Source organism: Bos grunniens, chromosome 29 (assembly GCF_055505025.1).
Source record: "Bos grunniens cultivar Pamir isolate PY7600 chromosome 29, Bosgru_T2T1.0, whole genome shotgun sequence".
NCBI classification, from domain to species: Eukaryota; Metazoa; Chordata; class Mammalia; order Artiodactyla; family Bovidae; genus Bos; species Bos grunniens.
Genome location: NC_141193.1, coordinates 13,607,592 through 13,746,887, shown reverse-complemented (window position 1 = coordinate 13,746,887; position 139,296 = coordinate 13,607,592). Strand labels below are relative to the sequence as shown.

General features: G+C 48.0%; 3 protein-coding genes across 6 annotated transcripts; 2 read left to right on the top strand and 1 right to left on the bottom strand.

Annotated features, from left to right (window-relative positions):
• The first annotated feature begins 60,425 nt into the window (after positions 1–60,425).
• CD5 (CD5 molecule) lies at positions 60,426–82,035 on the top strand. The gene is made up of 11 exons (XM_086383773.1): positions 60,426–60,677; positions 71,923–71,961; positions 73,434–73,742; positions 74,188–74,250; positions 74,496–74,828; positions 77,075–77,374; positions 78,030–78,155; positions 78,860–78,913; positions 79,967–80,086; positions 80,619–80,710; positions 81,572–82,035. Exons 1-10 carry the CDS (start codon positions 60,626–60,628, stop codon positions 80,705–80,707), a joined length of 1,485 nt encoding a protein of 494 aa, XP_086239899.1. The 5' UTR covers positions 60,426–60,625; the 3' UTR covers positions 80,708–80,710; positions 81,572–82,035.
• A 6,399-nt stretch (positions 82,036–88,434) lies between these two features.
• Positions 88,435–120,498, bottom strand: VPS37C (VPS37C subunit of ESCRT-I). Of its 4 annotated transcripts, none has more exons than XM_086383774.1 (5): positions 120,417–120,498; positions 96,021–96,118; positions 92,518–92,689; positions 91,724–91,806; positions 88,435–90,765 (listed from the first exon to the last, which is right to left on the bottom strand). In XM_086383774.1, exons 2-5 carry the CDS (start codon positions 96,111–96,113, stop codon positions 90,061–90,063), a joined length of 1,053 nt encoding a protein of 350 aa, XP_086239900.1. In that variant the 5' UTR covers positions 96,114–96,118; positions 120,417–120,498; the 3' UTR covers positions 88,435–90,060. The 4 variants fall into 4 exon arrangements, with proteins under 4 accessions (XP_086239900.1, XP_086239901.1, XP_086239902.1 ...); XM_086383775.1 differs by lacking the exon at positions 120,417–120,498 and adding an exon at positions 104,820–104,990; XM_086383777.1 differs by lacking the exon at positions 120,417–120,498 and adding an exon at positions 96,748–96,915 and having other exon boundaries at positions 88,441–90,765.
• Positions 110,413–115,173, top strand: LOC147342150 (DEP domain-containing protein 7-like). Its single transcript, XM_086383778.1, has 2 exons — positions 110,413–113,491; positions 113,555–115,173. The coding sequence occupies exons 1-2, from the start codon at positions 113,419–113,421 to the stop codon at positions 115,015–115,017; spliced, it is 1,536 nt and encodes a 511-aa protein (XP_086239904.1). The 5' UTR covers positions 110,413–113,418; the 3' UTR covers positions 115,018–115,173.
• Positions 120,499–139,296: the final 18,798 nt, after the last annotated feature.

Sequence of the window (139,296 nt, the reverse complement as noted above, 5' to 3'; positions counted from 1 at the left end):
GGTCTGGAGATGGGCAGAGGGGACTGGAGCTCCATTCGGCCAGTTGGCACGGACGACTCTTGGCTGTGGTCTCAAGCCCTTGTCTATCGCTTCATGAAGATGGGATGGAGTCTCCAAAGTGGGGAGGAGCCGGGGAGACCCATCAGGGAAGGGATGAGTTCAAAGCAGCCTCAGTGGAAAGTTCATCTCCCACCACATCCTTCAGCTGTTTACCAGTTTGGCGGGGTTCTGCATCCTGACATGAAAAGAGGCTCACCCCTCGCCGCCAGCATCATCGAGGAAGGACCGAAATAGCAACAGAGGAAGACAAAGAATAGAGAGAGACAAAGGCAGGAGAGAGAGAGAGAGAGTGCGTAATGAGACGGGCAGATAAGAGGATGCAGTGCCATCCAGAGCAGACAATGGAGCTGACTGCAAGGCCCCCCTAAAGCTGCTTTCATCCCCGATCTGTTTCCTCTGAGCCCGGTGCTGTCCCGAACCCCTCACACACATGGACCCACTTAATCCTCAGACCCTCCCAGGGTAGTGAGATATCCTAATTTTCATTATTTTTCCAGGTAAGAAAAATGAAGCCAGAGAAGTCACAGAACTAGTTCAAGGTCACCCAGTTGGGAGCTGGGAGCAGCCCCTCAGCAGGGCTCCGCACAGCAACCAGGACAGGGAATAGGAAAGAAAATGGGAAGGTCGAGGTTGGAGAGCCCGTAGAGGTTGAGGCAGGATGGTGAGGTACCCTTTCTTGGGGAAGGACTGCCCTCCTCCTGCGGCCCATCCTGGCTAGAGGCACATGCCCCTTCCTGGCTCTCGTTCCCTCGCCCACCGCACCCAGCCTGGCCATCCCCCAAGTGCAGAGGAAGAGGAGCCACCCTCCAGGGCTGTGGCTCTGCTGAGATGCAGTTTCCTTCTGGGCAACCGGTTCCCAAGCATCCTCTCTGCCTGGGGGTCTCCTGCCCTCCAGGCTGAGTGGAGCCAGGCTCACAGCCTTCCCTTAATCCTCACACGGTGGGGAGAGAAATGTGAGCCACGTCCCCACACTCATGGAGATGTTGTCCCCCAGGGCCCCTCAGGCCGAGCATCGCTCTCCCTCCAGAACACACGAGCGTTCAGCAAATCCCAGTCTCCCCTCTGGAATGTGGCCACCCCTCCCCTGGGCCTCTCTCAGACTCCCCAGACTGGCATCCAGGCAAGTGGAGGTGGCTCTGGTGAGGGTGAGATGCTAAAATACCCAAGCATCAGTAACCGCCCCCAACTCTTCTGCACGACCTCGACACGGTGACACCCTCTGTCACGTGACCACGATGGTCACCCTCTTCTCCCCCAGCCTGGTGGCCCCTTCTGCGGCACTGCCCTCACTTCCTGCAGGTTGCTGCATCCTGCTTTCACCCTCGTGCATGAAAGGCACACAGTAGTCCCAAGTCTGGCCCCCACAAGACCACCACAAGCTCATGTTCACACTCATCCTCTTGCAAGAGCAACCCATCCCTAAAGAAGGCTCTGATGGCATCCAGGGTCACAAAAGGGTATCCAGGGTCACAAAAGACCATCCTGACCTTCTGTTGCCAGGCCACCTACCCTGGAGGTCAGGCCAGAGACAGCTGTGGGGAACCTCCTGGATGGTAGGACTGATGGCCACAGCATCGACACTGGAGGCCTGCCCTGATGCTGAGATCCCCACTTCTGGTTCCCGGAAGCTCACCTCCTCTCCTGTCCACACATGAGTCTTCCAGCTGCTTTGCCAGGCTTTCTTCTCCATTCCTAACCTTATGGACTGTTCTCTGGTGACCCACACAGCTGGGATTTGCAGGCATAATGGACCCACAGGACAGCACGCCTTCTTCCCAGTACCTGGGAGAAAGCCCAGCACCCTATCCCCCACCCCCTGCCCCGGTGAACTCTGGCCCAGAGTCTAAAACAGCCTTTGTCCCACATTTAATCTATCACCCTTTACCCAGCCAATCCTGACCACGCAAGTTGTAAGCACCCTGGGGCAGAGCGAAGTTGATTTAAACCAATAGTTCTTAAACTTCGGTTTTCTGTGTGTTTACATGTTTTTTTTTTTTTTTTGCTTTACCTGTGAACAATTTGTTATCCTGCTTACTTAACAGTTTTTCTTTAAATGGAGTCACATTTTTTAAATTTTATAAAGAAACCTTAGTCATTTTAGAAAATATCTATTAATACCATGTGCTTTTCAAAAATGCTACTATCATAAAATACAAAGACAAAAACTATTTCAGGTTAAAGGAGCGAAAGAGACACAGCAATTGAATGCAAGGCAAGATCTGGGATTTTTTTGCTGTGAAGGACATTATTGAGACAGATGGTGAAATAGAAAAGAAGTCTGAAGATTAGATAATAATGTATCAGTATTATGTACTACAGTTATCTAAGAAAATATTCTTGCATTTAGGAAATACAAACTGAAGTATTAAAGTATTTAGCAGTAAAGGGACAACTGATTTTTAAAAGGTTAAAAAAAAAAAAAACCTATGGTTGGGGTGGATAAAGGAGAGAGACACAGAGACAGAGATAGAGACAGAAAGAGGGAAAAGCAGTAAAAAATTAACTCCAAGGGAATCTGGATGAAAGGCATCCAATAATTCTTTGTATTATTCTTGCAACTTTTCTCTATGAAACTGTATTAAAATTTAAAAGGAAACTTTGTCATTGCTGTTTTAAATGGAAAACCAGTATCACTTGCTACAAATGGAAGCAATTCTAAAATAAAGCAATGCTCTCACTCTTGCCAGATGAATTGGTTTGCTGAATCTGAGCCTAAAACCTGCCTCTTCTTGGTTACATGCGGTGATGGGCAAAGGTGGGGGTGAGGCATTCTCCTTGATGTCAGAGACAAGCTGGTGCAGAGCTACAAAGAGCATTGCTTTCTCACTGTGTGAGCGGATGGGGTCTGGAGTCCTGTCCCACGGCTACAAGCTCAGGGATGTTCATTTCATGACATTTTCACAGGCACCCTTGGGGCCAGGCTCAGTAGGGAGCCCTAGCACCAAGGGAGGATGGGGTCACTGCCCTCAGGAAGATCACAAGCTGGGCAGAGACAGTTACAAGGGAGACTGTGATGGATATGCATCTGGGCAGGGCTCATGTCTTGAATTTCCAACATTCCTGGGCTCCCTGGAGTCTAGAGGTGGTGACCCAGGGCTAGCAGGTGCCCTGGGAGCAGGTACTCCGCAGGGGCCTCAGGCTGGTGAGAACAGAACATCATCAGAGGGTGGGAAAGGAGGTGGCAGGACCCAGCCTGCATCTGTCACGCCCAGGAAGACGGAGCCGACTCAACCTTAGTGTCTGTGCTGGTTCCTCCTGATCCTCATGCCCGTGCTGTCCCTGCTCAGATTGCAAGCGAGGCTTCTCCCCATTTTTCCTACTTCATTTTTTAAATTAACTTTTAATTTTACAATTGTTTAGATTTACAGGAAAATTGTAGTACAAAATTCTACACCCCACCCTCGGTTTCCCCTCTTATTAACCCCCTACATTAACATGGCAAACGCGTCACAATTAATGAGCTGATATTGATTCATGATTATTAACTACAGAAAAGTAGCATTAGTCACTTGGTCGTGTCTGACTCTTTACAACCCCATGGACTGTAGCCTGCCAAGCTCCTCTGTCCATGGAATTCTCCAGGCAAGAATACTGGGGTGGGTAGCCATTTACTTCTCTAGGGGATCTTTCCAACCCAGGGATCAAATCCAGGTCTCTTGCACTCCAGGCAGGTTCTTTAACATCTGAGCCACCAGAAGCTAAAGTTGTATGCTATTCAAGTCTCTTTAATTTTTACCTAAGGTCCTTATTCTGCTCTAGGACCCCATGAAGGATACCAGATTACATGGACTCATCATGTCTCCTTAGAATCCTCTTGACTCTCACAGTTTCCTAGTCCTTGTATTTGATAACGATGACAATTTTGAATACTGGCCTGGTGCTTTGCAAAATGACCCTCAATTGTGTTTTTTTTCCCCCCTCATACTTAGAGTGGGGTTATGGGTTTGGGGGAAGAAGACCACAGAGGTAAAGGGCCATTTGCATTCCAGGCCATCCAGGGTCCATCTCTCACCATGATCCTTATCGCTGCTGATATTGACCTTGATCACCTGGCTGCGGCAGTATTTGTCAGCTTTCTCCAAGTAAAGATCTTTCCTTCCTTTTCATGCTGTCCTCTTTGGAAGGAAGTCGCTATGCACAGCCCACACTTAAGGAAAAGAAGTAATTGTCCAAATCCTTGAGGATGAAGTACCTACATAAACTATGTGGAATTTTTCTGTGTGGAAGGTTTGAGTGTTTGCCTCTATTTATTTATTGAATCATGTATTTATATTGGTGTGTGTTCTGGGGGTTTTACTTTGAACTCTAACATGGCTTTATTTCGTTGGTCAAGTTGTCATCTTTGGCCATTGGGGGCTCTTTTCATTGGCTCTGGGACCACTTCACCAACCCCGTCACGGTGTGTTACTTTGTCTGTCGAACCCTTCCTCACTTTCTGGCACTAAAAGATGCTCCAGGTTCCAGCTGGTATAATCCCTGTGCCAGTCCTTGAATCAGCCATATCGCTAAGGAGCCCTGGTTCCTCCTGTTGGAGAGTAATATTAGAAACCAAGATAGGCACCAGGTGTTGGGTTTACTCCTTGCCCCTGGAGTAGAGATGTCTCTAGACCCACTCAGCTGACAGAGCCAGGAAATGCATGTGTGTGCACTAAACTCTGTGTATATATCAACCCACAAACACATCCACTTTCAGCCACCTGCATACATATTAAGGTAAACACAAGCTCATATACTGATGCCTCCAGCTCTAATCTAGTACCACATGAATCCTTCCAGCCTCCTTCTATTCACCCATAATCTGCCTCTCCAACAGGAAGAAACCTGGCCCTACCACCCACCATCCATTTACTTAATCGTTCCAGTCTATGTATTATTTCACCTTCTTCTATTTTTCATATTTTGTCCATCAAGATTATAAGTTCCTCAGGGGAAAAGCTTGAAATTTTTTTTTTCCATCCTCACTGCCTCACCGCCCGACCAAATGCTAGCAGAATGTCCTTAAATTATAAATTATATACATATATATATATAATTTTATGAATGTCCACTATGGGTCATTTTCTGTGCTTGTTTCTAGGGATGTCAAGATGGATAACACATGGTACTGATTTTTCAGTTGTTCCTGGTGCCGATAACCATTTGTTGAACATTAAATGAAAGATCGTGGCACCTGCCTGGAATGATGAGACATTCATCACAAGGAGAGGATAGCAGAGAGAGAAGGGGGAGGCTGCAATGGCAGCTCCATGTGGGCAGGGATTTTTTGCCTACTTGGTTCGCTGTTGTATCCTTGGTACTCAGAACAGTCTGGCATGTAACAGCTGCTCAATAAATGTTTGAGGAAGGGAGGGAGGGGAGGGCCATCCTCCACTTTTGTCTGAGTGCCTCTCAGGCCCCCTGTATTTTGGTTCCTTGTCCACAGACACCTCTAAATATCCCCATCTGATGCTGAATCTGAGTCACCCACATCAATGGATGATTGAGTGCGAGAGCTACCACTGCCTGCCATCCACCTTCCTAGTGTCGTGGGCTTAATTGTTCTTTTGATACTTGATAAAGCGTTATTCTGTCAAGATGAATGGGAACACACTAGGGCCAGTCGCAGTGAGAAGAGTAGGTCTCACTAACCTAGTACACTTAAGGCAAAGTGGAAACCACCTGGGTCCCTCACTCTACGAAGATCCCTGAAACGGGTCCTGAGCCTCCTGCCCCTCTATGGCACAGTTTCTCCCACCTCAGGGAAGGGGGTCAAATAAAGAGGCCCAGCCTGGCTTCTGGCCCTTGGAAAAATCGACCTGGTAGCTTTTACACAGCATCAGCAGGTCTTTGGTTCATCTCTGTTTGAGAATTCTTGCTTGTTCCTCTCATGTGAGTTTCTATAAATAGATTATGCGGCAACCTGAGCATCTGTGTCCCAAATAGGTTTTTTTTTTTTTTAAGTCGTAAAAGATTGTCACCATCATCCTTCATTTCTGCCCCAATTTAAAACAATGAGAAAACTCCCTCCTGCTCCGCTTACCCCAGCACACACTCCCTCGCCGCCCCCCTCCCGCCCCCCTAGCCGCCCCCCACCGCCCATCAGACCTGCCTAGGTCTTCTGAGGGTCCCAGCCCCACCCCGGCTTGTCTCTGCTGGTCAGGAAGCTCAGGCCCCATCTGAGGGGCGAGGAGACTCCTCATTCGGGCACAGAACCCTGCATGGGGTGTGAGTGACACAACCGAACACCAAGGCCCTCAGTGTTTTACTTCTTCATTAAGCAAGATGAAAAGACGAAACAATTAGAAAGCAAGTCTGTGGAGGCACTTTACCTACATGATTGCATTTAATCCTAACAGCCCCACAGGGCAGCTACTGCTATGATCTCCTTTCTATGGAAGGAAAATAGAAGCTTGGGGAACAACCAACGATGAGCAGCAGAATAAATTCAAACCTGATCATGGGGTCCAAGGCCTTGCTCTGCTCCCAAACCTCCCAGGTTCCCGTGATTGGGCCCTGAGACAGGGCTACAAGTCTTCCTTCCTGATGACCTCACACTGGGCACAACGCCCTCAGCAGGGAAGCGGCAATTCAAAGGCATAGAATTTCCCTCTAAGGGGAAAACGCCCACGTGAAAACCAGAAAGCAGTCTGTGTGCCTGTGAGGAGGTTATCATGCCATCTCAGCAGCCGCCCCCTCCCCAGGGGCTCCGCCAGTGGGGTCTAGAGCGTCTCTGGTCTGAGAGGCTTCCTTGGGTGGGAACGGGGGTGGGGTTGGTTGCCTTTGGCAGACCCTGCCAGGGCAAAATGAGATGGCCAGTTGGCATCTTGCCCATGTCAGTCTAGCCCTTCCTTCCAGAAACAGAGTGGTGGGCGGAGCCTCAAACCTGCCAGACCCACACCAGCCCCAACTTCACTTCAGGAAATCCTGCCAAGTTTCCCAGTCAGGAAAGGAAGGGCAGAGGCCTTCCACACATCCGCGTGACCCTTCCACTGGAGGTGGTCAAACTTCGGGAGATGCCTGCAAAGTCCAGGACCATCATCCTGCTTTGGAGATGAGGAAAACGATGCCTGTGGGCCGCACTATCAGTGCCAGGGCAGAGATGGGAGTCCCAGTTCCTGAGTCTAAAACTTTGGATTTTCCTTCTTATATTCTCAAATCACTTCACTTTCACTTTCATTCTCAAATCAGGAGCCTGGAGCCCACATTCAACCCCAAAGATGTGTTTGTTTGCTTTCCCCAAGATTTATTTATTTTTGAACTTTTTATTTTGTACTGGGGTGTAGCCAATTAGGGCTGCCCTGGTGGCTTAGTGGTAAAGAATCTGCCTGCAATGCAGGACACTTGGGTTCGATCCCTGGGTCGGGAAGATGCCTTAGAGAAGGGAAAGGCTATCCACTTCAGTACTTTTGCCTGGAGAATTCCATGGACAGAGGAGCCTGGCGGGCTACAGTCCAGGGGTCACAAAGAGTCAGACATGACTAAGTAACTAACATTTTCACTTTCATAGCAGATTAACAAACAATGTTGTAATCAGATCAGATCAGATCAGTTGCTCAGTCGTGTCCGACTCTTTGCGACCCCATGAATTGCAGCACGCCAGGCCTCCCTGTCCATCACCAACTCCCGGAGTTCACTCAGACTCACGTCCATCGAGTCAGCGATGCCATCCAGCCATCTCATCCTCTGTCGTCCCCTTCTCCTCTTGCCCCCAATCCCTTCCAGCATCAGAGTCTTTTCCAGTGAGTCAACTCTTCACATGAGGTGGCCAAAGTACTGGAGTTTCAGCTTTAGCATCATTCTTTCCAAAGAAATCCCAGGGCTGATCTCCTTCAGAATGGACTGGTTGGATCTCCGAACTCAGCCATACATATCCCTGCACCCATTCTTCCCCAATCTCCCCTCCCATCCAGGCTGCCAGATAACATTGAGCAGAGTTCCATGTGCTATAAGTAGGCCCTTGTTGGTTACCCATTTTAAATACAGCAGTGTGTATATATGTCCATCCCCTACTCCCTAACTATTCCTTCCTCCATCCTTCCCCTTGGCAACTGTAAGTTCATTCTCTAAGTCTACAGATGTGCTTATTGAGCCCAGCCTGGTGTTTCTAATTTCCCATCCTACTCTGCCAAGGAATAGGAAAGCAGCCATAGACAAGATGTAAATGAATGAGTATGGTTGTGCTCTAATCAAACTCTGTTTTTAGATGCTAAATTTGAATTTCATATAATTTTCACGTATTAAGTAATTTTTTTTTTTAACTTTTTTCCCACCACTTAAAGATGTAAAAACCATCCTTAGTATGCAGGCCTTACAAAAACAAGTGCTGGGCCAGATTTAGTCCGAGGGTGGGAGTTTGCTCACCACCCCAACTCCCGCCCACCCCCGACCCCCTGCAACTGTCCCCACCCTCCTTACTCCCTACCCCTGGCCTCATGGAATGCTTTTAAGAAAACTGCATCACAGACCCACACACATTTTTAAGTCATTTAAAATGCTGCACCCGAAGCCTGATGAAGCAGGATGTGATTCACATTTCAATGTCACATTTTAAACACTGACATTTTAAAAGAAAACTGTCCTTTTAAATGAATCGAATGAAAAAGAACTTTGCTATCCACCATCATCCTTTTTCCTTTTCAAATTTTTAATTGTGGTAAAATAGACGCAACATAAAATTTACCGTCTTATACATTTTTCAGTGCACAATTTCACGGTATTAAATACATTCATCACATTGCACAGCCATCACCACCTTCCCTCTTCATAATTCTTTTCATCTTGTAAAATTGAGACCCTTCAAACCCACTAAACAATGACTCTCCATCCCCCTCTTCCTCCAGCGCCTGGAAACCACCACTCTACTTTGCGTCTCTATGATTTTTAACTACCCTAAATGTCTCATATAAGCGGTACTATACAGCGTCGGTCTTTTTATGACCAGCTTGTTTCACTCACTATAAGGTCCCCAGGGTTTATCTGTGTTGTAGCATGCGACAGAACCTCCTTCGATTTTAAGGCTGATAATAATCCATCACTTGGATGGACCACATTTTGCTTACCTGTTCACATCCATCAGTGGATTGCTTCTCCATTTTAGTCATCATGAACATGGAGGGTGAAGGGTGGCAGAATATGCCACCCCCAAATATACCATTTTGGCATAAGAATTACTTGCGGAGTTAAAGGCACTTGAAAACCAACAAATTAAAAAAAAAAATCCAACTCTCCTTTTTCTTAAAATCGGGAGATGAAATCCCCATATGAAAGAGGTCCTCCTAGTCCAGAAGGAGAGCAACATTCTTATCATTAGGGACAAGGAGCTGAGACCAAGCGAATTCTATATGAACAGACCATGTTAAAATATTTCTTATCTTCCTTCATCTCCTGGGTATTTTAGCTCCTTTTCCATAATTACCTCCCTTTGTTCAAACTACTATAAGAGCATGTATACTATAGATGGTTCCACCATCTCTTTGGGTTCTTCATTCCTTATGAAGACTCCCAGGTCAAGTAACATGTATGTAAAAGTGTATACTTTTTTCTCTTAATCTAGTTCACAGCCCAGCTGAAAAACCTGAGAGAGTAGAGGTAAAAATTTACCTTCCTTTTAGTGTTCAACCACCATCTAATTTTTTTTAATTGAAGTATAGTTGATTTACATGTGTTAATTCCTGCTGCACAGCAAAGTGATTCAGTTATACATACTATATATATATATATATATTATATACATTATTTTTAAAATGTTGCATTTAAAACACAAAATTTTTAAAAACTACAAATTATTATTTTCCATTATGGTTTATGATAAGATGCTGGGCCACCTTCTAACTTTAAAATACATGAGTAAGCCATTCTTTCACTTAAATATTACTTTCACATCTCCCTATTTTCTCCTTGAACTCTACTCTTTCCATACAGTTTCATTGCTTTTAAGTAGTCACCCTACCATTCTTTGAAACAAAAATGTATATAAATTAAAATATTAAAATTTTACTAGTTCTTGTGGTCATAAAGCTCTGATAAAAAGTTTCTCCTTAGATTCTGTTGTTACAATTATTATTAGCACACAAATCAAAATAACAAAATATTTGATTAAATTATTAGCCACAAAGAGCTAAATGTTATTAGAAATGCATCTCTCGCTTAATGGAGTGTTTAAATTTTTTTCCCCCTCTCATTTAGTTAATGTATCCTTGGATGGATATTATTTATTGCTCAAACAAGAAGGGTATTATCATCCTACTTTTCATTTTTACAGATATGAGTACTGACTGGATGGGACTATAGGGAAATTTTTTAGTGACGCCGCTCAATTTTTGTCAACTGTGTCCACATTAGATACCAAATGTCACAAAGCCACCTAGCATCAAATTACTTCTTAATTTCTAAGATGCCGTTGAAAATAAAAACTAGAAACCACGTGACTTGCGAGACGATGTGTTATTTTAGAGTCCTTTACTTCCTTGTCACCAGCACCAGCATTTCACATTGCCCTTTGTCGGTGCCTCAGTGGTTTTTTTGGCTCCCAAGAGGATCTGGACAGGAGGGGTTGCATGGTTGTAGTAAAGTAGAAGAAAAATAATTATGAAAGGGGATGGGAAGGACGCGGACTGGGAGGGGTACAGAGGGATATCACAGGCCCTGGAAATTGATTCCCTTATAGCCACCTGAGCCCCTTCCCATCTGAAGGACACCATCTAGAGAAAAGGTGAAGGAAAGCAAATCCTCTGTGTTGAGAACTTCAAAAACTCTCAGCGTGAACTGCTCATCCTAAAGCCTTAGGAGACTGGAGCAGGCTCTAGCATGACTTTCTAGATGATCAAGCCCCAATTTGACTTTCTGTTTGGAAAAGAATTTACTGTTGGCTCCAGTCAACGCCTGAGAATAGACCCCAACCTTCCCTTTCATAGAGTATTTTTTTTTTAATTTAAACTTTTTATTTTCTAATGGAGTATAACCGATTAACAATGTTGTGATAACTTCAGGTGAATAGGGAAGGGACTGAATCATATATATACAGGTATCCATTCTCCCCCAAACTCCCCTTCCACCCAGGCTGCCACATAACACTGAGCAGAGTTCCGTGTGCTATACAGCAGGTCCTTGCTGGTATCTATTTAAATACAGCAGTGTGTACACCCCAAACTTCCTAGCTATCTCTTCTCCCTGTCCTTTCCCTTGGTAACCATAAGTTCATTCCATAGAGGATTTATTTTAAAAAGCTACAATTGTAAATCCTTTCTCCATCCCTTTGAGATGTGCATGTATCTCCCCCCACCTGGCAGTCTCTCTCAAGGACCGAGGGCCATTCCTTCAAGTGTGATCATTAGGAAGGAGGAGGCCTCTGTCCCTGTCTCTGGGAGGGTAGAAGCTCAACACTGTAACTGCCAGTCTAATCACAGGATGCTGACCGACCCTCTTACTTGCTGCAGGTATTTTTTCACTTCCTAGATTCTGCTATAGCCCCTTGAGCCCCTAAACTCATTCTGTGAACCACACAGTACCCTTGAGCAAATCCACGTGGAACCCAGTCGACACTGGACTCCCTCCCTAGTGCAGGAGTCATCACTGAACAAAATCTGTATCACCACCAGTGTCTGGCTTTGCTTTTCTTATGACTGATAGTGTATATGTCCCTTCCCCCGGCAGAACCACTGATCTACTACTGTGATCAACATTGATCAATTGCTCTTCAAGGGACCTGAGTCCAGATGGGGCCTGAGATCCCTTCTCCAGAGTGTTCTGGGCCAGTGGACCCCGACCCGCCCGTCCAGCCCAGATCAGTCACTGGGTTTCACTGGTCAGTTGCTCCCATGGGAGCCCCCTTCACTTCTCAGCAGGACAGATGGAAGTCCCTGTATGTTATGGAAAGTGCCTCACATTTTAGAGGGGAGGAGCAAGCACCCTGACATTTTGGGACCTGGACCAAACCTCAGAGAGCCTTTAAGATCACCTAGTGGAGAAACGTCACTGTTTAGCAAAAGTGGAAATGTGGGACCTGGAGGCTTTGCATGGGCCATGAAGCTAGTTAGATCCATCAGTCACTTCCATCTCAAATAGCCCTGACGACTGCAGACAAATGTTGACTGATCTAACAATGAGCCCCCATCTGCTCTCTAAGCCCATCAGTTTGTCTCAGCAGATCCTCAAAATCAGTGGTAGGAGGCCCAAGAGGTTATTGCCAGTGGGCCTGGGAGCCAGCAACAAACTGTATACAGTTGGGACTTTTTCCTGTTGGTCCAGTGGTTATGACTCTGTGCTCCCAATGCAGGGGCACAGGCTCCATCCCTGGTTGGGGAGCTAGGATCCCGAATGCTGAGGGGCACAGCTGAAAAAAAAAAAAAAAAAAGCTGTATATGGTAAAAATATAGGCTGAGACTTCCTCTCTTTTGAAATGTGGCTGTGTCCCTCTCCAATGAAGATCTAAGGCTGTCTTGCTGTAGATTCTGAAAATCCTGCGCCTGGGAACCCTTCCCAGATGAGATAAGCCTGTGGGAAATGCAGCAAATGTTCAGTGACAATCCTACCAAGGCAGGGGCATGGACTGCTTGACCCTGTGAACCCCACTGGAGCCTTGATTTCTAGCCTGGGGACTTCCTTTGAAACCCTTCGAATTATGCATAATTGGGTGCAAGGGATTAGATCTCATGGGCCCCTGGGGGAAGGGTGGGGTAGAAGCCTCTGAGGGGAAGAAAGCTGATTACAGAGACTCTCACTCTATTTAAAGCTCAAGAAAAAGAAAGTGGGAAGAGAAATGCAAAAGGCAAGTAATCTTCAGGTGCGTCAGAGATGGTGTCCTGTGCGGGGAGAGGCTGGGTTGCTGGGAAAAGGTCTGGAAATGTCTGTGTACAGAGGCTCATACCGTGTGGGGGCTGGGTGATGATACTCGTGTGAAACAGAAAACATCCTAAATGCTATCAAAAGGAGATGGCTCCATCTGGCAGAGCACACCCATAAGGGCGGGCTCTCAGGGGAAGGAGGTTCAGCTAGAGTTATGGGAGTGGGGAGATGATCCCAGCATTTTAATGAGTTGGAAAATGAATTTTAAAAAGTATTTGTAGGGAGGCCCCATTTATGTATCATCACACACACACACACACACACACACACACACACACACACAATGTGAAGGCATCTGAAACTGTCAGGAGACAGAATCAGGCCCAGCTTCATGGGTGTGTGGGACCCCTGCAGGACCCCACACTCAGAAAGCTCCAGTGCACAAAGTAAACTCATGTAAACAACAACTTTCCAGATGTAAAATTTGCATACAGCAAAATGTACCCATGGTAGTGGACAGTTGAGTTTTAACAAATGTAACTACCACCACAATCAAGATACAGAACCTCTCAAAAAAAAAAAAGTTACAGAACATATCCCTTGCCCCAGAAAACTCCCTCCTGCACTGCACAATCACACCCTGCACCCCAGCCCCAGGCAACCTCTGATCAACTTTCTGTTGCAGACTACTTTCGTCATTTCCAGAATTCTGAAACAATGAAATTGTACAGCATGCATTTGTGTTTCTCCTCTCTTCCCTCAGTGCCATATTCAGAGATTCATCAGGTGGTTGTACGGCTGAATTTTTTTGGTTCTTTTTTTGCTGTTGTGAAATATGGATACACCCCAGTTTGTCTCTTGTTGATGGATATTTGGGTGGTTTCCAGTTTGAGGATTTTATGAGCACCACTGCTATAAAGATTTGTGCTCAAGCCATGTCTGGACATATGCTTTCATTTCTCTTGAGTAAATACCTAGAAATATAATTCTTGAGTTGAGTTAGATGCGTGTTTAACTGGATAAGAAATTGTCAAACCAGTTTCCAAGCTGCTTGTCCTCTGTTTATAACTCGGCCAAACCTAGAGGGGTGAAATGGGATGGAGGTAAGGGGGAGGGAACATGTGTATATTTATGGTTGCTTCACATTGTTGTATGGCAGAAGCCAACACAATATTGTAAAGCAATTATACTCCAATTAAAAAATATTTTAAACATTTAAACACGTTAAATTTTCAAATCCTATGTTCATATGTTATCCTTTATCCTCCAGTCCAACAAATATATTACAGAGTATTCAAAAAAGTCTAGAAATGCATGTGAAAGAGTGATAACGTTTTGCACATTTTTTCAGATTAACCATTGGACCCATTGCTTCAAATCTAGAAGTATTTCATGAGAAAAAGTGTCTAGAGGTCAAAGAGAACAGTTTGGAAATAACTAACCATGGTTTGAAGTAAGTTTATCCTGTTTCCTGAGTTTGGGGGCACCAAAATGCAAAAATAACGGAAAGGGTCACCTAAATTTTTCAGGCATTTTATAATAGTGGTGGTGGTTTACTTCCTGACTAAAAAAGTTACTTATTTGTTGTATAAAATTTGGAAAATACGGACAAGAATAAAAATATAGTTCAAAATTCAAATCATCATAATGCTAGTCAGTATACCCGCCTATGTATTTTGTTAGTTGCAATTTTTATCTTATATTAACGTTCTAAAACAGCTCCTATTTACAAAAGCATTACTTCCTCATAGCAAAAATTTTAAAATAAAATATTGGTTGTAAAACAGAAATAAGAGGCTCCTCCCCAAAGTCATCATGTTGCTGTGCATCTTTCCAAATTTTTTCCACAACTGTTCAGTCCTTTAAACACACACACATATAGAACACTGTGTGCTTTTAAAAACATAGAATTTAAACATTCACAGTGTTTTACAACTTGCTTTTTATGCCTAATAATATGATATTAAATATTCTTAGAAAACAAAGTTTCTGATGTCCATGTAATACTCTCTGTAATATAGATGCACCTTAATTTACTACGGTTGTACACTTTGATCCCCATTTGTATCTGTGTGCATGTGTGTGTGATGGCACGGCTATGATAAACATCCTTGTCAGTTTAAACTCGGCTGCGTCTTGGATTCATTGCTTAGGATAAAGACCTAGGATTTCTAGATCAAATTACATGAATTTTTTAATCATTAAAAAAATACTATCAAATTATTGGGACTTTCTTGGCGGTTCAGTGGTTAAGACTTCACTTCCCAATGCAGGGGTTTCAGGTTCCATTCCTGGTCAGGAAGCTAAGATCCCACATGCCTTGTGGCCAAAAAACCAAAACATAAAACAGAAGTAACGTAACAGATTCAATAACGTCTTTTAAAATGGTCCACATCAAAAAAACTTCAAAAAATTTTTTTTCCACCAAAATGTTTCAGCTAGTTTTTCCTTCAATGGGCCAAAACACAGCTTAACTATTCTAAAATGTTTAAGTTATTTTAGAATGAAAACTTATTTCTCATTGTTGAATTAATCTGCCTGCTCATGACTATTAGGGAGGTAGGTTTTTTTTAATATACTTATTGGCTATTTCTATCTTTTCTTTTGTAAATTGCTTATGTTTGCACCTATTTTTCCACTAGGGTCTTATCTTTTTTTCTTACAGAAATATAAAAGTATTTTAATACTTAGCTGAATTCCCAGCATTTATAACAGTGCCCAACAGTTGCAAGCATTCAGTACATGTTAAATGAATAAATAACTAGGAATACTAACTCTTCTTCCTATATGATAAAAATATGTGCTCTAACTTACCAAAGACATTAAATTTTTGCTCGTGATGCTTTTTGATTTATATAACTTTAAAATCTACTTTTCTTTTGTAGCTTCCCTTCATTATTTTGGGTTTATTAAGTCCTTCTTTCATCCTTAAATCAGATAACATTGGCCTACATTATCTTTAGTTCTATTTTTATGCAATGCTAAGAGCTTAATATCTGGAAAGATAAGTTTTCTTTCACCTCTCCTATTTTTCAAAAATTTCTTAGTAATTCTCATCAGTTCATCCTTTAGGTAAACTTTAAAACTACTTAAATCCACCCTCCCTTTTACCACACACACCAATACCATATGGGTTTAGGAAGAACTGCCTTGGTCTCTAAGTTACAATACTTGGCTTTTCCCTCCAGTACTTCCGGATACCTTTGCACTGGGATGCAAAGACATCTGAAATATGGGGATGCCTTTGTAAAGGAAGGGATGCAGGAAGTTATGAAGCTAATTTTCGATGACCCCACAGTGCCTCAGAGCTTTGCACCAGCCTCCTGATTTACAGACCTCTAGTAGCTCAGATGATTAGTTTAGTGTGTGTGTGCATGTTCAGTCGCTTCAGTGGTGTCTGTCTCTTTGCAACCCTATGGGCTGTAGCCCACCGGGCTCCTCTGTCCATGGGATTTTCCAGGCAAGAATACTAGAGTGGGTTGCCGTATCCTCCTCCAGGGGATCTTCCTGACCCAGGGATTGAACCCAAGTCTCCTGCATTGGCAGGAGGGTTCTTTACCACTGGGCCACCTGGGAAGCCCACTTAGTTTAGTAAATAATTTTAAAAGAGTTGCCATGTCGATGAGACTGGGATCAAACTCCCCCTTACTTTGAACTGGAGTGTAAATGGCTAGGTTGCTTTTCAAAGCAATAACTTTTAAAAGGAAATAGGTACTGAGGTTGCACCAACGCCTGTACTTTTTTGATCCCAGAAACGAGGAGACCCACATTTAAGAACTGCTAAGAATATAGTGTAGACAATAAGCATATATGCACCAGGATGTCCTTCACCATGTGTGTTATGAGGAAACACTAGAACTAGATATCCGACATCTGGAAAAACCAATGAGTAAATTCTGGTATGCAGATCAGATTGAATGGTATGCAGTTTTCAGAAGTGATTCTTCTTATAAATCCCAGCAAGATACACAGCAAACCATCGCCTGTGACACTCTGGATGGTAGGAGTGGATGGGATTGGCTTTTATCTTTCTAGTTTTAAAACAGTTTTCCAAGTTTTCTGCTATGAACATGTATTTCTTGGTAACTTTAAACGTCGATTTTACAAGAGCAATTAGCTGTTTTCAAAATGAACGTATGCATCTTTTTTTATCACAACAAATCTACATATTGAAAGCAACAAAAGTTGAATGCTGCACACAACTTTAGAAGAAAGTAAAAATAATCTAAAATCAAGGTAATCACCTGTTACATTTTGTTGGACAATAACAAACACAAAATGCAGGCTTGCAAAGAGCTTCTTTCTCTCATCAATATGTCACAGACATCCTTACACATTAATAAAAGTCTATCTACCTCATTCCTTTTTAATGGTGTGCATTAAAATGTTTCCACCCATACATCTGGCTGTAAGGATGTACCGTCATTCATTTAACCGATCCCCTAGTGATGCACATTGAGGCAGTTTGCAATATTTCACTTAGTGATTATTGTATCTGTGAGTGGGCTGCACCAGGTGGGAGTCAGCCTCCGGGCTAGTGGTCTTATTTACTGTTAGTTCACTATCCCTGTCTGGGCCTCAGCCTCCTTTTCCCTTTGTAAGATGAGAATGTAGGGACATTGGGGAGAACCCTGGGATGTCTCCAGCTGTAGCATTCTCTGACTTCTTGAGGTGGCAACCGATTTTTCAAGGATAGGAAGTGTCTGGTGTCATTTAGAATAAATGGCACAGCTAAGAAGAGTATTCCTTTCTCAAATGATACTGTGAAAGCCCTCAAATACCAGGCAGGCTTAAACAGTACCTTTATCCTGATCTGCAGGGTGACTAGAAGGTGACTTTCCAGGACACCTCGGGCTGGGAATACATAGGAAAGCAGCTTTGCCTTCACCACTGAGAAAGTACAGCCATGCAGGCACCGGCTTTTCTCTGTCACCTGGTTCTCTTTTTCTACGCATTGCTGTCAGAGTCCTGCCTTTTTCTTAACTATGACTTTTTATTGACCCACAAACACATTAGGATGTCTTAGGTTCCATGTTTGCTCTGCAGCAAACCTCTCCATGATCTACCTGCCAGCAGCACCATACCCTCCACACAATGCTCTTAAAATGGGCTTCTTTTTAGGAAAAAACTTCTTGTTATGTATCAAATGGACTTCATCTCAGCACTCTAGCTCTCACCCCACAGCATCAAAAACAAACTTAACTGGAGAAAACTATAATCCAGCTGTAATTCAAAAAGATACATGCACCCCTTAGTTCACAGCAACACTATTCACAATAGATTAGACAACGAGACAATCTGACTGTCCATCAGCAGATGAATGGATGAAGAAGATGCGCTGCATATACACAACGGACTACTACTCAGCCAGAAAAAGGAATGAAAAAGCGCCATTTGCAGCAGCATGGATGGGCCTAGAGTTTATCCTACCAAGTGAGGTAGGTCAGACAGAGAAAGACACGCCACATTCTATCACTTATACGTGTGGAATCTAAATATGACACAAATGAACCTATTGATGAGACAGAAATAGACTCCCACACAGAGAACAGACTTGTGGTCGCCAAGGAGAAGGGAGGTGGGAGAAGGACGCCGCGAGTGTAGGGTGAGCAGATGCAAACGATCACATAGGAAGGATAAGCACCAGGGTCCCCCTGTAGAGCACAGGGAACTGTATTCAACATCCTGTGATAAACCACATGGAAAAGATTAGAAGAATGTGTATATAAAACTGAATCACCTTGCTGTGCAGCAGAAATTAACACACGTTGTAAACCAACTCTACTTCCATTTAAAACAAACAGACTTAACTGAGCACTACCATGTGCCAGACACTGTTCTAAGCACATTGTCCTCATCGCTTCATTTCAGAGGACTAGGCAGTTCCTGAAGGCAGTTAGGGGAAATCTTTGTCAAGAAGCCCAGCTTTTAACAGTATTTCTGACTTTAGAAACTAAGCTCAGCAGGACCTAATCTTCTGATACATAAATCCCTGCTGAAACGATAATTATATCCAGCCATTTATAAATATCTCTCACAGGCATTAATTTACTTTGAATCCTGAAGAACTGCTTTCCCTGAACTGTGCTTTGGGGAAACCTTCCAGCCTTGAGGGATTTCATAAGAAAATCTCCATGAAACTTGCTGCTGATTGCTCATACTGACGATGAGAATGTCCTTTAAGACAGCAGAGAGAGTCCTCAGGTGGCTGCCTTTACCATTTTCAGAAGCAAACCAGTGCCCCACCACCTACGAAATGGATAGACCTTTTGGTACAGTGCATCCTGTGGACGACTTTCGCACCAAATTCAGCTCATTTTCTATTCTTATTTTCCTATCCTCCAGATTTCTCTTATTATTTTTTATCCTGTTCCCTTTAATGCATTGCTGCCTCATACCCTTGGTGGAACGAGAAGAGGAATAGGTAAATGGTGGAAGTCAGAAACAGGAAAAGGACTGGTCCTCAGACTCTGAGCCCCTTCCCCACATTTGATGACTAAGGGCACCTGAGAGGGGTGGTCACCCTGATGAGCTGATCTGAGTCATCCCATCCTTGCCACTGCAGAACAAAGTGCCTCATTGGCCCTTTCCACGCCTTCTTCAACTGTTCCACACTGTGTTCTTAATCATCAAAGCAAACTCATATTCCCTGCCCCCCATCCCGGGTAAAGGGGACAACGACATTAAATTAAAATTGCCCTTGAATGAAAACTAATTCAAAATAAAGATATATGCACCCCAGTGTTCACAGCAGCAGCACCGTGTGCAATAGCACAGACATGGAAGTAACTTAAACGTCCATTGATAGATGAATGGATAAAGATGTGGTCCATATATACAATGGAATATTACTCAGCCAAAAAAAAGAGAATGAAATAATGCTATTTGCAGCAGTGTGGATAGACCTAGAGATTATCATGTAAAGTGAAGTAAGTCAGACAGAGAAAGACAAATATATACCATACCACTGACATGTGGAATTCTAAAAAATGATACAAATCAACTTATTTACAAAACAGAAACAGGTGAACGGACATTGAAAACAAATTTATGGTTACCAAGGGGGAAAGAGGGAGGGATAAATTAGGAGTTTGGGATTAACAGATACATGCCTCTGTAGAAAATAAACAACAAGGACCTACCGTACAGCACAGGGACCTATATTCTACATCTGGTAATAGTGTATAATGGAAAATAATCTGAAAAAATATATATGACTGAATCACTTTGCTGCACACCTGAAACTAACACAGGAATGTAAACCAACTATACTTCAATAAAACGTCAAGCGCCTGAAACTAAACTAAAATAAAATTGTCTTTGACATGCTGTTTCCTGGGATCAGAACTCTAAATGAGCAGCCTATCAGGGCCCAAAGAAACAGAAAATCTGAGTTAAAAAGCAAAACAAAAGAAACAAAACCCTCCCCCGTCTATAGTTCCCACACTCATGGCCAGGCAGGAGCCAGAAATTCACCAGACCCTGTAAAACATCAGCTTCCCTCTGGTCATCAAATTTTGCACTTGCTGTCTCTCCACCTGGCACCCTATTCCCCCAGCCTCTATCCCAGGTAAGGTCCCAGGGAGCCCACCACACCTTCCTGACCCAGCCAGGCCCTGGGGGCCACTCTCTTGCAGGCTCAGCACAGTTGGGTAGGTACTTGCTCCCAGTCCCCCAACCCCCACCTGCAGGCCCAGCCTCCAGCGGAGCTGAGTGAGCTGCCTGCTCTTCAACCACTAGGCTGGTTTCAACCAACTTCACATAAAGCTATCTGCTTGTCTGCACGCACCCTTTCCTCTTAAGTTTCAGCCGAAGCTGTAATTAATGACCTAGAGACAATCATCAGAATGAAGCAAGTCAGAAAGAGAAAAAAAAATCATATATTAATGCATATACGTGGAATCTAGAAAAATGGTATAGATGATCTTATTTGCAAAGCAGAAATAGAGACACAGTCATCGAGAACAAACATATGGACTCCAAAGAGGAAAGGAGGTGGGTGGGATGAATTGGGAAACTGAGATGGACACATTTACACTATTGGTACTATGTATAAAATAGATAACTAATGAGAACCTACTGTACTGAGAACTCTACTCAGTGCTCTGTGGTGACCTAAATGGGAAAGTGTTAGTCGCTCAGTCGTCTCTGACTCTGCAACCCTATGGACTGTAGCCCGCCAGGTTCCTCTGTCCATGGAATTCTCCAGGCAAGAATACTGGAGTGGATAGCCATTCTCTTCTCCAGTGGATCTTCCCAATCCAGGGATTAAACCCAACTCTCTTGCATTGCAGGCAGATTCTTTACCATCTGAACCATCAGGGAAGCCTCCCCAAAGAGTGGATATAGTTGATTCATTTTGCTATACAGCAAAAACTAACACAACATAGTAAAGCAACTAAGCTTCAAAAAAAAAAAAAAAAAAAAGACTTGGTCTCGGCAAAGAGTGTGACGGTAAACTCCCCACACTAAGTGCCCACGTGGTTCAAGTTAAGATGAACTCCAGTGCCCAGGCCAAACAGCAAAAACCAAGGCTTATAAAGAAACGCTCCTAAATATCAGGTGTACCAGAAAAATATTTATTTTCTCATTCCACTGATGTCTACTGAGCGCGCACGCACTCTGAACCTTGAGCTAGTTATTTCACCTGCCTCAGCCGCTCATGCCTTATCTGGTGAAATAGAGATAACAATGGTGCCCATCCCACACTGTGAAGCAGCTGTTTATTTTCCTTCTCTGTGTCTGTTTCCTCATCTCCCCGGAGTCGTTGTGATTCTAACTGAGCAAAGGCATGAAAGGCAGTTAGAGCAGTGCTTGCCCACTACAGAGGCCCGCCACCAATAAAGATCCAGTCATTACCCCCATCCCCATGAAATCATTGTGACCACAGTGGTCTCTGAGAAGGTACTCCCAGCTCAGTGCCCAGCATACAATAAGTGCTTAATAAATCCTAGCTGCTGATGCTCTGTGGTTATTACTGCTTCAAGCTTTTCAAAAGCCTTGACATCTATTTTTCACACACTCTCACAGCACGTTCAGCTGAATTCTGTTTTCTTTGTAAAACCAACCACCGCAGTTTCATCACTGTGGGAAGAAGGCCTTTTCTAGTCTTTTTTTATTTTGTAATGACACAATGCTTTGTGATGGAAAAATCATTCGTTTAGTTTGATTTTCTGTGCTGTCCTTTTAAAAATGAATTGACTGATTTTTTTTTCTTCCCCTGGGTTCCTCCAAGTTTTAAAATGGCACAAAGGAAACATCCACTACAGAGGTCCCAGGAAAAGCGAAGGCAGCTGTGGCCCCACTCTGTGTCACCCACAGACCGCTGAGCCTGGCCCCCTGTGGTCCTGCTCCATGTGATTCTGTGTCCCCGTGTGGCCTTGCCGGGTTCTGTCTCATGTCACCTTGTATCACATCCTAGGACTTTCAAGTCTCTCCATCCCTCTTCTGTATCGACACGTGCGAGGTGCATTATCTATAGTACAGGGCAGAAAACTGAAAGTGTTATTCACTCAGTCTTGTCTGACTCTTGGTGACCCTATGGACTGTAGCCCGCCAGGCCCCTCTGTCCATAGGATTCTCCAGGCCAGAATACTGGAGTGGTTAGCCAATCGCCTTCTTCAGGGGAATCTTCCCGACCCAGGGATGGAAGCTGGGTCTCCTGCATTGCAGGCAGATTCCTTACTGTCTGAGCCACCAAGGAAGCCCATAGCACAGAGAACTGTGGGTCAATAAAACAGTGTAAAGACCAGTGAATCCCCTGGCAGTCCAGTGGTTAAAACTCAGTGCTTTCAGTGATGTGAGCCCAGGTTTGATCCCTGGTTGAGGAAACTAAGATTCTATAACCCCATGGGATGGCCAAAGATGCAGAGATGCTGGTACTCTTTTGGCCACTTCACCTCCTATCCATGCAACCTTAGGCCTGTCATCTAAACTTCCTCAGCCACATTTCCTAATCTGTGAAATGGGGAGAAGAAGACAATCTGCCTTAAAAGGTTGTTGGGAGGGTTCCCTAAGATGAGACACAGCAAGAGTTGGTTGTTCACAGAACCTGGAGCACAGTGAGTGCCCAAGAAAGTGGGGACTAATTAAGGATAAACACTTATTTTAGTAAATAGATGTTAGTAACCAATATTTTTAAGTTGAAATTATCTTTATACATTATATATTTGTATGTTTATAAGTTAAAGATGCAAAGTTATATATTATCACTCAAAACATATGAAGGGGCTATGATTACACTGTAAAGCCACACGTCTAGCTCAAGTGTCACTTCACATCAAATTGATGGTATTTCCCATCATTACAAACTGTTCAATGCGTTTTTTGTCCTATTTTCCCTATTTTGCTGGTGCTGGGTCTTCGTTGAGGTATCCAGGCTTTCTCTAGTTGCTGTGGATGGGCTTAGTTGCCCCAAGGCATGTGACATCTTAGTTCCCCAACCAGGGATGGAACCTGTGTCCCCTGCATTGGAAGGTGGACTCTCAACCACTGGGCCACCAGGGAAGGCCTCTTATATGAGTTTTAAAGGCTGCATAAGACTCACTTCGTGGTGTCTTTAACAGCTCCTCTCAGTGTCATAAAGGCACAGGCAGGAGAGGAGAATTCTTGTGATTCCTCATTCCAGCCCCTAAAAAGTCCATTTTCACCCTGGCTCCCTTTGTCTTCATTAAAATCTCTATGAAAATGGTTTTCTGCATATTTGGGCCTTTGATTTATAATCGCCAGATAAAATGAATATATCATCTCTGGAGGAAACAAAATAGTGAGCTAGTCTTTAAGCCCAAGACTCCAAGGGCTTAAATAGAACTGTTTCTCTCCTCTTCTGGGCCCTGCAGGTGCCCACAATTGCCATTTCCTGGGGCCTGGGAAGAAGTCCAGAAAATGAGCGACCTGAGCTGACCACAGTGCACCTCTTAGGCACGAGGCACAAGGTGCTTTCTCTTCCCCTAAGGATGCTGGAAACACACCCAGTGGGAGGCAGGGCAGGCATCCAGCCCCCATTTTACAGGTGTGAACGCTGAGGCTCAGAAGCGTGACGCTCCTAGACCAGGGTCACATGGTTGTAACAGAGCCAGGGTCCCACCAGGTCTGGCAGGTCTGGTCCCTGTCCATGCCCACCCCCCACCCATGCTGTCCCCCTGAAGAGACAGGTGTCCTCCCAAGGCAGCTGCTTTGAGACAGTATTTCAGCACAGCTGAGGCATGGAGGTGAGGGGGATGGGAACCCCCATCACACCCACACTTCCATTTCTAAGCAGGGTCCTCCCATGACATTGAAGACCGCATTCACATAGGTCAACGTGAACCCCACACTGGACCACACATCACCCTGGGATGGCTCCAGGCTGGCCCTTATTCCCGCTCAACCCTGCCTCTCTGTGGCAGGCCTTCTAAACCTGGGGGAACAAGGTGAGCCCAGATATTGCCCCCTGCCCATGACCACACAGAGCTGAACTGGGCAGGGGGCACACAGATGGGGACCCCAGCCTTGCCCCCTTCTCCCCAGCCATGGCCTGATCCCTGGACCTTGGAGGGGTCCTGCCCGGGGTGGGGGGCGGGGTCAGAAACCTGAGTCAGTGGATGTCCCAGGTGATGCTATGAGCAATCAGTCCCCAAAACAGCCAGCACTGTCTCCCTTAACTCTGTGGAAGGAGAAACAGACCAGAAAACACTCTCTATGTGTCCTAAAGCTGCTTGTTTCTGGGTCTAGCTTCTCAGCACTTCAGAGCTTTTTAAATTAACATCAAAGAGTCACGGGCAGTGTTTCAGTGTGCTCCCAGCTCTCCTACCCTGGGGAGCTGGGTCAAGCCTAAACCACACATCACTGTCCTCCTCCTCACTGCAGGAAATTAGCCCCTGTCTCTTAGGACAGACTGAGCCACTACTCAATTGAAATTGATTTCCAGGCCTCTGGAGCCTCGGGATGTTCTTGTTGCTGGGCTGGCAGCAGCAGGCTGGCGGGAGGTGGCTTCCCTTCCCTGGGAATCCCTGAGGAGCACACAGAGAAGGGATCTTCACAGATGAATGGGAAAGTGGCTGCCCGGGCTTGTAGCTGAAGCTGGGGGTTGTTCTCAGGAACCATAAAGTGCATTTGGAATTGGGCTGATGGGGTTCAAGTCTGCCTTTGACACTTCCTAGCAGGTTAACTGCAAGACATTTCAGCTGTAACGTGAGGACAGTGATAACTCTTAGCACTCAGTTATAAGATGTCACAAGAGCCTGGTGGCAAGACTGAAAAGAAGCCAGACCTGTCAACTGGCAAATGGATAAACCCAAAGTGGTAAATGCATACAATGGAATACAACCCCATGGTGGGAGAGAAAAAAAAAAAAAGAATGAAGTACTGACACCTGTAACAACACGGATGAACCTCAACAACATTCTGCCAAGTGTAAGAAGCCAGGCACAGAAGACCACGTGTCACATGATTCCATTTATATTAAACACCCACAAAAGGCAAATCCCTAGAGACGGAAAGTAGATTGTGGTTGTCTGGAGCTGGGATAACAATGGTTAGCGACAGCAAGTGGGCACAGGTGATTTTCCTGGTGATGGGAATGTCATAAAATTAGACTCTGGTGACACAGGTCTTGCATTGCACAGCTTTGTAAATTTACTAAAGAGTATTCAATTGTACAGTGAAAACAAGTGAGTTTTGTGCTATGTAAATAGTACTACAATAAAGTTATTCATAAGAAGTACCCAGTGAAGAGTGTTAGTTCTAAGAACCAATTCAGATACTTTGTATACAAAGAGTTTTGAAAATTGTAATGTGCTATGATCTGCCAGCCCTGCCAGTCCTAATGATGAATAAGGCAATAGATGAGAGTGGGTGTAACCACGGCAACAGACCTGGAATCAAGTCTAGTCCTATCTACCTGGGCCTCGGCTCCTTCATCTCTAGAATGGAGATAGTAACAGCTTCATGGGGCTGATGTGAAGATTAAATAAGTTAAAGACGCAAGTCGCTTAGCATTAGCCTTGCAAACGGCTATATGCTCAGCAACCGCGTCTTACAGTATCACCCTTATCCTGTCTAATACTATCCTAACAGCTCAGAGCAGGGCCCCAAGACCAACAGGGCTGGAGACACGTCCTGTTCATCACAGTGTCCCTTCTGCGGCTCATGGCCATTAGTCAGAATCCCTTGGGTTTAGGTTTAGACATGGTCATTCATCCTGAACATCCTCTCACCTTCCACACCAGCCTGAGCTAGCTCTACCCAACACAAGGCTGCTCCCTGTTCCCCAAGTATCAGCCATGATGAAGGGTCAGCTTAAAAACCCATACAAGGATTGGGGGCAGTGTCTGAGACAGGGCGAGGGGCAGGGGCTGGGGGTCTGGCAGCGCCGGGATCAGAGGAAGTCACAGGCTGTGCAGTCACAGAACCCAGGCAGGCACAGGGAAATGTAACCCTGGCCGACACATACTGAGCCCTGCACTGTCTCCCCACTTCATACTCAAGGACACTGAGGCTCAAGGGGGCAGAACACCTTGTCCTGTGTCCCACAGCCATAAGTGGCAAGTTGTTGTTCAGTCACCAAGTCGTGTCTGACTCTTTGCCACCCCATGGACTGCAGCATGCCAGGCCTCCCTGTCCTTCACTATCTATCTCCCAGAGTTTGCCCAAGTTCATGTCCACTGAGTGGGTGATGCCATCCAACCATCTCATCCTCTGTCACCCTCTTCTCCTTCTGCCTTTAACCTTTCCCAGCATGAGGGTCTTTCCCAATGAGTCTGCCATTCACATCAGGTGGCCAGAGCATTGGATCTCCCTTCATGGATCACTGCCTTGTCGTGGCAAAAGGGCTTGTGTAACTTAGTGAAGCTATGAACCATACTGTGCAGGGCCACCCAAGGCAGACAGGTCCTAGAGGAGAGTTCTGACAAAACGTGATCCACTGGAGGAGGGAATGGCAAACCACCCCAGTATACTTGCCGTGAGAATCTCATGACCTGTATAAAAAGGTCCAACCTGGTCATTTACTCCAAAGCCCAAGACCAGGGGCCCAGAGGTGATGTGCTAAGTGAGGGTGTCAGGATGAATGAGAGAGAGTGGAATGAGGTAGGATGGGAACCAAGCTCTGGGTTGGGCAAATCACCCAGATCACACTTCCCTCAAGGACATTTGAGAAAATGCAGATTCCTAGGCCCGCCACCTCCTACCTACTGAAACTGGGAAAGTACATTTAAAAAAGCTTGGCCAGTAATTCTTAAGAAGTTTGAGAACCATCAACCCCCAGTAATGCAGGGAAATAGACATGCAAATAGAGAAAGATCCAGAGATCAGAGTAGATCGTTAGTTTGCTGTGTCAAAAGTAAAAAAGAAGAGGAGCCCCCAGTCCGACTCAAGGGTTTCCAAGGAGCGTGGCTGAAAAATGTGTGGTCAAGCAGAAGCCTTGCACTGACTTCTCACGGTAATCTGTGCCCTCAAGCACACAGAGCCCCGAGGACGAAGGAGGAAACGGAGGCCCGGACTGGGGAAGTTGTGTGGCTGGTGGTGACAGAGCTGGCCCACCAGCCCAGAGCTGTGGACCCCAGGAAGGCTATCACCACACTGTTGCCCGCAAGCTTCATTCAGTGCAGACTCTAGGCCCGCATCCTGAAGACCCCAGGGCGCTGTTTCTCATCTGGCCTGTGCTCTGTTACATCCACGCATGACCTGACATGGGGTTCTAACTATCCAAAGAGTAGATGTTGGCGGGGAGGGCTGGGAGGTTGTCCAAGGAGACCCATTTGTCAGCGGGATGCAGTTCCGTGGGATGGATGGATTGATGGTTATGACCTTATAACTACATGGTCCCTGATGACTTCCAAAGTGCTTTTCTAGCATTATCTGCATTTGCTCCTAGGAAGAATGAGTACTCATAGTGACAAATGGGTCTGATCCTAATTTTCAGAATGAAGGCTGAGCTCAGAGATTATTGAGTTCTGATGGCTGCAGCCACTCTAGGAATCCTGACTTAATTGGCGCAGGGGTGCAGTCTGGACTGAGGGCCTCTTTTAAGCTCCTTGGGGACTTCTGAAGTACAGCCAAGGTGGAGAGCCGCTGGGTCCTAAAGAGATCCAGCTAGATTTCAGGTCCTGGTGCCTCTAAACCACTGCATTCTGAGCGCTTTCGCTGGGTGGCCTGAACAGTGCCCACAAACCCACATGTCCCAAGTGTCCTGGAAAGCTCACCTGCCTCCTCTTTCCTCTCCTTGCCCTTGGGCCTTGTTTCTACCCCGACAACATGCAGTTCTGGTAAAATACATCTTAGTCAAATCCCAATGTGCACCCCAAACAACCCGCCACCTCCCACTCTAGCAACTCAACTCCAAACCCACCTCCTCAGTGAGACAAGTGCAGAGTCACAAAAATTACAGCGGGTCTCCCCACCCCCATCCCATCTCACCCGAGCTCCCACGCAGCCTGGGTACAGCACCCGCACTCCTGAGCACGAGGCCAGTCCCAGGTTTCATGCCTTCAAACTCGTCGGGCCATGACGTCACCACCAACCAATGATTTTGGCTTCAAATTGCCTCAAATGTCTTAGACCATGACAGTTTCCCCACAGGTTAATTAATTCCAAACACTCCTCACATGCACCATGGTAACTGCCAGTGTCAAAGCCAGCTGTGTGCTAAGTGGTTTGCCCTGAATCCTCTCCATTAATCCTCAAACCCAGGCTTTGAAGTTGCTTTTATTACTACCCCCATTTCACAGATGAGGAAACTGAGGCTCAGGGAGGTGAAGTAGTTTATGTGGATAAGTGGCAGGGTCTGCATTGGAACTGGGGTCAGACAGAAACCAGAGCCTGCGCGCTTCCTAACAGACACACTGCCCCACCCAGGGGTCACTTAAGCATCCTCATTGCTGTCGTTCTCACAAGGACACGGCAGAAGAAAGAGACTAGATGAAGAACCAGAGCTGCCTGGCCATGTGTGAACGTGATGCCTGAGAAGGTCAGGGCAAAGGGCTAAGTCCAGATGCCCCAGGGACCTTCCAGCTAGGGTGGCCGGTGATTTATTCCTTGAGCTGGGACACTTTGGGGAGCAAAGGGAGCTATTAATACCAACAGTGGGACAGTCCATGTAAGTCGGGACCGTTCTGGATGAGCTGGACTTGCAGTCACCCAACACCAAGTCAATACAACACAAAGGGCTTCCCTGATGGCTCAGACAGTAAAGAATCTGCCTGCAATGTAGGAGATCCAGGTTCGATCCCTAGGTTGGGAAGATCCCCTGGAGAAGGGAATGGCAGCCCACTCCAGTCTTCTTTTCTGGAGAATTCCACGGACAGCAAAGCCTGGTGGGCTACAGTCTGCTGCTGCTGCTGCTGCTGCTGCTGCGTCGCTTCAGTCGTGTCCGACTCTGTTCGACCCCATAGATGGCAGCCCACCAGGCTCCTCCGTCCCTGGGATTCTCCAGGCAAGAACACTGGAGTGGGTTGCCATTTCCTTCTCCAATGCATGAAAGTGAAAAGTGAAAGGGAAGTCACTCAGTCATGTCCGACTCTTAGCGACCCCATGGACTACAACCCACCAGGCTCCTCCGCCCATGGGACTCTGCAGGCAAGAGTGCTGGAGTGGGGTGCCATCGCCTTCTCCTGGGCTACAGTCTATGGGGTAACAAAGAGTAGGACACGACTGAAGCAAATAACACAATACAAAAATTGTAGCTGGCTAAGCTTTTGAAACCTTGCTGCTGCTGCTGCTGCTGCTAAGTCACTTCAGTCATGTCCAAATCTGTGCGACCCCATAGACGGCAGCCCACCAGACTCCCCCGTCCCTGGGATTCTCCAGGCAAGAACACTGGAGTGGGTTGCCATTTCCTTTTCCAATGCATGAAAGTAAAAGTGAAAGTGAAGTCACTCAGTCGTGTCCGACCCTCAGCGACCCCATGAACTGCAGCCTTCCAGGCTCCTCCGTCCATGGGATTTTCCAGGCAAGAGTACTGGAGTGGGGTGCCATTGATCTCCTCCTATTTAAAATGAGGATATTATGAGGACTCACTGAAATAGTTTGTGTGATCACACACTTAATAAATGCTGAAACCTTATACACTAGGGTCCTCGTAGTGTATAACACTGCTGTATACGATGCTGTATACCCCCACTGCAGGTAAACAGGTAGGTTAGGTGTCCAGTATTAATCCATTAGGCAACATGTAGCATCAATCAAAACATCAGCCCATCTCCCCTCACACTGTACCAAACATTCAAGTCAATAGTCAACTGGGAAAAACAGAGTCACAAAATCAAAGGGTCATCACATCTCAAGTGGAAATTTTGGTTTTTCACCTGGTGAACCACTGCCAACATCTTTGGGTTAACCTTGAACCTGACAATCAAGGAAAGGAGGTAGGGGAGAGGGAGAGAGTCCACCTTCTGTGTGAGCCCCAGTTTCTTCTTCTGCAAACCCCAGAGAATAACATGTGCCTGGTGGGACTGAGAGGCCTTGGTGACCCTGCTGGGCAGAGAGCCCAGCACACAGACTCCTCTCAGTCACTTTCACTCTTGCTGACCCATCCAGGTAGAGTTCAAGTGCGGTCGCTCTCCATAAGGAGCAAAGGGGCTAAGTCGCTTCAGTCATGTCTGACTCCTTGTGATCCCATGGACTGTAAGCCCGCCAGGCTCCTCTATCCATGGTATTCTCCAGGCAAGAATACTGGAGTGGGTTGCTATGCCCTCCTCCAGGGGATCTTCCCAACCCAAGGATCAAACCCAGGTCTCCCACATTGCAGGAGGATTCTTTACCATCTGAGTCACCAGGGAAGCCCATGAATCCTGGAGTGGGTAGCTTATCCCTTCTCCAGGGGATCTTCCAGACCCAGGAATTGAACTGGGGTCTCTTCTCCACTGCTGCCAATTCTTTACCAGCTGAGTTACCAGGGAAGCCCAGGGAGTAAATACTTATCAGCAAACCTATTTTGGTCTTTCTCACATGCAGCTTCTTAGAAAAGCAACATGGTGGCAGTTTTAACTGAATTTGGAGTTTCAGCGACTTGGATTTGAGTCCTGGCTGTGCCTCTTAGTGGCACTGAGACCCTGAATGAGTTCCTTGACCTCTAGATCTGTCTATGCACCTGCTGAAAGGGATGATAATGACCCCTGTCCTGCCCACCTCACAGGTAGTTGTCAGCCCCTCGAAACCCTATCTGTGAGATCTTATAGAGGACCATGAATGTGTCAGCTGTCAATGTCAACTGAGAAACTTCTTCACACTTACAACCCTCTCTGCCATCCAAGCTAATTCAAATGCATATTATGTTGGGCCTTTTATTTTCTAGCAAGGGCTACCCATAGTTATTATTTACTTAGGTGGACTGGTCACAAGGATATGACTTGTATCTGGGGTATGAAGTAAATACTTCCCATAACAGCTACAAACAAGATAAACAAATCTGTCAATTGCTGGATCCTAGATGAAGCCAAGATTCCAGTTCTTAGTCAATAGAGTCAGTTAATTATTCATGATACATGATTGGGGATGGATCTGGGTTTGGGGACCTGAAGCTTATACAGTTTAGGGGCCCTCTTAAAAAAAATCCAACTGTACACAAAATTAGGGCCATGAAAGTAAGCATCCTTGAGAGACTGAGTTTGTCCAGCTTCAAGGTCAATTTACCTGGAGCGTGAGGATGAGTGCAGGAGGGACCAACGAAAGCAATCACATTCCGCCTGCCCGGTCCCACTGATTCTATCTCACCAAAGCCTTTTTAAACATGTGGGTCACTGATCATGATGAATGGAATGTAAATTTGAGGTGAGTTTCAGATTCACCCCAGCCATGTCATACCTGACTCCCACCAGAACTCCTGAAAATCACAAACATTCAGCCAGGATCCCACACACGAAAAGTCCCGGGTCGTAACAGTATTTGAGTCATGGAAAATGAGAAAGTGGAAAAAACCTCCATCATTCCCAGCAAAGACTCGACAGTACCCTTGCAAAGCTCCACCTTGCTTCCACTGAGGCAGCTTCCGGCAAGTGCCTGTTTGTACCACCAGCAAGAAACAGAATTCGTGCGCGGATCTGAAGTTCTTACCCCCACTCATTTGGTTCTCTTATGATGACAGGCAGCTCTGTCGAGTTTCACAGCATCCCCAAAACGTGCCAGAGTAGGCTGGTGAGACTCTCGGGACTCAGAGTCTATCATCAGTCACATCTCGGTTGTGACCACAGAGGGTTTTTGTGTTCTTTTTTTTTAACACCAGCTCATGGACAGAAGAATTAGTCAGGGCTCAGAGGTTCAGGAACGCTACTGTATGGGACCATAACATCACTGTAAGGCCCCAGAGCTCAGCCACCGACTGAGATGGAGCAAAACAAAAAAAAAACTCCCAGGTACTTTACCAGACACAGAAAGCAGCGTCCTGTTTGGGACACAGTCATTTGGCGTTCCGGTTTCTCAACCCGTAGTAAGAGTGTTTCGTGCTTTTGAAACTGAAAGATGCATCCAAAAAATCTCTATGACACACCATGACTCACGCACCCCACACCCCCCGACCCGGCTCTCAAGGGGCTCAGTTTCTTTCATCCACACCAGAAGTGAAAAGGAGTTGGTCAGTGTCTGTCAATTTCGCTTCCTGTTTCTTTGCTTCCCTCAGCCAGCCGAGCTGCTGGAAACAATGGATGTCACACCGCAGTGGGGACCAGACAGGCCCACCTGATGTGCCTCTAGAAGGAGCACTGCCCTACAGAAGGCTTGAAATATCCAGCTGACCAGGCTTCCAGCCTCCCATTCACTCATTCATTGATTAGCATTGTGTGCTCAGTCCTGTCCGACTCTATGCGGCCCCATGGACTGTAGTCCACCAGACTCCTCTTCCAGGCAAGAATACCAGAATGGGTTGCCATTTCCTACTCCAGGTGATCTTCTAGACCCAGGGATTGAACCCTCATCTCTCATGTTTCCTGCATTGCAGGTGGACTCTTTACCAGTAGCGCCACCTGGGAAGCCCTCCATTCATTCGAGGGACATCTATTCATCCAGCCTCTACGGAGGTCTCCAACATGGGCCAGATGTTGCTAGGAGCTGTGCCTGGAAAGAAAGACGCAGTTCCTCCTCTCCCTGTGCTCACTGTCATGGGGAGACTGAGACAGTAACACAAGTACAGAGAGCTGGGTGCTAGGATGGGAGAGCACCTGTGCTACAGGATCAAGGGGTAGGGGCAGATGGGCTGTCCTCAAGGATTCTAGCAAGGCTTCTCAGAGAAGGTGTCAACCAAGAGTAGAAGGATGATAAAGATAATAATGACAATGTTAGCTAACACCGGCCGAGCATCGACGATATGCTAAGAACTTTCTCATGCCTTACACATCCACTCATTTATATTACCTTCCCCATCACTCTACAAGGTAGATGACAAATTTTTTTTCACCCTACGAAGGAGTCACCAAGATGTTCCCTCATTTGGCCCAAAGCCACACAGCTAGCTGGTGGACAAGCTGATCTGTGAAGACAGCATATAGATCAAGACGTGGGAAGCCATAGACACAAGAGAGTGGCATTTACAGAGAACTGCCAGCATCTCCTGAGTACAGGTCACAATACTTCGGTATGTTTTGTTGTGGGAAATGCTTCATTTGTGCATTTCACCCACATGGTGATTTTTTAAAAATATAAACCAACACTTGAAAATTGGGAGATTTCCTGTTAAAATCCAGATTGCCCAGGTTGTATTGGAAAATTGGGATCTGGGACCTCAGAGCAGTATTCTTCTATGGCAACAATCCCACTCCAGGGTCCCCCTAGTCTGGTCTGATAGTATCTGTCTGCTGTGTGTGATGTGGGAGGGGCTGAAAAACTTGGAGGAAAGTTTTCAGATTTCTGTTTTACAGAGATCACTCTGGTAGCTGTCTGGAAGAAGGACTGGATGGAGTACCAGCTTGGAGGTGGGAAGCTGACTAGGAAATACAGTACTGTCCAGGCCGGATCCAAATTGTGGGCTGGTTTTGCAAGGATTCTCTTCCCTATTTTCTCCCTGGGGGATCAGAATGTGTCACTTACGAAGCAGCAGGTTTTTGGAGGGGGGTGGGGGCGAGGGCCATAGAGAAACTCCAGAATAACTTAGAGTCAAGTGGAGAAACCAAGAAGAGGTTCTTGGGCATTTGGGGGACTGCAGCTTTTAGTAAGTTGATTCTACATCGGGGCTGAAGCCAGCCAGCGGCAGAGACCAGGTCCATATCACGCTCCAAACCTAACTTCACTCTCAAGCCTCCAGACCTCCCCTACCTGCTATGTTCCCAACCTTAAGCAGCACACAGAAGCACCGTGAGCAAGGTTGGGGGGTGACTGGAGGCAAGAACTCACGTCATCTCCCTCCAGGAGAGGAGATGGGGCTAAGCCCATGGAACTGCCAGGGAGAAAGTGGAGAGAAATGTCTCTACTTTACATGTGCCGTGAACTCATTCAGCTCGGGGACAGTCAGCAGCCAGGGCAGCAGGCAAAGACTGACAGAGTGGTCAGCTAAGAAGTAAATCCGTGAGGGACACCTCACTCGGAAGTGGGAAGGTCACGCGGGAGCTGAGGTCACACAGGACGATTCGGGCCACTCCTGGCTGTGTGTCGCAGCATATATCACCGAACTTCTCTATGTCTGTTTCCCCAGAAATGAGGAATAACTCCTAACCCTAACCAGAGAAATAAATCCAGAAATAAAAACTTTAAAATGAGGACAATGACACTTCTCAGGGCCTGGGAAAGCATGTTGTAAACTGCAACGTGGGGACTTCCCTGCTGATTTAGTGGCTAAGATACCGCTCCCCCAGTGCACGGGACCCTGGGTTAAATCCCTGGTCAAGGAACTAGATCGCACACGCCTCAAGGAAGCCTGAAGATCCCAAGTGCCTCAACTAAGATCTGGCACAGCCAATTAAATAAATGAAATAAATATTAAAAAAAAAAAAACTGCAACGTGACCTACAGACCTGAGACACACGTTGCTGTTATGTTATTGTCACTGTTGTTAGTCACCTCATTTTCAATCCAGGACTGACTCAAACCCTAAAGGAGAAGTCAGACGAGAGGGTCAAGCCTGCCATTTCCCTTTTTCTCCCTTCCCTCAAAGTTCCGCAGCTCTGATGCTGTCCCAGCACCCTTTCTCAGACTAGAAAACCTATGCTAAAGGTTCAGAAAGATCCTCCCGCTTCCTACTTTTAAAGGGTACCTCAAGGAAGGATGCTCTAACAGTGGTTTTCAGGTGGCTCTTTCTAGAGTTCTCAGACTTTATAAAGTGAGCATTTAGATTAATCCAAAACCTAGATTAAAAAAAAAAAACCTCAGCCAACATGCAAAAGTTTTCAAGTTTTCATAGTACTTGGTTATGCATTGCTGTTGTTCAGTCACTAAGTCATGTCTGACTCTTTGAGACCCTATGGACTGCAGCATGCCAGGCTTTCCTATCCTTCACTATCTCCTGGATATTTCTCAAGTTTGTGTCCATTGAGTCTGTGATGCTATCTAACCATCTCATCCTCTGCTGCCATCTTTTCCTTTTGCCTTCAATATCCCCAGCATCAGGGTTTTTTTTCTTTTTTTCCAGTGAGTCAGCTCTTTGTGTCAGGTGGTCAAAGTATTGGAGCTTCAGCTTTAGCATCAGTCTTTCCAATGACTTATGTATAGACCAGAGTTAACAGATAGATTTCAATTCACACACCAGATCTAATGGTGTGAAATGCTATTTATATTAAGAATGAATGAATCTAAGCTGCATTTGAACTAGGCAGAAATGAATACTGTAATTGATTAGTGATGTTTGTTAAAAGGGCACAGGAATGGAATGGTTATATGTGTTGTACGTTTGCTACCAGTATAGACAAAATATCTAGCCTCTTTTCATTTGGATTCAATCAGATGTTTAGACTGTATAGATGCAGCCTCTGTGTGGAGGCAGAAGACTCAGAGTGTGTTGTAGGAGCTTGTCTTCCCACAGAGTCTGGCTTTAACATCCCCACCTAATGTACACTCCATCACCCCTCTCGCTTTGTTTTCTATTGAAAGCACCCTGTCATCTTTTATGTTTCCAGTCAGGAAACAGCAACCACGGAACACACACACACACACACACAATCAAAATCCCGTTTGCCTTGATGGATTCATTTCGATACGACTTCACTCAAGAGCTAGCCGCTTCCTGATTTCACATTTCACCATCAAAGACAAGGACCAAGGCAGGGCCGGGGGCGTGATCATTCAGCAATGTACCTGGCTGAGCAACAGCTTCCCACCTGGAGAAGTATAATTCCGGGATGGCAGCTTTGAACCCCATCAGCCCATTCCAGCAGCCAACAGAGGAGGCGCACCCCATCCTGTGGGCCCCACAGCCAGCAGACAAGCCCCAAGAGAAACCTACAAATGAGACAAAGCTGAACCTCTGCACAGATAAGGGAAGCAGGGCCCAGAGAGGGTAGTGGTATGGCCGTAGTCACACAGCAAGGCTCTGGCATCCAGTGTCTCATTCTGGCTTGGCCACTTCACCTTTGCAGCCTACACTGCTTCAGGCCACTTGGTGTACAGATGTCGCTGCTCATTTCCCCAAGGTGGGGATGAGGGGTCAGACCAGGGGCTCAAGCAACCCCAGAACTGGACTGTAATAAGGTAGTGAGTGGTCTGCTATGGGGCTGATGGAGGAAGAGATGCACCCTCCAGAGAGCAGGGAACAGGGAGAAGGACTGTGGACTCCAGGTCCTTGCCAGAGGTTTTCATGAGCAACTGCTTGGTCCTTGATAGACAATCCCAGCATGTCTGAGAGGCAGTCCACAAATTGGGTGGGCACACAATGGCTTGAATCCAGCCCAGGGAAATTCGAACATTGATTCATTCATTTATCAGACAAACTGTACAGCAAGCTCACGCCAAGCTCTGGGAATACAATGCTGGAAAAGACACACTTCTTCATGTTACTTAGAGAAGTGCCATGAACACTGAATAGATGTGGTATGCATACAATGGGATCCAACAGAGCAATTAAAAAGCACAGACAAAAACAGGGCTGAATCTCACAGGCCTGTGAAATTCAGTGGTAGAAACCAGAAACCAAAGAGCAAATTCTCTGTGATTCCATTTATATGAAGCCCAAGAAGAGGTGAAACTAATCAACCATGATGGAGTCAGAACAGGGCTTAACTCACGATGGGAGGAGGGAGCTATGGATGGGTAGAGACACTAGGGAGCCTTCTGGGGGGCAGAAATGTTCTATATCTCAAAGTGGGCAGTGGTTTTGTGTATGTGTGTGTGTGTTGTAACTCAGTAAAATTTGTGTGTTTTTTAAGTCATCGACAGTGTCTATTTACACATCTGTTTTACAGCCAACCAAGAAAAAGCTCAAAGACAATTCTGCCTGAGCCTGAATCCTTCCTGTGAAGTATCAGATGGGGGATTCTGTAAACACATTTGTATTTCCTGGGGATCATGATGAGCAGCCCTTCCAGTCAGCCTGCAGGACAGTGTCGGCAGAAATGCCTCTTCCCACTGCCCATGCTTGGAGCCTGAACAAGAGTTGGCCGGTTCACATTCTGAGCCTGAACAGAGCACCAGGGGGTGATCAGAGCCTTGTGGGGGCCCAGATGGCGCCCGCCAGGAGCAGGGACATGCGGGTCTCAGATCGATGGCAGACCAGAGCTGGGTGTGGAGGCCCCGGGCTCCAGACTGACCTAGTTTCAAGCGAGCTGGGGCTGGTGCCAATGCCTCCGAAGCTCTTTCCTCTGTTCATTGTGGGATGGAGGGAGCCCAAAATAGCAACCCCCTCCCTCCACCCACACAGAGACAACAGGTGGCTGGAAAAGGAAGGTGGGAGGGGGAGGGCAATGGCTGCCAGGTGAAGGGGGGTGGGCTCCGGATGGAACTGTCTGGCTCTTCTCTGGGGCACAACCACGGGGCAGAGAAAGGCGGGGCAGTGACTTCATGGGTCTCTGCCACCACCGCCCACCATCCCGCCCACGTCCACAGTGGTGACGCCAGTATGTGCGCAGCCTGGACCTCTCTCCTGGGCCCAGACTCACATCTCCCACTCCCCACGGTGCTCTCAGCATCCCTACTGGAATGTGCGATGGCCTTTCAAGCGGAATATGGGCCAAAAGCAAACAGCTAATTGGCTCCATCTCAGGACAGGGCCCCCCATTCTGCCAGGTACTCTGCTCAAAACCCCCTGACTCCTCTTTCTTGCAATCCACCAGAGGGAAACCCTGCTGGTTCCACCTTCAACATGTAGCCAGACTCTGACCACGTCCCCCACCTCCCCGGCAGCCACCTGGTCCTAGCCACCATCATTTGAGTACAGGGATGTCCACCCAAGGAGTGCTGGCAAGAGGACAAAATGGAAACCACCTGAGTGGCCACTATAAAGGGAATGGGATGAATAATCGTGACTTCCTCAGGAAGAATGAATGGGACCTGGGACTTCCCTGGCAGTCCAGCGGCTGAGACTCGCCGCTAGTAGGGGGTGTGGGTTTGATCCCTAGTTGGGGAAATAAGATCCTTCATGTTTTGGAGCAACCAAAAAATAAAAAAAAAGCAAACAAGAAAGCAGATACAAAAAAGAGAGAGGAAAAAAAAAAAAAAAGAGAGAGAGAGGGAGAACGGGACCCGCAACTCCTACTTTGAAGAGACAACTATAATATGAAGCACAAAAGCATGTGTCACATCAGCCCATTCTTGCTCTTTTTTTTTTTTTTTTTTTACAGCTGTGTATAATTGCATAGGAAAGTGTCTGGAACAATGCATATCAGAAACATCAACAGTGGTTGTCACTGGTTAGTGAACCTAGAGGTAAAGTCTCTTTTTTACTCTTTTCTGTCTTCTGCAAGTAATTTGACAATTAGCATATATCAGTATTCTTAATCAAAGAGAAGGGTTCATTCATTTTAGAAAAACATACTAAAAACTCCCAAGGCTTCCCTGAGGGTGGGCCCAGCCTGCAGGGCAGTCTCTATATCCAGACCTTGGCACCACCCGTCAGAAGCCGTTTATGTTGAGGCCCTGGCCCTCCAGCCTGGCCTCTCCTTCTCTTGGCACCAAGCGTCTATGCGTGACTGAAGAGGGGGAAACAAAGAAAAAAGAACCACTTTCTGAAGAGTTGGTGGTGGTGGTGGCAACTCGGTGGGAGGAGAGGTGCCCACCCAACGTGAGAACACTGAATGCAGCTCTGGGGGCCGCCCAGATTCACGGACCAGCGAGGCCCTCGGTATGGCCTTGGTTGACCACAGGCCGACTGGGCTGTAGGAGAGACATGGCCATCGCCACTCTGGGTCCTGTAGGGACTCTGAACCATCCTCTGCTTGGTCTGAATATGGGAATATAGTCTGCAGCAAGATTGAGCACAAGGCCATAGGCAATGGAACCCCACGTTGGTCTCCAGAACCACCCTGTTTCAGACTGTCCAATGGAGCTCCGTTTCTCCCCAAGGAACTTGTGGGCTCCTCCCCCAAAACCTGGGGGGAGCTTAACAAACCCCTCACTGCCCCCATTCATCCAGGTAGGATAGGAATCTCCAAACTGACTGCCTTTTATCCATCTTTGTACGCAGGGTGCCCAGAATAGGCCAGGTGCTTAGTGCATTCTTGATCCAGGAAAGTATGAATGAATGAATGAACAGGCCATCCACAAAGATGACCCACATCACTGCTTTGAAAATAAATATCTCAGTTAGGAACATCTAAGGAGTTGGAAGGTCATCTATGACTTGAAGACAGAAGCTATTTTTATTTTTTATTCTTTGTAAAATTTTTATTGGCATATATTTGCTTTACAATGTTGTATTAGTTTCTACTGTACAGCGAGGTGAATCAGGTATACTTATACATATATCCCCTCATTTTGGATTTCTTTCCCACTTTGGAGAAGGAAATGGAAACCCACTCCAGTATTCTTGCCTGGAAAATCCCATGGACCGAGGAGCCTGGTGGGCTCTAGTCCATGTGGTCACAAAGAGTCAGACACAACTGAGTGACTAATATATCCCCTCATTTTGGATTTCCTTTCCGTTTAGGTCACCACAGAGCACTGAGTAGAGTTTTCTGTACTATGCAGTAGGTTCTCATTAGTTATCTATTAATATTTTATACATAGCATCAGTAGTGTTGTGGTTGTTTAGTTGCTAAGTTGTGTCAGACTCTCTGCGGCCCATGGTCTGGGGCACACCAGGCTCCTCTGTCCATGGAATTCTCTAGGCAAGAATACCAGAGTAGGTAGCCATTTCCTTTTCCAGGAGATCTTCCCGACCTAGGGATCAAACTCGTCTCTTGATTGCAGGCAGATTCTTTACCGCTGAGCCACCGGTAAAAAACTGACGTATGAGCCTGCTTATATGTCACCCCAATTCACCCCACGCGTTTTGCCCCCTTGGTATCCTTACATTTGTTGTCTATGCCTATGTCTCTGTTTCTGCTTTGTAAATAAGATCTTCCACCATTTTTTTCAGATTCCACATGTATGCATTAATATACGATATTTGTTTTTCTCTTTCTGACTTACTTCACTCTGTATGACAGCCTCTGGGTCCATCCACACGGAAGTGAAAGTCACTCAGTCGTGTCCGACTCTTTGCGACCCCATGGACTGCATAGTCCATGGAATTCTCTAGGCCAGAATTCTGGAGTGGGTAGCCTTTCCCTTCTCTAGGGGATCTTCCCAACCCAGGGATCGAACCCAGGTTTCCTGCATTGCAGGCGGATTCTTTACCAGCTGAGCCACAAGGGAAGCTCAAGAATCCTGGAGTGGGTATGGAAGTTGCTTTTAAAGAGAGAGGAGGAACCAGCCTGACCTGGACAGCAGGAGCCGGTGGGTTACAAGAATGGGTGAGAGAACTGCACCCATCCGCCGTGCCCGGGGAGGGGGGGTGGGTCGGCTTCTGGGAAGACGTGGGGCCTCACCTGGGGCAGTCCCAGAGGAGGGAGGTGACAGTGACGGGGCCCGGCCTCAGTTTCCTGCCTTTAGATGCTGAGGGCCAGGCCACATGGGTTCGGGATAATGAGGCCCAAGTCTCATTCTCCTCTGCCTAGGCTGAGTGACCTGCCAGGGGTTGAGGGGGGTGGGGGCGTTTCAAGCTGGAGCCTTTGCCTGGGCTGGAACAGGCACGGATTGACCATAGCTGATTTCACCCAGCACTGGGAAATCAAAGAGGCAGATTCCAGGGTGTGGTGCTGGCTGGGAGACGGGTCACTCAATGAATCTAAGTGGCTTTCCAGTGAGCATGAGTCTGTTTCCAGCTTCCCCACCCTAATCTTTGGCCACTAAACTGGGGCCTGATGCGGCCACGGCCCACTGTCACCCCCTACACACACCCCGACTGTGGTCACACTCGGGTTGGCAGGATGAACACACAGAGCCGTGGATCCAAACTATGCTGAGATGCTAAGAACACAGAGAAGCCAGCCCTGGCGGCTCCAGTCCCAGTGGGGGACTTAGAAACCATCTGCTTGGTTTACCGTTTCTGCAGGCCAAGAGGACAGAGGTCCAGCTCAAGTCAGGATCCGATTTGGGATCAGAAGCCAGGGCCTCAGACCCCGTGTGTACTGCACCATGGGGAGTTTTCTAGATAAAATCAGGGCTTCCCAAGAGGCCTGAATCAGCAGGATGTGGTATCGGCCTGCCCCATAGGGGGCAACCCCCATTCCCCATTGCTCTATAGACCCTCTGACTACCCAGCCTGAAGTTGGGGTGAGCAGGGTCACAACTGCCCCCCACTGAAGAGTTTTCTCTCCAGAAACCTGAGGGAAATGGGATAAACCAAAAGGCACCCGTAGAGCCATCTGGAGTTCTCCTGGCTCCAATTTGCTGTGTGACTTTAGGTGAGTCTCTTTGCCTCTCTGGGACTCATTTTCCCGGTCTACATGAGAAAGAGTTTGATCTCTGAGGTTCCATCCGACCCTAAGAGGCTGTGAATGTCCAAGCCTGGACTCATTCTTATGGTGTCCGAGGGATTCAGCCCATCAAACATAGCTGGTTACTAAAAACAGAAAGTACTCCCCAAAAGGTGGACTGTTGTCTAAGAATTTAAATCCAAGTACCAATGATCATTTTTTTTTTTCACCTGAAATTTAATTAAAGAAAGTGAACAGTTGTGCCACCTGCAAAGCATGCCCAAAGATGTTGTTGGCTGGTTGACAGTTGCAGCTCACTCCATCTGTTTATTATTATTTTTTATTTAAAAAATTTTATTTGGGCTTCCCTGGTGACTCAGATGGTAAAGTATCCACCTGCCATGCGGGAGACCTGGTTCAATCCCTGGGTTGAAAAGATCCCTGGAGGAGGGCATGGCAACCCACTCCAGTATTCTTGCTTGAAGAATTCCCATGGACAGAGGAGCCTGGCAGGCTACAGTCCATGGGGTCACAAATTAATTAATTTTTAATTAATTATTTTATTTAAAAATTTTTATTTATTTATCTTTGTAGAATCTCCATTACCCGACCAGAGATTAAACCCCAGCCAGGGCAGTGAAAACCTGGAATCCTAACCACTAGGCCACCAGGGAACTCCCTTTATTTTTTACTTTTATCTACATTTGCCAATGAGTCTGGAACATTAATTGGGCATTTTGGCCACAATGTCTTGAGCATGCTGAAACTCCCCTTAGATGAGAAGCTCCTGGCTGATGGGGACTTTTTTCTTCTATATTAGTTGTGGCATGTGGGATCTAGCTCCCTGACCAGGGATCAAACCTGGGCCCTCTGTATTTGGAGTGTGGAGTCTTAGCCACTGGACGACCAGGGAAGTCCCTGTAATTTTTAATCAGAGAGCCTGATGGGAACTTCACATCGAATCCAACCTCCTCTCTTTACAACTGGGAAACTGAGGGGCAAAGCATAAATTTTATTTAGTCCAGCACAAATTTGTAATCTTGTTCATTTTACTTCAAATCAATCCATACAAGTCACTGACATTTTAATCGAATGGGATTTTTCAGGGGTGGAAGATTTGACAAGATTACTTGAAAATGAGGGGGAATAACTAAGAAATGTTTGAGAAAGAAGAATAATGTCCTTCCACATATCAAGAACATAGTTAAGCCTACAGATTTACAGAAATTAAAACTGGTTATACCATTTTGGGACTAGATTAGCTAAGGGAAAAGAAGAGAAAATCCAGAAGAAGACCCAGATTTTTAACAAATTCAATAATGTCGTGTTTCTAATCAGTCAGGGGAATGAGGAGATTTCAGATACTGGTTTTGAAACAAGTTCTCTCCTTTTCAAGAAAAAAGTTAAAAACTTTAAAGATGATTTAAAATAACTGAAACAAGTCACAGCTCACACCAGATTTGAATTAAAGATGTATGTTATAAAATAAAACAACAAAAATTCTAGAAGAAAATATAGGGCAAGATTTCTGTAACTTCAATGTGGAAAATTTCTAAGTATGACATAAAACCAGCATCCATAGGGACTTCCCTGGTGGTTCAGTGGTTAAGACCTCACTTTTCAATGCGGAGGGCTTGGGTTTGATCCCTGGTTGGGGAGCTAAGATCTCACATGCCTAGTGGCCAAAAAAATCAAAACATAAAACAGAAGCAGTATTGCAACAAATTTAATGAAGACTTTAAACATGGTCCACATCAGAAAGATCTAAAAAAGAAAAAAAAAAAAAGGCTAGCATTCATAAGGAGAAAGAAAAAGAATGTTGACCACATAAAAAATTTAAACTTATGAATAGTGAATAATAAAAATAAAATGGCAAGTGGAGGCAAAAACATTTGCAACATATGTAACAAAGAATTAATATCCATGATATATAAAGAGTTTCTATAAGTCAACCAGGAAAAATAGACAACCCAAAAGAAAAACAGGCAAAAAAATATGAAGAGGTAATTAACCAGTAAAGAAAGACAAATACGCACCAAACATACGAAAAAAAAAAAAAAAGTCAGCTTCCCTGACATTAAATAAATAAAAATTTATTTTTTTAAAATTTATAGCACTAGATATTTTACACCTATTATATTGGTAAAAGTTAAGACTGTCGGTAACATCCAGCTTTGAGGACGTGGGGGACATTCATTCCTACCATGATGCTGATCACGTCCACTGGTTCAACTTTCTTAAAAAAATTACCTCAGTATCAGCATTATCTTTCAAATTTTTAAATGCTCATACACACAAAGCAACACCACCTGGGAAAGGCATCCTAAAAGACACTAAACACACATGCCTATGTTTGCTGACTTCTCCTTATAACAGGGGGAACAGATTAAATGCTGATGAAGAAAATGATAAAATAAATCCTGGCACACATATTTCAGATGATTGGGCAGATATTAAAGAGAATGACATAATCCATGCATACCATCATAGAAAATCACTCACAATTTATTGGGAGGTGAAAAGGGGAAGAAATTATACAGTATATATGTATATAATATCCCATTTTGTAAGTAAGTAAATACAGATTCAGACCAGTTCTGGAGAGGGACATCCAATGGGTCACCCATCGTAAGTTTTGGGATGTCTTCTACTGGAGCAGTTCCAGAATAGCCCAGATCATAGGAGGTACTGGTTTTGAGACCCAGGTACACATCCTAGCTCTGCAACCCAACAGCCATGAGACCGTAGTCAAGTCACTAACCTCTCTGTGTTTTGCATTTCCTGATCTGCAAAATGCAGGCACTCATAGTGCCTATACTTCGTATGACTGATACAAGCATTAGTAACTGAGTTAACTACTATAAAGGTTTAAAATTGTACCCGGCACACTGCAAGCACTCAATAAATGTAACTTTCTCTTTAAAAAAAAAAAAAAAATCAAACCAAACTTTAAGCCATGGTAGTATCTGTAGGGTAGGCTTAGTGGAGAATGATGGAGATAAAGAAAGGTTTCTTTTTAAGATGTTTATGTTAGCATCTTTGAATACGTTTTTATGATACATATAATATTACATATGTATACTGTGTTTGTCTGTGTAATTAACAGCAAAACAATATAACCGCACAGGCCCCCCACACAAAGACATTATTATTTTTTATTTTAGAGATGAGGAAACTGCCCCAGTTTATATCACTTGAGACACTCAAACACTGTGAGCTGAGACGGAAGTCTAGTCTCAGCTTGCCTGAACTGAAAGCCAGGTAGGACCCTTCCCTACCATGGCCCACCAGCCCTCAACCTAGAGCTTGGCCATGTGAATTGCTGGCTTGGTTGATGATGGCTTGGGAAGCTAGAGTATCAAGAGATCAGGCATTATTTCTTCAAGTGCTGTATTTAACGTTTCTGATCATCAAAGTATTGTAGGCAACGGGGGAAGTATAGATAGGTTAAGAAGCAGGAAAAAAAAAATACCAACCACCCAGAGAAAATTATTACTAATATTTTGACATGCTTTTTCCAATATTTTCACTGCATTTTAAAAACATAGTTGGTATTACATTGTCCATATGATTTTGTATCTTTCCTTGAAAATAACATTGTATCAGAGTCATCTTCTTGCATTATTAAAATTTTAATAAATATCACAATTTAAAAACATATCATTGTTTTAAGTAGTGGTATTTTACCCTCTATTTCATTTCATCCTGCTTACCCACTCCTCCCCACCCACCCACCTAACCTGCAGGCACCAAAGTGTCTCATCTGAGATAAAATGTATTGAGTACATACTCTACGCCGGGCACAGAGATGACTAAGACATGCCGTATCTCATACCACACAGCAAAATTAATTCTGGGTGGATTAAAGAGCTAAAGAAAAAAAAATCACAGAAAGACTTGAATAAAGTTGATGAGCATATTTATCAAACCTTGGTGAGGGGGAGGACTTTCTAAGCCTAAAGCTATGGGAGAAACCACAAAAGAAAAGATCACGAGATCGGGCAACTGAATGTCTTGATACCCTATAAACAGTGAGAACAAAAAAGTAAAGGTCAAATTGCAACCTGGGGAAAATATCTGCAACAAATATGACAAAAGATCAATAGCCATAATATATAAAGAGCTCATACAAATCAATATAACACACCCAATACATAATCAGGGAAAGATTTAGACCCGGGTTATCCAGTATGGTAGTAATCAACTACATGTGGCTATTGAAATTTAGAATTGAAAGAATTTAATGTAAATTAAAGACCCCAATGCTGGGAAAGACAGAGGGTGGGAGGAGAAGGGGGCCACAGAGGATGAGATGGCTGGATGGCATCACCGACTCAATGGACGTGAATTCGAGCGAACTCTGGGAGATAGTGAAGGACAGAAAAGCCTGGTATGCTGCAGCCCATGAGGTTGCAAAGAGTTGGACTTAACTTAGTGACTGAACAACAACAATAACAGTAAATTAAAGAGTTTAGTAAATTAATTCAATCTACATTTAAGCCAAGCTAAAAATTCTGTTTCTCATTCAAACTAGTCACATTTCAAAGGCTCAAGAACCACATTTGGCTTGTTGGAAACCCATTAAATAGTGTAGATATAGAGCATTTTGATCATCACAAAAATTCTGATTGGAAAGTGCTAATACTTTCCACAAAAAGAAGACATGCAAATGACTAACAAATACATTTTAAAAACTTCATTCTTCATTCTTTGAAAAAGAATGCAAATTAAACCAAGGTAGCATTTTATGCTCATCTAATTAGAAGTAAATCAGACACTGCTAATTGAAGAGTGCAGAGCGACTGACCATCTGTAAAATAATTTGGCAACAGGAATTTAGAGCTGTAAAAACTCTTGGCTCAGTAACTCAGGTTCTGGAAATATATTCTCAAGAAATCATCATAAATACAGAAGCAAGGATTTCCCTGGCAGTCCAGTGGTTAGTCTGTGCTTCCACTGCAGGGGGAACGGGTCGGGGAACTAAGATACCACATGCATCAAGGTGCAGCCAAAAGAGCTTTTAAATAAAAGAGAAAAAACTGAAATACAGAAACAGTTTTATGCAAAAGCTTACAAATCCCTGAGTGATTTTACATTCAGAAAGAGAGCCCAGTCTCTGGGAAGTGATTATATTCACTCTAACTCATAAATCATTAATAATTTTTTTTTTTTTTTTTTTTACAAAAAGGTCTACTTGGGAACTACCTATGAGATAAGATTAGGTTGTTTTAAAAAAAATCTATCAAAACTAACCTGTGAGGATGACATCAACTATTAAAATAGAGGGCCTAGGGCTTCCCAGGTGGCACAGTGAATAAGAATCCGCCTGCCAAAGCAGGGAACATGGGTTCTATCCTTGGTCCGGGAAGATGCCAAGGAGCAACTAAACCTGAGTGCCACAACTGCTGAGCCCGCAGGCTGCAACTAGCAAAGCCCATGCACCACATGCAGAGTAGCCCCTGCTCGCCACGACTAGAGAAAACCCTAGTGCAGCAATGAAGGCCCAGTGCAGTCAAAAATAAATACGTTAATTAAAAAAAAACACGACCTATATATGCATAAAATGCTGTCATATATTGGAAATAAATATCATGGGGTGATGGGATTCTTAATATTCTTTATGCTGTTCGGCAACTTCTGAATTGCTAACAATGGTCGTTTGTGGCTTTCACACAGAACTAGAAAAGTTATTGAAAAATTCAGAGGAAGAGACCTAACCCAGTGATTAAGAGCATGGACCTCAAAGTCAAAGCAGGGCTAGCTCTTCGACTTCAGACAAGGTCACCTCAGTGTCCTCACCTGTGAAACTAACACCAGCCCTGCCTCGTAAGGTGGTGAGAAAATTAAGCGAGATGTCGCCTTGCAAAGAGCTAGGCAAAGTCTGAGCACACGCAGACCATACACAGGAGCTACTGCTTTTATCGACACAGGCAATGTTTATTCACACTATTGCAGGTCAGACCAAGACCTAGAATCCTCTATCGAATATACTCTCAACTGTGGAAAGATAGACTTTAAACATATGCTTTTTTCAAAACTCCAAAAAGACAAAAAGAAGCTATTCCAAACTAACAATGGTCACTTTGGGGAGATGCGGTTATGTGTTTCTTTCCTCTGTTGAAAGCAGCATGAACATACCCTTCTGTGCTTTCCAAAGTTTTTCAGGTGAGCATGCAATCTTTAGAATAATAAATATGCTTTAAAAACAAAAAGCAAAGCTGGAATAAGTGTAACTGGCTGTGCTATAGAGATCAGGTTTAAGCCAGGTGGCCAGGGACACGTAAGTGAAGCATTTGCAGGATGGCCAGAGCCCGAGGGGACCATGAGGATCTCTGGGTGATGAGATTCTGGGGGTGATTTACATTTTTTAATGTATTTTAGGTATCTTCTGATTTTCACACAGGGGGTTATTAGCGAGTATTAATTATTCTTTTCTAATCCGAAGAAGGGTAGTTCAGAAAACTAAGCTCTCTGATCCTGGGTTGGGGAGGGAAAGTGGGTCAGACAGAGACAAGCACTAAGGGGCTGGGGTTGAGGGTTAGGAGGAGGGCAGCACGGCAACCACGGACACCCTGAGAGGGGCTCACTCTGCTGGGCCTGCAAGTGCGGGGTCTGGAGGAAGCAGCCCTTACTTGCCTCCTTTCCCCTCGCCCCCCAGGACAGCTGCGAACGCACTGGGGAAACGGTGGCAGGTCACCTGGACTGGAAAGCGGTCCTTTTTTGTTTTCTAAGCTTCCCATAAAACATCAGTGAAGTTTTTCACTATCAGAGGAAATAGGAGGGGAACTCGAGCTTCACCGTTCACATTGCTGACAACAAATCCATCTCATTTCTGTCACAAAGAGATTTTTTCCTCTGAGAACCGGGGAATGGCCATCCCCACCCCCAAAGCGGCGCCTCATCATTGCAAGCCCTCCTAAAGCCCCAGGCCCCAGGCCATAGAACAAAAGAGAAACATTTAACTTCAAAAAAGCTCAGGATGTAACAGGGAACAAACACCTTCTCCCAGCGTGGGATGGGCCGCTCCTCTCTCTGCTCTGTGCCATTCCCTCTCTTGATTTCCAAGCTCCTCAAACTCCCCAGGGCCTCAGACAAAGCCTGAGAAGTCTCTTTGTCAACCAAAAGGAAGGGACTGCTGGGGCTCAGAGTCAGATCTGCTCGGCCCAGCACACTTCTGAGGCGCTGAATTTAGACTGTTGCTTGAAATGAGTGGGCTGTCGACTGGCGTGTGAGAAGCCACTGGTGATGCAGAGAGAGGCGGAGAAAATGCGGGGGCTCGGGGGTCCGATCACAGGACCTGAGCCAGCTTATCTGTCCACAGGCAGCGGCCCTAGAGGGGGACAAGATCCTCAGCTTGTGTTGATAGCAACATGGCAGGACCTCAGCGTGATCACACCAAGTTAAGTAAGGTCAGACAGATACAGACAAATAACACAGGATATCACTTATATGTGGAATCTAAAATATGATGCAAGCGAACTTATCTATAAAACAGAAACGGACTCAGACAAAGAAAACAAAGTTACGGTTGGCAAAGAGGAAAGTGAGGATCAATTTAGGGAGTTTGGGATTAACAGATACATAGTACTGTATTTAAAATAAACAACAGGGACCTACCATATAGCACAGAGAACTCTATTAAGTATCTTTTAATAAACTGTAATGGAAAAGAATATGAAAAATAATATATGTGTGTGTACAACATTGTAAATTAACTGTACTTCAATTAAAAAAAAAGATGCTGGGTTTGCAGGGTTGCAGAGCAGTCAATGAAATAGCCGATGATGCACGGAAAGTGCTAGTAAATAGGAACTCCCGCCAGCCTTTGTTCTGTTGTTGCCATGGCAACAGAGAAGGCCAGAGAGCTTGGATAACAAGGGGATGAAAAGTCCTGGGACCCAGATTTGAAGTCCCAGACGTCTTTCCACACTGGCCTTATGGTTACCTGACCTGGGGGCCTCGGTCCCCTTCTCTGTACAAAGGGGTTCACATCACCTCCAGCCCCAGCAGCCAGCACCAGGCCAGAAGCTCCTCATGGCAGGACTCGGGAGCCAAGGGAAATGCAGGCAAGCTGTAACCTCTGGCAGAACAGTTGATCACTTGCAGAGCCCAGACAAATAGCACAAAGCCCGGGTCCCCAGGCAGCGGTTTCCTCCGAGGGGGAGAAGGTGCATTTTCTGCAGCAAAGCCCAGCAAACCAACCAAACAAGAGACCACGCTTTCACGCTGCACGGCCTCGTCCAGCCTCTGAGGCTCGAGGGCCTTCTGAGGCAGCATTGAGGCATGGAGACTCAGACTGAAGGTATGTGCCTTCTCCCCAAACAAATGCACAACACACATTGCATCAGGTAGCTCATGGAACCCTGAAGCACAAACTGGACCCCTGGGGCAGGCCGGGCCCCACCTGGGGCTCAGGGTGAACCTAGACAGTGGCCCCCACCATGCGCAGAGGAAACAGAAACCAGGCTGGAGGGGAAGCAGCCTCGGTGAGTTACTAGGCAGGGCCTCCATCCTCAGTTCTGCAGCCTGACCACCCGTTCCTTGACTGGTGTCGTTCTGGCTGCCTCTGAGGTGGCTCATCTCCTCTTCCAGGGCCCCCTTAACCATGGGAAGAACAAAGAGAGGTCCTCAGGCCCTAAAAGTGCCCCTTTTAGATTTACTCATGATCTGGGGTCAGTGAATAACAGGATTCCCCAAAACCAGCTCTTTGAGTGCTGGGGAGGGTCCTTGGGCTAAAAGATCCCACTTTCAGAGATGACAGTCCCGTATCCCTCAGCTCCCTGACACCCTGGCCCCAGCATCAGTCTCCAGCCCCAGCATGCAGCCGCACTCTTGAGGGACCCAGGCACTGGAATGACACCCAGTTGACCAGGGGAGCCCTCTTGAGAAATCCTCAAGCATGTTTTCAATCTCCTCTTCCCTCCACCAATCTACTACCAGGACTTGACCTGGAACCTCACAGTTCAACCCGTGGCCATGGTGACTCTACCTTTAGCAGAGCCTGTGGAGGAATGAGCTCTCAGGATTACTGAATTTTAGACTTTCAGCTTTTCTGCCCCAGCTCCTCGTCAGAGAAGGGAAGTCGGAAGGGAGCTCAGAAGAGAAAAGAACATGGAGGGAGATGGGGCAGCCCATACCTCACTGCAGAGTGGAAACCAAGGAGGGCTTCCTGGGGGAGGAAGCCTTGGTCCAGGGCCTGGCTGAGGGTGAGAGCAGGGGCAGGAGCAGCTCCAACTTCCTTCCACCCCCCTCCCACTCCTTCCTACGCCCCGCCCAGCCCTCACCCTGGGTGCACGGGCCCAGTGTCATGTCAGCACCTTCCTCCGCCCGACTGTCTTATCAAGGAACAGGGCCAGCCCTCCACGCTGAGCAGACCAACCTCAGAGGGACACCAAGGGCAGGCCCTGAGCTTGCCCCCCTCCCACGCAGGTCCTGGCCTCCACAGACAAACAGCCCAGGCGAGTGCCAGCGGGTTATGGCTTACAGGCCACGGGGCCACGTTTTACCTTCCAGCTTGTGACAACCTAGCAGAGCGGTGCTGGCACAGAATCAAGGGAACATCACAGTTTGCATGCTGGTTCTGATAAGTGGATCCAGAGTCTCACAAACACCTTCCTTCTGGAATATTGGGCACGGGGGAGTGTCGGTTCACCCAAAAGCAGGCTTCCTCTAGTAGACAGGCCCAGTGTGCCAAGGGTAGGGGTATCCTGCCGGGCTGACATTCAGGAACCCTGGGTCTTTGTTGGTTCTTTAACCTGCCAAGCGACTAGGGGTGTGTCACTAAAAATGGGGCCAATGTTATCTGTGCTGCCTTCCTCCTCATGGTGGTTAGAGATCAGCTACAACAATGAATGTGAAAGTTCAGCTCTGGGAGGATTGACAGTCAGAGTTGTTATTGATCATGCATAGCCACCACAACCCTCCCCTGGATGTGGGGGGGCGAAGGTAGGGGGAAGCAGGAACCCTCCCCCTGTTTTGCAAATGAAAAAAGTTGAGGCTCAAAGGACAGCAGTTTTCACTCCAAAATGTCAGGAACTGGTTTTGGCTTGAACTCTTTCTCAGAAGGCAGCTGGAATCTCTAGGCTCTTGAGGGTCTCCATGGCCTGGCTAGGCCCCCTGGGTTCACCAGGCAGTCAGAAGGAGGTACAAATAGCCAAGGATTTAGTATCAGGAGACATGAGTTCAGATCCTGGTTGTTGCTTTTTCCCCCTGGGGTGTCGGAGTCACTTCCCTTAGCTTCGGTTTCCTGGTCTATAGCATGGGGGCAGCCCCTCCTACCCCCAACCCCCACATCTGAAGGGGCTGTGAGATGCTGCTGGAAAAAGTGCTTTACAAAGTGTCACGCCGCAAGAGAAGCACTATAGTTGTCCAAACCACTGACCACCCAGGCCACCTCAAGGCTGCTCTGCAATGAGAAAAGCACCTGCCTCTGTAATTGTGGGTTTGTGTGTTTCACACTCTGCCTTGTCTCCAGCTCTTTAGAGAAAGTCCTGTCTACTCTTTTATGTGCAGGCATCTGTGGGTGGCAGCAGAGCTTCAAGAGTAAAAATAAAGTGGACTTTGTACGATGACCCAAAGCCCGTCGTGTAGAATGGATGAATGGACTGTGTTCTCATCACACAATGGAACCCTCCTTATACAGCAACAAAGAACAAACTTCCGCCATAACATAGTAACACCGATGGATTTCCCGAGCATAATGTCGAGTGAAAAAAGCCAGACACAAAAAAGTCCAGACTGTGTGATACCATTTAGATAAAGTTCAAAAACAGACAAAACCAAACTATGATGATAGAAGTCAGGATGGTGGATACCTGGGTGGGGAGGGGTGGATGACAAGGAAGCAGAGGAGGGGGGCTTCTGGGTACTGGTCAGGTTGTGTTTCTTGATCTGGGTGCTGGGGACATGGGCGTGTTCAGTTTGTGAAGTCGCTGAAGCTGTGCATGTGTATTTGCACTTTTCTGGGTATGTCCTACATTGCCTTCTCCATAGAACAATCTGTAAATTAAGCGTCTGAGTTCAAGTCTGAGCTCTGCCATTAATGAAACTCTTGGCTTCCACTTTCTCCTCTCTCCACTGAAAGATAGGAATATTAATGGTACCTGTCTCTGATGGTCCCAAATGTCAACTGTTTAAATTCCACCTTCCTGGGGCTTCCCTAATGGTCCAGTGATTAAGACGCTACACTTCCACTTCAGGGGACATGATTTGATTCCTTGTCTGGGAACTAAGATCCCACATGCTGTGCAATGCAGCCAGTAATAATAATAATAATAATGATAAACACATTAAATTCCATCTTCCTGATATTTACTTTGTACAAGTATTAATATTTTTCCTTTAAATCAGCTCAACAGTTTAAATAATTTAAAATAATATTTTATGTCATCCTTACAAATTATGGGTTTGGTATGCTAATTATCTGTTTTCTAGAGTATTAAATTAATATAAATTAAAACAAACACATAGTTATTGAGATAAAGATGTTCATCTGTAAGCCACCCCAAATCATCTTCCATATCAGTGATAATGGCATACTCAAATTTTAAAAAAAATGATAATGAGTACTTAGAACACGTGATGCTGTGCAGACGCTCGGTAAGTAGAAACCACTAACACCATCACCATCACCATCATCACCACACACAGGTCCAATAAATACTTACTTCCAGTTCATCTCAGAGGGTCAAACCAACATGCCCTGCCCTCAGCAGAGCTTAAAGAATTAAGGATGTGGAACCCATTCTGAAACTTGGGGATCTGCTGGAATGCACACCTAGGTGAGGGCTGCACACAGGTCTGGACTGGGTGGGGGCTCCGGGCTACACCCACCCTCCACCCCAGGCCAGGGCTGACTCCTCTCCAGATGCCTCTGCTACCCCGCCCCTTTCGCCAGGCAAAGGCCAAGCACCCCTGGGCCCATCCCCACATTTCACACAGCTTCAGGCTCCTCATCACTGAAACAGGGCCAGTGGCCATGGCTCTTCGGAACCTCCCACCAATGGGTCCAGATCACTAGACAAAGTCATCCTAGGAGAGCTCTGGACACTCAGTAAATAAAGAAAAGTGTGTCGCAGTATTATCTCAAAATTGTCCTCTGAGATTGCCAGGGCACGCTGCCTCAATGAGTTGGAGTGTCCATTCCAGAATAAAAAAAATCCCTGATCCTGGGACTTTGCTGGTGGCCGGGGGGTTAAGGCTCGGCACTCCCACGCAGTGGTACGGGTTTTCTTCCCAGGTCAGGGAACTAAGATCCTGCAGGCCGAACGGTGCGGTCAACAACAAAACAACTCTGAACCTGAGAGTGGTAATAAGCCATTCGGGTTGCCCTTCTCTTTAAGTAAATTCAGCTAATCAACAATCAGATTTATTGGAACTAGATTGGGGTAGGGGTTATTCCATTTTCTAAAAATGCTTTTGGTATTTAGAATGGCCATAACTGTTGATTCAAATAATTTTACTTAAAGGAAATAAAGGTATGAAAAAAGTATTTGTGTAAAAATACTTACCACACATTTATTTTTAATAACAAAAAAATTAGAAAGTAAACAATACAAATGTCCAGTAATAGGAATTAAACAAACATCAGGACTTTTATATATTAGCTATTGAACAGCCATTCAAAAACCATGTTATATAAGTCTATGACATAGGTAGACACTCAAGATATACGTTAAGAGAAAAAAGCAGCTTATAAATACGTCCATATATACATACATTGATGTATGTATCTATCTATAGATGTATATATCTTTCTATGTCATATAAATACATACACGTCTTTTATTTATATAATACATATATCATACATGATACTGATTTATAATATTTATAAATTATAATTATAAATACTTTATTTATAATTTCATTTATAATTATAAATAAAAATGTATTCCTTAATATGTTAACAGTGGTCATACTATATGATAAGATTGTGGGTGACTTTATTATTTTTATACTCTACTATACTTGGTTGTTCTCAATAAACGTGCATTATTTTTATTATTAAGGAAAATCATATAATAAAAAAGTTATATGTCATATATAATTATACAAACAAATACATGGAACTTTTAAAAAAGGTTTTCTGCGGATCCCTTTTATGTTATTAAATTTATCATAAAATCACAATACACATTTTTTGAAAAATAAAACTAAGCAATACAGAGGTGCATAATAAAAACAAAAACTCAACTCAACCTCACTTTTCCGTTTCTACCAAGTCTTGTCCCCCATAATTCATCTCTGTTATTATTATTTTAATGAATTTCAGCAAAACCTTTTTCTGTGAATGTAGAAACATATCTGGCTATTCAATTCACTCATATTTTTATGCTATGAAAATAAGATGGCAATACACAAATTGTTCTGAAATGTCACTAAGCAGAACGACTGTCTCTCCAAGTTGGTATGTTGTGATCTGTGTCCTCTCTCTTCACTGTATCATATTCCAGAATAGAGTTGGAGTGAAACCTATTTGCCTTTTGTCCTATTTTTCATTATCCCTCCGTGGCCTAATACCCTTGCATTTATTGATTTGCACACTGAGGAACACATGAGAGCTCTCTAAAAATAACACTGTGTAAGAGCATTTTTTTTTTTTAAATGTGACTTTTGCCATTTTATCCTTCAAATAAAGGCTATATTGATTTTTCAGGTTGTTTTCGATGGTATTCTTTAAATAACATCCCACTCCAGACTGAGGAATCTAAGGGACCATCTTGGGGTAGGGGGAGACATCCCCAGACACAGAGCCTATAAAAGGCTGAGTCAGGACTGACACCCAACTCCCCCAACTTCTAGACCCTTCTCACCTGTAGTAACATGGTTATTGTGCTAAAAGGACCTGGAAGCCTTTCCCCTCAGCGTGGAAAACCAATCTCACCACCAAAGCAGCAAACTCCTGCTCATTCTTCAGGTGTCAGCTTGGATGTCATTCCCTCCAGGAAGCCTTCCTTGACTTTCCCAGAGATTAGGCTCATGCATAGTCCCGGCTGCCTGTTGGATGGTCTCCCCAACTAGATTGGAAACTCAGTGCTTGGAGGTAGGAAATGGTGTGCTGGTCAGTCTCTTTCCTGTGCCCATGCTCAAAGCCTCCCTGTCATTCATTCATTCATTCAATAAAGAGCTGTGTGCCAGTGCTGGGAGAGAAAGGATGGGTTGGAGAACAAAAGAAAGAAACAGAAACATTTCCAACAAGCACCAGGACTTTAGAAATGCTGAATGTTTCCCTATCAAGCTGGAGACCCTGGTGCCGTGAAGCCGACTGTGCTGACGACCCACTTTGCACCTTTCCCACAGGGCACTCAGCCAACCTCACAACATCCATCCAGAGAGGTTCTGCTCTGCCCATTTTCCAGATGGGATATAAGGCTGCAAGAGAGGAGGCTGCGGCCAAGGACACAGAGCAGGGTCTCTCCACCTCCTAGGCTCCCCATCTATTATAATACAGCAAAAGTCCTCAAAGGGCAGAGGAAGCAGCCGCCTGAGAAAAGAGAGAGCGCTGTGCTGACGAGGAGACCTGGGGGCTCAGTCCAGATCTCATTGTTGGTTAGCTGTGTGCCTAGGGAAATTCACCTAACCACTCTGATCTTCAGCTGAAAAACGGGCTCAGTTAACACTTGTCATACTCTGTCTACTAGGTGGCCTCATTTTCTCAATCCAAACCTAAGCCTTCTAGTTGATTAAGTCTAATCTTACAGGAGCAACAAAAGAGAAACTGTGAATGCTGAGTCCTCAAGATGTGTGATTTGCACACGAGCCATGGGCTGTGGGACATTTCTTGCACACCCAGCATGGGGAGGCCTGCAGCAGGTCTGGTGGGATGGCAGTGAAAAAGGCAGGTCAGTTCATTCAAGGGCATCAGGTGAGCCTCCAGGCACATAGCCCTCATAAGGAAACATGAATAAGTCCTGAGAGGCTGGGGTGGATGGGGCCTGAGTTGACCAGCCTCACACTCACCCAGAGGAGCAAGTGCACTAGGATTTATAAGCTCTTCAACTATTTTTGCCTGGAGAATCCCGTGGACAGAAGAACCCAGTGAGCTACCGTCCATGGGGTCACAAAGAGTCAGACACGAATGAAGTGACTTAGCATGTACGCATGCACATGTCATTAAATGATGGAAACTTCCAGAAGCCCTGTAATGCAGGGCTTATCCCTACTCCCAGTCTCAGAAAGGGGAAATGACTTGCCCAAGGTCACACATCAAGTCAAAATGGAAAGTTGGCATCAGGGCCCCCTAAACCCTAGACTCTCCACCCAGAAATGACCATGATATCAACTCTGGTTTCTGGAGCCCTTACCAGGAGCCAGGACTGTGCTATGCTCTTTATATACATTACACGCTTTATCTTCAAACCGTCCCATTTTACAGATGAAGAGTTTAGGTAACTGACTTGAATCCTTGACTCAAGGTTTCACCACAGGGATATGAGACCAGTGTCATCAGATGGCAAAACCCAGGTCCCAGATGTGGCTGGGAAAGGTGGGAGGGAGGGTGCCCCGACCTGTCCCTGCAGGTTGCATGGCCACCCAGGACTCCAGGAAAGTACACACACTGAGCCACTTTACAGAGCCAGCACACGCCTATCCATGGCAAACTTGGGTTCTCTGCACTCTGCTCCTCCCACAAAGCCCTGGCACCCGACGACACCTTCCCACTAGAGAGAAAGAGTCAAACAGTCCAGGTTCCAGATCAGACAAATCTCCCATCTCCAGCTCCCACGTCGGTGCAGCCTGGGGGCAGGGGTCCTAGAACGGGAGACTGGGGCCTTGGCATCATTCAAATCCCTGGTTTGCAGATAAACCAACAGAGGCACTGAGTGATCCTGTGAAGCAGAGGTGGGACCCCTCCACCACCTCAGTTACCCACCCAGATTCAGAATCAGACCTTTTGCCCCTCCTTCTCCCCACTCCTCGTCCCCTAATAAAGATCTGATTGAACTGGAACAAAGCGGTGGGGGTTGGGGGGGGGCGAGAGGGGAGGGGGGCGGAGGGGCAGTGCACTTCCTGAGGTGGTGGGGAAGGAGAGCTGCTGTTAAGACTGTCTCCACTCCCACCCTCCCGCCTCCACTCCCGGGCCCCAACTCCCCTCCAGGCTGCCAAGAACAGGTTTTCAAGGATTTAGGTCACTGAGTCATTCAACAAACAAATACGTGCGGGGGTTCTTCCCGCCCACCGCGCAGAGCAGAGGCTCCTCCTCTGGCCACCGGGCCATCCCCGGGTCCTCGGGTACCACTCCATAGATTCATCCATTCATTCAACAAGCGCTGAAGTCCTACTATGCACCAGTCACATTTCACTTCATCCTTCGTCTCCTCCCGCTGCCCCTCCCCCTCCCAGCCTTCCGCTCCTCCCCCTTCTCCTCCAAGTCCCCTCGTCCCCTTTGCCCTGGCCAAGAGGGGCAAATCCTGGGGGGCGCTGGGGAGCTCGGGAACTCGGAGGGGCTTGAGGCAGCGCTGGGTGACTGAGGGACAGACACCCGCAGCCCCCGTGGTTACCTGGTGTGGGCCCGGGCAGCGCAGGCAGGCGCTTCTCCCGCGGAGGCCGACGAGGTACTGACACGGCCCTGGGGTGGGGGTTGGGGGGTGATAACCCCCTCCTCACCCCCACCTTCGGCCTCCACCCAGGGCCGGGCGGCCTGGAAAACCCAGCCCCTGCTCAGCCGACTTCCTTTTGTGTCATGGAAAGTACGGGCGCTGGGGACAGGAAACTCCCGCCAGGGACCTGGGGTCTGAGCAGGGACAGCGGGTCTGGAGGCCTGGGAGGGGTGGAAGGGGGGCTGAGCGAGGGGGTGGGCGGCCGGAGGGAGGGGCTGGAGGAGACGGACGGGGGCGTCTATGGACGGCGGTGGCTGGGGAGAGGATGGACGCTTTAGGGGTGTGAGGATCCCTTCCACCGGGACGAGGTCAGGCAGCTACCCGAGGTGCTGCGTTGCTTTCAATTTTCCAAAGACTTAACAGAAAAGAGTAAAAACCACACCCTTGTCTGTAATGAAGACTCTGAGATCAAGTAAAAAGCCAAATTTTTTGTTTGTTTTCTTTGGGTATATGCGGGGGGAGGGTGGTGGCAAAGGTTGTGGAGTGAGATATACGAGGGTTCAAATCTTAGTTTTAACCTCCTGAGGCCAAGTAGCTTAGCTTCTGAGCCTCAGTTACCTCCTCTGTGAAATGGAAAGCTCCACCCACTCCCCACAGTGGTTGGGAAGATTGAAAGAGGTCACGCCCCTGACATGGGGAGGTGCACAAAAAAATCTCTTTCTCCCTTTTGGGCTGCAGTTGTGTCAACTGAGTGTGGTAATAGGGGCCATGAAGGGCCACTTAATACACACCACTAGTGTGACCTACAAAAGCTTCCTAAACATGGAGTGTTATTTATTTATTTATTTTAGGCCACAGTGGCATTGGGAATCTTACTTCCCCCACCAGGGATCAACTGGAGTCTTTGTAAGGGAGAGCGTGGAGTACTAACCAATGGACTGCCAGGAAATTCACAACATCGTTTTAAGAGAAAAATTATCCAGAGGGTGGGTCCTTGGAATATAAGCAGAGTGGGGTCTGCGTCTCTGGTGCTTCTCCAGGAAAGAATACTGGAGTGGATAGCCATTCCCTTCTCCAGCGGGTCTTCCCAACCCAGGGATCAAACCCAGGTCTTCTGTATTGCAGGCAGATTCTTTACCGTCTGAGCCACCGAGGAAGCCCTTCCAGTGCTTAGCCTAGGGCAATGATTTGTTGCATAAACAAACCCAACTGAAGGAAGGATGAAAAGTCTGGAATTTCCAGTTACAGGACAGGAAGGATGGATAGTGAGGCTGAGGAGGAGGGGGGGCGATAGGGAGAAAAGGGTTGCAGTGCTGCAAAAGGGCTGGCTGAGGCCTCCGTGTCACCTCTGGGGAGGTGTGGAGGCACCTCCAAATCCTACGTGAGGTGGTGAGTGTGCCCCTCAATCGCACTTATAACAGGTCTCGATCCCAGACCTCGATCCTTCCCTGTGGGGGATGGATTCAAGCTTCCCAGCAGCCTCCCGGTCCCATGTTAGCAGAGACGGGGCAGTGTTGGATGCCAGGAGCTGAGAAAACCTCAGAACCCAGGGAGGGAGAGGGCCTCCCCGGCAGCCCCACATAGGGTGCTGGGTGGGGGCCGGAGGGGGCGGGTGCTGCGAGGCCCGGCTCCAACTCTTACCTTCCAACTCTTCACACTAGGCTACTGTCACGTCCCTGAACCGCTTTGCCCCTGCCTGGCATGGCCCAGATTATGAAAAGCCCCAAGGAGCCGGGGTCTGGGCTCCATCTACCCATCCTGGACTGAGGGACCTGAGCCCAGGCCCCGGAGAGGCTGAGCCCTTCTCCGCATCTGCTTTGCAGAATGCCAGCCAGCCTGCCTTTTCCTCAACAGCCAGAGGGTTATTTCAGCAACACTGACAGAGATTACACCATCCACACACAGCCTGATGCAAGTCTGGCATCCATGGAGGACCCCTCTCCTGTGCTTTCTCATAAAATGCTACCTGTGGGGATTCACCTCCAATTCCCACCTCATCCCCACAACAGAGATGGAGGGTTGGGTGGGGTTCTTCATCACTGAGTCTGCTGCAAGGACTGGGGCGGTGCCCACCACCTTCCACTCGTGACAGCTAAGGGCTCACTTGGTGATATGTGTCCCCTTTCCCCCTCAATCCCCCCAAGCCTCCTCCCTTCATCCTGGTTTAGGACTGCCCCCACCCCCACCCCGCCCCCAGACCATAGGCACTGCCCCAGGCCTAGGCACCCTGGGTAGGAAGCTGGCAGAGACCAGGACCGCCAATCGAACTGGGACAGATGGTGTTTTACCGAGGAGGAAGTTGACAGTTTCAACTTCAAACACGGGTGACGCAGGCCCCGCACTGCCTGCTCCCCTGTCCCACCCCTGCCTGAGCCCTGTCTGCCCCACCCCCTCCCCCCAGAGAGGGAGACACAAGGCCAGACACCCTCAACTTGGGCGCCGAGCTTGCGGAGGCTGAGGCGGGAGGAGGCCGCGCCCATGGGGTCTCAGCATCTGCCACTGGCCGCCCTGTACCTTTTGGAGCTGCTGGGTGAGTACCCCTTCTGGGCCGTCTGCTGGGGGTACCTGGGCTCGGGGTACAAGAGAGAAGATGCCAGCATCAGATCCCTCAGTCTGACTCAGGCCTGCATGTCACCTCTCTGGAGTATCGCGGAGGGTTGGGGCCACCAGGATCACTGTCTTGTCCCCCAGCCCCGGCTTGGCACTGGGCTCTGCTTCTCCCACCACAAGGGCCCCACCTCTCCTTCTCTCTTGCACTGTTGGAGGGTTGGGGACCTTACTGTCCCCTTCCAGGTGGAATCCATCCTCAGATCAGGCTCTGAGCCTAGAACTTAAGTTGTCCAGCTCTAATTCGGTGCTGGCTTCCCTCTGCAGCTACCCACCCTCACCCCTGCCTTATAAGTGTCCAGCCTTTACTTGGGTGCCTCCAGGGACAGGAAACTCACCATCTCCTGGGCAATTCTGGTGATGCTCTGGACAGAGTGGGCCAAGGTAGGGTGGGGACCGGATCGCAGTTGAGCAGATGCCAAAAACATAAGTCTTAGTTCCTAGTCACTCTGTTTTCTACCCAGGGGCCTCAGCCAGACCTCCCAGGCAGATGTGAGCTCACACTGGGTCTGCTGTCACTCCAGACCTGGATAGGGACTTCCTAACCCTTACCCAAGGGCGACTGTGGAAATGGCCTGGGGCCTCTGGAGAAGCTGGCTGGGGATAAGGTTTGGGGTGGGTGAGCCTGGAGTCTCCTGTCTGCTGGAGGGGAGATGGTGGAAGAGGGAGCCCTCCATCCCTGAGGTCTTGTGACACTAGCTCGGGACTGGAGCCCTGCTGCTGGGGCATCAGCGACACTGGCCAGTGGGGAGGATGAGCAAGCGGGAGATAGGTGAGAGCAGTGTCCTTTGTGGTGTGAACGCTGGGGTCTAAGTTTGGCCCTGTATGACCTCAAATAGGACTCGAGCCTCTCCAGGCCTCAACCTCCTTATTTATAAAATGCAGCGGGGTGAACTGGGTGAGATCTGACCACTTCTCAAGGGTTTGGAAGGTGTGTCAGTTGAGAGAGGTGACTGACTCAGGACAGGAACAGGTGAGAAGATGGCAGCTTGAGGCTTCCCAGTTTAGGAGGAAAGGACTCAGGGGACAGCCTGCTTAGCGGGGCACCTCAATCCCTTCTAGAAAAGGGTGTGTATGTGTGAATATGTGTGTGAGAGGTGTGTGTGTACACGTATGTGTTTTCATAGGTGAAACATGGCTTCTGCATGTAGCTTGCCTTCCCCCCATACATGTGGGGATGGCTCATGTGCACACATATTCTAATGACTGTTCTTCCATGGATCTGCAGGAGACACAAAGTGCCTTCTGTCCCCAGGGTGGAGGCTGAGGGATGGGTCCTGGTTACTTTCCAGTACCTTCCTGAGCAGCTGCTGTGGCCTCCTTTGCCCTGGAGATTCCAAAAACCAAGGTCCTAAGCCTCCCCTTCCCTGGTGGCTCAGGGGAGGGGGAGGTAAAGGTGGTAAAGAATCCACCTGCAATGCAGGAGACCTGGGTTAGATCCCTGAGTTGGGGAGATCCCCTAGAGGAGGGCATGGCAACCCACTCCAGTATTCTTGCCTGGAGAATCCCCATGGACAGAGGAGCCTGGCAGGCTACAGTCCATGGGGTGGCAAAGAGTCAGACACAACTGAGCGACTAAGAACACAACCCTCCCCCCAACCCCATTCCTTACCTGTGGCCTCTGACCCCACTGGGTCAAGGGTCTGGCCAAATTCCCAGCTGAGGGTGGGGGTGGGATCCTTCTCTGCGGCCCTCCCCCTGAATCCCATCAGGGGCAAGGCTCCTGGCAGGATCAGGCCCAGCAGAGCCCAGAGTCCAGAGGCAGGGCCCTAACCAGAGTATAGGAACCATCCGGAAGTCCAGGAGCACAGGGTTCCCAGTGTGTATGTGTGTGGGTGTAACTGATGGATAATAAACATTTCCACTGTTCAGTGGGTCACAGCTTAAGAAATACTTTGAAAGGCATTTTCTTCTGAAAGCTTCACGACGGCCTAGTAAGCAGGTAGCCTAGTAAGCAGCCTAGTAAGCAGGGCCCGTTGCCCCCATTTTACAGTGTGGAAAACTGAGGTCCAGGAGGAGCAGCTGATGAGCTGCAGAGCCCACCCCAGCCCAGCGCTCCTGCTCCCATGGAGCCCCTCCGTGGCCCTGGCCAAGAGCAAAGACACACCAAAGCCACTCCCGTGACTAGGAAAATGGCCATGGGACACAACCGCCACCAGCAGACAGACAGCCACCAAGGGTTGGGGACACCTAGGCCCAGGGTTGGGCAAGCACACAGGCACCCTTCAAGCTGTTCTAAGCAGAGACGACCCATCGCCAGAGCCCTGGGGACACTTCGGCCTCCTGTCTGGCCACAAAAGTTGTGCCCATGGCTTGGGGACCTTTGGTACATGGAAATACCAACGGCCTGCTTTCCTCCACAGCTGCTCTTAGCTCCAACCTGCCGGGGACTCACCTGCTGAAGGTGGGGCATGCAGGCAGCTCTGATCACTGCCCAGCCACTCAGGTCTAGCCCCCAGGGTTACAGAAATTGACACTAAGGTGTGGTAAAGTCACGGACTCAGCAGTCTGAATTCTGGTCTCCTCCCTTGCCAGTTAGGTGACTATGGACCCATTCTGTAAGCTTCAGTGTCCTCCTATGCGAAACTCGAATAATAATAGCACCTGTCTTATAGCAATTTCTAAGGATTAAATGAATCAATAAATGTAGATTTCAGTAGGAACATTAGCGTGTATAGTAAGTGCTGAGTAAGCATTAATACTAATAATTAATAACTTTATATAGTAACATAATTACATAACTTATTTATTATTTATACATAATAAATTCTCCAGGCAAGAATACTGAAGCGGGTTGCTATTTCCTTCTCCAGGGGAATCTTCCCAGCTCAGGGATTGAACTCAGGTCTCCTGCATTGCAGGCAGATTCTTTACCGTCTGAGCCACCAGGGAAGCCTATTATACATAATAAATATATAAATTTATTATATAATTTATCATAAACATAACTTATTGTTTATTATCAGAGTCAACAAGAAACCAGGTGAGGCAGGACCCAGTGGGGAAGACTTGAGCCTAGCGATCAGGCTTTCTGTCCTCCAGTCCTCCTGTTCTGGCTAATAATTCATTCATTTCTTCATTTCCATATATTTATTGAGCATCTACTATGTGCCCAGTTCTGTGTAACGCTCTGGGGATACAGCAGTGAACCAGACAAGAACCCCCCTCATGGAGGGAGCACCCGAAATTTTACAAATTTCTAAATTTTGTCATTAGCGTGACGAAGGAAACAGTAACCACTGAGCCTCTGGGACCAAGTTCACGTTTGATGGGGCCCCCAGCCTGAGGGGCTGCTCTCTGAGGAGATGACCTCATCTGAGAACCGAATGATGGAAGGATCCAGTCAGGCAGGGAAAAGCGGGAGGAGTGACCCAGGCAGAGGGAATGTGGAGGGTGAAGGCAACGAGCAGGACAGGCCTAGAGGGGCTGGATGTCCACAGTGGAGGTAGGGAGAGGGGATGCCCACTGTGAGCCTACCACCCGGTCTGAAGTCTCAGGGTGCAGAGCTGAGGCCATTGCTGGCTCTGAGTGCAAAGAATCAGGCCCCCAGAAGCCCCGAGTTCCCCACCGCCAGCGGGGAGCAGAAGACCTGGGAGCTCAGGGCCCCCACTGACCCCTCCGGTCACCCTGTCCCGTGCCAACAGCTCAGAGGGGTTTCCCTGCAGCAATCGGGACCATGGAGGGACTTTGCCTTCCTACAAAACCGACTGAATGCCTATTCTATGTGCATGCATGTGGGTACCTTGTGAGCATGTGTGTGTGTGTGTGTGTGTGTGTGTGCATGCCTGCCATATGTGTGCCTGTGTTGTGCGTGTACACGTGCAAAGGCCTGTGGGGCTTTGAAGCAATGCAGAACTGGGTTTGATGTCTTTGAGATCACTCACAAATGACAGAAACATGCCTCTGAGACTCAGCCTTCTCATCTATAAAATGGGGATAACCACTGCGCCCATCTCAAAGGATAATTGTTATCCTTAAATCTGGTTCATTCATTCAGTCAGACAGCAAGTATTTATCGAGCACCTGTTATTCTAAGTGCCAGGGACACAGCAGTGAACACTCAAAATTCCTGTCCAGCTGGAGCTGACATAGTAGACAGAGGTGTGATGGGGAGACAGACAAGAGACAAGCAAGTCAAGGATTATATGGGTGTTAGGAGGTCAGGAGTGATTTGGGGTTGGGGGTTAGGGGCTGGGGGGGCTGTGCTGTACCCAGGTCTCATAAGAAGATCACATTTGAGCAAATATACGTAGGAAGTGAGTGATTCCACCGCACCATGCGTGCCCAGGAAGGAAGGTGGCAGTCACATGTAGGCTCGAGGCAGGGCAGCCATGAAGGCCTCCGTGAGGACAGGGCATTTTCTCCAACAAACTCGAGGCACCTGGGGCCAAGCCGAGGAAAAAGAGTGCTGAGCACCCTGGAGAGAAACAGGACCTCTCCAGGTCCACAAGCCGTTATCTTGAACCTCTGGCTGGATGCGTTTGGGAACTCAGAATTTTCCAGGCGGTGGAAGGTACTGTTGTGTATGTGCTGTGTGCTCACAACACACCAAGGAGGTCTGGGCAACATGCTGTAATCAAACACTTTCCCATTTCTTCAGTGCAACTTCATTTGTGCACTAAAAACATAAATACCTTCCCACCAAATGTGTCAGAAAGGACTGCGTTTTGGCTTTGAATTGCAGATAGGGTGGGGGCTGTGGCTCAGTGTTATTTCCTCTAACTACCGTGTCACCACCCCTGCCCTGTCATTGCTGTGCACCCCTGGGGAGCTTGACCCTCACGTTCCCACAGGAACCCTGGTACTCCCTTCTCTGGGGGCACAACCGGTAGATGTGTGGTCGGAACAGAAAAGGAAATTGGTGATGGTCGGCAGAGGCAACAAGGGTCCCACAGACACCCCTGTGGGGTGAAGCCCTCCTTTCTCTCTGGCCTCAGTTTCCCCATTGGTACCTCGGGGCCAGCAGGCTCTGGGGTCTCCCAGTGGTAGAGCCCATAGGGCCCTATCAAGTGATGGTGATGGGATTTCTGTCCTGACCCTACCACCAGTGGGCTGTGTGGCCTTGGGCTAGTCACTCAGCCTCTCTGAACATCAGGTTCTTGATCTAAAAGTAGAGATGGCGTCCGTCCCTTCTTCACAGGGCTGTGGATGAAAAGGACGAGCCCTTGTGCAGGTTTTGGAGTGAGTGAGGCTCTGAAAAGAAAGGAGGGCTGGTCCGTGTGACAGTGGAACCACATACGGCAAGTGTGAAACTCATGCAAATTCAATCAGACAAACAAGGCCATCATGGAGAGCATGGAATCGCAGTTCAGATACGAAGGCCATTTTGCCCAGGAGCTGCTCGCTGTCGCTTGTTGGCACAGGCTCTGGGTGGGTGAGATTAGAGACCCGAATCTGCTGTTCCTTCTGTGGGCTCCAGCCCCCCAGCTTCTCATGGCATGAACCCCGTGTGACTCTCTGAGCATTTCGCACACAAAAAGGCTCCTAATCAAAAACCAAACCTTCATCTGGTGCTGCACCAGAGAAACAGAATTTTGGCCCTTTGTGATCTTTGTTTCCCTGAAGCCCTGATACAGATTCAGGTTAGCAGGGCTCCACTGACAAGTGTCGTCTCAGAAAATCAGGATTCCTGGCCTCCTGACCTAGCCTCTCATCAGAGGCCGAGGGAAGGAAAATACAGAAAGCGCCCCAAAGGCAGTGGACATACTGTTTGCTGTAAATTGATGAGAATGTTAGGGACCATTAAGGGAATCACTGTTAATGGAAAAAAGGGAACATCTGACTTCCTAACTGCACTAAATTGGTCTGTCAATTTCCTTATCTGGAAAATAGAGTGATGACAGACCCCATGATTGAAGATGTAGGGAAGAAATGGGGTCTCCCATGTAAAACCATTATCTGCGGGTTTACACGGGGTAAGAGGTGGCTATCCTGTTTTTATTATCAGTGAAGTCCCAGCGCCTCCCTGGGATCCCCGTGCCCACTGGACCCTCGCAAGGCAGGGCTCCCCAAGGCGGGCCTCGCTCTTGCCTCCATTTCTCAGTACGTAGGGACTGTGAGCAGAGGAGCTTGCAGGTCCAGGAGGGCCCACGAGTGGGTCTGAGGCCAGCATAAAGGGTACAGTCTCTGAAGCCAGCCGCCTGAGCCAAGTTCAGGCTCTGCTGTAAAGTGGGAGCAATAATACAGGCCCACCAGCTTGCATTTGTGATTCCAAAAAGTATTTGTAAATTTCCAGCAAACGCATACACTGCAAATCCTGCCTTGAACGAATAGGAGACTATTTATAATCTTCACGCATCCTACTTGGTGTGAAAATTCATGTTTCGCTGCAGAAACCATCATATGTTTGCTGCTGAGGCTTTCCAGATGCAGGGGGACAGTAGGGTGCCCCAAGGACGCTGGCAAACCTGGATAGAACTGAACTGACTGCCCTAGGGCTCACGGCAGTTCAGCCCCTCATGACCAGAGTTAGTCAATCAGTAGTGTCTGACTCTGCGACCCCGTGGACTGTATGTAGCCTATCAAGCCCCTCTGTCCATGGACTTCTCCAGGCAAGAATACTGGAGTGAATACAGGCAAGAATAATGGAGTAGCCATTCCCTTCTCCAGGGGATATTCCCGATACAGGGATTGAACCCGGGTTTCCTGCATTACAGGCAGATTCTTTATCTCCTGAGCCACAGAAAATTTATTTTTCAAAAGTATCTCGATCTTGGGATTTTTTATAAAAAAGAAAAGCAAGGGACTTCCCTGGTGGTCCAGGGGTTAAGACTGTGCTTCCAGTGCAGGGGACACAAGTTTGATTCCTGGTCAGGGAACTAAGATCCTGCATGCTATGTATGAGGCCGAAAAATAAATAAGAAGAGGAAAAAGAAAACAAAAAGAAACTTTTAAAAATAACGGGCTCCCCTCCCCAATTTTTTAACACTCTGCTGAGCAAATAAAACTCATCTGTGGCCTGATGCAGCTCAAAGTGTTGCAGTAGAGGGAGCCGAAGAGAGAACCATCCAGAATGGCGGGGTGGGGGGGGCGGTGGGGGGGGCCAGGGTGGAAGAGGAGAGGCAAGGGAGGGGATGAGTGCGTAAATGTCTCAGAGTTGCTTTCAGAAGTTCATTTACTCCCCACCTGAGACCTCCTTAGGGCAGCAGGGTCTAAACAGCTCAATCTCTGCAAAGGTAGAGATGAGGAGAGGAGTTTGGGGAGCATGAAAAAGACTTCCTATTGCCTCTCTGGCTTTTTCAGCCCCGAGCTTTCCCTGGCTCGGCCAATCTAAGCCTGAAATAGTGGGGGCTCTGAGGAGAGGTTGGCCTGGGAAGGAAGGACCCTGGTCCTGACTGCTCAGATTGTGGTGGTAGATAATGGATTGGGGAATGGCGCGATAGTTTCATGACTAGAGTCCCTCATGGTCTGTAGGGTCCCCAGGCTTCTGTTGGCAGGTTCTGCAGCAGCAAAGCCTTGGACCTCTGGTTGCATGCTTAGCCTGGACCTCCAGGCTAAGGTGTAGCCAGGAAGGGGGTCTGAGGGACCCTGAGCCCAGTCTGCAGGGTTCAGGGAAGGAGGATGGTGGTCCAGCCCCTGTGAGAAGCAGCTAAAAGAATAAAAATAAGTTGTGGACAAATCAAAAAGCTGGCAGATCCCTGGACAGACAGGAAGAAGCAGCACCCAGGAAGCCTCCCAGTCAGTCGTGCATCTCACCTGCCCACGCCTGCCTGCCTGTGGCTGAGATACATCAGGAACCAGAGATTATAGATCCTGGAAGTTTGAACTGAAAGGAAGGTGAGGGAGGGTGGAATCTAAGGTCTTTACAAACGAAGAGACCAAGCCCAGAGAAGTTGAGTGATTTGCCAAGATCACACATCAAGTTCAGGGAAAGTCTTCCCATAGTATGTTTTGCTGGCTGAAGGGGATTTCAAATTCGCTCCTTTTCATCAGGTTTGCATGCCAGGAATATGCAGGAATCAGTGAAACACAGAGCAGGCCAGCACAGGCTTCCACTGAAGGGAAGGGAGGCAGCTCAGCCCAGCGGTCAAAAGCACAGACACTGTGCCAGGTGGCCTGGCTTGGAGGCCTGGCCCCAGTGCTCATCAGTTGCTTAACAGGTTATTTAATCTCATCTATAAAATGAGAAGGTCAAAATAATAGTGCCAGCTTTGCAGAGCTGCGGTGAGGTTTGAGAGAGTTCACGTATAAAATTGTCTGGGAGAAAGTATGAACTATAGAAGTATTTATGGTAATGGTCGAGGTGGTGGTGACGGCGACAGGGGTGGTGATTATGGTGATGGTGATGGTGACGGCAATGGCGACGGTGACTGCGTTGTGAGGGTGGAGGTGGTGATGGCGATGGTGATGGTGGTGACAATGATGGTCACAGTGACGGTGACAAGAAATGCTGCTCACCTGAGGCCAGTCAGGCTCACAGAAGGAAGGCGAGGCCCTGGATCACATAGATGCCTTGTCTCCACCGGGTGTTTTCTTTTTTAGAACTGTCCTTGGTTCTCAGGTTGTGCAGTCTTTCCTGAGAATGTTCTCTGGCTGTTCCATGTGAGATTGGCAAGGATGGTCAGGCCCAGTCCCTGCCCTCAGGGGCTTCGGGCTCTGGAGGCTCCAGCACCAGGGTCAGGGTCTAAGTCATGTTCATTTCTGCTTGTTTGTCCGTTCTGAGGACTTGGCCCTTTGGAGGCCCAGATGGGTGGCAGAAAGCAGAGAGATGGGTTTGGAAGGCAGACTTGTGGTTCGAATCCAGGCCCTAGCGGTGTCGCCCTGAACAGATGTCTGTATCAAACATGTATTCAGCTCACATTGTGGGGCCATCTGGAAGATAAACAACCATATCTGTAAGGAACTACCCTCCCGAGGGCTGAGTATACAGTAGGTGTTCGATAATTGGTAGCTGCTGTTAACAAAGGTTGGCTGTGGTGACTTTGGGAATATGAAGTTCTCAGGTGGGAAAGGGGGTCAGCAAACCCTGTGATCCAGCTCTCCAAGCATCCAGACCCAGACCCCTCCCCCTGGGAAAACTCCCAAGCAGGCCTGCAGTCCACCCACCTGTGCCACAGGCCCAGCCAGCTCCATAACCGGCAACACCAGCTCTGAGCACACAATGCCGGATGGAGAATGCTGGCCAGGAAGGCCCTGGGCCAAGGCTTTTACATAGATTGCTTCAGCTCATCCTCATAACATTGCTATAAAACTGGTCCCTTTCTTCTTCCCATGCCACAGACAAGGAAACTGAGGCTCAGAGGGGCCAAGGATGTGGCAGAGCTCTTACTCAGACCCAGCGAAGGGCCTCAATGCCTGAGAAACTTTCCTGCAGCATTGAGCAGCAAAGGGTGGATCTTTAGGTTCCCCTCTTCTCATTAGCGACACTTCAAGCTGCCTCAACCCTCAGGGTTTAGCCAAAGAAATGACTCCCTAAAAGTAGACAGCCCCATTCCCACTGGGAATTGGCACCGAGAGAGGTAAGAGGTCAGGGGTGAAAGGTGAGGGCAGAACAAAGGGCCTCCTGCCTCCTCGTCACCAAGTGAGCCAAGCGTCTTCACCATGTCCTCCTGAGGCCATCCTGCCTATTGCAGCAGATTGGATGATCGTCAAGCCTCTCCCAGACGAAAGCAGAGCTCTGGGCCTGACACAGTTTCTGCATGTGAAATACCTTCCCCTTCTGAGGCCCAGGACTCTCAGGACAACTATGGTGGGCTCTTGCCAGGATGGATGAAACTTACAACAGGCTGCCAAGTCATTACAAGGAATCTTGGTTGGGAGAGGGGGCAGGCTGGTGGGGCGTGACTTCCTTTAAAATTCTACCATCAGCTTCAGAACACTCAGGCAAAACTAGGCTTTTTTACAGCCAGCAACAATCTCTCAAAAGCAACTTAACACACAGCCCTTTACTGTATAAAGTACTCACCCTGGCCCAATAGTGTCCCCAGTTCCCAGCTGAGAAGCGAGCCCTGGGGGCGGACAGAAACCAAACCGATTGTTCTACGGCTGATGAAGCCCAGCAGTAAATGTGGAGTGTGGGCTTGGAGGCTGCACAAGCGTGCCACCCCACTCATACCCACCCATATCAAACCTCTCCCAGCTACACTTTAGTCAGCCATGAGCTGCTCTGCCAAGAGGGTGATGATTACCTGCTTTGACCACTTGCTCCTTCCAGACGAGGCTGGGAGGAAGTGGGACTTCCTAGGGGCCCATATTCCTATTAAAGGGGCCCAGGCAGGAGCCTGCCAAGGGGTAGACCAGTTCTTCCCAAACACGTGTCCGCTGGGTTCCTTTACCAACTGACTGCTTGATCTTGGGCAAGTCCCACTGCCTCTTTGAGCTCAGATTTCCTCCTCCTAAACTGGGAGCTGTTGAAGAGAAATTGTTTCATTTCTATCCTGCCTTGGGAATTCTAGAAAGTAGCAAAATGTTCTAGGTTCCTATGTTGGCTAGTTTCTCAGCTCTCTAGAACTAAGATGTTTGATTTGTTTTTTTTTTTTGATTGAAAGTGACACTCAGGATATTTTTATATTGACACCCAGTGCACAAAAACTGAGCCTTATCTTCACAAAACATGATGCATTCTGACATTCTCTATTCTCGTCCATTTCATTTTTTAAAAAACTGAGGGTTGTAGGGACTTCTCTGGTGGGTCCAGTGGTTAAGAGTCCACCTTCCAATGCAGGAAGCATGGGTTCGATCCCTGGTTAGGGAACTAAGATGGGGTGCTGTCAAAAGTTTGACAAATATATTTTAAGTTGACGGTTGCATTGCTACACAATTTTTAAAAAGTTGATGGTTGCCATGCTGCATATTACTACAGAGGAACAGCATGAGGAAATCCTTGAGGGGTGTGCAGAACTGTATACCGTGACGGTGACAGTGATCATGCAGATCTATGTATGTGTTTATAGTCCTAGAACTGTGCACTAAAAGAAAATCAATTTCACATGTTCATTGAAAAAGTCGTTTTAAAGTAAGAAAGAAAACTGATGCTTGCAACACACAACACTGATTTCATGACCCACCTAAGGGTTACAACCTGCAGTGTGAAAACCCCAGTCCCTGAACCCCATGACTGCGGCATGGGGCAGAATAGGCCATTGATCAGGCTGCGGGCAGAGGTGAGGTGGGGAGACGGGAGCAGGGGAGAGACCTCACTTCCTGACCCTCCTCTCTCCTTTCCGCAGTCACTTCCTGCCTCGGAGGGCTCAAGGTGGAGGCGCGAGGTAAGGAAGAGCCACGCGGAGAGGGGGGCATGGAGCAGGGCTGCGACTCCACCAGGCTGTAGGGGGACCTACCATCTTTTCATTAGAGTGAATCTCACCTTACAGGGAGAGAGAGAGAGTACCTCCCCCCTCCCCCAACACACACACGCATGCAGACGTGTGTGGGCACGCACACACACACTCACGCACCCTAAAGAGGCCCATTTGCAGAGAGCTGCCCTAGACAGCCATAAAGTACCATGCAAATGCTAGTTCTCATGCTAACTATTATTACAGTCCACTCATCGGGTACAGAAAGTATACTGGCCCATAAATGCATCTTGCAAAGTCCTATTTCCTACCCAGTCCTGCCAGATGCTCCCTGGCCAGAGACATTGCAGCAGAGGCTGCAGAGAGGCTGCCCCAGATAGTGATGTGTGTTAAATGTCTTGGACTTTAATCCTAGAGGTGAGTGTTTCCCAAACAGGGTTCCATGGAACTCGATGGACAAAGCATAGGCCACACTACATCCCACCTTAGAGCCTGACAGGGGACAATGGCCTGGTAAAGGGTCTGAGAAGTCCTGCAATGAGGAACTCTGTTAAGCAGTTTCAAATCCAGCAGTCCCCAGGCTCCCTTCTCCACAGACCTCTCTTTTTCACATGTCCTGAGATAATATCAGGCTGAATGTATTTGGAGATAAATGTAGCAAGAGGGTCTCTTGAAGCTACCAGGCAGTCAGAAGGGGCTGCGGGGTCCTTGGCAGGCCCTGGACTGGGACCTGGAAGCCTGCAATGACATGCTAACTTCAAATGCTAGCCAGATGGGACCTGCCACATGATTCTACTTATATCACATTTGAGAGCAGGCAGAACTCTAGTGACAGAAAGCAGGTCACTGGAGGCCTGAGGCTGGATTCAGGGAAATCAGCTGTGAAAGGGCACAAGGGAACTTCTGGGTGATGGGAAAGTTCTTTGACTAGAGCACAGTGGGGCTGCAGGTGTGTATACATTTGTCAAATTTCATTGAACAAGTGCCCTTAAAATGCGTGCATGTCCCTGTAGATAGATCATGCCTCAATAAAATTGATTTTAAAAGTTGGATAGACAGAAAAAAATCAGGCACCGGGCCCTATCTGGGGTCTATCGAAAGAGAATTTCAAGGCAGGGGGCAGGGAGCGAGTCTGCTGGGCAGTGGGTGCTGAGAACTCCTTGCTCACTGCTCCAAGTTCCCCTGGGGTCTCGAGCCCCTCTTCCTGGACCTGGTTTTTAAGGGACCACCTGGAACCAGAGCAGCACCAGCATGAGTTTCTGGAAAGTCCCTGAAGGGACCCTGAGGATGAAACTCGCAGGAGGAGCAAAGCTGGTGGGAGGACCCCGTGGGTAGAGGGAGCCTGGCTGACTTGGGGTCCTGGGTGGGGAGGGTACAGGGAGGGCTCCCGTGAAGGACCCTGTCCAGCCTGACCTCCCACTTGCCATCTCTTTGACTCCTAGGGCTCGCCATGAGACTGAGCGGCTCCGGCTCACGGTGTCAGGGCCGTCTGGAGGTCAGCAACGGGACAGAGTGGTACGCAGTACACAGCCAGAGCTGGGGCCAGGTTTTACTCAACCAGCCTCTCTGGAAGTTCTCGAAGCTGTGCCAGGAGCTGCAGTGCCGGGACCCTTTGTTTCTCTTTCCCTCGCGTCACTTCAAAGAGGGGCAATTCCGGAAATTGATAACCTGCCACGGACAGCTGGGATCCTTCTCCAACTGCAGCCTCAAGAGGGGACCCCAGATGGACTCTCTAGCCCTGTTCTGCTTAGGTGGGTGACTAGCCAGCCGAGTAGGTTCCCTAGGCCTGGGCAGCCTCCCTGCCCATGCCTGTGACCTGGAGCCTGAGCAAGCAGGTGGAAGGGGTCACCGACTTACAACCACCCTCTCAGAAACATGCACTGGTGGGGAACTGGAAGGGGAGAGCAGAGTGGGTGCTGGCCCCTGTCTGGGGATGGAAAAGGTAGAGGAACTGGCTCTGCCAATGGCTAACTTCATTGTCTATTCTTAACCTCTATTTTCCCAACTGTAAAATGGGCTGGCACTTGCAGGAGGCTTAGATACAACATATGGGTCAAGTGGGTTTAATGGGGCCTGTGGTACTTACATCACGACTTCCAGTTCTTTCTTAATACTGCCAGTTGCCCCCAGCTTTCCCCACACCCCCTCCTCTTCCAGGGGCCCTGGCCTCTCCCTAATCAGAGCATCTTTTTGCAGAGCCACCGAGGACAACAGCTCCTCCCACGACCTCACCGCCCACAACCACTCCGGAGCCCACAGGTAAAAGGATTCTGAGGGCTCTGGGGGTAGGGTGCTGGATTTTAGCAAATAAAAACACAGGATGTTTACGTTTGAATCTCAAGTAAGCAAGAAAAATTGTAGCGCATGTTCCATGCAATATTTGACACCTTCTAGGGTCATTGCCCAGTCACTTGGTCCTCTGTGTGTCAGAACCAAAGAACAAGGAAGGTCTGCGTGCTGGTCATCAGTGCTCAGGTCCCTGTCCCCTCCCTTCTCTCCCCTAGCACCTCCCAGGTTTCAGCTGGTGGCAGAGCCCGGGGGCCTGCGGTGTGCTGGCGTGGTGGAGTTCTACAGTGGTGGCCTGGGCGGCACCATCGGCATCGAGCCCCAGAATGATATCAAGGACCTGGGGCAACTCATCTGTGCAGCCCTCCAGTGTGGCTCCTTCCTGAAGCCCCTGCCAGAGACCGAGGAAGCCCAGACACAAAAGCCAGAAGGCCAAAGGCCCTTGCCAATCCGCTGGGAGATCCAGAACCCAAAATGCACCTCCCTGGAGCAGTGCTTCCGAAAAGTGCAGCCCTGGGTGGGTGGCCAAGCTCTTGGCCTCATCTGTTCTGGTGAGTGGGAGCAGACTGAGACCCACGGGCGTCCCCACGTGGTCATGTCACTTACCGCACGTTCCTGAAACCCCAGCATGCAGCGCAGGGCACTAGAGCTATGGAGAACACAAGGGAAACGGAGAGCTGATCGTTGGCCTCTGAGAGGTAGGGCGGTCGTGGGGTGGAGAGGTAGCACACGCAACGCCCTGGGAATCTCCACAAAGTAACGCAGAACAGGCCCAAATGTGCTGCTGGCTTGGCTGCCACTTGGAGAAGAGCAGGACTTTCGGGAAGAGGCAGGGTCTTCTGGTGGTTTTGATGGATCGTGGCTTGTGTCAAGGGCCCAAGAAGGATGGAGCACTTGGAGGAGACCAGCCTTGCAGGAGGGGAGTTTATGCGCCTCAGGGACAGATGAGGCTGGAGCAATGGTAACTCATAGGAGGTAGGGAGAGGGCAGAGCGGAGCCCCCAGGGGCTTCCTGCAGAGGCTGCTGAGTCATACACTACCACCCTGAAGAAACTAACGATGCCAGTGTGGCTAAGGGAGGAGCCCAGAGGCCGGGCTTGGGGATCCCAAAACCAGGATCAGTAGAGAAACAGTATAAAAGACCAAAGGTCAAATTAAGGGTAAGCACAGCAGACCTCAGCAGGTAGTAGCTCCTATCACAAATGTTCTAGTAAAGTCCAGACTTTAAGAAGTCACACTTACTGAGCACTTGTATCATACTGGGGACCATTCGGGGCATTCCATCCTTTTCACAACAGGCTTAGGAGGTGGGTGCTATTGTTATCCCTACTTTACAGATGGGAAAGTTGAGGCTCTGAGAGGTTAAATTTCTTACTCAGTATCACAGAACACTAGCTGCGGTTTCTATTCAAGTAGCATCACTCCAGAGTCTGTAGTATAAGCCTCAGCTACTCCAAGTGTGGAGGGCTTCCCAGGTAGCTCAGTGGGAAAGAATCTGCCTGCCAACGTAGGATATGTGAGTTCGATCCCTGGTTTGGAAAGATCCCCCGAAGGAGGAAAGGGCAACCCACTCCAGTATTCTTGCCTAGGAAATCCCATGGACAGAGAAGCCTGGCAGAATACTGTCTATAGGGTCTCAAATAGTTGGATACAACTGAGCGACTGAGCACGTATGTGTGCACATACGCACGCATACACTCCAAATGTGATCCTGGACTAGCAGCTTCATCTGACTGGTTAGAAATGCAAACTCCCAGGCCCCACCTTCCATCTACTAATCAAGATTTGCATTTCAGCAAAGTCTCAGGGGTTCATGTGCATTAACCTGGGAAGCATTGCTCTGGAACACTGGGCCCATCCTGCAAGCAGGAATATCCCCAAAACACTGGATTCATGGTGTGAATTAGTAAAATGCTGCCCCCTCCAGGAAGAAGTAGTCCCCAAGGATCTCTCAGCCTGAGGAGGGAAAAAAACCTGGCAGGCTCCCAGGCTCACCCACCACTCTGAGCCCTCTTGCAGGCTACAACCTGCAAAGCCATACCCAGAAGGCTTGCCTTTGATTTTTTTTTTTTTTTCTGAGTAGAAGATTTGCTAGAGCTTTGAAGATGACTGTTGCTATAGCAACTGGCCACAGCTGGTAAGATCACAAAGTGCTCTGACCTGAACACACATGGGCCCCCAGGCCAAGCGGACAAGCAGAAATCGATGATTCTCTGTTGCATCAGGCCCTTTTATGAGAGCCAGTCCCTCCAGGCTCAAGGCCTGGGCAGCAGGATTCCTGGGTATGGTTCCCAGCAGTGAATCTCCAGGACTCAAAGCAGATGGTATTTCTCATCCCCAGGCCTCAGTTTCCCCTCTCTGAAAAGCCCTCCAGCCTCCCAGGGAGCAGCAAGAGAATGAGAGGATGTTTCAAAAAGGGAAGCAGACTTAGGTGGAGCGTATTTCTCACTTCTCACTTCTCTTGCTGCCCCCTGGGTGGGGGACGACGGCAGCTGCGGGCTGCCGATGGGCACTGCCCCTGTGCCGGCCTTTTCATTGAAAGTGCCCAAGCTGTTTCAGCTGCCCAGAGGTGCCAGGGACAGAACTTGATGGAGAAAATGCCAGAGAGGATGCCAGAAGAAGGGAAAGGCAGGAAGGAAGGCACTCCCATGTGGTACCCAAGCCCCCCGGAGACCTGGGCCCTGCTAGGGCCCACACTTGGCCAGTGTCACAGGGTCCCAGTGGCCCGGCACGTAGGCTCGGGGCCCAGGGAGCTCCGGCCGAGCCCACCAACTCACCTCCCATTGCTTTCCCCCCAGATTTCCAGCCCAAGGTGCAGAGCCGCCTGGTTGGGGGCAGCGACGTGTGCGAAGGCTCCGTGGAAGTGCGCAGTGGGAAGGGCCAGAAGTGGGACATGCTATGTGATGATTCCTGGGCCAAGGGCACGGCACGGTGGGAGGAGGTGTGCCGGGAGCAGCAGTGCGGCAACGTCAGCTCCTACCGGGGGCTGGACCCCAGCGAGAAGACCTTGGGGGGCTTCTACTGTCCCCCGGGGATACTGTCCCGGTGCCACAAGCTTGAGGAGAAAAAGTCGCACTGCAAGAGGGTGTTTGTCACATGTGAGTTGGCCATGGTCCGTGGTGGTTAGAGGGTGATTCTGGATTTTTGTTCTAAGACTCAGTCAATGAGTATTATTTCCGAAGAACAGTCCAAGGACTAAAGAGAGAGAGCCCTAGGACAGGATGGAGAGATGACAAATAGGGGGAGAGGGGACAGTGTGCTCAGACAGCAATGAGCAGGAACCATCAGGAGGAGACTGGCCATAATTGTCAGGAGGCTAGTGAATAATAGGATTCTTATTCTGTCTTCTGCTCTTTCAGATGGAAGTTAGGAAAGCAAGGGATGGGGTACATCTTTCCTATATTAATGGTAATGGACTAATACGTGAGAGAGAGAAATGGATGGGTGGACGGCTATTGGTAGATGAAGGCAAGGCAATCACTCATAAGTAACTGGAAAATGGTGGAAAGTTGATAGCAGAAGTGGTAAATGAGAGCCGGATGATCAATTGTGAGATAGTAAATGGTGGCTAAATGAACAGGGAGCAGAGGATTTCAGAGATGGATGGACAGACAGACAGAAAACTGCTTCCCACACATGCTGGCCAATTCCTAGGGGACGCCAGCCAGCCAGCCAGGAGCTTCCCTCAAATGGACCGTTTTGATGCCCCTCCCCCACTCCGGGCCAGGACTGACCTCCCTCTGCCTCCTGCAGGCCAGAACTCCAGCCGAGCGGGCCTGGGTGCGGGCGCCGTGATGAGCATTATTTTGGCCCTCGTGCTTCTGGCGGTGCTGCTGGTCGTGTGTGGCCCCCTGGCCTACAAGAAGGTGGTGAAGAAATGTAGGTGACGGTGCCCTGAGCCACCTCCCTCGGAAGCCCCTGCCGGGGAGGGCTGCACGTCAGCCCCTGCAGGGGAGGGTCCCCGCCTTCGGAGAGCTGGCTGGGCTCACCTCTGCTTCACCTCCCAGCCCTGCCCCTCCCTCTCCTGCCCACTGGCCCTTCTCTACTCCAAGCAACAAGCAGGAAAATCACTGATTCACCCACATCTGGGGCCCAAAGGGGACCCCACTCCAGGCCCAAGGGAGGATGTGGGTATTCTTTAGACTGTGATGGGTCCAGAGGGTCTGACCTCAGAAGACAGGTGTCCCAAGTTGGCTCCACCACTTTGCAGAGGATGGAGCCACTTCCTGTCTGAGCTCTGTATGTTTCCCCATCCAACAAATGGTCAAGGGCAGACCTGGTAAATGCAGTAGGTGTCATCTTGGCCTTGCAGAGCTCAGGAAAAAATCGTTCAAAGACGAGGCTGTGAGATTAGAGAGGCAGGTGGGAGAAAGCCCAGAGGTGGGCAGTGTTGGCTGGATTCCGGCAGCCCTCCCAGACCTGAATTCTAGTTCTACACACCTTGCGCTGTTTCTCCTGGAAAATCAGCCTCTCAGCACGCACCTGCTGCCTCCTCCCTCCTTCCCTCTCCCCCTCCCCTACTCCCCCCTCAATTCCCCCCACCCCCATCCTGATGTGCCTTTTGCCATCTGTCTGTCACCCAGTCCGCCAGAAGAAGCAGCGCCAGTGGATTGGCCCAACGGGAATGAACCAGAACAGTAAGTATGCCCCGGAGGCAGGCTCCTCCCTGGGCCTCAGGAAGGAGGCTGGCGGAGCAGGGTCATGGGTCACTGCTGACCGAGGAGGGAACCAGCAGCTGCCTGTGGCCTCCAACTCCACTGTTGTCGTCTAAGGCGTGCCTGTGGCCACGGGCGCTAGCAGGTGGCACCCAGAAAAGAGGAAGCCATGATCAAAGAGACTTGGGAATCAGTGAATTAAGCAAAGTTAGACACAGTTCTTTACTTCAGGACCTGTCAGAGAACCTTCACGGGCATTTTTGGGTGGTTCATCTTTCCAGAACGGGCATATGTAAAGAAGGGTGGCCCAAGCTAGATTTTTCATGGAGTGTCTTTATCATGGACAGACTTTACAAGGCCAGTTTTAAGACGTTAGGATGCAGCCAGCCCAACCCCCACCCCGGCCCCCATCGTCTTTCTTTCTGGCCACAGTCAGAGCACTTCTGTGGGTAGAACCACAGCCTTCCTCCCGTCTCCACCGCACATCCTCCCCTTTCACACGTAGAGGGCCAAATCCTTCAACTGTGTTGTCAAGTCTTTCTTACAAGATAAAGACCCTCAGCTCCAGGAGGGCAGGGACCATATTTGCCCTATCACTCATGTCCCAATTCCCTGCTTGATCAATGATTGAGGACTGACCGACTGAAGGCCTGCCCACCAATCAGCTTGCCAGCCAACCCAAAGCTGCTCTGAAAGTCTGAGCCCTGGGACACCCCCGTTGGTCCAGTGGTTAAGACTCCGCTTTCTGACGTGTGTTCCATCCCTGGTTGGGGAACTAAGGTTCCAGATGCCATGGGGTGTGGCCAAAAATTTTGTAAAAAAATAATAAAAATGTAAGTCTGAGCCCTGCTAGAATGAGCATCCCCAGGAAGAAAGGGAAAAAAAGTATGTGCTGAAGGATTTCTGGGGGTCCTTGTCCCCTTTCCCATCCCCACATTACACAATGGGAACAGGAAACTGGCGTTCTGGGCCCCAGCTGGGGAGGAGGAGAACAGAACAGCACATCTAACGACACCGTCTCCTGCATCTACTCAGTGTCTTTCCATCGCAACCACACGGTGACTGTCCGGTCCCAGGTTGAGAACGCCACGGCCTCCCACGTGGAGAACGAATACAGTCAGCCTCCCAGGAACTCCCAGATCTCAGCTTATCCAGGTAAGCACTGGCTGGTGCTCCTAGGAATGACGCCAGGGCCGAGCAGAGGGCCACGCGGTTGCCCAGAGGGAGAAGGAGGCTGAGCAGGGCGGAGGATCAAACTGCCCCTTTGACGGCTGGTCACGGCAGGTAACGGAAGGGATACAGCCTTAACTGGCCCCTCAGCTGGAGAGAAGAACGTGCCGGGATTTCATTAAACACCAGCTCCGCTGTGACCCAAAGGACATGTTTCTCAATAAATGAGGCCCCTCGGATTCTTCGAGGCAGAACAGAGCCATCCACCAGCGGCCTGCAGAGCCCTGTATCAAGTGCTCCCCGACTGGCACTGACAATTAAGCCGCAGGGAGCCTGGCGCTCAGCATCATTAGTGGACACTGGCCGATTTGATCACAACGCTTGCAGGGCTGTTGAGCCACCAGCTCAGGAAGCCTCTGTGATCTTCCAAGAGCTGAAAGGCACTCGGCTCTGAGGGGCTGTCTTTGTGTGTCCTGAAGGGATAAGCCTGCTCACGTGGCCTCCTTTCTTTCCACAGCTCTGGAAGGGGCCCTGCACCGCATCTCCACCCAGCCTGATAACTCCTCCGACAGTGACTATGAGCTACACGGGGCTCAGAGGCTGTAAGAGGTGAGCCTGGCCCCTGGCAGAGCCCTGGGGATAAGCGCAAGTCCCCCGGGTCTGCTCACCTTGCTTATCCAGGAACGGGGTCAGGGGTCAGGCGTTGAACACCGGGGCTATTGTAAAGGAAATGAATAAGCGTCAGCAATTTAGGTGGTGGGAGCTGATTTGACCATCTGAGCCAGCAGGGTCATGAACCTTAAACTCCATCTGGGAAGACCACGTATAAGAGCCCCTGAAGGTAGAGGAATGTTAAGAAGTACAAACTACTATCCGTAAAAGAAATAAGCTACAAGGATGTATTGTACAGCACAGGGAAGAGAGCCAATATTTTATAATAATCATGTTGCTGTTTAGTCGCTAAGTTGTGTCCGACTCTTTGTGACCCCATGGGCTTCCCTGTCCATCACCAACTCACGGAGCTTGCTCAAACTCATGTCCTTCGAGTTGGTGATGCCATCCAACCATCTCATCCTTTGTTGCCCACTTCTCCTCCTGCCTTCAATCTTTCCCAGCATGAGGATCTTTTCCAATGAGTTGGCTTTTTGCATCTGGTGGCCAAAGTATTGGAGCTTCAGCTTCAGCATCCAGTCCTTCCAATGACTTTTCAGGGTTGATTTCCTTAAAATCTATAAACTTGCTGAATCACGATGTTGTACACCTGAAGCAAATATAATATTGTAAATCAATATATACCTGAGGTTTTAAAAAAGCACCTCTGAAAATGTCCTGATTGACTTACCCCAGAAGGAGGGCAAAACCACTGTCCCTGATGTTGGGTTGGGGGTTCTGGGCCTGTCCCCCAACTCCTTGAACCATCCCCAGAGCATGAGGTGCCCTCCACCAACGCACTTCCTTCTCACCCCACAGATCTGTGACCCGGGAACAAATATTAAGAGCCAGACTTTTTATCCCGAGAATCCTCTGCAGTCACCACTTGGATGCCACGTCCCACTTCCTGCCCGGCAGGACCACGGATGGGACTTCCCAACACATCCCATTGCCCTGCAGAGGCAGGTCCACTCCGACATCTCCTCACATCCTCACCAGCCCAGGGAAGACCCCAGCATGGCTCAGCTGGCCCCTCCATGGGTGGAAGCTGTGAAAGGGCAGAGCCCGGAAGCAAGCAGCCTTCCCAAGCAGAGACACAGGGTCCAGACCCAGGCAGCCCCCTCCCTTGTCTGTGGACATCGGCTCTCTCTTCAGACTCTGACCCCACGAAGGCCCACAGGAAGCCTGCACCTGGAGCAGGGCGGTGGAAGGGAGGGCTGATTTCTCTCATGTATTTTAAATATTTTTTTTGTAAATAATGCTTTTTTCTGCTTCCTGGAAAAGCCTGCTCAGCCTGCTCATCCTACCTCCGTGGATCCCTCTGGGGGTGCCAGTGGGAATGGGCACCTACCGGGGGCAGGGGATTCTGCAGCTTCATGGTTGGAGGGCTTCATTCCTGACACAGGACCACCTAGCATGGCACAGCAGCTGCCAGCCAGCACCCATAGCCTCATCACCAACCCTCCATCTGGGCCCTCGCTTGACAGAGAGCAGGGACACTGGCTGTCAAGCCTGAAGGGCACCAGTGCCACCTCAGCGCCCTGCATAGAGCGGGCACCTAGTAAATTCTAGCCAATGTGGGGTTTGGGTTCACACAGCTATTAAAAGTGCAAAATAGTTTCTGCCAATTAGGTAACCGCCTAACCTGAGAGTCAGAGACCAGAACTGAACATTTCCTTGGGCTAAATAATTGCCTTAACTGAAATGGTCCCCTAGTACTCTTGCCTGGAAAATCCCATGGACAGAGGAGCCTGGTGGGCTGCAGTCCATGGGGTCGCTAAGAGTCGGACAGGACTGAGCGACTTCACTTTCACTTTTCACTTTCATGCATTGGAGAAGGAAATGGCAACCCACTCCAGTGTTCTTGCCTGGAGAATCCCAGGGACGGTGGAGCCTGATGGGCTGCCGTCTATGGGGTCGCACAGAGTCGGACACGACTGAAGTGACTTAGCAGCAGCAGCAGCAGCATCCTGCAGAGAGCCTTTGTTGTTCAGTTGCTCAGTCGTGTCCAACTCTTTGTGACCCCACGGACTGCAGCACACCAGGCTTCCCTTCCTTCACTATCTCCCGGAGCTTGCTGAAACTCATGTCCATTGAGTCGATGATGCCTTCCAACCATCTCATCCCCTGTAGTCCCTTCTCCTCCTGCCTTCAATCTTTCCCAGCATCAGGGTCTTTTCCAATGAGTCAGCTCTTTGCGTCGGGTGGCCAAAGTACTGGAGCTTCAGCTTCAGCATCAGTCCTTCCAATGAATATTCAGGGTTGATTTCCTTTAGGATATGATTGGTTTGATCTCCTTGCAGTCCAAGGGACTCTCAAAAGTCTTCTCCAGCACCATAATTTGAAAGCATCAATTCTTCGGTGCTCAGCCTTCTTAATGATCCAGCTCTCACATCTGAACATGACTATTGGAAAAACCATAGCTTTGACTATGTGGGCCCAGAGAGCCTAGACATACTTAACCCTGCAGTGCCCAGGTTTTCTTAACGATGCACCAGAGGAGAATAGCTGATCTGGAACTTAAGGGTCTAGTGAAGGCAGAGGCTGGCTCAGGTCTCGTTGCCCCCTGGTAATCAGACAGTGACCTGAGAAGACATTTCGGGGCTGGGCATTTCTCCACATGATTTGGCCCCGTGTCCACTGGGAGCAACAGATATCAATGGCCCAATTCACAAAAGCCAACTCTGGAAGAGCAAAAGGAAGTTTCTAGAAGGACATGGCGGGGGTGAGGGGTGTGCTCGCAGAGAGGGAGCTGGAGGGGCACAAGCATGCCAGAGAGCCAGGCCAGCCCCCTGTCCCCACCAATACCCTCCAACCAGACCTCCCACCCGACCCCTACTGAGGACTCCATCATGGGAGAGCCCAGGGAATGGCCCTACCCCTGACCATGCCGGGAATCCAGAAACAGGGACACCCAGTCACCTGGGGGCTAGGAGTCACCTGGCAGAGACTCCTGTCCTGGAGACCCTCCTCAGAAGGGAGGATCCTCCAAAGGGAACTGGGGTGCAAAGGGCCCCGGGGCACCACATGTCTCTTACTAGCCCCTTTTCTGGGCAAAAGCTCTTGCATCTCTAGCTTGGTCACCATTTGGTGGCCTCATAGCTATCTCGGCCTACTTTAAAAGCACACTTTCCCCCCAAAAAACTGCCTTTGAGCAGAAAGGGGGTTGGGTGATACATGTCCAGAAGGAACATTTGGTTAAGCAACTGAGTGGGAGCTATCCGAGCCTCGGAGGTGCCTCTGTCTGCTTCCAGCCGTGGTGGGCAGACACAGCCCACAGGCTGCTGGTCAGTGCTGCTCCTGTGATGAGAAGCTCACGGGGTCTCCCTCAGACTTGGAGGATGCCCCGCTGTGACCTGGGCCCACCCTGGGTCCACACTGCAGCCCCACCCCCTATCCTTCACCCCTCTACGTCAGCCAGAGAGGGTGGCATCCACCTATGTAACCCCCCTACCCCAGCCCACTCCCCTGAAGCATGTCATCCACCTGACTCTCATGGGCAACAAGATTCTCCTCATTCTCCTAGCACATTCTCCTCATGTTATGTCTAGGACACTGGGGACCCTAAAAAAAAGCTCACTCTGACAACCAAGAACCGGGTCTAGCTCCAAACCTGTCATGCATCTAGGGTCTGGGAGTGCTGAATGGGACTACCCTAAAAGGACATTGCAGATGGCCTCATGGCAGCTTACAAAGCTAAGCATCCTTTTCACCGAGCAAGGAATCTCTGTGAGGCTCTGAACTTGACACTTAGGTTCTGGCCCCGAGCAGACCACACACAGTGAGAGGCCCACTGCGGTCTGGCAGAGGACGCCCAGTGATTTCATGTGGCGGATGCAGGGCGGGGGTGGGCGCGGGGGGAGGGCCTGAGAGCCAGAGTGAAGAGCAGCAGGGGCAGCCCGCCCCAAGTGACCAGCCTCACTTTCCATCAAGCCACTTAGAAAGTGGTGCTTCCTCTCTCCAGTCCCTGGGTTCCCCTGGCCGCCACTTTGGGAGCAACCCAAAGCTCTGACTTGATTGTGCCTCCCACCACCCTGTGAGATTCTCAGCTTCCTACACAGCTCAGGGGTCTCCTAGCTCTCCCTGGTGCTCTGACATCCCCAGCCCCCAACACACTTGCAAGGCAAGGTCAGAGTTTGGGAGGGGCGAAGGGACCGTAACCCTCTGACCAGAGTGTATGTGGATTTGCAGCTTAGGTTCCCCAGGCTTTTCTCAGGACTGTGGTGTCTCGAGGAGGCCTGATGACTTCTGGAATCACAAAGGTATCTCAGCAGCCAGATCAGAGCTGGGTGCATGTCTCATCCTGATGCCCCCAGGTGAGTGACTTGGTCACTGAACCACCCACCCCGCAGTCTCCTCCCTTTGTTTAAACTTGGGAGCCAAAAGGCTGCTGAGAGGTGCCCATGAGATAATGCACAGCCAAGGTTAATACAAGGTGAGGCCCTATTGAGTACTCAAGACTGGTGATTCTCAGCATCTCTGGGCATCACCCACAGGCAGCCTGTCCTAATGAGGACACCTTGCAAGGAAGGAAAAGCAGAAGGGATGATTCAAGGGTCCATCAGAAGCCTGGTCTCCTGACTCTACCAAAGCTGCTCTTGCAGCTGAAAGGCAGAAGATGTGTTTCCAGGGCTCACGATGATCAAGCTGAGCTCAGGTGGAGCTGGAGAGGGAGGCAGGCTGGGTGGTGGCAGAAGACATCTTGGCTCCACAGCCAGTTTAGCAGCCTGCTGCCCCTCCATCCCCATTTAGAAATGGGATGCGAAGACTCGGACCCCGGCTGGAGATCCTGGACAGGCGGACAGGCTGACTGTCCTGGTCAGCTCAGCAGGTGGCAGTAACGGGCCCCTCCTGTGCACCGATGAGGCTCACTCACCACCTAGTGGGCATCTGTGGCCTTGCACTGCCCAAGCTCTGCACCCAGGACACCGCAAGCGTGCAGGCTCCATCTGAAAATGCCTCAGATGGAAAGAAAGCCAGAGAGCAAAAGCCAGAGAGGGAAATACTCTAAGAGCCAAGCCCCCCGGGGGTGAAGGAATAGAGGCGACGATATGCAGAAAGATGGGGCTCTGTGAACGTGAATCAACAGGCCTTTCAGCAGAGCATGACCCTGAAGGCTGTGGAAGAAATCGCAAAACAAAGAACACTGCCCAGTTCTACACGGATTAAGTCATTAGCCAGTGCGCCCTGAAAGGCATACAGGATAAGGTACTCCATACTTTGGAAAACAGGCTACGGTTCTTTTCTTTTCAAATCATAGCTTTGTTTGTCCGTTCATTTTTGGCCGTACTGGGTCTTCGTTGTGGCACAAGGGCTCTTCATTGCTGGTGAGGGCTGTCTCTAGTTTTGGCGAGTGGGGGCTCTTCTTTAGTTGCTTCTCAATGCAGTGGCCTCTCTTGTGCAGCTTGGACTCTAGGGTGTGAGGGCTTGGTAATTGTGGTAAGCGGGCTTAGTCGCCCTGAGGCATGTGGGATCTTAATTCCTGGACCCGGGATCTAACCTGTGTCCCCAGCATTGGCAAGCAGACTGTTAACCACTGGACCACCAGGGAAATCCCAGAAAAAAATTTTAATGGACCCAGATTCTTGCACCTTAGCTCAGTTGGTAAAGAATCTGCCTGCAACACAGGAGACCCCAGTTTGATTCCTGGGTCAGGAAGATCTGCTGGAGAAGGGAAAGGCTACCCACTCCAGTATTCTTGGGCTTCCCTGGTGGCTCAGCTGGTAAAGAATCCCCCTGCAAGATGTCCATCAGCAGACGAATGGATAAGAAAGCTGTGGTACATACACACAATGAAATATTACTCAGCCATGAAAAAGAATACCTTTGAATCAGTTCTAATGAGGTGGATGAAACTGGAGCCTATTATACAGAGTGAAGCCAGAAAGAAAAACACCAATACAGTATACTAATGCATATATATGGAATTTAGAAAGATGGTAACGATAACCCTATATGCGAGACAGCAAAAGAGACACAGATGTATACAAATCTTTTGGACTCTGTGGGAGAAGGTGAGGGTGGGATGATTTGAGAGAATAGCACTGAAACATGTACATTATCATATGTGAAACAGATCGCCAGTCCAGGTTCGATGCATGAGACAGGGTGCTCAGGGCTGGTGTGCTGGGATGACCCAGAGGGATGGGATGGGGAGGGAGGTGGGAGGGGGGTTCAGAATGGGGAACATGTACACCCATGGCTGATTCATGTCAATGTATGACAAAACCACTACAATACTGTAAAGTAACTAGCCTCCAATTAAAATAAATAAATTAAAAACAAACAAAAAAAGAATCCCCCTGCAATGCAGGAGACCTGGGTTTGATCCCTGAGTTGGCAAGATCCCCTGGAGAAGGGAAAGACTACACCCACCCCATTATTCTGGCCTGGAGAATTCCATGGATGGTACAGTCCATGAGGTTGCAAAGAGTTGGACATGACTGAGCGACTTTCACTTTCACTTTTTGTGCATAGAAAAACACTAAAATCATTAACTGAGCTATCTGATCATCACAACTAACAGTCACATTTTTTCTTTTTAACCAAGATATGTGCCTGACTGCATACATTCCCAAGCCAAAACCATATCTATGCTGGCTTCTCTGAGCTACTGAGAGGCTGTTTCCTGAGTAATAGTCACTCTATAGTAAGGAGCCTCAATAAAACAAACCCACAGCTCTTACACTGTGCATTTTTCTGTCAGTTGACAGTTTGGATGACCACAAAGGGACCCACAGCAGACTTGTCTCCTTCACCTGATATTCTCCAAGGATCTGGAGCCCTGGTACCAACAAGGGCCCCTTGAACCTGCTGCCTTCTCACTAGTCCAGAATACTGGGTGACTCTCTCCTGAGCCTCAGAGCTCTCATCTTGGCTGACAATCCTGATTTCAATTTGGTAGAAGATAAAAAGGTACCTGATTTCTCACTTGAAAGATACAAAGAAAGGGCTCAGCTGAAAGACACTGAGGAAATCGTCCAGTTGAGAGACACTGAGGTTTGGACGGGGTGATTAGGTAGGCAGTTGGCCTGACATCTTTCACCAAATTGGCAGTTTAATGGGGTTTGTCCGGACAAAAGTGAAGATACCATACAAGGCCTTTAAGCTCCAAAGATAAGGGACAGAGCTCTCACCAGCTATTCATGACCTTCTCAGGCAACTGAGAAATGAAAAGAACTGGTGAAGGCGAATCCTCATGATATCCAGCAGCCCCACAGGGAAATCCACTTGTTACTTTTAAAAACTAGCTAGTCCAGGGACCTTCACATGAAGTCTGGCCATCCAGGGGTCTGCACGCCCACAGTGGTTTTAGACAGCTAAAGGGAGAAACGGAGACATGCAGAAGAGCTAGAACAACTGTAGGGTGACACCTAGAGGTGCTTGCTAGCACCTATTCCCTAGTCAAAATATATATACTGGCTTCTCCCCCTACCTCTTTGGAGCAGCTTTTCAGAGGTACTAGGGGTTTGTTTCTCAGGCTATAATCTGCCGTAAGATCTCCAAGCATACTGAAATCCACAAGTCTTACATTTTCCTTTCAGTTGACAAAATCGATGTCCCCCACAGGCAGCCACTTCTCAAATTCACTGCAGCTTCATGGAGAGAAGAGTCTGGCGGGCTACAGTCCATAGGGTTGCAAACAGTCAGACACGACTGAGCGACTAACACTAACACAGCACTACTCGTAACTCATCAAAGTTTATTATGGCAATTAATTATACAAACATACCAGCGATCGCTCATCCAGTACAGAAGTACTCGAACCAGTAGAGTCCATTAGTGATTTCTCTGTATAAATAACTTATGAGAAGCAAGCACAACTGGTCAGGGACTGACAGGGCTGACTGAGCATCTCATCGCACGCACCCTATGATGGCACGCAGGCCGGGCGGGGCGGGGCGGGGTGGGGCGGGAGGGGCAGGCACCAGAAGGTCGAGTTTCCTCTTTGGCCCCCAGCACCCCAGGCCCACCAGGTGCTGGGTACTCGGGTAATGGACAATTCAAGGCACACATGACTTCCTAACAGATAGCAGCTCCAGAGTCTGCCCTTGAGACCTGGTTCACATCTGGTAACGACCAAGGTAATGCTTCATTCATCACAACCCCCTTTGGTCTATTGTCATTTTTTATTACCGAACTGGGTGCTGAAAGCCCCAGTGTGGTGGGGGCTGTGTGTGGCTCAGAGTCATAGTCCCTGCCCTTTACATTCTGAAGATAAGAGAGATGCAAAGAAATGACTCCGACATAGTGATGGTGTTTTACAAAGCACCACAGGGGAAGTAACTATTAGGGCATCTTTTGATGTCCGTCTTAGGAGGGCTTTAGGGGGTCGTGAAGAGTTACAGGAGAGAGTCAAAGGAAGGGAGGGGGCTGCCGTGGATGAGATTCAAGGCACTAAAGGAGTGGACAGGAGGGGGCTGAGCCACAGAAGTCAACCAGAAGCAGGGAGATCCCAGACAAGAGAGGTGGCCAGGGAGGCAACCTGGCCTTCTGCTCCTAAATGAGCCCCTGATGTGATCACAGTCTCCTGGACCAGAACTGCCCCCTCTCCTGCAGCCAGAGGGTCCAAGGCAGCCCCTGGATTCTCCAACCAGGGCCAGCAAGGTCTGGGATCCGCCTCCACAATCCTCGGCCTGCTCCCTGCATGGGCACTGCTGCTGCTGTTCAAACGGCAGCACAAAGTACAAGCTGACCTGACATCAGTCTGTCAGAGTCCTGTTATGGCTTTATGTGACGTGAAAATCACTCATTGTTTTGCCTAACTCTGTTCTCTCCCCCTGATCCAACTCTGACATGGAACGTGCGGTGGGCCATCCTTGAATGCACCAAGAGACACAGAGAACTGCCTCTTTTAGAGTGGGCACCGTGGTTGCACTTGCTAAATCCCAGAGAAGAGGGAGGGGGTGAGCAGGGGCCGGCCAGCCCCTCGCTGAGATAACTCCGCACTGGGTTCAGGCATCCGTGAGTCTGTGCAGTCACCAGGAGATGTCCACAGGTGCGGGCACACGGGGAGGACTGAACTTCCTGCCTGGCGAGCACCAGGAGAGCTACAGCCAGCCATGGAAGCCAGGTCCTCCTTTCCCCTGGGAGGCCCGCAGGCCCTGGGACCGCCTGGTGTGGCCAAGCCAGTCACAGTACCTGGTCAGCCGGTGCGCTCCCAGTTGGGTCCCCTCAGGCTCCCGGGCGCAACACGAGTCCACATGGAGCCAACTCCACTTCCAATTTAGCCTCGAATCTCAGCAAGGGGTGGGCTGAAGGCTGTGGTACAGGTGGGAGTAGGGAAGGGCTGAGGGCCAGGACTGTGCCTAATAGCCAGGCCAGGTGGGACCCTGAGGCGGGGGGAACCCATAGGGAGGAGCGGGCCCGGGGGGGTAGGGGGGCTGGAGGGGGCCTGAGGGCTGGGGCTGTGTGGGGTATGGAGGTTTTCCTCCTGTTGAGAGGTAGGGGGGCTGCTGAGGATAACCAGGACTGGGGGCCCGGCCCCCCACCACAGGGTACCCGGGCCCAGAGGCACCAGTGGGGGCCACAGGATAGCCCGGCCGGGGCGGCATGCTCCTCTGCGGGGACCAGGAGTAGCCTGAAGGGGCCCTGGTTCCCGGCTGGGCTGCGGCATACGGGGGCCCCAAAGGCCCACTGTAGGAAAACGAAGGCTGGGACACCACGGGGAACGGAGCTGGCGGGAGCGCTCCATGGGCGGTGGGGCCCACGGGCATGCCTGGAGAGGGGCTGTAGGGCAAAGGGTAGGGAGGGACCACTGAGGGCTGTGGAGGCTGTGGCTGAGCGTCTTCAGCTGGCGGGGGCGTCGTCTGGGGGCCAGGGTGCAGTGGCGGGGGAGGGCGCGGAGGAGGGGTGTCCCCGGCCGGCTCCAGGGAGGCCCTGGGCTTTTTCATCACATCCTGGAGCTTCTCCACGCGAACCCGGCGCAGATGGGACAGTGTTCTCATGGAGGAGAAATTCTCCAGGAACGTGTCCAGGGGCACCTCGCCCTCCAGGAACTTCTCAGCCATGGCCTGGAAGACACAAGCTCCAGTGGCATCGGGTCTGCCGGGATGGAGGCCACCTGAATACCGCTGGGTCAGAGGTCAGCTGCAGCCCCCATCCCCACCCCAGCCAGGCCTTCTTTGTCCCTTGCTTTGGGAATTTCTCTCTACGGCTCTTCTCACTGGTGATATATTATTACACAAGCACGTGTTTAATTTATCCTGTCTCCCCCACCAAGATGTCAGCTCCCGGAGGGTGGGGACCACCTGTCACAGCCACTGCTGTTCCCCACCCCACCATCATGCCAGGCTCATGCCAGATGCTAAATTGGGTGTTGAATGACCAGGTGAACACTGGCTCCCTGGTCACTAGCACAACCCAGCCCAGGCAGGGCTGAGGGGCTTGGCAGAGGGCAAAGAGATGTGGAGAGAGCCAGTCTGCCCATAGAGAGTGAAGATGGGCCCAGAAGGAAGCAAGAGAGAGCTGCCAGGAGAGGGGAGGGGTTGGTGGCCTGGCTTCAGCCCTCGAGGGTACCTGCTCACTGCCTTCCCCCTCCAGGCCTGCAGCTGCCCCACAGCTGTGCCATCCATCCGTTTCCACTTCAACTAGTGAGACTGGGTTCCCGTTCCCTGCATCCAAAAGGGCCTCCACGGGGACTACAGGTGGAGGGACCTTTTACCTCTGCCATCTACTAGAGCCCAGTCCTGCGCCCTGCAGACGCGGGTACTCAGGACAAGAGCTCCTGTTCCTGAGGGGCGGGACCCCCGGCTTCTCCCCTCTCCTGGGGCTGCCTGGTCTCTTCTGCTGCCCTCTGGCCTCTCTTCACTCTCTGTGTGCAGACCGGCTCTGGGTGGAAGGCGCTGCCAGGCCCCACAGCCCCTGGCTAGGCTGTGCTAGTGGCCACGGAGCCAGTGTCCACCCAGTCAGCATTCATCTGCTGCAGGGGCCAACTCTGCAAGGAAGACCGGGTGTCAACAGCTGCCTCACCTCGGACTCTTCTTCAATCTTCATGCTTTCAATCTGCAGAAGGTCCAACAAGGTCCCTAGCTGCAGTGCTGAGGAGAACTTCTCTGGAAGGGAGGGCAGAAAGGTTAACATTTCAAAAGTGCCTCTTGATGCTGTGAGAGAGGCCGAGGTTTCGGCAAGGGTCCTGGAGAGTCCGATGTGCCAGGGACCCTGCCTCTGCCCTGGGGTCTCAGCAGAACTCCCTTCTGTCGGTTCCCTCTGGTCAGCTTCCTGAGCTGACAGGAGCTCAGTGAACAGACCCTGGCTCCCTGGATCCCCAGGTCCCCATGCTGGCTGGAAAAGCAAGAGGCCTCAGGCTCTGCCCACCCAGCCTAATCTGCCCAGGGGGTTACTTTGAGCATCAAGTCCTCCACCTTGAGGACCAGATGCCCCTCACCTCCTCAGACAGCAGGCTGGGACACAGAAAGCCCAGACCAGGCTCTCCAGATTCAAATCCCAGCTCCACCTCTATGTAGCCATGGAGCCCTGGCCAAGCTCCGGCATCTCTCTGAGTCTCACTCCTCTCATCTACGGCACGAGAACAATGACAGGACCTACCCTTAGATGGCTGCTAAAGCACTTAGCCAGGCTGGGGATGTGGTAACCTGCAGTAACTGCTGGCCCCTTCCTGTCCTGGGGAGGGAGAGGGAATCTGTTTTTCTAGGAGATTCCAGCAGCTCCCCTAGCTCCATGGGGAACAGGGACCCTGAGTGAAGAGAGGGACCCTGAGTGAAGAGAGGCACCCCTGGTGCACATTCCCGGGGCTGGCCGCCTACCCAGCTTCGCCTTCTGCTCCTGGCACCGCTCCACTAGCTTCCGGAGCTCCTGGTACTTGTCTGAGAGGTTTGAGCGGCTGATCTCCAGTGGACCCTGGAACTCCAGGTTCCGTTCGGCCAGGCTGCGGTTGGTGGCCAGCGCCATCTCCCGCTCCAGCTGCAGATCCTGGACCTACAGGACAAGACACCTCACCATGAGACCTGCCACTCAGCTCCCGGTGGGCTGGGCCAGGGGCTCCTGGGACCTGTTGCTTACCGAGGGGAAGCCAGGTAACACTCAGCCCCTAGTTAGAGTCAGATGGCATGTTAAGTGCATACTAAGTCACTTCAGTCGCGTCCCACTCTGTGTGACACTGTGGACTGTAGCTGGCCAGGCTCCTCTGTTCATGGGATTCTCCAGGCCACTCCAAGGGAGTGGGTTGCCATGCCCTTCTCTAGGGGATCTTCCCAACCCAAGGATCAAACCTATGTCTCTTAAGTCTCCTGTATTGGCAGGCCGATTCTTTACACTAGTGCCCCCTGGGAAGCCCAGAGTCAGATGGACCTGGGTTCAAACTCTGAGCAAAACGTTCTGACCCAGATGCCCCACAAAACCTTAACCCAACAGCCTCTGTGGCAGAGGCATGTGGGGAGCTGGCACTGAGGGACATGTGACGAGCTGAGGAGCCTGCCGTGGGCTGTGTGGAGCTCCAGGGAGGGGGCAGGGAGAGTCAGAGGCTTCCTAGGAAGGAAGGGACCAAAAGAGCCAACGACTCACGCCCAGGATTCAGAGGCAAGAGACCTCCTCTGAGACGCACTAACGAAAGGCCAGAACACAGGCTGGACACACAAGGAGGCCCCCAAATAAAGTTAGTCTGAGGAGTGGGAAAGCCAGGGCCAGCCTGAGACACCGATTCCAGACAGACCTGCCCTGACTCCTCCACGTGTGTGTCCTGCAGAGAAGCTACGCAGATGAGCTAACAGGGGGCCCCCTGGAGAACTGGAGGGGAGTCCTCAGGTGAGCCCCTGCACAAGCCTGGCTGAAACCACGTCCCCAGGCTGAGTGGCGCTCTTCCCCTCAGCGAGGTCCTTTGTGGTCACCAGCCCGTAAGGTGGCAGCCTCAGAAACCCTTCCCAGACCTGCTCTGACCTGAAGCCCCATCCATTTATCAGGGAGAGGAGGGTGGAGAAACAGACCCACAGCCCTGCAGGAGCAGGGACTACACACCGGCATGTCACCAGGATGACTACACGCCCCTCTGAGCCCCAGCTGGGTTCAGGGCGCAGCTCGGCAAGACTGGCTTCCATCAGGAACCACTGAGCAGCTTCTCCACCATGGTGTGCACATGGCGAGCCCCGCCCGACTGGCTCGACCCCGAGCAGACGCAGGAAGCCGTGGCCGTCCTAGAGGAGGGGGTTTCGGGGGGCCTGGAGCCCTGTGCTCTGGGGTGGGCTGGGAGCTTGCCCTTTGAGCTCCAGACTGGAAAGAGGACTGCCATGGCTACCAGAAATTGTGGGGCCTGGCCATGGCCTCCCGGGTCTGCCCCCTCACCTGGCTGTCACAAATACCCTCTGGAGTGGCTCAGCAAGGGCTCTGACTCAGGACGCCCGCACTGTGGGGTTCCAATCTCATTTTCATCAGCCGTGAAAGCTTTCCTTCTCTTATGTGGCAGACCCAGAGGGGTGCCTGAAGTGCCCGGCTCAGCTGCCCCTTAAGGGGCCCCAGATCTCCAGTGGATGTGTCCTCTTTATATCACCACTGCCTTTTCCCTGGGTTTTAGCCAGTAAATCTATGCTGGACACTTTCCCCTAAACCTGGTCCTACCTGTTTCTGGCCCCTCTCCCCAGAGCCTCCCCCAAATCTTTTTCCATCAGGAGTTCACAATGAAGCCCTTGACCCTCATTATAAGAGGTCAATAAGACAGTTCAAGCACCCCACCCAGAAGACCCCAGAACACACACAGTTCCACAGGGACGGCGGTCCCCTGCTCTTTTCTCCAAGCAACGTCCACAGCCCAAACTCAGTGAGCTCCTATCCCTCCTCGAATCCCACAGCGATGTTCATGTCTCACAGCCCATGGGAGGAACCCTGTCCACAGGGTCTCATGAGTCTACAGATCTCATTCTTCACTTCCCCGCGATCCCGTGAGTGTTCTTCCCTTCCGAGAATTCAAATCAATTAGTCAGGCACAGCTGCATGTCACAAACTCAACTTGCCTTTTGCCCACGAGGCTGTTTCTGCTGACATTTTCTGTGATTCTGTGCTTCGCCACACCTCCCATTATGTAATCTGGCCTGTTTCTACGAAGTTCTGTGCCCTTGAGAACAGGCCTTGGCGTTCCTGTCACACTGTGCTCGTGGCAGACTGGAAAAGCACTTGGTGTTTAACACGTGAAGACAGGGGATGAAGGCCGGCATCGAGTTAGCTTAGAGCTGGGCCCTGGCTGAGCTCACAGCCTCTCTCTCTCTAGGAGGCAGCCTTGGAGTTTAACCAAGACCAGCCTCGCTCTGGGTGGCTGGACGTACCACATCTGGGCCCCGGGCCTCTCCTCACACCCTGCCCTGCACCCCGTGCCCTCCAGCCCTGGCGAAGGCTGCTCTTGCAGGCAGAGGGGTGGTGGGGCAGCCGGAGCACCGGCAAGGAAGGAGCCAGGAGCAGGTCTGGCTGCACAGCCCCTCACAGAGGGAAGAGGTCTGCAGAGACAGAGGCAGGAGAAGTTGGATGGCTAGGCTTCCCTTTTCTGGGGTCAGACACTGTGAATATACAGAAGAGACAAATGGCATGGTTCATCAGCAAAGACAGAAGCACATGCCAAAGGTCGATCAATGATCTCGCCAAATGTCCGTGTCTCCCAACCATCAGGGGCAGGAGGCGACGGCGTGCGGACTGTGGCCACTCAAGGCATGGCCACGGGCACGGCCCGCTCTGCAGCCACATCTGGTTAACTGACCTCTTTGACCTTGCAGGGGAGTCACAGAGTCAAGGCGAAGGGAAGGCGCCCTTTATAAAATGTAAAGCTCTGTACTTTCAGAAGGTGGCTTATTCCCGTGAGGGTGGTGACTAGGAGCTGTAGGTGATTAGGTGTGTGTTATGACTGAAACGGATTAAATAGGAGATGAACTAATCCCAGTCCCAGAACGGCTCTCCTAGAGATGCAGGGCCAAACAAGGTTGTAGGCAAAAGGTGGCTACATGACAGACCCAGTGCTTTTAGAAATGCCTCCAAAGCCAGGATGGAGCAACAGGGTAGGGGCTCAGTGGGCACGCGGGTCCCTGAAGACACTGGGAGCCAGAGTTGGCTGGGGGCCCTGGGCTCCCTGGCCCTGCCCTTCCCCCTTCCCCAGAACTCCCAGAGGGCCCAGGAACCGGACTGAGACCCCAGGGGCTCCTCTGGATGGGCCCAAATCAGGGAGAAGGCCACAGAAAAGGGAAAGAGACCTGGCCCAAACTCCCAACAAGCCAGCATCCCTGAGGAGGGACCCAGTCCCATCCGCCATCTCTGGCCCCATGACAGCCTCCCCTACCTCCGGGGAGTCCTGGGCCAGTCGGTCGATGGCCTCCGGGTCGTTCTGCATCTCCTCCAGCTCCTCCAGGGTCTTGTCTTTCAGCGTTTCCATCTTTCCTGGGATCACAGAAGGACACTGAAGTGAGAGAGGGGCAGCTCGGGTGGAAGGGACCCCCGAGCCCATGTTCATCATCTGTTAAAGACTAACTGGAGTTTCCCAGCGATGCTGCCAGTCCACAGGGAGGCCCAGGGAGGGCACAGTCCAGCTACCCTGCTCATCCCCTGTTCCCAGGGAAACCAAGAAGCTGCTCCTTCACCCAAACCATGAACCGCAGGATATGCAGAGGAACCGGGTGGCCAGAGGCAAAACCACGATTCCTGGAGGTGCTAGATGAAGCTCTCCAAGAAGCAGACAGGAAAGGCGGGAGGCGGACAGGCAGGGACAGAGACTAAACTTGGCCCAAGGCCGCCTGCGAGCCCTGATGCCAGCACACGCTCTAGGAGGTGTCTATTTCTGTCTGAATAGAAATGTCTTGCCAGCTTTGGGCGCCTCCCTGCCTGTCATGTTTAGCACAAGAACCACCTTGGGTTTGCCACAAGCATTCTCTGCAGCTCCACGTGCCACAAAACGAACCCTCATGTGCCACAAAAACGAACTGTCACATGCACGTCCTCATCAGAGAAGAACCAGAAATTGCCACCAAACTGGCCCCTGCAGGTACCAGAAGGCAAGGAAATCGACTGACCCGAACAGGATGCCTGCTTCGATGGAAGAGCTGGTTTCCGCGGCCCTCTCCCCATCACTCTGCCCAGGAGGGTGTGGATCGATGACTGTGTGACACGAGGTCACAGCCAGGCCCCAAGAGGACAGAGCTCCAGGGAGAAGAGGAAGCACTAACACACTCAGGGCTCACTTCCCTTCTGCTGACAGCATTCTCTGTTCTCATCTGTTCTCATCATTTTCAGACACGTGTTTTATAGCCCAGATTTTTCACTACAAAGGCTCTGCCAGTTATCCTAGGATCCCGATGCTACAGAAACCTGGAGTCCCCATCGCCCCTCTGTGCTATGGCTCGGCAGGAATGATGACTGGGCTGAGGGGGCGCTGCAGAGTCCAGGCCCAGGGTTACAGCTGTGTGGCCAGAGGTGACCTCCAGTCTTGCTTCCTCATCTGGACTAGGAGGGGAAGGCATCTCCAGGGCAGCAGAAAGACGAAGGAGAAACCCATCAACGGAAACCACGTGACACCTCTGCCAGGAAGGCCCAGGTTCAGCCTTCATGCGCCAGTGTGGCTATTAAAGGTGCCCCTTTTCATGCTCCGAAGTGTCCTGGTTTAGATAACCGATTAAATGGTCACCTGACCGACAGACCTCTGTAGGGCCACCCCCACTTTCTGTTACCTACTGAGGGCTGAATGTTGCCCCCAACCTCCACGACAAGGATGCCAAGCTTTGCTGAGCACCTGAACCCCCCAGGGTTGGGGGATGCTCGCTGAGAATGCAGGAACCACAGCTGTACCCTCAGAGCCCTGCGTCGTAGGCCAGAGTGGGGCCCGGAAATCTCCTGGAGATGTGGACGCAGCTGGTCCAAGGCCAGATTCTGAGAAAGACGACGGCTCGCTGCTGGTCATGTGCAACAGAGGCCACTAGGGACTGCGCGCCGTGGTGCGAGTTTCACAACGCACCGCCTCTCCTGCTCCTGAGAGGTGGGGGCAACTGTCCCACTGGTGGGTGGGGATCAGAAAGGTTACCAGGGGCAGGGTCAGAAATCTGCACTCTGTCTACACCTCACTGAGACTCCCGACAAGCTTGGTCTAAAGGTTGACAGTGAGGGTCTGGGGAAGGAGCAGAACTGGGGAGGCCCCCCGTTGTGGCTGTTTAGTCACTAAGTCCGATTCTTTCGTGACCCCACGCGCTGCAGTCTGCCAGGTTCTTCTGTCCATGGGATTTCCCAGGGAAGAATACTGGAGTGGGTTGCCGTTTCTTTCTCTAGGGGATCTTCCTGACCCAGGGATCGAACCCACATCTCCCATGTCTCCTGCATTGGCAGGTGGATTCCTTACCACTGAGCCACCGGGGAAGACCACTGGGGAGGCTTCCCCCCTGCATTTATTATTCTACAAACCTAGTGAGTATGCCACGAGCGAGACGAGCGAGGGGAATGGAGCAACATTCTGCAGACCTGGAATGTCAGGGGCCTGGGCTCCGGCAGACTGATCTCGTCTGAGTCCCAGGCTCTGCCACTTGCCACTGTGGGAAATGGCTCAGTGAACTCACCCTTGGCCTCAGGTTCTTCCTCTGTAAAATGGGTCAGTGCAATGGTCAACACAGGAAAAGCGCTGGCTCGGTGTGAGACCTGGCCTACAACAAACGCTGACGGAAGGCTCCAGTGCTGTGGAAGTTACTTATCGGTTACTAAAGCCTCCAACACAGCCCAGACTTGCAGGCCTCAGTGGCAGCTGGCCTGGCTCCACCACGAGGGGAGGGACCTGCCACACGAGGATGTCTTCTCCTTTCCAAAGTTAGGGCTGGGCACAGAGACACCCCCAGACTGAGGATGGACGCTCCAGTGTGGGCAGCTGGCTGGCTGCAGACAAACCGTGCAGTTTCTGCTGTGCCACCTGAGAGGGCCCCAGCAGGTCCAGACTCGCTCACCACGCACCCGCTCCCCGGGATGGGCCCCCACTCTCCCCCGACCACTTACCATGGGAGGTGCCCCAGTCACGCACAGTGAGACCACATTCAAGGCGGCACAGCTTCAAGAGCTGATGGCACACTTTTCGGTCTCAGGACACCTGTCACTCATAACACTATGGAGACCTCAAAGAGTTCTCGTTTATGTGGATCTTAGCTATTGATAAATATCAAAATTAAAAGTAAGGGATTCTTAAAACACAAGAACACGAAAGCATACACACACTTGCCGTCAGAAGGATGTTGTGTCGTGAACCCTCTGAAAACTTCCCTGTGTATTCATTCAAGAAAGAAAGGAAAAAGGAAAATAATGCCCTAGGTTACAAAAACCACTCTGACCTCATGGACAGCCCGACAGGGTTCTCAGAGATCCCCTGGAACACACTTTGAGAACCACTGGCCTTAGATGTTAGGTGCATAGACTCAGAAGCCAGACTGCCTAGGTTTGAAGCTCATTTCTGCCACTTACTAGGTGTGTTATTTAATCTCACTGTGCCCGTTTTTCCAGCTGTAAAACAGCAGTGCCTGGCACACTGTAGCACTACATAAGTCTTTGTTGTCACCAGGATGCCCATAACCTCATTACACAGTGAGTCTCGCTATTATCCAACCTCAGAGATGAGGCTCAGAGAGGTGTCCAGGGTCACCAGGCCTGGAGGGGGCAGTACCTGAATCAGTCCAAGACTCTTCTCACCATCTGCAGCAGCATCGCCGGGGGTCCCTGCTGAAAGCCAGAGTCCCAAGTTCCCTAGACCCAGAGCTTCAGCATCTCCACGATTTATTCATTCTTTCTTTCTTCCCCCCTTCCTTCCTTTCTCTCCCTTCCTTCCCTTCTTCCCAGTTTTACTGAGATATAAGTCACATATAGCACTGTGTAAGTTAAAGGTGTAGAATATAATGATTTGACTCACATCATGAGACAATGACCATAATTTTAGGGAACATCCATCATTAACTACAGGTGACAAAATTAAAGAAAGGAAAAAACGTGTGTGTGTGTGTGATGAGAACTCTCGGGACTTTCCTTCTTAACGACTTTCAAATGTAACATATGGTGTTAATTACACTTATGTTGTCTCTATAAATTGCATTTTTATAAGTAAAACTTATAAACTGTTATCAATTATATTTATCATGATATCTTTATCATCCCTATCGATTATCTACCCTATAACGGAAGTTTGTACCTTTTGATGGTCCTCCTCCAATTCCTCTCCCCCACTCCCCACCCCCGTCTCTAGTAACCAGTAACCTGATCTCTTTTTCTAAGTTTATTTGTATATTTGTTCTTTTGAAGTGTGATTGACCTACAACCTTGTTAATTCCTGGTATATAACACAGTGATTTGCTTCCATACATTTCAAAATGACCACCAGGACAAGTCTGGTTACGCTCAGTCACCCTACAAAGATAGCAGTTATTGACTGTACTCTCCACACTGTACACCTGACCCGCGTGACTCCTTTATTTTGCAGCTGCAAGTGTGTACCTCTTGGTTCTCCCTCACCCCACCGCACCCCTGCCTGTTTGTTCTCTGTATCTATGACTCTGTTTTTGTTAGGCTATGCTTGTTCATTTGTTATTTAGTGAAATCATAGAGCATCTGCCTTTCCCCTGCCTTGACTTCCCTCACTTAGCATAAACGACTAATTTAATGACGTTTTCAGGGGGCTCAATCTTCCTGTGCTGTTTCTGCCGAGTGTCTACCAAGCCTCCACATGCACTGCCCTCCAGGTGCTGACGGCCTGGCTCATGCAGGCATGGAAGGGGGGCTGGCATGTGAGAACAGGGTTCTTTCCCTCCGGGATTTAACTCTGGGTGTGCAGCCCCGTGACACTGAGCATCGCCGAGTGAGGCCACTGCAGCGTCCAGACCAACCAGCAGAACGTGGGTGTGCGGTCTGGAGAGGACAGCCCCAGTGCCGTGGCCTCCGCAGGCCGATCCATACGACGGGCACACCCGCCACGCCGCCAGGCTTCAAGCAAGCCAGGAGACTCACCCTGCATGCAGGCTGGATGTTGGGGGGTGGGGGGCTGAGGGGGTCCTGGGGGCTCATCACGAGCAAGAGGCGCTGACGCTAGACCCCCTGTAGCCCCCCGAGAGGCCTGGCTTCCTTGATGGGTTTCACCAGCCACTTTCCCTCCGCTACCCTTCTCCCCAAAATGGAAATGTTTTGATTAGAAGAAAGTCACTAAAACAAAATCTTTCTAAAACTTTCAAGTTATTTTACAACATTCTCATCTCCTTTTCTACTGGGGCTGCCCAAAGGGTAGTGCAGCCGCCTCTGTGCATCAGGTGTGCACGTCCATCCTTTGTGAATTTGTAGTGTATGCGGGTGATCGCGGGTGAGTCTGTGACAGCAAAGCGGCCAAGTCTTCCCCCAGCGCTTGAAAGTTCAAGGTCACATAAAGGGGGCCTGATGTTGCTAAAACCTGTATGAGACTGCTGCTTCCACTAGGAAGAGGGACAGCAGCAAGGATGTAACTTGTCATCAAAGTTTGGTAATAAGTCACTGCAGATATTGAGCAAGAAAGGAGACTTTCTTGTGTTAAATAAAGAAAAAAAAAAAATCCTAGGAATAGAATTACCATGATGTGCTGTGCTAAGTCACTTCAGTGATACTGGACTCTTTGTGACCCTATGGACTGTAGTCTGCCAGGCTCCTCTGTCCATGGGATTCTCTAGGCAAGAATACGGCGGTGGGTTGCCATTTCCTCCTCCAGGGGATCTTCCCAACCCAGGAATCAAACTCACGTCTCTTCTGTCTCCTGCACTGGCAGGCAGGTTCTTTACCACTAGCGCCACCTGGAAGCCCATATGACCCAACAACTCCTCTACTGGGCATATACCCTGAGAAAACCATAACTGAAAGAGCCATATGTACCCCAACGTTTTGTCGCAGCACTATTTACAATAGCTAGGACATGCAAGCAACCTAGATATCCACTGACGGATGGATAAAGACATTATGGTACATATATATTACTGAATATTACTCAGTCATATAAAAGAACACATTTGAGTCAGTCCTAATGAGGTGGATGAACCTAGAGCATGTTACATGGAGTGAAGTAAGTCAGAAAAACCAGTATCATATATTAATGGAAATATATGGAATCTAGAAAGATGGAACCTACTAGCAGGGTAGCAATGGAGATGCAGACATAGAGAACAGATTTGTGGATACAGTGGAGGGAAGGAGAGGGTGGGATGAACTCAGAGAGTAGCATGAAAACGTATAAATTACTGTATGTAAAACACATAGCCAGGGGAAATTTGCTGGATGATACAGGGAGCTCAAATCAGGTGGCCGGTGATGACCTAGAGGGATGGGATGGGGTCAGGTGGGAAATGGGAGGGAGGTTCAAGAGGGAGGGGTTATTCATCTTGATGTATGAGTATCTATGGCTGATTCATGTTGATATATGGCAGAAACCAACACAATATTGTAAAGCAATTATCCTCCAATTAAATTTTTTTTTAAAAAAATAAAAAGCATAAAAACTAAAAAAAAAAAAAAAAAGAATGGTGGCTGATTTAGAAAAAAAAGCAAATGAGTACCCCAGGGGATTCCAGGGTGTGTCCGTCTTTGCCACTACACACGGCCCCCCAGAACTGCCTCCCCCTCCAACCGCCGTCCAAACGAGGACCTTCCTCTGCCATCTGAAGTCCCACACCTGGCTCTGTTTAATGGCTTTAAACTCCTGTGGCAAAAACCCCTGACACATCTATCTACCCGGTGACCTGGACAATCACATGTCTTTTAGGCAGTGAGAACTCACCCCCAAAGTGGGCAAGGAATTGAAACATACAGCTCTCCTAATTAAACCGTCTCTCCCTGGATCAGGCCCCCTGGCTGGGGAAAAGGATTCCATTCTGTGTGGGGAACATGCTGGTATGTGCTCAACCTGGCATTCATCCACCCTCTTGTGATGACTCTCTGCCATTCCCTGATTGGGAAAGATTTGTTGTTGTTGCTACTGTTCAGTTGCTAAGTCGTGTCCGACTCTTTTCGACCCCATGGACCGCAGCATGCCAGGCTCCTCTGTCTTCCACTACCTCCCGGAGTTTGCTCAAATTCAAGTCCACTGAGTCGGTGATGCTATTCAACCATCTCAGCCTCTGCCATCCCCTTCTCCTTTTGCTTTCAATCCTTCCCAGCATATCAGGGTCTTTTCCTATGAGTCAGTTCTTCACATCAGGTGGAGTTTCAGCAACAGTCCTTCCAAAGAATATTCAGGATAGGGAAATGGCTACTCTCAAAGACAAGAGAAAGACCATCTCAGTCCCACGGTCATACAAAGCCTCTCTTGTGTCAATTCTCTTTCATTGTAGACTTCAAAGCATGCATTTTTGAAATGCCTCAAGAACTTCAGGTATGAAACAGCTCCATTTCATGCAGGTCATGAGAATAAACCCTCGAGGTCAGCCTGCAATTGATGTTCTCCACACTACCAGAAGTAGATCTCTTTCATGTAGCAAGTTTTCAGGTGAAATGTACTTGGCCACAGTGGGATGTGGGCTACAGTGCTTTTCTTCTTAATCCACCTTCTCTGGTTTCTAACTCAAAGTGAAAGTGAAAGTGAAGTCACTCAGTCGTGTCTGACTCTTTGTGACCCCGTTGGACTGTAGCCCACCAAGCTCCTCCGTCCATGGGATTCTCCAGGCAAGAATACTGGAGTGGGTTGCCATTTCCTTCTCCAGGGGATCTTCCAGACCCAGGGATCAAACCCAAGTCTGCCGCATTGCAGGCAGAAGCTTTAACCTCTGAGCCACCAGGGAATCCCTCAACATCCCTCTCAATTCTATCATGCCCATTTCACAGATGGTGAAACTGAGGTAGAATGGCATGTAACCTTGCGACCTGATGCACTGTAGCCCATCAGGCTTCTCTGTCCATGGAATTCTCCAAGCAAGAATACTGGAGTGGGTAACCATTTCCTCCTCCAGGGGATCTTCCCGATCCAGGGATCGAACCTGGGTCTCCTGTATTGCAGGTGGATTCTTTACAGTTTGAGCCACCAGGGAAGCCCTTTAGAGACAAGAGAGGGGACGCCAGACGTAGAAGCCCTGACCTGGCTGGCTGCTCCTTGCACCAGGCTCTGCTCACCCAGTTGCCTCTGCTCATACTGCCCCACAAGGCGCTGCTGGCCCGTGTTAAGAGCCCCAGGTCCCCATCTCCTCTGGATGAGGTCTGCTCAGGATCCCACGATCAAATGTGTCCCACTCAATTTTCCTCCCTTGTCAAAGGGACGCTAATGGTTCCATGGCTCCCTTCTTCTGAAATCAAAGCCCTTTGCAAACTCTCCCATTAATTTATATAAACTGTCTAGTAAGTAAAGTGAACTCAGGGCATGATTACCCCTATTTCAGAGATGAAAGCCAGAGACAAACAGGGTACTGCGCAAGGTCCCGTAAACGGCTGTATTGCCCAAGTTCCTACACATTGTTACCACAGGCCAGAGTCCCATCCTATCCTGGTATTCTGACTTCACAAGTGACACAGAGGAGAGATGAGGGTAGTGTTTAGTTATAACATTATCTGAGCTGCAGAGATTACAAGCCCAGGCAAGTCGCTGAACACCTTGGCCCTCCCCAGTCCCTGCCTCCCGGGTAGAGGTGGCTCACAAAGATGCCCGCTGACCTGAGGAGTGGGCAAGTTCCACCTTACAAGATTTACTGAGGCATCGCCCACCCCTGCAAGTTAATTTCTGATGCCTTTGCTTCAGAAGTCCACAGACACTGCCTGATCCCAAGACACCCATGGAGGCTGAGAGCAGCAAGCGTTTCTCATAATTTGTAGAAGGGGTTGGGGATGGGGTGGAGAACAGACAGTATTCTGCCCAGGCCCACAAAGCAGGTACCCCCAAAGTCTGGGGTTACCCATCTGCTGCCATCAGTGTTCTGCCTCCAGATCATCCAAAGTGGCAGAGGAATCCAGACTACTGGTTCTCAAACTGGCCACAACCCAGGGAAGCCATCAAGTGGAGGACGGGGTCGGGGAAGGGTTACGGAGAAGCTCTTGGGGATACATAGGCCATATGCTTTTGCCTCTGGAGGCCTAACAACTCCAGTGACCTCAGCCCTCGGCACTGTGGCCCTGGACTGGACCCCCTCCCACTTACCACAGTGCCCAGAAGGAGCCTGGGCACTTCTTGGGCAGTGCCTGCAGACTGCCCATGGGAGGGGCCAAGAGAGAAGAGGCGAGGCGAGGAGAGGCAAGCCCCTTGATGGCAAGGAGAGTTCTTGTCGGCCGCTGTATCCCCAGGGCCCGGCAGAGGCTGACACACAGCGCAGGGAATGCTAAGAAAAACAGCCGGCGGCAGGGAGTTGGCTGGTGGGCAAGTCACACGGGACACGGGGTGATGAGGGCGGGGCTTCTTCTATCTTCAGCCTTCATTCATTTATTCCTGCTTCACTGAATGAACATTTAAGGAATAGTTAATATAAGGCAAGGACAGAGCATGGCTCCAGATGAAAGCAGGAAGGGTAAGTGGGAGCAGAGGGAGGGGAATAAATGTTTACTGACTTCTGATTATGAACCAGACACAGACTTATGTTAAAACTGATGCTCTCTAGGAACTCAGTTCTGTTTTTTAAAAAGAAACATCTCAACAGGAAGCATAGTGAACACAGGTGAGAGTGGAGTGAGGAGTTGGTAGGGGGTCAGCTCTGAGGGACTGGGGTGCTGGGAGCCCAGGAGGCCTCCCTGTAGAGGAGACTGGTGTTAGAACAGGAGTCAGAGGGTCAGGGGCAGGTGACAGCAAGGCTGCCATGGGAGCCACTCACAGAGCGTCCACAGGCACAGAGACAACAGCTCTGTGGGGGGTGCTACCTCCCACCCTAAGGAGATCAGATTGGGACTGAGGCAGAGATCAGACTGGGACCTAGCCCGGAAAGGAACAGGAGCTGATCTGTGTTCCCTTCACTGAGAAGAGACAATGTATTACCGATTGCTCACTGAGAGAGAAACTTCCTCTTTTCTTTTCCTTTCCTTCCTTCCTGTCTTTCTTTTTTCTCCTCTGAGCTTTCACCCCCAACATAGCTCACAAACCCAGATGCCTACACAAGTAGGTGTGTCAGAGACTGTCTCCCCTGAAAGCTCCATCCCAGCTCGGGCACCTCCTGGAGGGCAGGCCCAGCGTGACCAGACCTGCCTGGTCTCCAAGGGAGGCTAGAAACCCACAAGCTGTGACGTCTCCCCATTTTTAAATTTCAGTAACCAGTTCAAAGTTGTAACAACCGCGGGGTGCGCTGTGGTTTGCCACCTGACATCAACATCACATCCTCCACGAGAGACACATGCGGGGAGGACAGACTCCGCAGAAGGAAGGCACATGTGAGAGGGGTGAGAAGACAGACATTTCTCAGGTGTCCTGGAGCCCAGCTTCTGCCTTGGTGTAGGGGCTGACCAAGCTGGAGCAGCGCCAGCCAGAGACAAGGCGGCAGTCTCCAGGTGTGACCCTGGCCTTGCCAAACCTCACAGCATGGGGAGGGGTCATGAACTCTCCGGCCACTGGTTCTGCTGCTTGCCGTCTTGCCCTCATCTTCTTTCCACTACTCTCTATCTTAATGAAATCGAGCTCATGTACCTTGAACACAGGAAACACGATCGAGTGGAAGATAATGAGGCCCCGAAGTGACTACACAACCCCCGGTGGATGGAGGCCAAAGCGCTGCCCTTGGTCACTACTTCCTGAGACGGTGGCTGCAGAATGTCCTGATGGGACTCCTGCCAGGCCTCAGCTCGGCAGCCCTCCAGATCTGACCTCAAGCGGGAAAACAGCAAGGTATTGATGGCTCCCGTTCAGTGAGGACCTATCCTGGGACTGTTCAGCTCAACAACAAATACTCCCAACTGATATTAGCCCCTGTGCAAGGATAAACTCGCCGGGCGGAGGAGAGGGCGGGGGATGGGGAGTTAAATCTGAAAGCATAACTCAGCATTTTCTAAACAGGAGGGCGCTCAGATCAGAGTAAGGTGTGCAGTCCTAGAGACGGCTGGTGGTGCCCCTCACCCCTTGCTTCTGCATACGCCTGCTGGGTGCAGAACAGAAACAGAATCTGAGGACTGAGCTCCTAGGTTTGTGCTTTGGCTCCTCAGCTCCTTAGCTGTGTGACCTCAAACACGTCCCTTAACCTCAGTTTCCTCATCTGTAAAATGGGCAGCATGATGATAATCCCACCTTGGGGGCTGCATGTGTGCCTGGCATGAGCAAGCAGCCCTGGGAGGGCTTTGTCATCTCCTGAGTCCAGAATAAATATTAATCATTCTGCCTCCTGGGGGACAATCCGATGATTTGAGGTGACTCCTGAGTCTCCAGGGTTCAATACTAAGTTAAGGAAATAACTGCTATTTCTGAACCATAACCCATAACTCTGACTGAGCCAGTGCTTCTGTTTTCCTGGCTCCACCAGGAGCTAAAGCACTGGCTCTGATTACTCCCCTCCTCACCCTTACCAGCCAACCTTTCCTTGCCAACTATTTCAAGCCTGAAATCACACTGCAAGGAGAGTTGTAAAAGCCTTGGCTTTTCTTGTCCCTTTTTCACATCTCCCTAGGGCAGCACAAGAAGCTGTTACCAAGGCAACCTGCATAGTTCAATCTCCGCGTGTTATTTGGAAATGGCCCCATTTCTCCCCTTGTGACAAAAACACCTGTGGCTGCCTTAGAAACCTTTCTAAGCCTACTGCTTAATGAGGAAATATGTTCTGACCCGATTAAGTTTTCTTTTCCCAGGATGATTTCGACTGTTAAATCAAGAAAGCAGACATTCGGTCACCTAACTTCCCACAGGACTTGACAAAAGCAAATCACCCATCATGCACTTCTCACTTGCCCCCAAACACCGTCGAACTGACCTGCCTTGACAATCTGAAAAGGTGGTATGTACCAGAAGTCTTCCAGAAGGAAGACTTCTTTTGTTTCCTTTATTTCTAAGCAATTTCTGGAGTTGGGATTGGGGTCGGAGATCCCTCCATACTTCCCAGTGCTAAATAGTTAAAACAGTGTGAAAGGCAGTAGAAAGAGTTCAAGGCTTGAGAGTCCAATATTCTGGATTTAAATCCCAGGTTGACCTTTTACTGGGCTTTAGACAGTAAAGAATCTGCCTGCAATGCAGGAGACCCAGGTTTGATCCCTGGGTTGGGAAGATACTCTGGAGAAGACTGGAGTGGCTACCTACTCCAGTATTCTTGTCTGGAGAATTCCATGGACTGGTAGAGGAGCCTGGCAGGACACAGTGCATGGAGTTGCAAAGACTCAGACATAACTGAGCAACTAACTCAACAACTTGACCTTTTACTAGTTATGTGACCTTGGGCAAATTATTCAGCCTCCTAATTCTGTTTCTTACTGGTAACACGGGAGTAACTCTACCAACTTCATGGGATGGTTATAAGAGTTTAGCAAGAAATAAACACGAAAACTTCTGGAGGTGCTAGGAAAACCACCAAGCCAGCGCTAGGTAGCATTAACTCATGCACTCTCACACTTTTTCAAAAGATGGGGAAACAGTGTCAGATTTTATTTTTGGGGGCTCCAAAATCACTGCAGATGGTGATTGCAGCCATGAAATTAAAAGACACTTACTCCTTGGAAGGAAGGTTATGACCAACCTAGATAGCATATTCAAAAGCAGAGACACGACTTTGCCAACAAAGGTCCGTCTAGTCAAGGCTATGGTTTTTCCTGTGGTCATGTATGGATGTGAGAGTTGGGCTGTGAAGAAAGCTGAGTGCCGAAGAATTGATGCTTTTGAACTGTGGTGTTGGAGAAGACTCTTGAGAGTCCCTTGGACTGCAAGGAGATCCAACCAGTCCATTCCAAAGGAGATCAGTCCTGGGTGTTCTTTGGAAGGAATGATGCTAAAGCTGAAACTCCAGTACTTTGGCCACCTCATGCGAAGAGTTGACTCATTGGAAAAGACTCTGATGCTGGGAGGGATTGGGGGCAGGAGGAGAAGGGGACGACAGAGGATGAGATGGCTGGATGGCATCACCGACTCGATGGATTTGAGTTTGAGTGAACTCCGGGAGTTGGTGATGGACAGGGAGGCCTGGCGTGCTGCAATTCATGGGGTCGCAGAGTTGGACATGACTCAACGACTGAACTGAATTGTTGTAAAGTGCTGCCCGACAACCCTTCAAGGCTCCCAGCTAGGCCCATGTGGGAGAACTCTGAAAGAGCAGGTTCCAGAAGGCAGCAAAGGATATGGCTTTCTGAAACAGACTCCAGACCAATCTGAACAAAGGTCCACACATATTAGGGGACCCATACATCTATGGGGGATGTATGGTCTCTCAGGACAAGGCTTTTGGAGCGCATTATCATCAGGACATTAATATTTACATGACTGGATGCTCCTCAGGCCCCTGAATAACTCCATCTGATGCCTCTTTCCCCAGAGACAGGTTCCAAGTGAGAAGACCCAGGGGTGAGGAGCCATTTACTGTGCCAAGGGCAGGAAGGCACCCATATCACCTTTTTTCTCCCCAAACTAGATTCCCCTCCCGACCTCCACTTCCAGCAGCCTTCCATCCTCACTTCTCCCCTCCAGGCTCGTTCCTTCACCTGTGAGGTCCACCACCAGGTTTGATCTAGTCATTGTTTAAATGTCTTTTAGGTGCATCCATCGCTATCCTTTCACAGACTCCAAAATGGGACTTCCTACCTCCAAATTGCCAGGCACCTAGGGATTAATGTTTTTTTAAACACTGCTTCTAACTCCATCCAACCTTCCCTGAAGCTCACCATCTATTTGCTTTCCCCTTCCCTCTTCTGTTTATCTCTCCACCACCTTGGCTGGGAAGAGTCTAAGCATAGCCTGACATGCTGTCAGGACCTGCACCTCCATCCTCTTTCCCCATGTGCCTCCTGAGCCCATTCCTGATGTTTTCCAAAACTTTATCAACCCCCCAGCGCTCAGGACACGTCACAGAGGCCATGCTCTGGGCGAAGGGGTAAGGGAAGAGCCGCACTCTCCCAGCTCAGTCTTCCCATTGACATTATGGGGGTCCCCAAGGCACCTTCCAGGAAGGCAGTTGGAAAACCCCAGCCCTGACCCCTCACTCCTGTTGATCCCCATCATCCCCTCCACCACCTGCCTTATCCCCCATCCTCCAGCAGGGCACAGAGGGAGTGAGCGAGGGCAGGCTCTGCACAGTAAACAGTACTTGGTTCTCACAGAGCACATGGGAAAGCTGGAGTGGTCTTTGGGAGAAGCAGTAAGGAGGGGCAGAGGTGGCTTACTTCATCCCCCTAGACCTCGGTCTCACCTGTAACACAGGAGTTTTACAAGGACAAATGAGTTGGTCCCAGGGAAAACTAACACCCTGTTCTCAGGCCAGGTTCAATAAAGGGTCGTGATTCTTATTACCATGGCTGAGTTCCCACATTCAGCCCATTCTGATGTTTTAACTCAAGCCCTTCTTACATGGACACTAAGGAGAGAAAACCTCAGATTTCTCCAGAGATCACATCAGTCAATAGGATGACAGAACTCAGATGGCTGGATGGAACTCAGATCAATAGCATTCAGCTTCAGTCAATACGATGGCCAAAAAAATAGGCCATCTAACAAGTAGCCCATTCTGGAAACTTCCCGACAGTAAAACACAGCCCAACCACTTAAGAGAAGCCTCCTGCTTGTCTGCCCTGCGGCTCTGATGTGAAAATAAAAACATGCTAAGCTATTTCACATCGAACTTTCATTTCTTTTTATTCCATCCCAACTGCTGAGATGACTCAGAAAGGATCTCGCTCTGCAGCTGGCAGCTTCCACCCCACCCCACACTTTCTCATCTGCAGACCAGGCTGAGCAAACAGGTTCAACCATCCCAAGGATCAAGATGAAGGTTAAGCCAAAGACACACTCAGGGCAAATAATAGGAATCTGTACAGGGTCATGCTACTGGGTCTGTTTTACCTCCAAGATGAGGGGCCTCGTTCTCCAAGCTGACCTGGGGCCATCCTAGGCTGGTATAGAGTGAGGCCAGCTCCAGACACTACCTCTGCCAGCCATGTCTGACCCTACAAATTTCTGGGTCCAGCAGAGGCAGGTAGGTGCGTTGTCGGGGTTGGGGGGGGGTGGCAATAGTGCAGTCACGGAAAAAGAGAAACCAGGCCTGAGCCTCCTCAACTCTACTCATGACTCAGGCAGCAATCTACAGAGGCCATCACCACACAGGTGAGACAGGGCTGAGCTGTATCAGCACCACGGTGAGCTCTAGACTCCTCTCCCTCCTGGTGCACAGGAGCCATAGGAGCCAGGGTCTCTGGCAGCTTCCTGCCTGGTTTTAGCAGACTCAGCCTTCTCCAGCACTCTTCCACATCCTCCAGGAAAATCCAGAGAACACAGTCAATCAGGGCTGCTGAAGACTGGTTTTTAAAACACCCAGTGTTTGGTATCACACTCAAAACCTTGTGCTCTTCAGCTTGGCATTCAAGGCCCTGCACCAGCAGAGCCTGAGCCTCCTCTTCCAGCTATATCTCCCTCCACGCCTCCATGGGCTGTGGACTCCACTTGACTCTCTGTTCTACCTATTCCCAGAACAAACTAAAAGCTTCCGATCACCTGGCAAATATTCCGCATCTAAAAAGATCAATAAGATGGGGACCCTGTCCTCTAGGAACCCCAAGGTTTGCCGCTCTGTCTTTGCTCTTACTATTCTGTCCGCCTAGCCTGGAATTTCTTCCCTATGCCTTCTCCAGCTTGAAAATGCCTGGTGATCCCTTATTGTCAGCTATCTCGGAAGTATTCCTTGCTCTTTTCCCAAAGACATCATCCTGCCCTCCCATGGTGCTCTTTACATGAAGTGAAGTGAAAGTATTAGTCACTCAGGTGTCCAACTCTTTGCAAGCCCATGGATCTTCCAGGCTCCTCTATCCATGGAATTCTCCAGGCAAGAATACTGGACTGGATAGCCATTCCCTTTGCCAGGGGATCTTCTCAACCCAGGGATTGAACCCAGATCTCCCACACTGCAGGTGGATTTTTTACTGAGCTACCAGAGAAGCCCAACACACCATGCAGCAATGTCTATGTAGGAATCAGCATGATTCTCCAGCAAGACTGGGAGATTCCCAAGGGCCCAGCATATGTCTCATTCACGCCTGCCTGCCTGCACCAAGGTCAAGGCCTATGCATGCACGAGGTCTCCAGTGAGTGCTGACAGCAGGGGGACCTTCTGTTTTTGGCAGACTTAGAGGACCAGGGTCCAGACTTACTCTGCTGCTTCAAACAACTCCAAACCAGACAAAATAAATGTAACAACAGTTTCCAGACACTGGATGTGAGGCAACAGAGGATGGATTCCTCAGAGGGTCAGAGCAAACGAGGTTAGTTCTTCTCGTCCCAACTCTAGACAGTTTCCAGGCCATGGCACAGGGAGGGGGTATCCAGGAAAAGTCCAACAGTCTCCCCAAGTTGGGAAGAGAGAGCTGGGACTCTAGGTAGCCAGAGTTCACAGGAGACAGATACACACAGAGAGATCTGTGGAAATCTGCAGGAGATCCCCCTCCATGTTTCTGCTGAGTGTTGACAGTACTGGTCAGGATTAGAGCGAACAATCCTTGAGCCTCACATTGAGCCAAGACTAATTTGTGCCCCAACCCACCAGAGTGGAATTACCTCGTAACTCACAGAACATCAGTAGGGCACTGAACATGGCGTTGCTTGGTAGTGTGAAAATTAATGGTGGTATAAAGGCTGGTCTCAGCTATCACTGCTGAACAGTAAGCCTTCAAAAGATCACACCATTTTCAAGTAACTTAACTGTCCTCAAACAATTCCAAGACTATTTATAAAAATACAAAAGTAACCAGAACCCAACAGGGCAAAATTCCCAACATTCAACATCTAAACAAAAATTTTCAAATATACCAAGAAGAAAATATAATCTATAATGAGGGGAAAACCAATCAGTAGAAACAGATTCAAAAATATAGATAATATAACTAGCACACAAGGACATTAAAATGGTTCCTATAATTATCTTCCATATACTCAAAATGCAAAAGAAGATTAAGCATGTTAAGCAGTGACAAAAAAATAAAAGACCCAAATCAAACTTCTAGAAATGGAAACTACAAATGTCTGATATAAACCATGCCATACGGAAATAAGAGCAGATTAGACACTACAGAAGGAAAGATCGATGAACTTGAAGAAACAGAAACTATGCAAAAGCAACCACACACATACACACACAAACCGGGGAAAAGGTAAATTCAGCATCAGACAGCTGTGGAACAACTTTAAGAATACTAAAATACATGTGACGGCATTTTCCAAAAAGGGGAGAGAGAATAGAGAAAATCCCTAAAGAATGACTAGTTGAAAAATTTCCAAATGTGATGAAAGCTTTAAATTCACAGATACAAAAACTCAATTAACTCAAGCACAAGAAATATGAAAACTACCCAAAAAGTGAAAGTGAAAGTCACTCAGTCATGTCCGATTCTTTGTGACCTCATGGACTAAACAGTCCATGAAATTCTCCAGGCCGGAATACTGGAGTGGGTAGCCTTTCCCTTCTCCAGGGGATCTTCTGAACCCAGGGTTCAAACCCAGGTCTCCCACATTGCAGGTGGATTCTTTACCAGCTGAGCCACAAGGAATGCCCAAAACTAACCAAGGCACATAATAATTCAATCATTTAAAATTAGTCATGAGACTTCGCGGTGCGGTCGTCTGAGGCGGTCGTGTCCCGGCGGCTGCGGCCATGGCGACGGTGCGGGAGAAGGCGGCGGCGCTGAACCTGTCGGCTTTCCAGAGTCCGGTGCAGAGGCCTCCCGAAAAGTTACACTCCGCCCCCGCCCCTCTCTGTAGCTGCTATGCAGGATGCTTATAGGATAAGCGTTTCAGTGTAGCCCAGAAGCCATTTGGAGCCACATATGTTTGGAGCAGCATTATAAACACTCTTCAAACACAGGTGGAGGTGAAAAAACGAAGGCACCATTTAAAAAGACACAATGACTGCTTTGTTGGTTCAGAAGCTGTGGATGTCATTTTTTCTCACCTAATGCAGAATAAATATTTTGGTGATGTAGATATTCCTCGGGCCAAAGTGGTAAGAGTTTGTCAGGCACTTATGGACTGCAAAGTATTTGAAGCAGTTCCAACCAAAGTCTTCGGAAAAGACAAAAAACCCACATTTGAAGATAGTAGCTGCAGCCTTTATAGATTCACAACGACACCTAACCAAGACAGTCAGTTAGGGAAAGAAAACAAAGTATGTTCACCTTCCAGATATGCAGATACATTATTTAAGTCCTCTGACATCAGATCCACAAGTTTAGAGGCTCTGTGGGAAAACCTGAGTTTAAAGCCTGCCGACTCTCCTCGTGTAAATATCTCTGCAACCTTGTCTCCACAAGTTATTAATGAAGTGTGGCAAGAAGAAACAATAGGGCGACTGCTCCAGCTTATAGACCTTCCTCTCCTTGACTCCCTCCTCAAACGGCAAGAGATGATACCTAAAGTTAGTCAGCCTAAGAGGCAGCTTGACTTGGTCAACAACAGGAACTATCTGGATCGAGGGATTCTCAAGGCTTACAGTGATTCTCAGGAAGATGAGTGGCTCTCTTCAGCAATTGATTGCTTGGAATACCTTCCAGACCAGATGGTGGTAGACATAAGCAGAAACTTTCCTGAGCAACCAGATAGAATAGACTTAGTGAAAGAACTTCTGTTTGATGCCATTAGCAAATATTACAGTAGTAGGGAACCTCTGTTAAATCACTTATCTGATGTTCATAATGGAACTGCAGAACTCCTAGTGAATGGGAAGACTGAAATAGCATTAGAAGCTACTCAGCTCTTTCTAAAGCTTTTGGATTCCCAAAATAGAGAAGAATTTAGAAGACTGCTGTATTTCATGGCTGTTGCAGCACATCCTTCTGAATTTAAATTACAGCAAGAAAGTGACAACCGAATGGTTGTGAAAAGGATATTCTCAAAAGCTATTGTTCACAATAAAAATTTATCCAAAGGCAAAACTGATCTTCTGGTGCTCTTTTTAATGGATCATCAAAAAGATGTTTTTAAGATTCCTGGAACTCTACATAAAATTGTCAGTATTAAGCTCATGGACATTCAGAAAGGAAGAGATCCAAACAGAGACGCAGGATATATTTATTGCCAGAGAATTGATCGAAGTGATTATTCTGACCATACAAGGAAGACAACCAAGGATGAGCTATTGAATTTACTAAAAAATATTGATGAGGATTCAAAACTTTCCACCAAAGAGAAGAAAAAATTGTTAGGTCAATTCTATAAGTGTCACCCAGACGTGTTTATTGAGTATTTTGGGGACTGAGTTTCCAGTATCTGTATATAACTTGTGCATTTTAAGAATAAATTATGTATCCTAAAGATTCAATCATATTGTAATATTAGATGTTCCTCTAAGTATGAAACTGTACTTAATAAAACATTTTTTGTATAAAAAAATAAATAAATAAATAAAATAAAATTAGTCATGAAAGTAGCCAGAAGTAAAAAAGAATGAACAGGTGAACTTCATAAAATAAAAATGACAGCAGATTACTCATATGAAACAATGCAAGCCAAAAGACACCAGAACCACATCTTAAAATGCTGAGAAAAATATAATCGACTTAGTGACATGTATGACAACAAGAGTATAAAGGCCACGAGGGAGGAAATGAGAATATACTATGTAAGGTTTTTATACTACATGTAAAATAATACAAGATCACTTGCTTGTAGACTATGACAAGTTATGACACATATCATGAATCTTAAAGCAACTACGTAAAAAAAAAAAAAAAAAAACTAATAAACTGACAAAGGCAATAAAATGGAATTAAAAAAAAACTACTTGATCCCAAATTACTCAGAAAAAAAAAGGGAGGATATAAGAAGAAAAAACAGGACAGATTGAAAACAAACAGCAAGATGATCCAACCAGAGTTAACCCATCAGAGGTAAACCTGGCAGAGAGTTGTACCCTGGGCCCCAGATGCCAGCAGATCCCCATGCACAGCACTACACAGTGACAAGAGAATCCGCCAGGCCCCAGCACCCAGCATCCCATGTGCCTCACACTTAAGGCCTGTCCCTCAGGTGACTGACTGCACCCCACTGAGGAGACTCTGACACAATGTTCTCCAGATGGGTAGACTCACACTTCATCCTGGACTCAGAGCACACCTGTCAGAGGGAATTGTATGGAAAACATCCCAGTTGACATGCTCAGGTTAAATTAAAACGCATGATCTGAAGCAAGTACAGTACAAAGACTTTCAGAGTTAAACTTAACTACAGTAATAATCACATTAAAAGTAAATGGCCTAAATATCCCAATTAAAAGGCAGAAATTAAAGGCTAAATTTACAAAATGCAAAGCTCATCTATATGCTGCCTACAAGAAATTCACTTTAAATGTAAAGACACAAACAATTCAAAAGCAAAAGGATGTAAAGAGATACACCACACAAACACTAATTTTTAAAATACCTATCCATTTATTTAATTGTGATAAAATATACATAACATTTTCCATTTAAAACATTTAATGTGTACAGTTTTGTAACATTAAATACATCACACTGTTGTATTTCACCACCATCTACCTCCAGAACTTTTCTATTATCTCAGACTGAAACTTGTACTTCTTAAACATTAACTCCCATTCCTCCCTTTCCTGTGCCCTTGACAACCATCATTCTTCTTTCTGATTCTATGAATTTACTACTCCAGGTACCTTATATATGAGGTTGTTGTTCAGTCACTACCATCTCTTTGCAACCCCATAGACTGTAGTCCACCAGACTCTTGTCTATGGGATCTTCCAGGCAAGAATACTGGAGTGGGTTGACATTTCCTTTTCCAGGGGATCTTCCTGACCCAGGCTGAACTGGAATCGTCTGCATTGTTAGGAGGATCATTTACCCTTTAGTGACTGACTTATTTCACTTAGCATTATTGCTTCAACTTTCATCCATGTTGTCAAAACTTTCCTTCATTCTTAAAGCTGAATGATGTTCTGCTGTGTGCAGGTATCACATTCAGTTTACCAATTCATCTGTCAGTGGACCCTTGCGTTGCTTCTACCTTTTGGTTATCGTGAATGATGCTGCCAGAAACACTGGTGTACAGATACCTGAGTCTGTTTACATTTCTTTAGGGTATATACTCAGAATTGGAATTGCTAGATCACATGGTAATTCTATCTTTAATTTTTTGAGGAACTGCCATACTGTTTTCCACAGCAGCTGTACACTTTACACATTTCCACCAGCAATACAAGAAAGGGATCCATCTGAGCCACTGGGCTTCCTTGGTGGCTCAGATGGTAAAGAGTCTGCCTGCAACGCAGGAGACCCAGGTTCAATCCCTGGGTCAGAAGATCCCCCGGAGAAGGAAATGGCAACCCACTCCAATATTCTTGCCTGGAAAATTACATGGACGGAGGAGCCTGGCAGGCTACAGTCCATGGAGTCGCAGAGTCAGACACGACTGAGCCACTAACACTTGCCAATACTTCAAATGGTTTTCTTTTTTCTTTAACAATTGTTATTCTAATGAGTGAGAAGTGGTAGCTCCTTGTCATTTGATTCACATTTCCCTAATGACTAGTGATATTGAGTATCTTCATGTGCTTATTGGCCATCGGTATATCATCCTTGGAGAAATGTCTATTCAAGACCTTTGTCAAATTTAACCTTGTTTTTTCACTGTTGAGCTGTAGAAGTTCTTCAAATATTCTGATATCAATCCATTAGCACTAATTGTTTTTAATTTGGATTGGCTATATTAATACAACACAAAGTAGATTTCAGAACAAAGAATATTACCAGGGATTAAAAGGGTCATTTCATGATAAAGGAGGTCAATTCATCAAAAGAACCTAACACTCCTAAATGTTTTAAGTGAATTATAACAATTCAAATCATACAAACTACATCCTCCATTTACAACAAAGTTAACTTAGAAATCAATGTTCACTAGGCGGAAGAAGAACAAAATAATAGCATAATGCTGACTTTCCTCTTTTACTACTTGTAATTCCACCCAGGAAGGAGCAGATAAATTAGCAAGACTTACATGTCTTCAATGCTAGGCATACCTGACCTGGGTCATTTGTTTCATTTTCTTGGTTCAGTCTTCCCTCTTCTCCCTACCCTAAACTCCAAGGACTGCACTTGTAAGCCACAGCTAAATTACAACAATCAAGCTGTTTGGTGTTTGCTCAAGCCTTTCACATAAACCAATGAAAAGGAAGAGAAATGTAATGGAGCAAACACCTACTTAATAAACCTCCTTTATAGTCCCCAAACCTCAGAGACACTGTTGCCTTTACAGAGATCTCTCTGTCATGGGACAACTATGCAGAAATAAACTGGAGCCTTCTGAAAACCCCAAACTCTAAGGAGAAACTGAACAATTTCCAGACAGAAATCCAATCAGATTAAAACAAGGTCTTTGCTGACCTGATTAGGTCAGTCTGGAAAAACCCTACCAGCACTGGACAACAGTGTCCAAGAGATGATTCATACAGCTGGTTACTCTGATGCCCTTTTCACAGCAGATTAGCAAATTACATAGCAATAAGCAAAAAGACAATAAGACCCCTTAGGAAAAATTTCACTTCCAAGCTCAACAAATCTACAAACTCCTTTTTTGTAAAGCAGTGCTTCCAAATTTGCCTTACAGTAAGAATCACTGAGTTTAAGCGTTAAAAATACAAATTCCTACGTCCTTCTGGGCTTCCCTGGTGGCTCAATCGGTAAAGAATCCACCTTCAATACGGGAGACCTGGGTTTGATCCCTGGGTTGGAAAAATCCCCTGGAAGAGGGCATGGCAATCCACTCCATTATTGTTGCCTGGAGAATCTCCATAGACAGAGGAGCCTAGTGGGCTACAGTCCATGGGATTGCAAAAAGATGGACATGACTGAGCGACTAAGCACAGAACAGAACATGCCCTAGAGAACCTAAGCAAGAATATCTGGAGGTGGGGCTCCATATCTTTGACAAGCATTACAGATGCTTAACAGCCAGCAAATACATTAGCTTGGAAATAAGGCTCACACACAGGTTAAAACTCCCAATGTGGCCACTTACTGGCTGCAGCACTCCATCTAACATCTCTAGGTCTCCCTCACTTCATCCGCAAAATGGGCTCACCACCTACCTTGAACTGTTTCCAGAATTCTTGCTAACTGCTACTGCTAAGTTACTTCAGTCGTGTCCGACCCTGTGTGACCCATAGACGGCAGCCCACCAGGCTCCCCCGTCCCTGGGATTCTCAAGGCAAGAACACTGGAGTGGGTTGCCATTTCCTTCTCCAATGCATGAAAGTGAAAAGTGAAAGTGAAGTCACTCAGTCGTGTCCGACTCTTAGCGACCCATGGACTGCAGCCTACCAGGCTCCTCCGTCCATGGGATTTTCCAGGCAAGAGTACTGGAATGGGGTGCCATTGCCTTCTCCAGAATCCTTATATGTTCACAAAGCCCCTAGAACACTGCCAAAAGCACAGGGCAGCAAGGTAAAAAAGCAGAGCTATTGCTACCTTGAAATAAAACAAAAAAGCCATAGAAGCTGTCCAAATGAAATCTACTAAGAAAAATTTCAATCTAATGGAAACTACAAAGGCATCAAGCCAGATTTCTGGCATGATCTAGGGGGAAAAGCTTTTCTAGGCACTATGACTGCCAAGAATGCTAACTTTCTCACTCCAGGGTCCAGAACTTCACTGCAAGTCCTCTCTCCCATCCAGAACCAGAGTTCAGGCCTGCGCAGGGTCACAGCTTTGGACAACAACCATAGAAAGTCTTTCCTTCCCAAGTCCCTCTGTCACCACCACCTGCAGCTCTAGGACCAACAACAGTCAGAGACCTGACAGTCAAGTGGAAGCATCTTGGTTGCACCAGTAGGAGATGGGACTCCTGAGTAAGAGGCAGGCAGCCAATGAAGAGGGTGGGAAAGGCCTCAGTCACAAACAGTAGTATCACTAGGACACTGCCGAAGTCTGTAAAGTTTCCAGAGTTAAGGTGGGGCATTCTCAGGGTGAGTGACCCAGATACTGGACAGCTGAGAAAGCACTGACTTGCTGAAACCCTGAGGTGCAGAGTCAAACACACACCCACTCACCCACCCTCTTGGAACCCAGGAGGAACCAGGCACACCTTGGAGATACACAAGCACCAATGACCTTTGTACCCTGCCGGCCCAGAACTAGGGATTGGTCAGTGATGCTGGGACAAGAATACAGGATAAGAACAGATCCAAGCTGCAAAGGTCGATCCTCACTGCCCTGGAGAAAGGGCACAACCCAAAGGGTTACAGACCAGAGCGTCATTTGGACTCCACTCTGCAGCCAGACTGCCGCTGGCAAGTCACCGCACTCATACCTCTTTCCCCACCTGTACGATGGGCAACCTGATTCTAATGTCACCAGAAGTGTGACTGGCAAGACGCTCAAGTACGGGGTGGAGGGAAAAAAGCGAACAGTGATGGGTGAAGCGAGGCTGGACACCGGACCTGGGCGGGGAGCTCGAGTACTGCCTCCCTCCCGCGGTTCCACTGCACCGGGCAGGAACGCCGGTCCCGGCGGGAGTCACGCGTCCCTCGCGCCCAATCACCAGCCTTTGCCAGGTGAAGTGGGCACGCCCGGGGACGCGCCGGGAGCGACGGCCAGCGCCGCCCCCATTCCCATCCTCGCCCCTCCCCAGATCCGACTCACGTACCCCAAGCCGCCTCCGCAGCTGCCACAGCCGTCGGGGGGTTAAATCGCAGCCTAAGCCCACATTTCCGGAACCGACGAGGCCCGCCCCCTCCCGCCGGAAGTGACCCCTTCAACGTCCGGGCGCTGGGAGCCGAGTCCTACGTCACTCTTCCCGCAGCACGTTGGGCGCGCTGCAGGCCTCTGAGTCACCACGATAGCGTACCCCCGCCCCCCCCGCGCCCCCAGAACCCCCGGGAACACTCGCCGCCACCCGGGGGACCACACCCACGGGAGGGCCCACGAGATCCCTCCCGTGAGAGGGGAGGCTGGCCCCGCCCCCACAAGCCATTGCCCCGCCCCCAGAAGGGACACCGCCCATTGGAAGGCCCTGGGCGAGTGCGCATGCGCAGGTTTCCGCGGATTCTGTGACAGAAGAGAGATGGTCTCCTTTTTTTTTTCTTCCAAACAGTACCTGACCTTCAGGGTAAGACTTAAAGTGGCCCAAAGGAGACCCAAAGGGAAACGAATGGAATTCCAGCACCAAGGGGACTCCCTCGACGGTCTGAGCTCAGACTTAGGAATCCCCACGCCAGGACTGAAGTGATCAGTGTCCTAAGTGTCCCCAAACAGCAGTGGCTGTCAAACTGGAACTGACTGGCTGGCTCCTCAAAACAACTGAGTAGCTTCTGAAAAGTAATCTGTTTCCCAAGGCCCTCATTTGTTTATTTCAGTCTCTCGGTCGTGTCCCACTCTTTGCGACCCCATGGACTGAAGCACGCCAGGCCTCCCTGTCCATCATCAAATCCCGGAGCTCACTCAGACTCATGTCGATCGAGTCGGTGATGCCATTCAACTATCTCATCTTCTGTCGTCCCCTTCTCGTCCTGCGTTCAGTCTTGCCCAGCATCTAAGGGCTTTTCTAAGGAGTCAGTTCTTTTCATCAGGTGGCCAAAGTATTGGAGCTTCAGCTTCAGCATCAGTCCTTCCAATGAATAGTCAGGGTTGATTTCCTTTGGGATTGACTGATTTGATCTCAAGAGGCTTCTCCAACACCACAGTCCAAAAGCATCAATTCTTTGGTGCTCAGCTTTCTTTATAGTCCAATTCTCACATCCTTACATGACTCCTGGAAAAAAATCATAGCTTTGACTAGACGGACCTTTGTCAGCAAAGTAACGTCTCTTCTTTTTAATATGCTGTGTAGGTTTGTCAAAGCTTTTCTTCTAAGGAGAAAGCATCTTTTAATTTCATAGCTGCAGTCACCATATGCAGTGATTCTGGAGCCCAAGAAAATTAAGTCTTTAACTGTTTTCATTGTTCCCCTGTCTATTTGCCATGAAGTGATGGAAAATGGACCGGATGCCATGATCTTGGTTTTTTGAATGTTGAGTTTTGAGCCAGCTTTTTCACTCTCCTCTTTCGCTTTCATCAAGAGGCTCTTTAGTTCCTCTTCACTTTCTGCCATAAGGGTGGTGTCATCTGCATATCTGAGGTTATTGATGCTTCTCCTGGCAGTCTTGATTCCAGCTTGTGCTTCATTCAGTCCAGCATTTTGCATGATGTGCTCTGCATATAAGTTAAATAAGCAGGGTGACAATATACAGCCTTGACGTACTCCTTTCTCAATTTGGAACAAGTCTTATTCCTAGTCTGGTTCTAACTGTTGCTTCTTGACATGTGTACAGATTTCTCAGGAGGCAGGTAAGGTGGTCTGGTATTCCCATCTCTTTAAGAATTATCCACAGTTTGCTGTGATCTACACTATCAAAGGCTTTAGCATAGTCAATGAAGCAGAAGTAGTTGTTTTTCTGGAAGTCTCTTGCTTTTTCGATGATCCAACAGAAGTTGGCAATTTGCTCTCTGATTCCTCTGCCAAGGTCCTAGGTTATGTATAGTCCATTCTGTGTGGGTAGTGCTTAAAAAATAACAGGCAGCCTAACTCACCCAGAATCACTGGGCTGGTGCCCCATGAAGCAAGGCCCTGCTACTAGTGCTGTCTTGTCTAGGCAGCTTGTACTCAGACAAGCTGACCTGGAGGTGAAGCGGTTCCCTGTCTGCTTCTTAGCAGCGTCCAAAATTGCAGCTTTGTAAAAGCGGTGCCCTAGGATGAGAGCTTCTTAGACCAAGGAAATCTTCCGACCAAATTGAAAATTTTATTCGATGTTGAATTAAGACCTGGCACTACAGTGCCAGGAGCAGCAATACTTTTGGCCTCATTATCCTCATTTGATTCTTTTTTCTTGTTACACCTTTCCTTTCAATGGATACTCTCAGATTTCTTTTTCAAATTCTTGAGAGAGTGGATCTGATTGGCTAAGATAATCACTGTTGACTATTGAGCTGAGTTTACTCTTTCTTTGAAGAGTCCCTCATAGATTCCCTCATGGCTCAGATGGTAAAGAGCCTGCCTGCAGTGTGGGAGGCGTGAGTTCCATCTCTGGGTCCAGAAGATCCCTTGGAGAAGGAAATGGTAACCCACTCCAGTATGCTTGCCTGGGAAATCCCATGGACAGAGGAGCCTGGCAGCTACATACAATTGATAGGATCACAAAGAGTCGGACATGACTGAGCGACTACACTTTCACTTTCATGAAGAGTCCCTCATAGGCTGCCAGGGATGGAATCAGTGAGGAAGGCCATCTAAGCTACTGCCCCTTCTGGGACACAGGTAGCACTTTTGAGGGATGCTGTGGCTGGTTTTGAAAACGTTTAACTTTGAACATAATGTCGTCATGGCTCCCATTGACAGCAGCTGTCAGAAAGCTGAGTTGAAACTGTTTCTGGGGGCAGGGAGGGTCAAGACAGTGAATCTTAACCTTTTGTTATAAACATTTTTTATGGTATAATTTTTCATTTGGTATTTGTTTTAGAAAATACTACTGATGGCTTGAGTGTATATTCTGCAATCCTTTAACTTACTGGTACAATGGTAGAACATGAATATGGACACAGTAGCCTGAGCTAGGGTAGTCATCTTGAACCATGAGGTAACCGTGAGACTAGAGGTCATGCCTGACCACACAACAAAAGAGAGGGAGCCTGAGCCCTGACACCGTGGAGCTCCATGCCCCATGACACTGCTGGATGCCCACATCTGGATTTTTATACAAAAGGAAGTAAACCACCTTTGTAAGCCACCGTTGTTTTGGGTTTTCCTATCACTGACATTCTTTAGAATGTCATTCATATACTCCACTTTTGGAAAGCCCCTTTGGTACCCCCAAGACTCGGTAAGTGCCCCCCTTGTATGTTCTTCAATTTCACATTTCCGCCCCCCCCCCATTTTTTTTTAGTATTTGCTGCATTTTTCTGTAATTGAACATTCACTCTCTCTAGATGGAAACTTCTCTAAGGTAGGAAGACACTATTCTATATATCTTTTCACACGGAGCCTAGAAACTCCTGAAAGACTGACAGCACTATCCTGTGAATGTGACAGACACAGAGATTCCACTGAGGGTGTTGAGAGGAAATGACAAGGGCTGCTCTCTGAATCAACTGGGTCACTGCCAAGTCATCTTAGGATGGGGTGGGGAGAGTAATGCTGGCTGTGCTGAATAAGTAAAGATAGAGAATTAGGGCAAAAGAAGGAGGGGGCAAACTTGGCACAAAATTCAGGTCATCTGAAGCAGATGGCATTAGAAAAGCCTGCTCTTCCTAGCTTGTTTCCTCTTATTTCCCATTTCTGGCTCTTTTTAACCTCCCTACCCCCTATGACCCTGGTCCTCTATCACTTGCACCCATGTCCCCATACACCAGTCCTTGAATATTTCTAATTTCCCTATTCAGACCAACCCTGACACAGGCAAAAAAGTGAGAAAGAGAAAGCAAAGACAGTTTTTTACTATCTTCTCTTGTTCATTCACTCCACATACATACACTGAATACCTGTACTGTTAGACCAGTGGATGCAAAGTGAACACACTATCCCCAGTTTCAAGGAAGTCACCTTCTTGGGTTGAGATTTTACAGGAAACAAGAGATATCCCTATTCTAGCCATCTCAGTCCTTCAGATGACCTTGATCAGGAACAGAATACATATTAAAGTAGTCATCCTGTTTCTATCTGCTTCTCAATACTGAATCTCCTTAATACTGAATCTTGTTCTGCTGGTGGACCCTGATACTGGGAAAGACTGAAGGCAGGAGGAGAAGGGGATGATAGAGGACAAGATGGTTGGATGGCATCTCGATGGACATGAGTTTGAGCCGCTCCAGGAGACGGTGAAGGACAGGGAAGCCTGGCGTGCTGCAGTCCATGGGGTTGCAAAGAGCTGGGCATGACTGAGTGACTGAACAACAACAAATGCTGGTGGACTGGATGAAGATATGATGTGAACAGAAGTAAGGGAGGTGAGACAGGCAGGTCAGAATGTGAGGTAACAAAGACAAGATACTTAAACTGAGATATTGAGAAAGACTTGGAACCTGAGTTGGAAAAGCACTTTTCCAAAAGAAGTTTGACCGTGTGGTAGGTTTAATCCCCAATTCAGTGCTAAGGAGATCTCCAGTGAAGACTTTGTCTTTTCTTTTTGTCCCATGAGATCTCAGGTCAGATCCATGTAGCTGTTCCTCATTCTTGCTCCACCCTAGTGACTCCCACTCTGTACCTTGCATTTCAGCCTGATCCATCTTTTTGGGTGGATCTTTTGTGTCTCTTGAGGCAGGGGGTGGTAGCTACCTATGCAGTTGCCATTCTCAGGTTATCTTTAAAAACAGAATGCCTTCTGTTATATAGCCATATGTGCAGTAGCTACAAGATTGCATTTCCCACCTTCCTTTGCTCTTAGTCATGACTGGTGACTTTGTGATATAAGCAGACCTGTAAGAAGGATTTCTTGGAAGACTGCCTTCAAAGAGCTGATTCAGCTGGGAGATGAGTCTCTTTCCTTCCCCACCTTCTTCTTAACCATTGTCTGGACTTCAGATATGATGGCTGGAACTCCTGCAGTTGTACTGACCCATCATGTGACCTTGGAGATGTAAACTAGGCAAGCTCTCATGTCCCACATCCAGATTTCTTTTTATGGGAGAAAAAAAATCAAATTTTATCTTCTTAAAGATATTGATGTTTTAGGTTTTTTGTAATGTGCATCCAAACTTAAACCTGACACTACTATGTGCTTAATATTGTAAGGCTTTATTATTATTTATTAGTTGGATTTGATCAGTAAGTTCAGTTCAGTTGCTCAGTCTTGTCTGACTCTTTGCAACCCCATGGACTGCAGCACACCAGGCTTCCCTATCCATCACCAACTCCTGGAGCTTGCTCAAACTCATGTCCATCGAGTTGGTGAGGCCATCCAGCCATCTCATTCTCTGTCGTACCCTTATCCTCCTGCCTTCAATCTTTCCCAGCATCAGGGGCTTTTCCAATGAATCAGTTCTTCTCATCAGGTGGCCAAAGTATTGGAGCTTCAGCTTCAGCATCAGCCCTTCCAATGACTATTCAGGACTGGTTTCCTTTAGGATTGACTAATTTGATCTCCTTGCAGTCCAAGGGACTCTCAAGAGTCTTCTCCAACACCACAGTTCAAAAGCATCAACTCTTTGGTGCTCAGCTTTCTTTATAGTCAAACTCTCACATCCATACATGACTACTAGAAAAACCATAGCTTTGACTAGAGCTTTGTTGGCAAAGTTATGTCTCTGCTTTTTAATATGCTGTGTAGGTTTGTCATAGCTTTTCTAAGAAGCAAGCATCTTTTAATTTCATGACTGCAGTCACCATCTGCGGTGATTTTGGAGCCCAAAGAAACAAAGTCCCTCACTGTTTCCATTGTTTCCCCATTTTTGCCATGAAGAGATGGGACTGGATGCCATGATCTTAGTTTTTTGAATGTTGAATTTTAAGCCAACTTTTTCACTTCCTTCTTGCACTTTTATCAAGAGGCTCTTTAGTTCTTCTTCTCTTTCTGCCATAAGGGTAGTGTCATCTGTGTATCTGAGCTTATTGATATAACTCCTGACAATCTTGATTCCAGTTTGTGCTTCATCCAATCTGGCATTTCTCATGATGTACTCTGCATGTAAGTTAAATAAGCAGGCTGACAATGTACAACCTTGATGTATTCCTTTCCTAATTTGGTCAATGAATTTATATTTAATTTTTTTTCTTTATGCTTTTTGTTAAATTTATTTATAAACTGTATATATACCTAATCTTATATAAATGCAGAGTTGCAATTACAAGTATGCTTTCTAATAGATTTTGGACTTCTTTCTTTCTTTTTTTGGCTTGGTTTCCCCATTTATTAACAACCTAGTATATGCCCTCCCATATAAATCCCTCTCATCTAAATCCTAATCTACAGGTCAAAACAGGCTGAGAGCAGGGTGGGGAGAACCAAAGAAAAACAAAGCACAGGGCCGTGAATGAAGGGTGGTGGCCCTTGTTGTTCATCATGAATGTTCTGCAGTAGGATCACATTCCCCTGCCCTTCTGCGTGCTCACCACCCCCAGGTTTGCCATGACCATGGAAGTTACTTCAGCCAGTGGAGTTTGAATAGAAGTGATAAGTCACTTCCAACTGGAGCCCTTTAAGAAACAGAGCCCAATTTGCCACACACTCCCTTCCCCTGCGTCCAGAGGGAGCCTCCACCCACTTTCCTCCCTAAGAGAGTGTGATGAGCAAGGCTCCCTGTTCACAAAGTCAGATGTGAGTGAGGAATAAACCTTAGTTATATCGAGACTTTGAGGTTTGGGGGTTTTATTTCTTCATAGTGTAACTCAGTTTCTCTTCACTTAAACAAGAGGGTATAACAGGAACTCCTAATTGTCTCCTTCTTCATTTGGTAACTAAACCCCTAGTCTAGGGCCACCCAGCTAAAAAGTTCATTTCCTAGCCTCTGTGACTTCATCGTAGCCAATGACAAATCCGTGAAAGTGAGTTTATAACTTTTGGTTGTGGCCTTTAATGAAAGGGGGATATCCTGCTTCCCCTTCTGTCCTTCTAGCTGGAATCAGTTCAGTTCAATTCAGTCACTCAGTCGTGTCTGACTCCTTGTGACCCCATGAATCACAGCACGCCAGGCCTCCTTGTCCATCACCATCTCCTGGAGTTCACTCAAACTCATGTCCATCGAGTCGGTGATGCCATCCAGCCATCTCATCCTCTGTCGTCCCCTTCTCCTCCTGCCCCCAATCCCTCCCAGCACCAGAGTCTTTTCCAGTGAGTCAACTCTTCGCATGAGGTGGCCAAAGTACTGGAGTTTCAGCTTTAGCATCATTCCTTCCAAGGAACACCCAGGAACTTCCCAGGATCCTTGGAAGGAATGATGGACTGGTTGGATCTCCTTGCAGTCCAAGGGACCCTCAAGAGTCTTCTCCAACACCACAGTTCAAAAGCATCAATTCTTTGGTGCTCAGCTTTCTTCACAGTCCAACTCTCACATCCATACATGACTACTGGAAAAACCATAGCCTTGACTAGGTGGACCTTTGTTGGCAAAGTAATATCTCTGCTTTTGAATATGCTATCTAGGTTGGTCATAACTTTCCTTCCAAGGAGTAAGCGTCTTTTAATTTCATGGCTGCAGTCACTATCTGCAATGATTTTGGAGCCCCCCAAAATAAAGTCTGACACTGTTTCCACTGTTTCCCCATCTATTTGCCATGAAGTGATGGGACCAGATGCCATGATCTTTGTTTTCTGAATGTTGAGCTTTAAGCCAACTTTTTCACTCTCCTCAAGAGGCTTTTTAGTTCCTCTTCACTTTCTGCCATAAGGGTGGTGTCGTCTGCATATCTGAGGTTATTGATATTTCTCCCGGCAATCTTGATTCCAGCTTGAGCTGGAATGCAGATGTAATAACAGGAGCTGGAGAAGCCATGTTAGATCAGAGGTGAGTATCACATGTGGAAGATGACAAAGCAGTAAGAAAAAATTGGGTCCCCATCACTGTGGAGTGAGCTGGACTATTATTGCATGGAAGATAAATGAAAGTGTATTCTATTGAAGGCAATGTTATTTAGGCTTTGATTACAGCAGTTGAGCCTGTAACCTAACACTCATAATCTATTAACAAATCTCTGTGTTAACTTTGCTTTGACAATTAGAGGCTGATGGATAGAGACAAGATCTTCTCACATGGACTTCCAAGTGAGTAAGGTAAGATCCCTGCATTCTGGAATCTGTGATCTAGCATGGGCTTCAGAAACTCAAGCAAGGACAAAGCTACATAGCCCAGACAGCTTCAAGATGCTGTAGGAAGACTTGGAAGGGGAACCTATATCACTTGGGCTTTCAGGGGGGTTGCCTAAAGAAGGGGATCATCTTAGGTCATTTGCCCCAGAGTAGCCCATGATTCCAGGTTTCCTGTACAAGTGATTTATTTCAGAATTCTTCCTGAGAAACCAGTAAGGGCACAGGGGAAGCAGGACAGGCAAATGGATGAAACCAAGTCTTGTGTGATATCATGGAAGGCTTGGAGAGGGGATCTGTAGCCTGCTGTCACAGGCAGCTCTGGAACATAAGTTGTGTCTCTAACATACCTAATCCAAGGCTTGGGAACTGGGCTTTCACACTCCCACCAGCTCCTATCTTTCAGCCTTCAACTAATGACCACCCACTGTCTATGGGCTCTTGTATGAGATTCTCCAAAGTCAAAGGTGCCCACTAGAAGCCAAAGAACACCAAAGCCGGGGAAAAGGCAACTTCAGATAATGATGAGTTGTTCTACATTTGCTCTGCTGGCTCCAGCATCACATCAGGAATCCCATGAGGGAAAAGAGCCCCTTCTAGTCCTTAGAAGAAACCTTATCTTTTTTAAATTTAATTTTTATTTTATATTGGGGTATATGTGAGTTACAATATTATGTTAGTTTCAGGTACATAGCAAAGTGATTTTGGTTATTTATATATATCCCTTCTTTTTAAGATTCTTTTCCCATATAAGTTACTACAGAATACTGAGTAGACTAGACTTTCCTGTGCTATAGAGTAGCTCTTTTTAGATTTCATACTTTATATATATTAGTGATTTATATATATATTACTTTATACATATATATTATATATAAATATATAATACATATAATAATATATAAACATATTAAAATATATTATATAACTATATAAATATTATATATATTACTTTATATATATTAGTCCCAAACTCTCAATTTATCCCTCACCCCTTCCACCTTTCCTCTTTGGTTGCCATAAATTTGTTTTTGAAGACTATTTCTATTTTGAAGAAATCATTCCTGATGAACCAGGATGAACTACCAGCTGGAGTGAGGGTGCACTTCACCCCAGTGGAAAGCATTTCACCCTAGCATTTAAGTCCCCCTAAAGCTCGCACACACACACACACACACACTTAAACGTTTTTTAACAGCATGATGCATGAACTGGTGTAATTATTAATAAAGTGCTCAGCCAAGACATTTGAGGCTCGGTGTCCAGCTTGGGTACCCTTTGGTGTCACAGTGCAGCCTTCCATATTTCCCTTGGCATTGGCTGTGATAAGGCTCCAGAAGGACAAACAAAATTCCCCAGCCACTCAGGCCAGATGGATGTAAGCAGGAAAAAACAGCTCTCTTCCAGACAGCAATCCCAAGGCAGCCCCTAGAGCAGCTGGAGGTCAGACAGCCTCTACTCGCCTTGCTCAGGCCTGGAGGCCCACAATGTAGCCCATTCATTCCACAGGTGGACAGCTCTGCACAGCACTCACACAGCTCTCCAGAGGCTGACTCATGGCTCCAACCGCCCGAGTTCCAGTCCCTAGTTTGTCACTAAATTCCCTTGGTCTCCAGCGACTTTTCCTGATGGCTTGGTGCATAGAGAATCTGCCCGAAATGCAGGAGACACAGGAGATGTGTGTTTGATCCCTGAGTCTGAAGATCCCCAGGAGGAGGAAATGTCAACCCACTTCTGTATTCTTGCCTGAAAAATCCCATGGACAGAGGAGCCTGGCAGGCTACAGTCCATGGGTTGGCAAAGAGTCAGACATACCTGAGCTACTCAGTACACATGCACATATTTTTGCTGAAGTATTTTGAGGAAGAGATTACCATTTCACAAAGTATAAACAACCACAATGCTATTTTGTTCCAAGCAACAGTAACATCTAGTATCCTGTGCATGTCCAATACTCTAAAAAAAAAAAAATGCCTTTTCACAGTTTGTTGATTCAAATCAGAATCTAGAGAATGTACATGTATTGCATTTGGTTGTTGTCTTTAAAGACTTTAAGTAAGAGTCTCCCCTCCTTTTATGTCATTTATTTGTTTAAAATATTTGAGGAGGTGAGGTTATTTGCCTTATAGAATGTCCCAAGTATTGGGTTTAGAGCAGGGGCCCCCAAACCCCTGGCTGTAGACCAGTACCAGTCCTTCAGCCCTTGGTCTGTTAGGAACCAGGCCGCACAGCAGGAGGTGAGCAACAAGCCAGTGAGTGAGGCTTCATCTGTATTTACAGCTGCTCCCCATCGCTCTCTCATCACCCCTAGACAGGACAGTCTTGTTCCAGGCAAACAAGCTTAGGGCTCCCACTGATTTTGCATTATGGTGAGTTGTATAATTATTTCATTATATATCACAATGTAATAATAATAGAAATAAAGTGCACAATAAATGTAATGCCCTTGAATCATCCTGAAACCATCCCCACATCTCCTCCTCCTCCTGCTGCCACCCTGTGTCCCCCTGCCCCAGCCCCAACCAGTCCTTGGAAAAATTGTCTTCCAGGAAACCAGACCCTGTTGCCAAAAAGGTTAGGGACTGCTGGTTTAGAGGATTGCCTCTCTGTTCCTGTATCTGTGTATTTCCCCCTAAACTGGTGTTTAGATCTAGTCATGAGTTGAAAATTTTTCATTGGAATATTTCATACAGCTCTGTATATTTCTTGTGGCACCACTTCAAGAGGCTCATAATTTCTAGTTGATCCACTTCGATAGATGCTTATGGGAAATAGATGGGGAAATAGTGGAAACAGTGTCAGACTTTATTTTTTGGGGCTCCAAAATCACTGCAGATGGTGATTGCAGCCATGAAATTAAAAGACACTTACTCCTTGGAAGGAAAGTTATGACCAACCTAGATAGCATATTCAAAAGCAGAGTCATTACTTTGCCAACAAAAGTCTGTCTAGTAAAGGCTATGGTTTTTCCAGTGGTCATGTATGGATGTGATAGTTGGACTGTGAAGAAAGCTGAGCGCCGAAGAGTTGATGCTTTTGAACTGTGGTGTTGGAGAAGACTCTTGAGGGTCCCTTGGACTGCAAGGAGATCCAACCAGTCCATGCTAAAGGAGATCAACCCTGGGTGTTCTTTGGAAGGACTGATGCTAAAGCTGAAACTCCAATACTTTGGCCACCTCATGCGATGAGTTGACTCATTGGAAAAGACTCTGATGCTGGAAGGGATTGTGGGCAGGAGGAGAAGGGGACGACAGAGGATGAGATGGCTGGATGGCATCACGGACTCGATGGACATGAGTTTGGGTGAACTCTGGGAGTTGGTGATGGACAGGGAGGCGTGCTGCAATTCATGGGGTTGCAGAGAGTAGGACACGACTGAGCAACTGAACTGAACCGAGATGCTGTGGGTCCTGATGTTGTCAAACTCATACATCCATTTATAAACTTCCCCTTTGACTTTTCATCCTATGGTTTGTTGTCCATTGATGACCTTTGCCTAGATCTGTTGTTTCATGAGGATGTTGCAAAACAATGATTTGCTGTTTCTACCACTCCTGAATTTAATTCCTAGAATTCTTCAATTAAAAAGGGTATTCCTTCGACTATGTGTAGTTACATGAAGTATGCTTCACAGCAACAAAAATAGCATAAATATTGATGATTATTTCCCTTTATCAATGTTCAAAATAATGAGTTGGTACCACTGTGATCTGTCACAGTGACAAATTAGATGTTGTCTATTACCATTTGGAACTACTGGATTTCTATATATTTGATGTAATGCTAAAATTGTCCCACCTTTGATCTTTTCATATGGATTCGTAAACTTTGTCTGGCCTCTTCTGGTCTTTGAAGGTCCTCAACTTTCTGGTCCTTCAAGATTCCCAGGCTTATCTTGTGCATTTCTTGGTCCAGCCCTGAAGTCAACCATTTCTTCAAAAATTTCTGCATGTTCTAGTGAGAAACAGTAATTAGAGGCCACAAGCTATGCCTCAGGATAGTCACTGTTAGCACATTGCCATTGCTTCGAGGCTTTTTAGTGGTCAGCCCGAAGAAGTACAGATATTCTGTAAAGAAAAAAAAAAGGAAAAGAATTAATGGGTACAAACTTATTTTTCCAAGTTTAAAGACTGTGGGCTTTTCACTTACACTTTTTTGTTTTATACTTAAACATCTTCTCTCTGTCCACTGAAAGTCTTGCTTCAGAACAACATTAACATTAATTACTTATTTGCTTTAACCTGTAGATTAACCAAATTACTTATTTGCTTTAAACATGATACTTTCAAAATAACAGTAGAACTATCACCAGCCATAAGGTATTGGATACAGTCTCACATTTCTTTGGATTTTTGGATTTGTTTTGGAGGGAGGGCGCTTTTCTTTGTTTTTCTCTTTGCCCTTAGAACATACTCTACTCTGAACACAGAGGCAAAATCCTGCATTTAAAATCCACTTAAATAATGTTTTGTTCTGTGAAACTGTGTCACCAGTTTGATACAATTAGGTTCATTTGTCTTAGTTTATTCTCAATTTTAACAGATATATTTATCTATTTTTGATACTATATGGTTGTAAAGTCAAACTGTAAAACAAGAAAAAAATCTCACTTCTGTCTCTGTCCTGCCTCCATAAATTATGACTTGTATTGGTTTTGGTTTAGTTTTCTACTCTTTCTTATTGAAAATAGATATGCATGTGTATGTAAAAGCGACAAACTATAGGTACTTTTCTGGTCCCTCTGTTTTAAAAACTAAGCAGTGTACCCTGAAGATCTCACGCATTCCACACCTCTCTCCATCCACATTATAACCAGGTGTTGGGATGCCCTGTGCCTTAATCCACACTCCCTGGTGGATGGTCACTTCAGATATGTTTCTGATCTTTTGCTTTTACAAACAATGTTGCAGTGAGTGGCTTGTGCATCTGGAGTTTTGTATTCTTGCCAGTGAATCTTTGGGATAATTTCCTAGTAGCAGAATTGCTGAGGTAAATGGTATTTGGGTGTGTCATTTGCTAGATGCTGTCAAATTCCTTCCGTAGTGATTGAATCATGAAAACTGAATTTTAACAATTTGTAAAAAATGAGGGTTAAGACAAATCACCCCAACTATCACTGACCTGGTGACTAACACCCTCCTGTTGTTTTATGAAAGGGACAGGCCGTGATAGATACCGGGCAGGAACACCCAGGACCAGGGAGTCCTGGAAGGAGCCATAAAACTCCAGGTCTTTATTTTGGCTGGAATAACAGTTTAACAGGTAGCCCTGTTCATCTCAGCCTGAGCTGGAGTTCTGATTGGTCTTTTTTGTCTTCTTTGATAGATAAGATGCTTCAAAATTAGTTCATTGTATATTTGGTTTGGCAGACAAAGTGTTTCAAGGCATGAACCCACTATTGGGGAATTACATCAGCTGCTCAGCAAATGGACATTAATAAACTTGTTAGTTTATATGACCCTTGTACATTTTTTTTTTTTACAAATGGAAGAAAAATTAACATGGTTAATAGGCATTGAGCCTCTTATTCAGTCAATCAGCATGAATTGAATCCCCTCTCTGTCTCGTCTCTACACCCACCTCTTTGTTGTTATTGTTGTTTAGTTCTAAGTCATGACTGACTCTTTGAGACCCCATGGACTGTAGCTGCCAGGCTCCTCTCTCCATGGGAATTCCCAGGCAAGATTACTGGAGTGGGTTGCTGTTTCTTCCTCCAGGGGATCTTCCTGACTCAGGGGTTGAACCCATGTCTCCTGCATCTCCTGCATTGGCAGCTGGATTCTTCACCACTGAACCACCAGGGAAATGACTCCCACTCTAGGCTAGACATAAAAACCCACACATTCTGCAGGCTGGATCAAGCACACAGTTGATGAAGGTTTAGCTTTCACTATGTTTTTTGAAAAAAGAAAATTAGCTGCTAACATTTAAAATCACAGATTTTACGTAAACATTGAGATTCTGATTTCTCCTGAAAACTGGGGCAATCAGCCCACTTTCCAGCATGGCAGCCTTTGCTTGGAGCTGAGAGGCTGCCCCCGGTGGTAGGGCATGTGCTGCCCAGGGCCCAGGATATCTGCCCAGCCCTTCCATTCATTTCTCTTGCCTCCTGGGCCAGGAGTTTGTGAGAACTGCCCTCCACTGCTAACTCCCTGAAGATAAGGACCACCTGTATCTTACTTGACTTCAGGGGCGGTGGCCGAGTGGAGCTACCCCACGTCCAAGGTAAGGGGTGGCGGCTGTGCTCTGCTGGAGCAGTTGTGAAGAGAAACCCCACGTCCAAGGTAAGTGAAACCTAAGTAAGATGGTAGGCACTGAGAGAGGGGATCAGAGGGCAGACAGACTGAAACTACAATCACAGACAACTAGCCAATCTGATCACGTGGATCACAGCCTTGTCTAACTCAATGAAACTAAGCCATGCCATGTGGGGCCACTCAAGACAGATGGGTCATTGGAGAGGTCTGACAGAATGTGGTCCACTGGAGAAGGGAATGGCAAACCACTTAAGTATTCTTGCCTTGAGAACCCCATGAACAGTATGAAAAGGCCAAATAATAGGATACTGAAAGAGGAACTCCCCAGGTCAGTAGGTGCCCAATATGCTACTGGAGATCAGTGGAGAAATAACTCCAGAAAGAATGAAGGGATCCAGAAAGAATGAAGAGATGGAGCCAAAGCAAAAACAATATCCAGCTGTGGATGTGACTGGTGATAGAAGCAAGGTCCGATGCTGTAAAGAGCAATATTGCATAGCAACCTGGAATGTCAGGTCCATGAATCAAGGCAAATTGGAAGTGGTCAAACAGGAGATGGCAAGAGTGAACGTTGACATTCTAGGAATCAGTGAACTAAGATGGACTGGAATGGGTGAATTTTAATTCAGATGACCATTATATCTACTATTGTGAGCAGGAATCCCTTATAAGAAATGGAGTAGCCATCATAGTCAACAAAAGAGTCCAAAATGCAGTACTTGGATGCAATCTCAAAAACGACAGAATGATCTCTGTTCGGTTCCAAGGCAAACCATTCAATATCACAATAATCCAAGTCTATGCACTGACCAGTAACACTGAAGAAGCTGAAGTTGAACAGTTCTATGAAGACCTACAAGACCTTCTAGAACTAACACACAAAAAAGATGTCCTTTTAGGGGACTGAAATGCAAAAGTAGGAAGTCAAGAAACACCTGGAATAACAGGCAAATTTGGCTTTGGTATACAGAATGAAGCAGGGCAAAGGCTAATAGAGGTCTGCAAAGAGAACACACTGGTCATAGCAAACACTCTCTTCCAACAACACAAGAGAAGATTCTACACATGGACATCACCAGATGGTCAACACCAAAATCAGATTGATTGTATTCTTTGCAGCCAAAGTTGGAGAAGCTCTATACAGTCAGCAAAAACAAGTGGCTCAGATCATGAACTCCTTATTGCCAAAGTCAGACTTAAATTGAAGAAAGTGGAGAAAACCACTGGACCATTCAGGTATGACCTAAATCAAATCCCTTATGATTATACAGTGGAAGTGAGAAATAGATTTAAGGACTAGATCTGATAGACAGAGTGCCTGATGAACTATGGATGGAGGTTCATAACATTGTACAGGTGACAAGAATCAAGACCATCCCCAAGAAAAAGAAATGCAAAAAAGCAAAATGGCTGTCTGAGGAGGCCTTACAAATAGCTGTGAAAAAAAGGGAAGGGAAAAGCAAAGGAAAAAAAGAAAGATATTCCCATTTGAATGCAGTGTTCCAAAGAATAGCAAGAAGAGACAAGAAAGCCTTCCTCAGCGATCAATGCAAAGAAATAGGGGAAAAACAATAGAATGGGCAAGACTAGAGATCTCTTCAAGAAAATTAGAGATACCAAGGGGACATTTCATGCAAAGATGGGCTCAATAAAGGACAGAAATGGTATGGACCTAACAGAAGCAGAAGACATTAGGAAGAGGTGGCAAGAATACACAGAAGAACTGTACAAAAAAGATCTTCACGACCCAGATAATCACGATGGTATGATCACTCATCTAGAGCCAGACATCCTGGAATGTGAAGTCAAGTGGGCCTTAGAAAGCATCACTACGAACAAAGCTAGTGGAGGTGATGGAATTCCAGTTGAGCTATTCCAAATCCTGAAAGATGATGCTGTGAAAGTGCTGCACTCAATATGCCAGCAAATCTGGAAAACTCAGCAGTGGCCACAGGACTGGAAAAGGTCAGTTTTCATTCCAATCCCAAAGAAAGACAATGCCAAAGAATGCTCAAACTACCACACAATTGCACTCATCTTACATGCTAGTAACATAATGCTTAAAATTCTCCAAGCCGGGCTTCAGCAATATGTGAACCGTGAACTTCCTGATGTTCAAGCTGGTTTTAGAAAAGGCAGAGGAACCAGCGATCAAATTGCCAACATTCGCTGGATCATGGAAAAAGCAAGAGAGTTCCAGAAAAACATCTATTTCTGCTTCATTGACTATGCCAAAGCCTTTGACTGTGTGGATCACAATAAACGGTGGAGAATTCTGAAAGAGATGGGAATACCAGACCACCTGACCTGCCTCTTGAGAAACCTATATGCAGGTTAGGAAGCAACAGTTAGAACTGGACATGGAACAACAGACTGGTTCCAAATAGGAAAAGGAGATCGTCAAGGCTGTATATTGTCACCCCGTTTATTTAACTTATATGCAGAGTACATCATGAGAAACGCTGGACTGGAAGAAACACAAGCTGGAATCAAGATCGTTGGGAGAAATATGAATAACCTCAGATATGCAGATGACACCACCCTTATGGCAGAAAGTGAAGAGGAACTCAAAAGCCTCTTGATGAAAGTGAAAGTGGAGAGTGAAAAAGTTGGCTTAAAGCTCAACATTCAGAAAACGAAGATCATGGCATCTGGTCCCATCACTTCATGGGAAATAGATGGGGAAATAGTGGAAACAGTGTCAGACTTTATTTTTTGGGGCTCCAAAATCACAGAATATGGTGACTGCAGCCATGAAATTAAAAGACACTTACTCCTTGGAAGGAAAGTTATGACCAACCTAGATAGCATGTTCAAAAGCAGAGACATTACTTTGCCAACAAAGGTTCGTCTAGTCAAGGCTATGGTTTTTCCTGTGGTCATGTATGGATGTGAGAGTTGGACTGTGAAGAAGGCCCAGCGCTGAAGAATTGATGCTTTTGAACTGTGGTGTTGGAGAAGACTCTTGAGAGTCCCTTGGACTGCAAGGAGATCCAATCAGTCCATTCTGAAGGAGATCAGCCCTGGGATTTCTTTGGAAGGACTGATGCTAAAGCTGAAACTCCAGTACTTTGGCTACCTCATGTGAAGAGTTGACTCATTGGAAAAGACTGTGATGCTGGGAGGGATTGGGGGCAGGAGGAGAAGGGGAAAACAGAGGATGAGATGCCTGGATGGCATCACTGACTCGATGGATGTGAGTCTGAGTGAACTCCGGGAGTTGGTGATGGACAGGAAGGCCTGGCATGCTGCGATTCATGGGGTCGTGAAGAGTCGGACACGACTGAGCGACTGAACTGAACTGAACTGAACTGGCTGATAGAAAGTGTCTTGTGTATGCCTGCATCACATTTCTTCCAATACTGAAACTGTAACTGTCTAGACCTTTGACACAGACTGGCATGAAAGGTGCCCCTGGTCTATGCCATCTGTCCCAAAACCTGAAGTCACACATATGTCACTGGGCTGCCCCTAAAGTCTTCACTTTGCCATTTGAACTCTGTTTCTTCTAGCAATCTCCTCCCCAACTAGGAGAGCCATGCACATCTCTTGAAGTTGCTTGGAAGGCCAGGCACATCTCGTGACCTCATGAGGTGATGAATGTCTAGCATGGCCCCCAGAATTTACTTTTATCATGTTAATAGCAGTGTTTTTTTCTCCAAGTTGGAAAGAGTCTCCCCACCCTTAGAGAGTCTGTGCACTTCAGTTTGTGTTTTTGGCCAAGCCCCAAGGAAGAGATCAGAGAAGGCAATGGCAACCCATTCCAGTATTCTTGCCTGGAGAATCCCATGGATGGAGGAGCCTGGTAGGCTGCAGTCCATGGAGTTGTGAAGAGTCGGATATGACTGAGCGACTTAACTTTCACTTTTCACTTCCATGCATTGGAGAAGGAAATGGCAACCCACTCCAGTGTTGTTGCCTGAAGAATCCCAGGGACAGAGGAGCCTGGTGGGCTGCTGTCTATGGGGTCGCACAGAGTCGGACACGACTGGAGGGGTCGCACAGAGTCGGACACGACTGGAGCGACTTAGCAGCAGCAAGGAAGAGACTACAATCTCTGTAAAATTCTCTGTATTCTGACAATTTTCTAAATCCACTCCCCAAAGACACTGATGGAGGTAAACATTTAATCAAGATGTATGCATTTCTTATCAGATCTTACCAGATCAGTGGCCTCAAGGGGACAATTGGGGCAGATAAGAGCATATATATCTGGGAGCTCTTGTCACCACGGCAAGCTCAGAACCTTCTGTTCTGTGAGTACTTGAACCCAGGAAAAAAGCATGACGTGGCTTGGGCTCTTCCGTCTGGTGGCCCTCTCAGAGTGCGTAGTCATGTAAGTACAGGGACTGTAAGGGCATCATCTGTCTTTCTTGGATTTTTCTTGTTGTCCTCTCTTCTTCCATCTGTGAGGGTTAGAAGAGAAGGTAATCATTCCTGGCAGCCTTAAACTTCAACTTTCATTTATTGATAAGTACCTTGCCATGGGCACCTTGGGGCC

Coding starts and splice junctions, on each gene's coding strand:
- CD5 (XM_086383773.1), top strand. CDS start 60,626: ATGGGGTCTCAGCATCTGCCACTGGCCGCCCTGTACCTTTTGGAGCTG. Junction 71,962..73,433: donor GCTCAAGGTGGAGGCGCGAG/GTAAGGAAGAGC, acceptor TTTGACTCCTAG/GGCTCGCCATGAGACTGAGC. Junction 80,087..80,618: donor CCAGATCTCAGCTTATCCAG/GTAAGCACTGGC, acceptor TTCTTTCCACAG/CTCTGGAAGGGGCCCTGCAC.
- VPS37C (XM_086383777.1), bottom strand. CDS start 96,802: ATGGGGAGAGGGCCGCGGAAACCAGCTCTTCCATCGAAGCAGGCATCC. Junction 96,119..96,747: donor GAAGCAGGCATCCTGTTCGG/GTCAGTCGATTT, acceptor CTGTGATCCCAG/GAAAGATGGAAACGCTGAAA. Junction 91,807..92,517: donor GGAGCAGAAGGCGAAGCTGG/GTAGGCGGCCAG, acceptor CCTCCCTTCCAG/AGAAGTTCTCCTCAGCACTG.
- LOC147342150 (XM_086383778.1), top strand. CDS start 113,419: ATGGCGACGGTGCGGGAGAAGGCGGCGGCGCTGAACCTGTCGGCTTTC. Junction 113,492..113,554: donor TCCGGTGCAGAGGCCTCCCG/AAAAGTTACACT, acceptor TATAGGATAAGC/GTTTCAGTGTAGCCCAGAAG.